The following is a 143,422-nucleotide window of genomic DNA, read 5'->3' as shown; positions in this document are numbered from 1 at the left end:
AAGGCCTGTAAGGTTTTTCTAAGTAACTAAATAAACATTCCGTTATCTAAAGGTAAACATTTATGACATGGCTCCGGCTCTCGCTATCACTTGTGAAGCAAGTGATAGCAGGAGGCAGAAAATGCCGTTTTGCAGCATTGCTCATGACTTTTGAAAAACAAGGGGGAGAATCAATTATGTTTGGGAGCTATTTTTTAGTGTGCAATACTTTTGCTAGAAATGTGCCAGAATACTAAAACAAGATCTGTGCTTTAGCGCTCATGTTGAGTAAACAACGGAAAAGGACCCTTTTTGCCGTTGTGCTTTGACTGTGTGGCCTTAATACAGGTGTAGATATATTTTTTGTTGTTGTTACATTTCACTTTATGCCACCTGTGTTAGACACAGAACTAAGGTATGCAGCAAGCGTGTAGCAAACATATGTAGCTTTGCACTCACTTTGTTCCTAGCGTGATCCTATTTTAAGAATGGCAATATTTATACATTTCTTCTGCAAATGAGTGTGTTTTAGTGTAAGTTTCGCTATGTATATGTTGATGTGGTAGAACTGGTACTCTCTTTCATCGATTCTCTTTCGAAAATTTTCAACTGAATTGTACAGGAAGTAATAGCTTGTCACTTTGTAGAGTTTATGCACCTTGAGGTGCTGAAAGAGACGTGTATTCTTTATTTCTCATTTGTTTTTAATACATTTTCCAACTCTCACATGTGTGAAGTACATGTGGACCTCTAAATGGCTGTTTCTCATCCCATCACTTCATGAAAGACAGGGGGTGTTGGGGGACATAAGAGGGATGAGCATGTTGTATCTGTAAGTTTATATGCACATGCAGTGCAAGAAGGAAAGTGTGATGATGTGTGTTGCTTGAGTTACATTTTCGATTCCTTCAGGCTCTAGAACCTGAAACATTCTCACTTTGCGATGAATGATATGATGCACGGTAATATTTATTTTCCACCACGCAGTAGTTTTTCAGCCTGTATTGGTTCATCTCAAAGGAGTCAAAGTGCGACGTGAAATGCACATTATATTATTAAAGCACTTGTTTTGAAGTTCTTACCTTTATTACACTATCATCTTTTCCTTCTTTGCTATGACTATGCCACTGTACTGTATGTCCATAATGTACACGAACAATCTCCATAATGTTTATGGAGCTTCCAGCCTTACAATATGTGTTTATATGACTGTGCCATACAGCTGTACTTGACTCTTTGTACCCTCACGTTCACTTAGGTGTATAAAAGTTGTCAATGGAGTGTGATTTAGGTAACCGATGCCTTTAAAAATTGTTTGGAAGTCTTGGCATTACTGCATGCTAGAGTAATGCCAACATTCCAATGGGATTGTAAGGTCATAGGCTGGCCATTCTAATAAAATTTTACTAGCATTGTTTTGTCCACTTATGTGGACACTGTGTTATGAAGTGTTAATATTCCATCAGGCAGTAGTTGTCTTCTTGGGCTCTATTCAACAGTAGAGCAAATCGTGGTCTTCGCTTCAACAAATTTAACTGAAATTCAACATAGTCGTACTGTATGGAGCATTTAGTTCATGCTTGGTTGTTCCACGTGCGGTTGTCATGACCTATTTAGCTCCGGCGACCCTCGCTGTGCACTACGCACGCACATAACACGAACTTAGTGTGAGCTATTGTATATCTAATGCATCTCATGTAGACCTACTGTATTTAATCGAAAATATGTTGGGTGCGTACACAGGTTGATCCCTATACATAGCGCTCTCCGACAAATGAACAAAAGATTATTCGAATATAGGCAGACTCGTAACTTTCCAGGAACAGATGCACCTTTATTTATAAGCCTGCACTAAATCAATCACCTGTGAGATTCACCAGAGCAACAAGCATATCCTTTGTCATGTGTATTTTCAATTCTAAGAAGGTAGCTGTGGTTTATTGCACGTACTTAACAAAAGTATGGCCTTTGAGATTTTTGGCATTGTCCAAAGCTATCACGCATGCTTGTCATTGTTTAAGACTCTTCCATGCCTCCTGCAGTTTGATTGCATTGTCTTTTCTTGCGTTTGTGAGCCGTCATGCAAATGTGCTGTGTATGTTTAGTTCTGTAACACCTTCAATTGTTGGTAAAAATGAAATTACATACAGGGATAGTGGTTTTGTAGAAGTTCCCATTCTAATTTCAACGGTTTAATTTGTCTACAAAAGATCTTGGCACATGCAACTGCAGTGGCTGAGCCAGAACTGCAGTCAGCTGCATTCGTCGTGATCTCCAAACGTTTTCTTTCAAGTTTTTAATGATATTTTTTTATATTTCTGGTGGGTAAATATACTGCAAATGTACTTGAGGGATGTGCCAGTGTTAAAGTAAGAACTTTGATTTCGAATATAGGTAGGCTTTCTTTGGTTATGAAAATAGGTCGATAGCTAATTATGAGTGACATTTCCTGGAAGGAAAGGTCAACCTATATTTGAATAAATACAGTTATACAATTTTAAGGGAGTAGCAGCCTCCAATATGCTGTGCTATAAATCTCGCAGACCAGGCTTGTGGCTGCACCGACTTTCACGTCTCATCTCTCTACTTCAATTCTTTTCATTCCTTGCCCCTTCCTTTTTCATAGACTTGTCTTTTCTGGAAACACGTGCGTGTACTTTTGAATGGCCACATGATTTCAACTAGTATCTGACAATCCTCCCGATGTTTGCTCTTGCAGGTTGTGAATGGAGGCAGTAGCTCTCCTCGTTGGAAGACAACTGCAGCAGACCTCGAGGCGGCTGCAAGCGGAGGCAGGAGATCGCCACCCCGCACTTTCTCGCAGCAACAGTCCCCGGTGCAGCAGCAACAACAGTTTCAACAGCAAGCTAACATGGCTGCTGCTGCAGCTGCCCTTCTTTACCAACAACAGCAGCAGCAGCAACAACAGCAACAGCAGCTTCAACAAGTTCACGTTCGCCCAAGTGGAAGCGCCATGACATTGGAGCCGGAGACTGCGGTGCAGGCTGTGCAGCAGCTGCTCGAGGAGAACAGTGCTTTGAAGGCTGAGCTGGACTTGTACTACAGCAAGGCATCGCGGCTGCAGCGGTTGGAACTGGAGCTTCAGAAGCTGAAGAACGACCATGACAGCCTGGTGCAGTCGGCAGACAAGCGCGAGCGCTTGAACGCTGCCATGCAGTCCCGCCTTGAACGGGAGCTCGGCAAGTCGCAAGAGGTTGCGCGCCGGCTCAAAGGTACGCCTTCACGTTGACCTCGAAGTAGAAAATTGCTATGTATTCCTGCAATTGTTTTGTAAAAGAGCATGAGGGCCATTTCAGAAAAGAGTAGTAAGGCAGTGTAGGTGTGCTGTTAGGTAGCCAGTGCAGCCTCCGCAGATAAGCTCTTTTTTTTTGCCAGAATTGCTTTTAAGCTATACGTGATTCCTATTTGCCGAAACTAACCTGATATAAATAAGGTAATTGTACAAACAACTCTAATCTGTTTCTTTGTTTTTTTAGACATCATTGTGCTCATAATTAGCAAAAGGAGAAAGAAAAAAAAAGTTTTTTGCTTCACCATCTCTATATACAGCTGGATTTTCATAGATTGTATTTGCTCACTTCACTTGTGCAGAGCAACTGGATTCGACGCTGACACAGTTGTCCATTCGATCGGTAAGCAGCGTGATGATTACCTCTATTCTCGTTCTTTCTTTTATGTACTTCCAGGAGTTCTCAAATGTGTCTCGCATTTTAAATCATAGCTGCCAGATCACGGTGACTCTGAACTGAAGAAGGAAGTCAGCAGGAGGGATGTTCTGATTGCGCAGCTTCTCACGCAAAGTAAGTGCCTCCCGTCATTATTTTCATGTTCGTATATGCTAGATACACTAGATTTTATGCGACTTGGGTGCGTGTGAATGCATACAATTCAGGGAGAGGCATGTCACTGAGACATGTTCCATCATCGTGGTGCTTGTGATATCTTGGGTGAGCGAGTTTCACACACGTACATGTTTCTTATTTTACTTTGCGCAGACAAGGAGCTTACTGCAGAGAAGGAGCGCAAAGAGATCGAGCTACAGGCACAACGAGCGACGCTGCAGGAGCAGCGCAACCACATCGATATCCTCGACAATGCACTGAACAATGCACAAGCGAACGTGGTCAGGTTGGAAGAAGAGGTAGGAACTGGCACTATGATTTCTTGAAGGGTTTCTCTATATGTAATCTGTCTATTTGCATGCGCGTGTGCATGCACACGAGAGAGTGTTGTGGGCTAAACATTGCAACTGCTCGTTGGTCTTTCTGACACGAGATTAGCATGATATTTTTTCGGTTTGTTCAGTTTTAAGCATTGGCACATCTTTAATGAATCTGGCTCACTTTTCAGTTCTCTGACAAATTGTCTCACTACTTCATTCCTTTCCCTTTTTTTTGTCCTTTCTATGCAGTGTCGCAAGAAGCAGTTGTATGTGGAACGCGCTGGTCAGCTTCAGAAGCATCTAGCGGAAATACAGGTGGCAAGTGAGCGCAGGCTGCAGATGGAGAAGCGTTTCCGAAGCCAACTGGAACGGGATGTGGAGAACCTCACCTCTAAGGTAGCTTGTGTGCGTGTCTCGCGACATGCAATGTGGAAGTCCTTTTTTACTTGTTCAGACACTTTATCAGTAAGCCAGAGTTCATTTTGTCGTGACAGGCATGTTCAGACGATTCTGATTCGACCGATTCTTGTTTACTTGCTTTTTCGTTTCACTAACAATCTTGCATGTATGGCCTACTAGGGTGTTTTGATGAGTACTTAAAAAACATCCCTCAAAGTACCCGTTTTCGAAGTCTACATAGCTTTTGCTTTTTTTTTTAAATATTAATCGTTTTGACCCCTGTTAGTTTGAGTATTTGGACACAACGTTGCATATGTCTTTAATCAAAAATCTTTGTCACAATGCTGTCACTTTGGAACTCATAAAAATGTACTTGGCATTTAATCAGGTAACATCTGAATGTGAATATTTGGTTTAATTTTGGATACCAATTTCATATCCTTTGACAGTGTCGAAATGTGACTCGATCAGCCAACACTCGTAGAAAAATACTCAAAAGCAGCATTGCAGTAGCAATTTCATTTACATACCAGCAGTTATATCGGCGCAGTTCCAGGAATTACGCTTCCTTCCAACCTGGAAGTTCTAGTGCTTATCAAAAGCGGTGTGTCATTTGCCTGCTATGCAGATTGTGTTGAGTCTGCATCCGATATGGTCATTTTTAATTAACCCCTGTTATTTTTGTTCGCTCAGACTGATGGCAAGTCCCCTAGCAATGCTAGAAAGGAGTCTGAAGATGTGGAGATCCTCAAGAAGACGCTGAGAGAGTACGAGGAGAAGATAATTAGCCTGGAAAATGAAGTGGCAAAGGTGGGTGTGTGGCTCAAAGAAATACAAAAGCATATAAGGAGCTTTTTTTCGAAATGGGGCCAAATCCAAAATCGTAACTACCTAAGTAAGGCTGTTTTGGCACATATATGCCTTCCTGTTCCTCTAGAACAGTAATAATAAATGACTAATTATTGTTAATAATTTATTAGTAATGTTTTTCAGAAAAGGTTAGAGTATGTATGTGCCAATAGAGCCTTATTCGAGCTAGTTTCGGTTATGGATTTGGCCCATTTTGAAAAAAAAAGCTCCTCGTATATAGGTGCCGAGGCACGATTGTAAGCCTCGTTTTGTTTTCTCTGTAGTGGGAGCAGAGATATCTGGAGGAAAGCACAATGCGCCAAATTGCTGTGGACGCTGCTTCTGTGCCCAAGTAAGTGTTTGCTGTTTCATAGCGTCTAGCTTTTTTCACAGATGGCGTTTCAGTGGAGACGTCCCTACATAATCCAATTCCTGAGCATCACGTGTCCGCCATTGCATGATGTCCATCTTTGCATTTTGTGTAACATGAAATTCCACCATGAAGGTGTTTAACATCTACATCTTGCACTTCTTTTCGTTTTGCTCTTAGGGACGCCAAGATAGCGGCACTGGAGCGTACGTCCCAGGAGAGCGAGAAGCTGATCGCTCAAGTCCGTTCAGAAAAGCTCAAGCAGATGGACGAGCTCTATGCATCGCAACGGAAGTGTGCTGAGCAGGAAGGAAAGTAAGTGCTTTTGCTGGGGAATTCTGGAAAACATGATCCTTGAAGCCATAAACTACTAGCGTGTCCGATTACTCTAAATAATTGAAAGTTTCCTGCATCCTGTTTTTTCTAATTATATGTTAAGAAACACTAGCACAATTTGAAGATTTTTTTGCAATCCCAGTGTCTTACAATTCACAAGGCTTTACTGTACAAAAGTTTCAAGGAAAGTTACTTAATTTTGGTTAAAAAGGTATTGTAAAACTGATTTTCTCTTCAAAATGAGGTAGGAAGGGACAGAAAGCTTCAATTAAATCCAGGTGCCTTTTGAAAATGTTCCACAAATGATCATATGGAAATGCTATTTTAGTGCTACTAGTATCATACGTATGTGGTTTTCGGTCGACCCGTTTTGTCTTAATTTTATATCCAAAGTTGGGGGTTAAACTAAAATCGTAAACTAGTTTATGTTGTCATGCCTTCGATAATGATTCCCATGTATTTCTGCGAAGCAGCTTTTATGCACAGCTTTCAAGCACTGCCGTGAAGCCAGCTTGGCACAACAGTATTCGATTGTTTTCTTCTAAAATGTAAATAAAGTTTTTTAGCTTTTTATTTGTGATTTTAGGGGGTTTGGTTTACAGTTGTGTCAACTTACAATCGTGTAAATGTGGTAGGTGGTGTTCTTAGCTGTAGTTTGCACTCATATACAGTCATGTTTCATTGCTTGTGGCGGTGAGTAATTGTGGCAGCTGAAAACAACTGGGAGGTTATTGAGTACCAACACTTCTTTCCAGTAGGAGACACGGTTTTGTATATATATTCTTATAGAGCCCACGCTTCAACTCTGTTTAGGACCTTAAATCCTGCTAAAATCACGGAAAATAGAAGAAAGCAGCCAATTGAAACTTGTCTCGCTCGTACTTCATTTTCGAGCAGCAGTATATGCCATTGTCTAAAAAGGCTGGAGGAAATGTGGGAGGGAGGTTTCCATGGCAACATTTTAGTTTGGATCCCTAGGCAGGATTTGAAACTTTGAATCATGTTGACTAGCCATGAAGAACAGGCCTATAGGTATTGCTCAACACAAGTGTTTGCGCCGTCATGAAGCATACGATTTAAGCCCCCTTTTGCTGTGTGCAGGTTGAAAGACCTGGAGTCGCGACTCGCAGAGAAAGATGCCATGATTCGAGTACTACAGCAGCACTCCCAAGAGAAAGATGCGGTACTGCAGAGCGCCGTAATGGGGCGACCACGTCATGCCCGAGCAGCTTCATCAGTTACGCTAGGCTCTGCCGCCACGGGGACAACGGCACATCGCAGAACGGGCAGCAAGGACGAGATTGGTGAGAAAGCCACTACTGTTACCTGTGGACCAAGCTCGGATGAGATGCTTTTGGCACATGCATAGTAGATGTCTCAATATATTTTAGTAGGATAGCTGTTGACCCAGCAATGATCATCACTTCAGAGCACAACCAATAATATTGAGGTTCATAACCACTTCGGATCTGAAAAACTTTTTGAATTTCTGAAACTGGATTAATGAGAACTAGCAGACAATGATGCCAAGAGAAGTATAGGGGACGTTATTAGAAGTAATTGGAATGTAAGTGTGAAGAAAGAAAAGTGGACAAAAAGATAGCTTGCCACTGGCTGGATCCGAACCTCCGACCTTCAAAAAACACATTCAAAACTTGATTTGGCATTCTTATAGTACCAAACATTGTTGATACGTACCTGCACATACTAAGACAACCTGACTTTGTTTGTCACTTGATGAACCAAGACGAGAACTGAATCCCAGCCAGCATCTTCAAGGGAAGCACAGAACTTTAACGGCTGATTTGGCAGCTGTAGATGCCGCTGTCACTTTACGGCCGTCAAATGCTGCACCAGGCTTGCTCACATGCTCTTGAGTTGTTTGGGATACCAGATTGCCACCGAATTCTCTTTTGCCACATGTATTGTCTTCTTTCCCACATCCAAAGTTGTAATGCACTTGGCATGAATTTTGAACGGGTTACGGCTTGTCAGATTGCATGAGCAGTCAAAGTGAGTCCATGTTGTAAAGATATTCTGCCAGGTCGCACATAAATTCTTTTGTAAGGCTGCCTTGTCAACTTCTTGCTGTTAGAATAGGACAAAATGCTTAATGTTTCATATACAGTTACACACGGATATATCAAACACAAAGGGGATGGCGATAAGTTCGATGTATGAAAAATTCAATCTAAAAAAATAGAGGCCCCGAGAGCTTACCTGCAGCAGATCATCACCTACAATAGGCACATTCAAGAATGACAACTAATTCTGCACACACGCCACAACAGAATGATTTACAGTCGCCGACCGATTTTCCGGACTCCAAAAATTCGGACTTGTTGGATATTCCGGACTTCATAAATGCACCGTCAGGGATCCCATAGAGCTAATGCATTGTTTCGACCGATTTTTCGGGCGAATTTGCCCCTGAAAGTTCGATTTTTCGGACTAAATCGCTCGTTTTGTGCCACGCCCCAAGCCATTGTGAACGCCGCCATGTTGGATTTTCCGTCGGCTTGACTAAGCTTGGTCTTCAGATGCCTTTCCTGCCTCCGAGATTGGAATGCGCACGCTATATTTTAAGTTTCGGAGGCCGTGTTTGCTTTTTAAAAGACGCGGTGATGGATGCCGTTTTTTCGTCTTCAGTCAGCACTATCGTCATCACATCGCACGGGGAGGAGGCGAAAGAAGGATTCTTTTATTGTCGTTGCAGCTTTTTTCAGTCGCCATTCTGCACGTGTTGTGTCGCAAAGCGTCGAGACGTTGTGTGCTTCGCAGCGGCTATCTGCGGCATCGAATTTTGTGTTCTCGGTGCCATGGCTCCGCCATCTGTGCCATCGCGGGAGTCAGGTGGTGTGAAGAAGCGTGCGCGGAGGCCACTGACGACGAAATTCTTCACCAGGTTGTCCCGGAGCCGGAGAGCGGCTCGGATGACGACAACGACGACCGCCCGCAGCCGTCGGCGGCGGAGATCGCCAACGCGGTGACAATTTTGTCGAGCGTTTACGGCGACGATGTCACCTTGGCGCAAATATGGGCAAACCAAATTGCCTCCAAGCGTAGTTTGAGGCAAGGCAGCATCAAGGACTTTTTTAAACCTGCCTGATGCAATAAACTTCAGATTTTTGGCGAAAACGAATTTTTCGGACTGTTCGATTTTTCGTACTTTTTTTCGGTCCCCGCCAGGTCCGAAAAATCGGTCGGCGACTGTATTGCATAAAAAAAAAAAAGCTTCTCTTGGCCTGCTTCTTCTTTTTTGAAATGAAGTTGAGGACGCTAGCTTCGATCTTATCAAGGCTGTCAAGGTGCGACAGTCCAATTCCCTCCATGTCGCGGATACAACGACAATGGCACCGAATGCTGCCACTACTTCAGCGGCAGAGTTTGCTTGTGTAGCCAATGCCTCATCCGGACGATCCTCCGGCCTCTTCGATTTTCCACTTCTGACTACCCGCGGGCTGCCAGAGCGTGTCGTTTTTCGCGTCGTTTATCCCCCCGCGGCGCACTTCCAGTTGGCATTCGTTTTTCCTGGGTTGGACGGTTCTGGCCACCCGTGGGGAGCTCGAGGGTCGCCAGGCACTTCCAGGACAATTTAGTCGTGGAAGCTCTCTGGAAGGTTTTGGGCAGGTTTCGGGCTAACAGGCGGCGAAAAGGTACGATACGCGCTCGGTGCCATTTCTTTAAGACTCGCTCGGTGCCATTTCTTTAAGACGGATGCGTGGCGTTATATTCTGAAGCCTGTTCCGCCGTGCGAGATGAGACGATTCCAAGTGGCGGCAAGTGTTTGAAGCTACTGTTCATCGCTTTTGTTATGTTTTCCGGGAAGCTTCCTCCTGTGAACAACGCGGCTAACTGTTGCCTGCTAACTGAGTCATGCATGTGCCTCAACGTTATGTACTACACGTTCATACGCACGCATGAAGACAACTTTGAAGTTCTTTTTTTTTTTCCGAAGTCGTTTTTGGATTCGTGTCTGCTTTCTGTGCATTTAGCAAATAGTACATCGTGGGTCGAACTAGCTCGCTCCGTGGTATGTTTGTGTGCGTGAGCCTCTTAGAACTTCACTGCTCGATCAATATTTTTGGTGAAAGAAGGCCCTAGATCGCGTCTGTTGTCTTCAAGTGTGTGATGCTCGCGGTCGCGAACGGCGTGCGAGTGCACTTTGATCCGTGGGCCAGCATATGTGGTATGATGCTACGACGCGAGGGAAAAAAAAGGAGGTGGATTTAGAAATGTATATACACATTTCGTTGCCTATTTAATCGTTTGCTTTGTCTTTTTTCACTTCATAATAATACCACGCAATATGTATGGTTCGGTTATGACCAAGTAGGTCGAATCAAAGCTGATATACACAACATCTGTTAGGTGTCTTTTAGGACAAGAAAACAGGCCCAAGCAAGTCCCAAAATGAGTCAAAAACGTGTCATGCAAAAGTTTATTTTAGATACGATGCGTACTCGTGGTACCGATACCTACGCATGTCTAAACTTTAAAACGTAAGTTGGTCAACGCGTATACTACGCGATAGCTGAGCAGGTATATATCCTCGAGCTCTTTTAGCGACACGATCACTTTCGCGTCATGTTGTGCAGTGACTGTAACATGCACTAAAAAGACATTAGCTTTTTAAGCCATCAGCGTCGCGGGAGCTCACCTTGCATCGTTCTCGAGGTGGCGTGCGTCAGCTGGCTGTTTCGTTCGCGGATGCAGCGAGTGATCGTGCGAGCGTACAAAGTCGTACCCCAGGTGCGTATGCTCGAGGATAATATTTCAGCTTTTCGGCGAGGTTAGCGTATTTCCAAGCTGACAATGCAGGAAAAAAACCTAGGCACACGCCGCGCATTGTTTCGTTTGCTGCCACGACGGTTGAGCTTGTTTACGTTTACGCTGGCTGTCCCAGCGTTCGGTTTTACGATCTTCGGACAGCTCGAGTTGTCTCGAAGGTGTCCCACACAGCTGGCCACGACGCTGTTTCCTGTCCCGACCGGAACTAGCTGGCTGACCCTCTGGCTAGCTCTGGCTGCCTGAGAGCCGCCAGAGGCGTGAAATCGAAGAGCCCCACTTGAGCTGTCGGCCTGGGCATCCTGGGTCTCTGCAACCGCAGCTACTATGTCCTTATCAGCGAGGCTCGCAACAGCCTGGACATTGCAGTCCTCTTCCATGAAGTCGTCCGCAGACACTTCGTGCGGAACTGCTGCCAGCAAGCGGGATGACAACTCGCGATGCGCCTCTTTTATGTGCTCGTCATCGTCGTTGTCTTCACCAATTTCCGCAAGTTACGCCGTCTCGAAGCCTACATTGCGGAAGCAGATGACCACTGTGTTCGTCTCCACGTCTCGCCAGGCATTGAAAATTTCTGAAGGAGAAAACTTTGCGGAGATTTCTGGCCACTCCTTCGTCATCCACAGCTGGATGTCCTGGCTGCTGGCAGCTTCGCTGTCGCCAGAATTGGTTTTGCCGATGATGTAGGAGCGCTGCTTAAATAGGTGAAGCCACCCAGTGTTGTCAGCGAAGTTGTTTCACTGAGTGCAGCGACAAACCATTTGGCTGTGGCGATCAGCATCGGGCCATCCACCGGAATGTTCTTCGCGCTCACTTCTAAAAACCAGGCATAGAGGGCCTTTTCTACATTCCCATGAGCAGAAGCGCGCACATGACAGGCTCCCAACGTTTGCTGCTCCACCTCTTTTGCCTTGATATCTACTCTGTCCTTCAAAAAGATACTCAGAGGGCTCCGTGGTATCCCGAAGTTATCCGCGACGGTTGAAAATTTCTTGCCCTCCTCAACTCGCTGAACAGCCTTCAACTTCGTCGCAAAGTCAAGGGCATTGTGCTTCTAGACGCTGGCCATAGCTACACAAGAAGTCGACAATTTAAGGAGTCCGCAGCGGTTTTGCATACCACACACGCAAAAGAGAAACGCTGCACATGTGATGGTACGTAGGTGACGCGACAACAGAAGCAAAGTGTTCGCGAGGCATTGCCCACCTGTGAGGGCAACAGCAAAAGGTGCGAGCTGTGGTTGGCTCATCAAACCTCGCAAAACAGCAACGAAAAATAAAATAAAAGGCGAAAAGAGGAAGACGTCGTCTCCTTCGTTCCTGTTCTCCGACTCCGAGCCAACAGGTACGCGGAGAAAGCATGAGAGAGAGAGAAAAAGAGAAACGAAAAAAAAAAAAAGCCATTCTGCAAGTTAGACATTGTGCAGTCTGAGCCCTCTCGTCCTTACCTTTTTTTCAAGCGTTTTTGGTTTTGACGAAGGCTTGGCGCCATGCGAAGCCGTGCTGCCGTAGAAATCCCAGGGCGTGGCGAGTGGCGAGTGCCGAAGCATACCTTGCAGCTCGTGCGGTGTTCGATATATCTGAAAGCGGGTAAAAATACTGTTCGATATACACGTGCGAATTTTTATGCTTTTAGAAAGGAATTTTAAGGGGACAACTTACGAGTTCGATATACCCGAAAATTCGATATATGTGGGTTCGATATAACCGTGTTCGACTGTACTAGCATATTTGTGTTAACATTTGGCCAACCTGTATTTGTCATAATTAAAGATTTGTTACGCCTTGTACAACCTATACAACTTGACTTGCGATTACCTTCTATTTGTGTTTAGTCTTTATCGCTGCTGCAGTGGAGAGCACTTACAAATGGAATGGAACTTGTTTCAGGCTCTTCTAGTCTCTCCGGGGTGGTCACAAGTGAAGCGGGAACTAGTGCAACAAGCACTTCGGTATCACAATCACAGTGCTCAGATTCCAAGAAGAGCATCGACGAACAGCTCAAGGAGTTTGGGTCCCGACTCTCCAACAAGGTCAGTACCACATGTACCTGTGCAATATCATTGCTTATGCTCATGTATTTTGAAGGTTTTGTTGCAGTGAAATTTTTGTAAATGTTTGGATTAGTGTCAGTTTTGGCAGGCTGTAGATGTGGCAGAAATAATTGATCACGAGTATATGCCTCACACAGTTTTAACTTGCATGCAGCTGTGTGGCGAGCTCTCCGAAACAAATTGCTCAGTCTTGTTTTAAAAAAAGCTTTGCGGCTCTGGTTGCAGTTCTAGTGAAGTCATTTTAAATATGTGCAACTTTTTGCATTGCAGTTTTTCTTTTAAATCACCGGCAACTTTGATGGGCATATCGACTCGTGTCGAGCAAAATGAGGTAAACGCATGGGTGTGAACTATGTGTGATGAAACTACGTAGTGCCCGTTGTGTCGTTGCTGTGCTCTTTCTAACAGCCTGAAATGCTCATTGTTTGCTGCCACCATTTGTGATAACCACGTTGTAGATGCGATGTCTTTAGCATTGTGTCTACTAAATTCAAAAATGAAATTGATTGTGCATAGTCTATTAGGTTTTGTTTTAGACACAAGAAACGTAATTCAGGTCCTCAGCATGGCATATGTAAATTGACAAATTCAGAACTGCATGGCATTACGTTTTGTTGGATCGAACAATTTTCGGCCCTCTATGTGTTCTGTATATGTTTTGGTGCAATGTGGATTGCTGTTTTGAGGATGCATGATCAGCGACTTCAATGTTTTTGTCTGCTTTGGTAGTTAATGACTGCGTAAAATTACTGTACAAAAGGGTGAATTCACTCTTATATGGAAATTTAAATTTATTGATAGACTTTCGTGATGTCTATCATTCAGTTTTAGAAAGCTGCACAGTTGCGTGCTTTCTGCAGGCATGCTAAGATCGAAAATGAGCTGTGCTGCAAGTTGCTTGTCCGCTTCGAACACCAACACCATCGTAGCACCATTGAGCCTATGCCGCAGAAAATGGGGTGTCAGTGTTTATTTATTCATTTATTAATACTGCAGGCCACAATTGGGCCCAAGCAGGAGTGGAGGTATTAAAGAGCCGTTAAATGAATTATACAATCTTTAGCGAGGTAAAAACAGTGTCGTAGTCCGTGAACAACAAATCTCGATGGATACGATGAATAAATATCGGGTTAAGAGCCAGAACTGAAACCTGGCTGACCTATGCCAGGTTTCAGTCATGGCGTACGTGTAGGTATTCTAGCTCAGAGGCTTGCCAGTGTTTGAAACATCTCTTGAAGAAGACGTATAGGTGTCATGTTGGGCAAAAAGTTGGATTTGCATAAATATTGCTTAGTGGAAAGCGTAGAATCACACCGGATGTCATGCCTATGAATTGCGTGTGATGTCTAAAGCTGCTTATCTGTTAGGAAGAATTCAGGCTGGGGGGTCTCGAAATGAGTGCCCGCTCTCGGAACACACAGACACAGTAGACAGAGTCGATTAAGCTTAAAGACTGTGTCCATTTATTGAACCACTTCTACATCGACGATATCGCCAGCCCAATGAAATACATCTCTAGTGATCAGCATGCTAAGCACAACCTTACACAACATTCTACTAATACACTCAACTTAAGAACAAATAGTTCAAGGTATTGTGAAGGTGGCAACGCCGGTGCTCGACTCATCGTGAGGGACCCACTGGAGATGGCTCAACGTTGCTGCATCCCGTGGAACACTGTCAGGAGATGACCTTGTACATCAGCTGCCACGCATGAAAGAGACTCCCTAATTTTTTTTGTGTGGTTACCTAACCTCGCTGCAGGGTGGCATTGCTAGCGCTACCGCACTAACCATAATGATGCTGATAATGAACTCTCGCAAGCACTGTGCCACCTACCGCTCGATGGCTGTGAACCCTAAATGTGGCCTATCTGCGAGATGTGTGTGTGCCACGGGGGGCAAACGACTTTACAGGGGTTGATAGCAATCCTACAAGGCATAGTTATCACCAGCCTCATCATCAACAATGTGTGCAGACATAGGTGATTGTATTGCCTTACAGATGTGAAGTGGGTACTGGGCTGCTTATCAAAGTAGGAATTAATGGCATAGTGGGTACTTCATGGCTGTACTTCCTGTAGGCGCACTAGGAGGATTAACTGTGGCCAGTATAGTGTACTACTAGAAAAGTTTTCCTAGTGACGCGTCTAGGAAGGAACGTGCATGCCTTTTTATGTAGACACCATCAGGTGCAGCTGTTGCGCCTTATTCTAGTTCACCGGCCGCATTTGTATGCAGCGAGTGCTTAGAGAGCTGTACAAAAGATCGCTTTTTAGAAAGCTTATGAAAACCATATCAACGCGCTACAGTGTAACCTTGTTACAGCAGATCTGCTTACAACAGACTTTCGGATACTACATACTGATTGGTGTCCTTATGTCGACCTCCCTATCTGATCCATTTATTGAGCTTCGTTTACTACAGATTCTGGTATAACAGACATTTGGATGTAATTGACAAAAGTTTGAGGCCAGCGAGGTACAGCAGACTTTTCTACTGCAGACGTCCCAAATTCAATAACTTCCGACTCAAACATCGGGTCTCTTTCTGGGCGGGAACGGCTCACCACGGATATCGACGTACCGATTTAAGAACGAAGGCCGCTTATCTGCGGTCTGTTAATGTTCAGTTATGCCAAACTGAGGCAACAAAAAATTGGCACAGCATGCTTGCAAGGTCTTGCGTTTTGGGGTGCTCACGCGTGAAATCGATGGCCGTCAATGCGCAAAATGCCCATCCAAGCTTCCGAGGATCCACCAGGGAAGGTAATTGGTCACTTTGGATAAAACACATTATGGCTTCTTCGCTTTCGTGTGTCCTTTAACGTGATAGTTTTGGCCACAAAGTTCGGAGCGAATTAAGGCCTAGCCACGACTTTGAGCAGAAATCTCGGTATTGATGTGCGTGGCCGAATGCTCGATGGTTCAAAGGACGTCATGTGCAATTGTGAGTATAAAGAGTGGTCCCACGGTGGTCTTCGTCCCAAGGTTTGAATACTGATAAGCAGCGGCTCCAACGAGACGCTATTGCAGCGAGACTAAGACGTGCGTCTACGTTGTTCGCAACGAGTCCGGCGAGCTGTCGTAATCTGATACCTAAATTTTCGCTTGCAGTAGCCTTAACGAAATCATGACTCTTGCATAACGAGTGCGAAAGCCTTAGCTAAATCATGACTCATGCATAACGAGTGTGAACATGTCACTAAGTAGTGCGATTTGTGACAATTGTGTCATTTAGGAGCTTTAATTTTGTGAAAAAAAAAGTCATTTTTCTTTTTTTTTTACTTCCACATCAATTTTTACTATCTCTGCTTTTGCAAAAGTTTTTAGTAAAGATAATTGGGAATCAGATTTTAAAAAAAGGTCGCAGAAAAGAATGATTTTTAAAAAAATCATTTTTTTTATGTCGAGGTTGAGGAGAAATTCGCTTATGACTGGTAATTCTCCCTGGTTATAACAGACACATTCAGTGTTCACATAAAAGTTGTAATAGTTCTTGGATTTTACATATTCCTATTAGAAGAGACCAAAATCTTCTTCACTGTGGAGTTCTGCTGCAATGAGGTTATACTGTTGTATGACAATGTCTGCTAAATAAATGGCTGCGGACTTACGGGCTCATTGAGCTCGCACTTCGCGACATAGCCTGTGGCATGGTTATTCAAAAAAATTTTTTTTTTTATTCATTGTGCAAACTCAGCTTTTATCTGTTCCTGTTTTACTTGTGTGGTGCAATATTCAGCACATCATTTAACTCATGTGCTTTCACAAGCAACATAAAAGTGCACAGTGGTGTCTGCACTTCGTTAATATGTGAAATGACATACAATTAAATAACCGCCTTGACCGATGCATATTCATAATCGTACAAATTCCTTACGTTATTATTGGTTATACAGCTTCACCCAAACAAAAATTATTCCGGCGTTCCCTTACCTGATTTCATGGCGTGCCTGATTAGATCAAGCTGTTTTGATAATTTAAACCTGATAATTATGTTTTCTAGCAAAACAAATAAACGTGCCACATCTTTAACTCATGCCCTCACGCATGACGCTTAGAACAAACTCGCCGCATCGGTGTTTCTTTTTGTTTATTCACAACGATCAAGAAAGTTTGATATTACACGCTGAACATACAATTACATTCAAAGCAGTGCTGTTAGCACATCTGCCTAAAGCAGGTTGTAGTGCGGATATTTATGTATACCGACTGAGTTTGATATAATTTGATGCCTGGTGCTTGTGGCAGCTAGGAGCAAAGCATTGAGATTCCAGTTTTCTTTTCAGCATATTACATGGTAATGCATGAGAGAGAGAGAGAAAAAAAAAAGGGTTCTGCAACTTTGTATCACGGCGGCTAAATGTGTTTTAATCAAAAGATAACCAACATTGGAAGTAGCGTCGCAAGAGATATGTGCACTTACTCACGACAAGCACATGCAAACCGTGTCTGAAGCAGCCCATACGGGCACGCCCACTAGAAACAGCTGCAGCAACGCCACGAGTGGCGCCTACTGGCGTTTGCATCAACTAGCGTTTGCATCAACTGGCTTAATGTCCCTCCCTCCTAGATGCGTCATAAAGAAAATTTTTCGAGTACTTTAAAATGGCCAGTGCCAAGTGCACGGACGTTCCTTCTTGCACGGCACAGTTGACTTGTCTACCTGATAATTAAAGTATGGGAAGTAAGTGAGAAGGCAGTGTGCAGCTTAAGCATCCTCCAAGTATTTCTGTTTTGCCTTGCATTCATGACAGTCCACCCTCATGCTGTGCCTATATGCAAGGGATTAAATACAGTATGTTTATAATTCTCATTAGGTGTACTTGGCGTATAGGTCACTGCAGGAACTTCAGAAAAATCTTAATAAAGTTTCTTACAGTGATTATGGGTGACTGTGATGGTGCTGATGTCACAAGAAAAAGTTTTTTTACTCTTTCTTTAAGACCTATTTGTTTGCTCTTTCAGGAATCAATAATAGACACATTGCGGCTCAGCAACGAACACACCACCACCCGGCTTTGGAGGGTCTGAGGAGAGGAGAGAGCTGTCCATTTGCCCAAGCCTGATGGGATCACTCAACAGACTCATCTGCTGCTGCTCATTTGTGCCTCACGAACTTCTTTTCTTTACTTGCCTCCTTTTCTTGACCCCTGGTGTTGAATCTACGCCGCCCTCACACGCCACCGTCACACCCGCTACAGTTGCTGGCTGGCCAGCTGGTTTCACTGGCCCCTGTCCGGTGTACAGAGAAAACAAGGGAGGCAAAGCTTGGCAGAAAAATTTATATTCCTTTTCTTTTTTTTTTTGGAATGTGTTCCTTTTTTGTTTTTTGTCTGCAACATGGGAGTGCGTGGATAATGGCAGCGTGTGCGGAGTTCACGTCTTCCTCATTGCTTCGTCATGCGCTTTAGTCGCTTTAGCTAGTGCAAATGGGAAGAAAGACCACCAGTGAGGCACTTATTTTATTGTCCTCTTCTTCCCTTATTGGCTATGCCACTTTTTGTCTTCAAAGTTTCAAGGCAGAGTGGTGTGTACGTGCATCTGCCTGGTCCAAAATTTTTCTGCACAGATGTTTGCATTATTATGATTGAAAAAAAAAAAAAAAGAATGTGGCAGGCACTGCTTAGTGTCTGGCTTCTAGATGAAGCCTGTTATGTGTTTAAGTAGTCGTGCCATTACCCGTTACACTTTACAGAATGTATAACATTGCGGAATTTGTGAAATAGGGCCCTGTTGTTCCGTTGCGTAACTGTGGGAACCTGTTGCTGGACTATACGCTGCATTAATTTGCATGCATTTTTTTTTTTTTTTTCATTTGGTGGTTGCTGGGGGATCCACGGTCTGTACGGTGTGTGCCTTTACTGGACGTGACTTGGTGCCTTTGTGAAGAAGCTAGTCAGTGTTTCTTGGTGCCAGCAATACTAAATTACAAAGTGTGTGCCGGGCTATTAAATGTGTTTTCACCCTCTCCGTGCTCCCAAAGAGAGCGGTCGGCTTCCCAGCGTGTGATTTTCTTTTCTTTTTTCTTCTCTGCTGCGCTCTCGTAGTCCGAAGAAAGAAGCAAAAGAATCAAGTTAGCTGCGGTCCCTTCTAGTGCTAGTTTTTTTAGCTTATTTAGTTGCACATTCTTCATTTGTACCTGCTGTGAAGAGATTGTGTCAGCACATAGTGCTTAGTAGATATGCTGCCATGAACAAGCTGGTTTGTAGATGATGCTCTCTTGCGCCTGTCAAAGAGCATCGGAGAGGGTCACGCCAACTTCAGCTGCCCATTTATTACCTGCACATACTCAGTGCCTGCCTCCCCCTTCCCCCGATTCTTTGGTGTATTCGTCTTCCTTCTTACTTTCCTCTCGACACGACTTTGTACTGTGGGTGGGTTGAAGAATGAAGAATAACAAGAAGCAAATGGGGCTTCTTGGTGCCTTTCTTGTGCCTACATTTTGGCAACAAAACGATTGAAAAATATTTTTAATATATTCCTTGTAAATGCTATGATGTTGAATTGCACTGCAACATTATACAGTTGTGCCTTCACATTTCTATAGCTTACATTTCAGTAAAACAGTGTTTTAGAAAACAGTTGTTAAACCTCTGCACAGCAACGCAAGCAAGACCATGCTTGTGGCAGGGTTGTTGAACTGTGTAAAGCCACCTGTGAACACAAGTGAAAGGTCAATTCCTCGCCACCGCTTTGTTTGTCAACAAACGGCAGCGCTTTGTGTGCGATGTCAAGCTATACATACGAAGAATTGTAGAAGATACCTGCATTTCTTTGTTTAGAACAAAAGAATCTCTTGCATATTTTGCCTTATACAAAACCGGTCCATCCCCACGCCGTCTATGTCAATCGGGTCAGCCATTGACAAGGCGGCAGGTGCTATTGCACTGTTTGTGGGAAACCATCCTTTTTCCTGCAGGAATGACTGAATACTGTTGAGTACGACTGTGCTGAAACTTTTTATACAGTATTCCACTGTTGACCGCGTTCCCCGCTGCCTCGCTCTTGCGAGGGTGGCAGATTAGATTTTATGTAAAGGTATAGCTTTGTACCAAGGCACACAAGGCAAGCGTTTTCTTAATACAGTATCGCGTCTCTCCTAAGAACAAAGTAGGTGTTCTCGATGCTTGATTCTTGCAATTTTTGTGGCAGCCTTTATTGGGAAGCTTTTTTTTTTTTTTTTTTTTTAAAGTGGAATACTGTAAGAGCCTTTTTTTGTAGTGTGCTTTAGTAGTGAGTCTTTTTACATTTGTAAGCCAATCGGAGTGCATTTGGCAGAAGTCTATGCCACAGGGAAGCGTGACCTAGCTCCATCTGGCAGCTCTTGCTGTCACCTTTGGCCTTTTCTTGTTGCTCCAGAACTTCCCATGTCTATTGTGCAAACGCTGTATATCACCAGTGGAGACTGTGCCACCTGCATGCTGTTTGGCTTTGTGGTGTACATATATCTTGTGCTTATCTGTTCGCATATGCGAGTGTGTGTGTGTGGGTGTATTGAGAAAGAAAGTGAACCGGTGCGTTGAGCGTCGTGTGCTGGCCGCACGCGCACTGCGCCGGAGAATGCAAAAGTGTGCCCTGTTTTTCTTTGTGGTGTGCACTGGTATAAACAAGCAAACGAAAAGCACATCGTTTATTTTTCTTGCAATTTTTATTGTTTTAGAGCCTTGCTTTTTTTTTTTGACTGGTACAAAACTACAGCGCAACGCCAATCCTTGTGCTTGCTCAAAGGTGACAATGTCATTATTAATTCTGGTGTCTGTTGGACATTATTAAGCTGTCAGAGAGGGCTGAGGAAGCTACAGCTGTGTACTCGTAGCCCCATATAGCTCCAGAAATCGCGACATTATGTACTAAAAAAAAAAAAACTATATATTCTAGTGTTTCTAGGTTATCTGGACACAAAAACTAAGTTGTGTGTTCTGATTCACATGGTCAATAATTTGAAAAAAAAAAAAAATCTTTCTAAATGTGCCCTAGTACACAAATTTTTTTTTTCAGCTGTGCATTTTCATTAAAATGGTTTTCCAAAGAAACTTATCTATACATATGTTTGGGGAGGATAATTAATGTGCAGTTAAAAAAGAGGGCCCTGCTTCAGTTTGTTTGGACATTCGTAAGTCTCTTCAAATTTATTAGTACGCCTTCCCATTCATACAAATAATCTGAACACTATCCACTGTGCAATGTTCTAATTGATGCAAAAGAGGTATATTGTCTAGTCCTGGTGCCATTTATGTTTTGCAAGTTCTTGTTTTGTTTTACTGCAATTTTTTTATTTTAAGCACAAAGATAATGTGGATCATTGGTTATTATTATCTTACTGTTTTATTCAGCAAGGCTGTTTTCTGTATAGTAAATATTCTGCACTGCTTCACAATCTGTTCAACTAGTGCAGAAGTTAGCCCTTTTATATAGCTTTGTGACAAATAAAAAAAAGAGCATAAAAACTTGTATCTGCCTCGTTCCTCCTGTTGCTATTAGTAACATATGTACTCGTAACAGAGCTTGCAGATCAGCTGCTTCAATTTTGCGACTGAGCCTCCCTAGAATGAGCTTTGAGAGACGCTTCTAAACAAATATACTTTGGCAAAAACCTTAGATGCATCATCAAATGTGAAAAGTGCAAAATGTTGAGTGATCACAAATGACATCATTGTGACGTCGCAGCTTGCAAAAATTTCTGGCATTATGATGATGCATGATGACTTCATCACATGACATCGTCTGTTGGTCAAAGGTAACACCTAGTCTAGGTGGTGTTGTCTAAGGTGGGCTGACCCTGAAGGCTGTGCTGCACCATGTAAGGTACAGAAAGCTCCAAGTGATGGTGGGAGAAGATATCACTACAATTGACTCATAATGGAATGAATGCATTGACGTTCACATTTGAATCGTCTCAGGCGAATGCATAAGATGCTGTGTGACTCTTAGGCCAAAGTTCTATATCGTTCATTTTCAATAGCACGGAAAGACTACTCTTCATCGGTAGAGGACGTTTGTCAAGCCAGTCAAGACAAACGTGCACCATTTGAAATAATTAACACTGCTATCTTCAAGTACCTGTGACAGCTCGCTACGATGTAGGGCTCGGTTGATGTTCCATAAGCGTTGTTAAATAGATGTGAGGAAAGAGAAAACTCCAACCAAGTTTTATTCTAAGTTTTTGTTGCCCAAACCATGCAGATATTTGCCAGATGTTTACTTTTGATTATCTAGACCAACACCACATTTTAAAACAGTTAAAAACCATATTCTGCACATCTGCCGAATCCGCCTTTTTTATGGTACCGCGGGGCATGCACTCTTCCCTTTTGGAAAAGTCATGAAATGTCTGCTTATCTTAGAGGCTTTGCTTCTGGCAATACCGTTTCTTGTCTGTACCAAACCTGTCTAGAACTGCAGAGGTCAGCACAGAATAAGAGGCAGATTACCGGTAAAGAGTAAGTGTTACAGTTACAGCCCGAAAAAAACTCCGTTACAGTTATATTAACAGGTTTCCAAGAGTAATGTGCTAGTTACTGAAAAAAAGTAACATCGCTACCTATTCGTTGCTGTATAAAACAAGTAACAGATCACAAACCAAATGATGGAATTTATTTAATAAAAACGTGCAAAGGCATGCAGGTACTGGAAATTTCACATGGTAAAACCCTAGACTGTAGAAACTTGGAAGGGGGCTTAACACAAGCCATCGTTGCGACGGGGCTTGTGTCACTAGTGAAGACGATGTCTGTTGGGTTGATCGATTCCCTATGTGAAGGTTTACCACACCCTGTAAAAAGAGCTTTGCGTCCATTTGGCACACTTGGAATACAAACCGTTTTCAAGACCTGTGTTCATGAAACCCTAAGACAGCACACTGCAGATGATCAGAGTGGGGTCATCCACAAGTACAATGCAAGGATTGTGATAGGACATACATCGGGGAAAAGTGAAGGATAGGATTAACGAAGCATGAAGGGGATGTTGCTAATGCAACTCATACTACGCGTTATAAGACGAAACCTGTTGAACAGTATTGAACGACAGGGCATAGCTTTGACCTAGAGTGTACTGTACTTCGACCTAAACAATAGGACAATGCTGGCTTGCAAACAGCTCAGGAGGGGGGGGGGGGGGTGCATGCTAGGTGTTAATAAGTAGATGTGTGACAATGCAACTTGCATTCGAGGCATAATATCTATCCCATTTTGTTTAGAATGGTTGCGTTGTATCGGAGGGATCTTTTTACAATCAATTCCAGAGAGGTCTTAAAATATTGCTTTGCTAGTTCACGGTATTTCTGGCCCTTGGCTGTTTCGCGCGCCGCTTTTTTGATGTTCTTAGCCCGATTAGTGGTGTCGTCATGATATGTGCTCAAATCATCAGCACTTCACTGTGCTATGTATGTCATCGCAACCATTGAAATAAATCAGTTTTTAATAGGGCATGTCCTGTCTACTCCCTTGTCTTTGTCTTAGCGTAAAAATTCAAATGTTAGCTTCTTGTCAATTATGATGACCTCGAAGCCTCAGAGAAAGAAGACTATAAACTTGGCAACCCAATGTCCCACTAGCACATCAAGAACAAACCTGGAAGCTCAAGTGTCAAAAAAGATATAGTATATAAAAAAACTAAATAAAAAACGTGAATTTAACGAGGTAGTCAGTTACAACATGAATAGTTTATGTTGCTTTTTTCACAAGTTAACTTGAAGTTGCATTAAAAACCAACCTTCAAACTTTATTTTCTGTAGGGAAGATAATCCCCTTAGCGATATCCTCTGTTAACTGCGAGGGGAGCACTGATTTGGTATGTTGAAAGGTGTAGAGGATATGGTAAAGAGGAAAGTTAAAAATGTGGAAAGCATTTAACATTTCCTTTTAAGGAGTGTAGCTGTGAGATAATTTTTTATTACAAGAGAGTAACTGTGATAGCATTTTCCATTACAGTCACTGTGTAAAAAAGTAAGTGTTACGGTTACAAGTTACTGAAAAAGCTGACTAGTTACTGCTAATGTGTTAGTAAAAACTAGGCTGGTTGCAATAGCCCAGATAAAACTTTAAAAAATGCTGACGTTGCAGGGATGGACTGGCCAAAGCATTCTGACACTAAAAGGAACATTTGATATCAACTTATTCTTATAGTAATAATTGGCTTATTATTGCAATACTAACGAAGGTGTAGCTTTGGTTTCAAGGAACATTTATCAGCACAAACCAATTTACTGCTTCTCTGTTGAATCCCTTCTAGCTTTATACATCGTGCTTCTGAAATCTAAAATATTTGCCACTGTTATCCTAACTGCAAATCTAATTTGCTGAAAAGAAAAAGGAAAAGTTAAGGAATACAATTGCAGCATTGCCTTGGCCTTCTTGCAGCTCTGCAATTCACAGTTAGAAGTAGCACTGCAGTAGACAATTTTCAACCCAGTTTGGCAATGTAGATTGCAAAGAATTTTATGGGAACTAAAGCCAGGGGCACTCTCATGTGTGTTCTATAAACAAACGAATAATTTAGCCACGTGCAATTGGTCAAGGCTTATGCGTTCATCCTGTGTTTGTGATATTTGTGGGAGCTTTTACGAATCACATGCAGGAGAAGGAAGAAACTTTGCTATAAGAATGCGGCATCCTGAGTGGCCTTTGGTGTCCGGCTTACTCTCTAAGAAATGGAAAGAAAAGGAATGCATTCTTGCAACTTGTACGATAACTCTATTTTACCTACGACTTTTCACAACTGTTTGAGTCGCATAAGTTGAGCCATATTTATTTCAGCAAGGAAATGGGAAAATAATCAGAAAATTTTAGTACTATTTTCTGGTGCAGTAGCAGGCACAAGCTTCGGTTCTGTAGCTTCCAGTGCTATGAAGAAAAGTTGTTGCCGAGTGTAGTAAAAGTGATCCACTCCTCGAGAGCTGCATTATGAAAAGTCGATCAATTCTGAATACGGTGTATCAGTGGTCAGGTTTTCCTGGTCATGCCAATCTTCTAGGCAGGCATGCAATTTCGATGCTGCAACGTACCTTACCAAACAGTTATGCAGCGTTTAATAACTGCATCACATAGATTCTAATAATGTAAAATGAGTCTGCATAATGTTTTTTCAGAGTTTGCCCTGGCCACATAATTTCGTACGATTCATACGGACTTTATGAAGGATGATTTACATTTAGGCACGTTACAAAGTTAACAGCAAACACATCGACATCGCTGTCCCCCACTTTGTCTGCTCCAGGACACTGTCTGAAAAAACAAGCTTGAAGAAGGTGCCCCCTGGAGTGCATTAGTCGCTCGAAGAGTGAAGGGTACCGTCAAATGACTATGAGCAAATTCTTTTGTACAGTTACTTTTGTTGAAATATTCACATTACCAAAGAACAAGCCTTATTACAAATGTTCCTTAAAATTGGGGAGACATTGCAGATATGCATCCACCCACATGGCAAGTTGGTTATCATGAGAAAAATAATTAAGCCAGAAAGATAATATACCTGTAAGGTCATTTCATTTTTCACGCATAAGAGCTTCACATTTGCTGATTTTATATCTTGCAGTACTCATATGTTTAGAGAGACATTTGTTTGGACATTAACCATCGAACAGATGTGCTGAGTTATGCTGCAGTGCAGACCACTGAGAAAGAAAAAAATAGTGAATCTATGGTTTGTCTAAATGAAGGTTAAATAAAATAAAAAGCTTCCATGCTGCTTTTTACTTGTATTTTTTTAATCATCCCAATTTTACATGCTAAAACTAAGGCATAACAATCAGATTTTGGCACTTTCTTTATATAATGAAGAAATGATTTTAAGAGAGCGTATGGCAAATGAAGCTTTATTCAAATCATTCATATCATTGTTTGAAAGATAAAACTTCATTCACCGGTGAAAAAAAAATTGATTCAGAGTGGAATGTGGTTTTTAAAATTTGTTGCAAAACAAAGACCACAGAAAGTACTTGGGACACCCATTTTAGCCTTTTTCAGTGAAACTTGAACCGTTTTTATTGTTTTTTTGAGAAATGAGCCATTTTGGGCTGGCGTATCTAACATGAGTTGTACTTTTTGACAGGTGGGATCACAATGGCATGATATCAATTCCTTTTCACTGTACTCTCTCCTTACACTAGCTGCACTCTAGTTGTGGTGGTGATGGCTGCACAGCTCTTGAAGCCCATATTGAAATGGTGTGGATGTCAAAAGGGACACATTCTATTGCAATTCAGCTCGCCCAGTATTACATTTGACAAATGTGATTGGCATCTGTATTTAAGGCATGAAATACAGCCAATTTTCAGGAAATTTAGTGATAATAGAGCTCTATAATAATACAAAGGGCTTGTGTGACACCTATACAGAACATCTTTGTGGTCTGGGCTTGTCGTGCACGTTTTCTTGCAAAGCTTATGCTTGCATTTACAATGAATCGTGGCAGTTGAACTGGTCACACACAAGAGTGTAACAGTTTCTTATGCTCTAGCCTAAGTTGGGTTCTAGGCCATGAAATCGTAGCTTGTTACATTCATTCATTCATAGTTCAAATGCATCAAGCATTACTTTAGAATTAATGCCAGTCTCATCCATGTGTGCCGCTGTGCAGAGGTGTTGACGAATCGGTTCGTGACTTGTGGTTGATGAAGTATGTGTTGCTGTTTCACTTCGTGCAACCCTAGTTGCAAGTGCTGCATGGATCTCTGAACTGGTGTTTGAGTATGTTGCGCGTTCTCGCATACAGGAAAGTTACAGTGTAAGACAGCAAGCATGATAATGAGTAGAAGCATGCAGGCTTCCTGGCAAGATGGTAAGGAGAGCACCACTAATCAAAATTAATACTGACACAAATGACGACCCCCCCGAAGCATGCTAAATGCATTCTGAGCCAGTAACTGGGGTTGAATCTGTATTTCGTTCTTCCAATATTTCAAAAAGCAATGCGATGCAGTTTCTTTTCTTTTGACATTTATTAAAGCACACACAATACGGAATTCGCAAGTTACGTTTGCGGCTTTCCTAAACTTTCCCCACACGTCTCGTTCGCTACGAATAGAACTTATCCACAAAGGAAAAAAAAAATGAGGAGGAGGAGGCAAGGGAAACAATTTAACAGCAAGTTTTGCTTCTCCCGGCAAAGTATAAAGTGTGAAGGTGCTTTACACAACTAACTCATCCGTTAGAGTCAATCACAGCACGAAACCGAAAGTATCCACGTGACCGAAAGTCATCTCAGCGCGACGCGGGAACAAAACGTTACGTCACGCCTCGTCATCAACGTTTGACGGTGGATGACGAGTTGCTTTCCGCTTGCTGGGGCTGCTGTCGCTGCTCGATTTTATCAATGGCATCGAGCTCGCGCTGTCTGCGCACATCAAACACGACCTTGTCAAATTTGGCGACCCGCTTCTGCACGCTGCTAGCAGGTGCCGCTCGGCGCCGAGGCGTGATCTTGGGGCTGCAGCTGGTGTCCGGGCCCTCGTCGTCATCGAAGTCAAACTCGTTCGGCTCGGAGGTCTTAGTTTGGTCCTCTTCAACCGCGCGCCGCTCCGCCCCATCCGACTCGTTCGAATGGACACTCGGCGAACGGCGGCCCGTGCAACGCCACTCTAGCTCGAGCGTGCCTTTTTCGGCCAACGTTGTGTACAAACGGACTATATCCGCGGGCCTGGGCTCCCAGCCACCGCGGTCGTCGCACAGAGACAGGTACTTTTCATCGTCGCTGCAATCCACTCTCCAGTCATCGTCTGCGTTCGCAGCCATCGTTCCCGTCGCACGGTTGCAGCGCTTGTGGCGACTTGAACGTCCTAAACTTCAGGACGTATTTACCTACGTGACTGGCAGTCACAGTGATCATACAACGGCGAGCGATAATTATTGTTCTAGCTGCTTCTTCCTAAATCAAGTAACGAAAATCACTCTAGCAACCAGCACTGCGCTCGAACAGAGCGCCATGTTTGTGTAAAGTGACAAGCACGGAGGTCGGAGGATCCTTCCTCCGTGGTGACAAGTGATGTACACGCATTTTCGTATACATTACCTAATTAAAAATGTTTAAATAAAAAAATGTGTAAAATAAAAAATTGTGATAGAATTAGTTTATTACGATTATGTTTCGACAGTTAGTATACGAAACTAACAGTTGCGATGAGAGGACATCAAAGGCTTTCACAAGACCCGCGCATCAATGGCTGAAGTGGGTTTGGTCAGCGACGGCGGATGGCTGATGACGCTGGAGAGGAAACTTTGGATCCCCGAGTTCAAGTAATGTGACTCAGCGTTTAATGTGCGCGATTAAATTACCAAGTGTTCATTTCTTCTTACATTTTCAAATTATGCTGTTGATGCGCTGTGTAAGCCTCCTTTCGTTGTCTCTGCGAAGTTTGTAAACAGTGTTGTGATCGTCGTAGCAGAGACATCGGGGATTCCTGGCTTTTTGCGCTTTTATTTCGCTGCTATGTATGCTAAAAAGCGCTTGTGATTACCTAAGAAGCTGCCAGATTTATTGAGGTGGCGTTCGATTTGCTTGCGATTGGGTTGACGTTATTTTGGATGCATGTCTTTTGGTGTGCGGACTTGCGAACTTTCGCCTCGGAGAGCACTGATGAATGTAAACTCGATGACCTTTCGGTCAATGTTCTGCTTTCCAATTCTCGCTGGTACCGCAGCACGTGCGATTATCATACCTGACCTGCTTCGTAACGTGCGGCGGCAGTGGCGCATCGATTTTATTTTTTGGTGGTCGCTATGTGCGGTTCCGAAAATAGACCGGGCCGCGCCACTCGAGGAAGTGATCGATGCTATATATACGGCATGCGTGAACCCAAAATCAAATTTAGGCGCTTTGCTCTTGTTTTTATTTTTGTCCCGTTTTAAGAGACCGCTGTTGTGTCCCGCGTTCGTGACACTGCCTGCGCGAAGAGGATCGAGTCGCGGAAGGCGCGGAAGCCCAAGGCTAAGCGTTGCGTAAACAGTGGATTCCGCGAATCTAGCGCGGTACGTAGTCGGTCACCTATTAGTCAGCCCCGAAGATATTTCACGCAAAGCGCGCGCAAGCAATTGCGCACTCTTCCGTTTCGCGGTTTCGCTCTTGCGTCGTCGAGACTGGTTTTGTGTACGAACGCGTGCGGAAACCGAGCGAAACCCTATTGCGTTGAAGGTTAAGGAGACGCGGCATTCAGATGAGAGTTGTCGAGATGCCGAGAGCATCTGCAAGCACCGCAATTGCCGCTTCCGGCTCGTAGGCGACGAATGGAACTCGCTTTATTATTATTTCTTGCCCTCTCGTTCTGCCCGCTAACGGCTCCCAAGGCTGTGCGCTGCTGCTCACGCCTAGCTAGCTGTCGCAGGCCGTAAGAGCATTCCAGTCGTAAAAATCTGCCGGTCTCTTAATCGTGGCAAAACGCTACTCTGGTCAGCAGGTTTCTGTGGCTGCTCCTTCCTTCTGCATTAAAAAAAAAACAGCATAACATACAGATAATTTGACGCTCAAGAAATAGTCTAGGTTCGCATACTGCGCCTTGCGTACATTGTACATAAGTAGAATGTCTCCAGTCTTCAACTTGTTCTACAGACAACGCACTGTAGCGCTCTCCATATTTATTTTGAAGAAGCTCATTTTGTCGCACAATATACTCTTTTATTCAGGCACCTATGTTCTGGTGCGACCCAAGTGTTTTTTAACAATGCTTAGCTTCGTCAGCAGTTTATGTTTAAATATTGCGAAGTGCAGTACTTGCATAGAAGCCATCGTCTCTACCTAAGGTGGCATTTCTTCCTTCTGTTAATTATTAGTATGGGACATTTTGTGTGCCCGTAAAAATTGAATGTTGCGGGGAAATATAGCTGATAGCTTGGAGATATAACCATTCATGTGTCTCTCGAATAATAAATAATCTTTCACATGCGAAAGAATGACCTTCACCTCAGCATTGGTGAAAAATTTGTTACAGGGTGAGCGCAAAACGTAAAGTTGAGTCATGTGTATAAAGCATGATAGGAAAATGATGCCTCTGCAAATATTGGGCTTTGATTAGTATTGATGTTTTTTCATGGCTCTACATTTGAAGATACGACTTTCTTTTTGTCCCACATCAATATTTAACATTGAAAATAATTTTGCAATCAAATTAAACAAAGAAAAATGGGCATATTTACTTGATTGTAATGCAAGAGGTGACTTTTTATTGTGTTTTTATTGTGGAAGAAAAAAAAAAGCTGTTCAGACTTGCAGACGGGTGAGTTGTTTCATATTTGAAGATAAATTGGTGTGTGCGAATTGAAGAGAAGGACACATGAAAGATGGGACAGAGACAAGTGCGACCCTGTCCCATCTTTTCTGTGTCCTTGTCTTCAATTTGCACACACCAGTTTATCTTCCAAAAAAAAAAGAATTTTGTTAATTATTGCACTCTTTAAATAGCCTGATCTTAGTATTTGATCGTAGTGTGAGGGTAAACTTCAGGTAGCAATAATCTGGAAAAAACTCATTACATACAAGTAAATACGGCACTTTAAAAAACAAGTGTTTTCTTTGTCCACATTTTGCCTTGAGATTAGTCAAGAGCTTTAGCTTGCATGTATGTAGATATGGGATGGCCACTATGTTATAGCAACAAGAGCACCAGCTATGTGGTCTACCATCTTCTTTTGATTAAAGCGCTTTGTGTTAGAGGTAATACAGAAGTTCTACAAAGGTGGTACATAGGTTTGTCTTGGCCATCATCTCATGATTTGTTATAATAATCATTGTGCATTCACCTTTATATACTGTCACCAAGGGTGGTGACATACAGTAAACAAAATGTTGCTGTAATACATTTGAAAGATGCCCAAGATTGTACCATTAATTCTGCAGCTCTTAGTTTTGCACTGCAATGATGATGATGCAGTTGGGGCATGGTGTTAAATGCTGAATTTCATATAAAAAAGCAAGCCTCTTATATCGGAGGGATTTGACACATCTTTAAGATGGATAATTCAAGTAAGGCTCATTGTTAACTCACCCACTTTGCTGGACACAAGTATCAAAAATATTATTAAGATAACATTGTATCAGAAGGTACGAGTAGCAAATGCATGGCAGTATTTATTGTTCTGGCTGCATTGTTTGCTGATAAGCACCTTTGAAATATAGCATCACCGACCTTGACCCGAAGTCATGGTTACAGTATTATATATGGACGTGCATTGTACAGCGACAGGGCAATTGATTCTCGCTCGCTCGAGGGCTTTGTGTAAAACCATTTTTAGTGTGCTGTTTGTGAAGTATTTTCTTCATTCCCTGAATAATGTTTAATACTTTATGCAATCCTTAGGAGTCAGCATAGGTGCAAGTTGGCTGCACCTTTTTATTTTATAGGAACTGTGGCTCAGCAAAATATGAGAAATGAAAGAAGTAGCATGGGCACATTTCATGTTCAAAGTATCTCACACCCATAAGCCTGGCAGCGTGTATTGTTATAGTGCCTACTGCATCGCTAATATTATGGAGCAGCTCAAAGGCGTCTGTTGAAAGAGCTCACTCATAGTTTTGCTACGCTGAAAGTTCGTGATCACATTTTTTATGTAGTACCAGAGTTCGAGAGTAAGTACATGGTGTATTATTGTTAAATGGCAATGTAATGCTTTTAATGTAGACTCGCTGCAAAAAGCCAAAACTGTCACTTTCTTTTGATAAGATAGTGAGCCTTTCACCGTTATCACAACAGGTAGGTTTACTTTACTTTCAAAAGGTATGGTCAATATGGTACTAGGAGCAGTCATAGTCTAGCGTGGTGTCACAAAATTCTTGGGTAGGTTCCAGGCAGCATAAACGCATCACATTAAGTGAACACTAATAATGCAGTGACATAAGTAAGTTAGAAAACTGGGCTAAAGAGCAGAGCAAGAACACTACAATATTATTAAAGGAATCTGCAATTTTTCATGAAAAGCTGCCTTGTCTTTACTGTTATGATACGTGGAAATTGCTCATGCGGTAAGCAGCTGTGAATTTGCTGAAGATGCGTGCAAAACATGACCTTTGTTAAGGTGTCGTGAAACATTTGAAAGGGATTAATGTGCGAAATATTTTTGCATCAGCTTCCCTGCAAAGCTGTTTTGTTCATTCAGGTCTTCTCTGCGACCTTGTGCGCTTATTTCTATAATGAAATGAGGAGAGAAGGATAATATATCTGGCCCATGCTTTCATTGAATGGAGCTAATAATAAAGGTACTGGCTGCCTGGAACACCTAGTCAGGCCGTGAATTGTTGGGTTGGGTATCTTGAATGGCAGCGATACTTCTTACTCTTTCTCTCTTTAGAACGGGTAATGAAAACTACAATGCGATATGATTCCCGAGTTCTGCAAAAGGAGGAAAAAAAAATCGAAAGAAACATACAAGTTTCATTGACATCATGCTCACATTTCCTACCACGACTCGCTAGGCCACTGTTGTGCTAGACTATGCGCATGTGTATAAATTGCTAAAACTGTCTTTGTTGCTGTGTAGTAAACTTCGAGCTTGAAGAAAAAATGTAGACGTAGGGACAACGCAGGCTATGGCTAGTTATGGTAGTTTTAGTTTGGTGCACCCTAGAGTTGCATATTTGGCTCATGGCATCTTTCAACTTTAATTTTGCCTTTTTTTTTTCATTTATTCTTATTAGTGGCATGTCATGGCCCTGTGAAAAGACAGGAAGAGGCCAGTTGTGATGAAAGGTGGCACTTGCTACTAACTGTGCAGGTGGTATTGCATCTTTAGCATGTGCCACCGAAAAACAAAATTAACTTCATTCTTTTTAATTATTCTGTTATATTATATTACACTGCTTGTAGAACATGTGCACATGTCATGATGTCTGGGACAAAACTAAGACAACGTTCCTACTTTATTGTCTGTTTTGGAAACTGGCAGGTCTGATAAAGGATGCACCAAAGCTTTTGTAGAATGGTAGTTGTGTGTTCAGTATCTGTCTAAAATAGCCACTCAATATTGAGGTTGTAGTTCTAAGAACATTTATGCACTTTTATACTGGTGCTTATTAAGGGAACTGGACGGTCAAAGCCAGTCCCAAATCCCCCACCATTCTGTGTCATAGTAATATTGGGGTGCTAAATCCACACTCTTGTTCTTTTGTGTTACACTCTTGTTCTTTTGTTTTTTTAATTGTGCAACACCCCACTTTCTCATGGTATTTCGTGTTTAGTTTGAGCTGTTATTTATGCAAATATCATGCAGAGGTCGTGCAGGTTCTTGAAAACTCTAGGATTAAAAAAATGTATATCTGAGGCCTTGAAGCTAGATCTAAAGCTTTTTTTTTTAACACAATGAAGACATAGGTTATTATGTCAGTAGCAAATTCTGTTGCTACACTTTATCAAGTATGCCTGCCACAATGGTGTAGCGATTATGATGGGCGGCTGCTGACACAAAAGTCGCGTGTTCGATCCTGGCTGCGGCAGTCACATTTTGATGAAAGGGAAATGATAGGAGGGCTGTGTACTGTGGGATGTCATTTCACACTAGAAAACACTGGGTTCTTGAAATTTCCTATGCCCTTCAGTACGGCATCTCTCATAATCGTATTGTTGTTTTGAGACATAAAACTTTGGATGTTATTATTACTTTATCAAATACAAAGTACTTTTTGATCATCCCAAGGCACTTTGATTGTATCTGTCTTGACTCCTGCATGTTGGTGCTGCAACTGTCATTTCATTGCCTTGTTATATATCAGAATGTGCGTCGCAGGACTTGCATGTACAACAAATGTACATGCATGAAAAATGCATGCCATGACATGGGGCTGTTGCAGTTGGTTCTCCAACTTTGATATCATAATCTGGATGGCACGCACATATAATATATATAAAGTAACCTTGCAAACTTCCCACAAGATGAATCGCTCAGATAAAATGATACCCATGTTGCCATTTTAACTTAGCTATAACAACATGACATGCATGACGTACCATCATTAGATTTTCATGACATGATATACATTGCAAGAATGACATGTCTATAAGTTTATGACCAATTTAAGTGAAGTAAAGTTCTATTACATTGATGTGTTCTTACCCTCAGCTAAGCTGCTGTAAATACCAGTGTTAATTTTTATGGCTTGCTAATATTGTGGGTCTTTTTTGTGGCAGTGATGCTTTGTTGGTACGTTGTACTGATAAAGCATTGCCAGCATATGTGATAAGCAGTGCTTCAAGCGTCAGAAAAGTGCCTAGCCAGAGATATTGCTTGGGTTTGCTCAAGAGGTCCCCAAAGGCCATATGCTTCCTGTTTGCCTTGCACTTGAAAAAAAGGAGAAACGTTATATTCTCGAAATGAGAGCAAGATAGGGTTCGATGCTTGTCGTGGGCAGTTGCACTAGTGTCGCCGCAGCTGCCACAATGCCTTACATGAAGGCTGTTTGCCTAACGCAGATCCAGTTGGAGAAATTGAATACCTGCACGGATGAAATCAACCGGCTAGAAGTTGAACTAGATGTGAGTATCTCTGCTTAGTTCTGTGACGATTGACCATTTCTTCTATATTGTTTTGTTTTGTACGCCAAGTGCCTCAGTATTATCGTAAAATACTTCTGTAATGCATTGCCCCTTTTTGTTATGAGAGGCTATAGCAGCATCTCTAAATGAATTACCTTTGCCGCTACAGTGATTATTTTCCCCACAAGTGGGTGCACTTGCTGCCTGGTATTAGTTTATCTTCCATAGTTATCTACCACTGACAAAGAGAAATCAGTCGTACACCATTGTAAGTGACCAAAACTGCGCAAGTGTGTGTGCTATTATTGTACTGTATCTGGAGAGTTGTTTTCTGCTGTTTCACTACCTTATCAAGGAGGTTTTTGTCAAAGAATTGCTACTATGAAGATAGTAAAGTAGCTGTAGCCTGCTGATTTGGTCTTGCTACTATGGGGAGCTATTTTGACCTGGCGACTGTGGTGTGCAAATTCGTTTCTCCTGCACTGCATTCGTACCAAGGACATTTGTTTCAGTGCTGTTAAGTGTATGTGTTCTTTCAGCACTAAAACCCAACTGTAATTACTTTTTTTTCCGTAATGCACTTTGGGAAACCTTGTGCTAGTGAAAAAATGTATGGGTAAATGATGAAAGGATGGTGTAGCACTCCACCATCTGTCCTGTATTCATCAAGATTAATGTTTTGTTAGTGAAACATTTGATCTTTATAACAAATAAATAAAGTATACTAGCCTTTCCTTCTTATTTTTCAGGAAGCAATAGTGGTCATGTTAGTTGAGGAACTTGGTGCTAGGAAACACTTTGTTTTAAGAAATAGTATGTGAATTGTTCTGTTCGGTTAAACCTTTTTTCTGGTGCATACTAAAATGTAATTTTGAGCACAAGGATAGGCATAGTGCGTCTGGGTCACTGAAGCATCAGATGTCGCTACATATTTTTTATGAATGGTTGCAGGGAAACCTTGAAACATTCTACTGATTAGGCACTAAAGGCAAGTGTTAACTTTAACTAGAATGATGAGATTGTGATCTTAGGAATTTTGTCAGCATTTGGCTTATTCCTAGAAGCACCCTCAGTTCGTGGACAATTACATATGGGAATGGTACACGTCAATTTTCGGTGAATAGAGAATGCTTATCTCATGCACAAATTTATCGGTGCTTGGGGTAACTCTCCATCATATTGGAAATATTCAGGGTGACACTGATGCTATCGTAAACAGCCAACAAGTAATACAGAGGGTCTGATTATGTTTGAAAACAGTATTGGAAGGGTATTACTTAGCTGTAATGTCAGGTGCATCATATTCCAGTTTAACTGGATTCATCACTGTTAGTGTTCAACTACTCTTAATAAATCATTGCTAAGACATTGTGTCTGCTTGTGCTGGCACCTTTTATCTGACGTGGCAATGTCCAATAATTTTGTCTGACATACCTTTTGCCATTTTAGTACATATACATTATGAGCTGTGCTCTCGGTAACAACAGTAAACCTTTTAGGCCTTTTGAAATGCCATCAAAAAGGCTTGACTTAGTATTTGGTCTCGCCAAACTTTATTTTTCAGTTCCTGTAATGCCTGATGTTTGCTGTGTGTCTCATATGCTTAAATTTGGGGCTGCAGGATGCCAACTCTGCCTTTCGAGCAACGCTCAGTGATTCTAGTCACAAGCTGCGCATTCTGGCAAAAAAGCTTGGAAAGTCCATCGAAGCGGCACGACCATACTATGAAGCCAAAGAATATGCACAGAAGGTAAATGGTTTTTAGGTAAATGGTTGCATTGTCAAGTTTGGTTGCAAATTCAAGTTTGTGGTAGGTGAGATTCAAGATACAGTCGAACTCCGCTACAATGAACGCCGCTTTGAAAAAATTTCCGCCAACGAAAAATTCACGATTTCCCGTAAGCAGTTCATAGGAGTCAATGCGTAAATATTGTCGCCACAACAAACACTTTTTCTTCAATCGTCCCGCTTCAACGAAATTTTACAATGCAATTTCAGGCTCATATACTTACTTCTATGTAATAAACCCTGTCTTTAACATTTCAATGCATTTTCAAAGCCTGAAAATGCGTCAACGAAGTCTAAAAGACGCGTCAGCACCACCAGAAACCGCCGCTATACCGCCCCTGTTCAGCAAGCATGGGCGCCGCTGTTGCTCGATAGCGATTGCAATGAGACTGCCCTGCTTTTGCCATTGGCTTGCTTTTGAGCTGCAGACGATGCGAAGCTGTAAAGCTCAGTCGCTCAGTTCATGGGTTCCTTCACGCAACTGCTGGGTGCAACCGTAGACTGATGCCTTTTCCGATTCCGATGCTTATCATTATATTCGCGCTTGGCCAGTGTGGTAACTAATCAGAGTGGCTGTTCGTCCGTATTATGAACAAAATCGGCTAGCTGCGAGTGATGGATGATAAGAATGGCATAGAATAATTCAAAAGTCACCGCTCCACGATACCCTGCCTCCATCTCGGCGTTGTCAGATACTTCTGACTGCGGACTGCTGCTCGTGTTAATGTGTTAATGAAACTGTTTGGTTCGTTCACGAAGATGGTTTTAGGCATTGTTTTAGCGTGCTTTTCACCATGGCCTCGTTATTCATGGGTGAGAATCACATCGGGACGCTGTTAGGAAAGAATGGGAGGCAGCGGACATTGTCTTAATTTTGAGAATAAACGTTCTTTTGTTTTGCTAGCTCAGATCAGCTATATATTTTATTTCTAAACTACAACGAAATTTTCGCTTCAATGAAATTTTTTCCGTGCCCCATCAGTTTCGTTCTAGCGGGGTTCTACTGTACATTTCTGTGAGTCGCTATTGTGGAACTCACATCTGTAAATTGAAGAGCTTAAAATGCAGTAATGTATATTATCAGTAAATATGTCTGTGTTTAAATGTCTGATTGTATGCTTATACTGGTTGCCCTAATATATTTAACTTGGGCACTTTGGCTTTTGTTGACCAGCCAATGACAATTTACGACAAATAACTCTGGAGCACATTAGCCAGGGTGGAAAAGCTCTTGGGTAATTATCAAGAGGATCACACATTTCTGACATTCAGCATTTAGAGTGGTGTAATGAAGTGCCCAGCAATCTGGTTGCTTCCTAAAAAAAAGACAAAAAGTAAAGAAGAAAAAATTAACACTGCCAGACTTGATCATCAAAAGCCAGTATCTATCTTTTTGTTGGAAAACCGCAGTGAAAATGTCTTTTCCTTCTTGGTTCATTAGCGGGCAAAGGAACAGGACTACATTGTGCAGTTCCTCAATGCTGTCAAGAGATAAAATGTAGTGGATTGAACATTCAACATAAACAAACGGCAGGTCATCACTATTTCTCTAAATAATTGTTCACCCACCATATTTTTTAGTTAAGTCGCCTTTAAAGACTCTATACGTAATTTTCACGTTCTGTGTATGTGCTACTTTAATGTTGTACCATGAGCTGAGGATCGGAACAGTGCACTACCTGTGAAATCGCACAGCATGGAAGGATAGCGAATCTTCAGGCACACACTGCCAGTCAAATTATACCCCACATTTGTTATGCTTTCATTATTAACTGTACTTGACTTTGTATATTTTGAAAAAAAAAAAAAAAGCAGAAATCGCGGTTTTATGTTGCAGTGTCCTGGAACTTCGCAACTTTAGTTTTCTGCACATGATTATAGGACGTTATTGGGTCAGAGTTTTCGCAGATTGTGAATGATAGCACTAAATCGGAGAGGCAGAACAGAGATCCGCTTTGTAATACTCTCTCAGCATTGCCAAATGTGCATTGTGGGCACATGTTTAGGGGTTTTTGTTTCCCGAACTCTAACCTAAAAGTGTCGAGGTTTGGACCACACTTATCTTCCTTCCTGCCACTTTTTGTCATTTTGTGTTTATCACAACGGTGTGTGCACCCCCTATGACGGCACCTCCATTTCGAAAAGAAGAACTAAGAGATACAAACGTCTCTGGTGGGTGCAGGCGCAGCTGGAGTGCCAGCGGGCGGCAGTGCAGTACCAGCGGGCGTCGGAGGTGCACCAGGCGGCAAAGGAAACTATTTCACTGGCAGAACAGCGCTTTCTCAGTAACCAGACGCAGTGGGAGTTTGATAATGCTTGGCAGGAGATGCTCAACCATGCTACTATGAAGGTATGTGATTACTATGCTATGTGATTACTATGCTATGTGAAAAGTTGCAACTTTAGTCTTTAAGGAATAATGTGAAGCCCAAGTATAATTGCATACTCACTATTGCTAATGCTGGCAGTTAGCCTGGAAGCCATTGAAGGCACCGAGTGTGTAAAGCAGTTCTAGCGTTAAATGAAGTGCGAAAACCAGCAGCTTTTCTACTTGTACGAGCCATATCTGTAGTATGCTATGTGTTCTTTGAGCTATTGATGTGAATGCCTTTTCTTCTGCATATCATCAATCCTCATTGTTTATATGACTCGTTTCTTAATGTGGCTGCATACTCTGTTTCAAAGAATTGGCAAGTCCTTTCATTCGTCAGTTTCTTAAACTCCTTCCTTACAGCCGGCCTGATTGAACCTTGTGAAAGATGGGAAATGATGGATAGTTGTGTACCTCATTTCAGTCTCATGCAAATTGTTAGTGGCTTCTTAAGTTACTGTGCGTGCTACCATTGTCTCTGTGAGCGAAAGTATATAAACAATAGTTTCACAAAAAGAGTCATAATTTCTTCATAAGTGAGATGCGTTAACTGAAATTGATAAGCGGATCAGAAAATCCTAAACAAGTTTGAGCCGCAGTTCTCAATATCAAGTTTGGTTGACGCGTGGGGAAGACAGCTTATCTTATCATAGGATTCCTGGTTCATGTGCTTTTGCTAAATAGAATAGCTGTCGCACACATTGCACCTGAAGGTGTCTTTATATGCCCTTGTAACAGCGTAGTCTGACTGTAATGACTGATGCCTGTTATGGAGCTAGTGTCTTCCTGTTTATTTGTCTCTTAGGTGATGGAAGCGGAAGCGATGAGGCTTGAAAGTGAACGAGAGCACCGCAGACGGGCAGCCTCATTCACTGAAGCAGAGCATAAGGTCCACTCTCTCGAGCGGCGACTCAAGAAAGATATAGCCAAATCTAGGTGAGTTATTATCACGTCCGGTGCCATTCTCTCACTTTAGTAACTCCCGGTGGAATAGCGCCATCTTTTCACCACATCTAGTGGGGCAGTACAACATTTCACCTGTGCCTATGGTTAGGTGTGGCATTCACGAATGCTAAAAGCCAGTAAGCTAACACTGTCACTCTGGATTAACTGAATATGTGAAGAAAGAAATATTTTTGCCTTTGTTTTCTACAAGTGCCTGCAACACCGATGCGATTCATTCACGGGCTCACTTTTCTGGCTCGGCACATTTAGTAGTACACTGCTGTGTGTCACTTCGAGTAAGTGTTAGTGCAAGAGTTGTTATGCTTTGTTCCTTCTTCTTTATGTTTGCTTATAATGTTTTGGTGCCTGTTCTGAGCTATTGATTGGGAATATGAGGTACATTCACGTTCCTTCTGTTCTGGGTGTTGTCACACACTTCGGCTGAGGCCCCGCCGATCTAACATCGATGTGCTGCAGACTAGCAGGCTTACACTTTACGCTTCGGCCTGCGACGCCTGAAAGGCCTTGAAGTGGTACATTTAAAATTTATTTGCAGGTCGGTCGACCCATGCGGGGTTGCTCGTGTGGTGATGTATGGGCCTGACCGACGCACTTATAGAGCAGACACAGACATTTGATAAAACACACACAAGCATTTAATTAAGACAAGGGCAATGGCAAGGAGATTACGAAAATAACAGAGGAAGAAACACTAATACACGAATGAAAAGAAACAGATACAAACAAACAATGCTCTAAAAGAACACTACAAATGGTACAGTCAAAACACACATAAATGTAATGTTAATAAAATAACATGATGGAAAGAAAAGAGGGATACAAGAAAATAATTACGGAGCAAAAATCATGCTCGCACTTCTGAGCTTCTTCGTGCGACGCAGCGCATGGCACTACAATTATTGAAAAGCTGGTTATAATAATATAACAGTTAAAAAATGTCACAATAAAAAGTTCCATACGGACAAGGCCAGCTCTTGGTACACATAGGGGAGTTGACGAGGTGTCGCTGAAGATCTCGCCAGCTTAGTAGATGACGAGGGTGCCCGGTCATATATACGTTGCCCAGTCACTATGTGCTCGTCGCCTACGCGAGCCTCGCGACACTGAGGACCACGTTTCTTGCTGGTTGCACGTCAACTGCCGACTTTGAAGCAGTCAAAACTTTTTCGCGCCGTACACGTGCTCCCGTCCTCTCAGGAAGTCATTTCTTCCCCGTGGATTCGGCTCCTCGAACACAAGAATTGAGTGGTGGGGGTTGGCTTCTCTGAGCTCCATGAACAAATGCCTGCGTCATCCTTCTACCCGTCGGGTAATTTGGAGCATGAGGATGTGCTCGACTCTCGATTGCCACAAAGCACAAACGAAGCTTTCGTTGCGTTGTTTAACTTTAGCAATTCTCTTTTTCCTAGGTTGCTTTGCATCCTTTGTTTTTTTTTTCTTTTGCGGCGCCTTTTCTTTTTGCAAGTGGTCCAGTGCTCTCTTTAGAGAAGTCTCCTTGCGTTATTTGCAGAGGAGGAATAGTTTTGTCGGCGTCGATCACTGCAATGTCCACAAAGCTGGGGTAATCTGTACTCAAATGCTCAACGACTGAAGTGGTGGACAGCTTAACCGACTGCTGTAAAATGTAAGCGTTTTTCTCAGGGCTGCACCGCTCGCACCTGGGAGAGTTATTTGTCGATACATTGTCCAGCTCACAGTGTGTCTTAGCACACGTCTCTGACCCACAGTCACTGCAGGGATTCTTGCCTCTCGGGCCGATAGCATGGCGAATTTTTTAACTGTTACCTAGCTGCCATGGTGACGAACAAACACGGGGACTGTGTCAGGTCAATTACAGACGGCCATACTGTATCATCAAGACTCTTGGCACTGCCCCTCGTCGCCATCACTGCCTTCAGGGGCCTTTGTGGCCACAACTGGACTTTAAGCAGCTAACACACCAAGCTCTGTCATGAAGTGGCTGTTCACATCACACGTACTATCTTTTTATCTGACTGACAAGTCGGCACATCCGGCCTGTTTGCAAATTTCGTGCCTAGCATCCCTGGCCTCAAGCACGCCGCAGTCTTTCAATTTTCTGGCGCAATAGCTGAACATGATCCTGGTATGACTGCTTGTTCGGACCACAGTTGGCCACACTACTGGGCGTTCTAGTGGCTAAGCTGAGATCCGACTGCGTTGCACACAGTCGGAAGCGCTCATTCTTCTTCTGAACTCTTAGCCTCGAATTCTCTCGCTCCTGTTCCATAGAAAATTCCAGATGTTGCCTGTACCTAATACGTCTGGCATCGCTCAACGAAATTATAACTATTATAACTATAAAACTATATTATATTATAACTATAAAATTATAACTATAAATTATCAACGAAATTATAAAACGCATTGCCTACAAAACCAAAGGCTTTGCCCGTTCAATTAGCTAATAAAACTCCGTGTCATCCATTGCTATAAACAGTTGTCAACCAACAAAACAATAACAGGACGCTCAGAGTTACATCAGCCTCCCAGACATCACCACGCGATCGACCAATCCTGTCGTGAAAGCCAGATAATGTCACACACTTTCGGTGAGGCCCCGCCTATATAACATCGACGTGTGGCAGACTCGTAGGCTTCCACTTTACGCTTCTACCTGCGATGCCTGAAAGGCCTCAAAGTGGTTGGTACATTTCGAATTTATTTGCAGGAGGGTCGACCCGTCCGGGGTTGCACGTGTGGTGATGAATAGGCCTGACCGACGCACTCATAGAGCAGACACAGACATTTGATTAAACACACACAATCATTTAATTAAAACAAGGTCAATGGCAAGGAGATTAAGAAAATAACAGAGGAAGAAACACTAATATGCGAATGAAAAGAAACGTTCAAAAAAACAATGCTCTAAATGAACAATACCACTGGTACAGACAAAACACACATACGTGGAATCTTAACAAAATAACATGATGGAAGGAAAAAAGGGATAGAAAGAAACAATTACGGAGTGAAAATCATGCTTGCGCTTCTGAACTTCTCCGTGCGAGGCAGCGCACGGGACTACAATTATTGAAAAGCTGGTTATAATAAAATAACAGTTTAAAAACAACACAATAAAAAGTTCCATACGGACCAGGCCAACTCTTGGTACACGTAAAGGAGTTGACAAAGTGTCCCTGAAGCTGGCGAAGGGGTGTCGCCAGCTTAGTAGACGACGAGGGTGCCTGGTATCGCAGCCGTCTTTATAGGTTGCGCTGGTCACTTCGTGCTTGTCGCCTATGCGAGCCTCACGACACCGACGACCACGCTTCTTGCTGGTTGCGTGTCGACTGCTGATTTTCTTTTCGCGGCGTACGCGTGCTCCTGTCCCCTCAGGAAGTCATTTCTTTTTCCTCGAACACATGCGTGCCCGTTTCGGTACAGGTGTAAGGAAGACGCGGTGGCGCCGTCGTTCGGTCGTTAGTGGCCGGATGTCGTCTTCCCAACACAAAAGCGCCCTTCCTTGGACGATGGGGTGCGCGGGCGAAACGAAAATTGCAGTTATTTGTGACAGATGTACAGTTAAGCAGTGTTTTCATTATTTTTCGGGTGCAGCTGTGACATGAGGGTGGTGTTGCGCTGTGTTGTGTCTATGTGCCTTCTCTTGTCCGTGTTCGTTGTCTGCGCTACCATCCATCATCAGCTGTGACATGTTTCATTCTATTTCTGCCTTGCAGGTTATATTTTGAAAAGAAGGCTGCCTTTCAGCAGAAACTCCAGGTACGGACACACTATAGGTCAATTGTTTGAACTATTAAAAGCATGCTAGCCTGACTATTGCATATTCTGTGCTGAACCTGAAAAAAGATGTTTTCACAATTTCAGTCTGTTCAGTTAGATTCAGGTGGCACGCTCGCTTGAATAAATGAACAGTTATACTTCGAAAAAGAATATACTTGCAGTTGAATGGCTGAAAGTGTCATGGACAGGCGGTCAGACCCTTATGACAAAATACATATTGTGTTAATTGCATCTCCTCACTGTTGAAGATACGAAGCACTCAACTCAAGCGGTACGAGTTATCACATGACATTACCATTTGAAAGAATACTTTCCTGTATCTCACGAGTCTTATCTGCAAGAGATTTGACATTGGTTTCAAAAAAAATATCAATACTGATCTGCAAAATGACTATAATTCTGTAATAGAGTTTTTGTTCTGTAGTGGTGTTCAAACAAAACGATATTAATCGTAATAGGCTAGAAAATAATGTGAATACTATTTAGCAAATTCGCAAAAGCTTATTCCTGCTAAGTCGTTGGCCTCTGATGGCATGCGGGCCATGTGTTTGAGACTCCTGTCTTATACTAATTCAATATTTCTTTTACTATACTACTGCTTTTTGTTTGACTTGTTTTTCAGGAAATAAAGAACCAAGTAGAAGTGTTGCGCAAAGCGGTGATACAGTCCAAGCAAGCATACACGGATGCACTGCACAGCCTGGAGCAGATCTCCACTGAGATCCACGAGCGGCGCAAAGCGCACCTGCCAGCTCGAGAGCCAGGAGTTGGTGCTGAGCACAAGCCCTCACCAGTGCCAGGCGGTGATGCTAAGCCGGGTGACCCAGGTTTGTATTTGTCCTGGGTATTGCAAGAATTTTACTCAAAGTATTTTATTGGAATGGAATACAAATTCAGATATCAACTTGGCAGTTTCCATGCTGTTTCTTGTTGACAGCAGCTATCTAGCTTGTGGTATTTGCATAAATGCATAAATGCTTGTTTCCACATACATCAGAGCCCCTCTAGTTTGTTTTTCATGGGAGCATCTCAAAAAGGGCAGTAGCTGAGAAATTTCTTACAGGAAGATGCTGTTAAAATCTGGAGAAAGTTCTGCTAAATAATAAAACAGGTGCATTTCATGCAGTTCTACATGAAAATAATTTGTTCATCAGTATATGGCCGAATGAAGTCCTTGATCAGCTCCAGCACTCAATAGGCAGCTCTCCCTGAGGCCTTGAGGGTTCTTATTCATATTGTGAAGTCACACCCTGACAGCCCCAAGAAACAGCGGCAGAAGCAAATTTCGTGGGCTATGCTTTTGTAGTTTGCATGGACTAGGGTTTTTGGTTTAGGGCCCCGCCGCGGTGGTCTAGTTGCTAAGGTACTCGGCTGCTGACCAGCAGGTCGGGGGTCGAATCCCGGCTGCGGCGGCTGCATTTCCGATGGAGGCAGAAATGTTGTAGGCCCGTGTGCTCAGATTTGGGTGCACGTTAAAGAACCCCAGGTGGTCTAAATTTCCGGAGCCCTCCACGACGGCGTCTCTCATAATCATAGTGTGGTTTTGGGACGTTAAACCCCACAAATCAATCAATTTTTGGCTTAGGTGTCGGGTGCTGGTATATAAAGTTTGTTATAAAAGTTACACAGAACAATCTTGTAGTTCTACTGCAAGTTTGCTACATATCAAGCAGGAAAGAGTATTATAATACACCAATGTATGTCAGTTCATTGCTGGTACCGGAAACCAGAAATGCTTTACAGTACATGGGAAAACATTAAGTGAAAAACACATTAGAGGGCGCTTTGCATATAATAATTTCTACATCAATGTCCTAACTGCTGTGAGAAATTTCATGTGATGTATTAGAAATGTGGATTTTGTAGGACCTATGTTTGTTTTGCTTTTTCTGTTTATTAAGTAGAGATGCGATTCGAAAAGAAAGTTGCATTAATCTGTAGTCTGGGGCAATGAAATTTTGCTGTAAATATTGTCTTTTATGCTGATTTCAGATATATAATTAGTTTTATAGTAAGTTGCGCAGTTTTACATGAAGATGTGTAAAGTATAGTTTGTTTTGGACAAACACTTTTTTCGAATAAACATATATGTTTCTAAGCCATTAATGGCTCATATTGCTCTGAATTAACTGTGCAGTGCAAATAACTATCAAGAAAGTACATAGAAAGCATTTTAATAGACAGAAAAATTTACCATAAATGTGACAGTTCTTAGAATGCTTAGTTCATCCTAATTGCTTACTTTAGGTGTGTAGGGAACTATGCGAACGACGACGAAGCAGCATGAAACGGCAAGCCACAGCGTTGGTGCACGCGCGACCCGAGCTTGCGTTTGTTTTGTATTTCCGGCCTGTTGGCGTTCCTCGCTCTTCTGGCGTTCCTCGGCCTTCCAGTAGGTCTGTACGTAAATAAACTGCGTGACATCTGGTGGAGGTGTGTGGACTCCCGTACAAACCTGGAACTTCGCTCCCGTAAGCTTCCCCCTCTACGTGACACGAACATGGCCACCGAGACGCCTCTCCAGGTGGGACCTTCGACCGTCCATGTCACTTGCGGTGGCGTGTATCCTCAACGAGACCCTCCTATCTTCACGGGCTCCACTGAGTTGGACGTCGAAGATTGGTTGGCGAGGTACGACAAAGTCGGCGCAAGTAACAAATGGGACGACCCAAGTAAGCTGGGCTACGTCACATTCTACCTTGCGGACACCGCGCAACTGTGGTTTAATAACCACGCAGCTGACATTACTACGTGGTCTGCATTCAAGACGGCTATTACGGACGTCTTTGGACGACCTGCGGCACGCAAGCTTCAAGCCGAGCACCGTTTACGTCACCGTGCGCAGCAACCAGGCGAGACCTACACGGGCTACATTGAAGATGTGTTGCATCTATGCAACCGCGTCAACTCTACCATGCCTGAGGAAGAAAAAATCAGGCACATATTGAAAGGCATTGACGACGGCGCCTTTCAGATGTTGCTCGCGAGAAATCCCCCCACCATTGCTGTCCTCGTTTCCCTCTGTCAAAGCTTCGATGAATTGCGTAGGCAGCGCGCAATTGCTCGTCAAGCCCTCACGACGCCAGACACGCTCGCAAGCTTGCACCTAGCTGCCCATCCTACCGATCAGCAGCCGCTGCTTCCGACAATCAAGGAATTCGTCCGCGAAGAGGTAGCGCGCCAGCTGTCGCTGCTGCCACTGACACATGAGCCCACGCAAGCTTTGGCACCGGACCTCCAACACGTCATTCGGACCCAAGTCGCTGAAGCCCTTCCGCTGGTGCATCAGCAACCACCAGTCACAACGCCTCTCACGTACGCCGCCGTCGCTGCTCGGCCTACGCAACAGCGTATGCCGTATGCTCAACCTGCCACGCCACCCTATGTCGTGCCTACAACCCTAATTGCGGCGCCGTATCCGTACGCGAGATCTTCAGCTCCATTTTACCGTCACTCAGACGCTTGGAGGACGCCGGATAATAGGCCCATCTGTTTTGCCTGTGGTATCGCTGGACACGTCGCCCGCCACTGTCGCCGAGATCCCCCTCCAGTCGACACCGTGGGCAGGCCAATGGCGTCGTCGTCTAGGACGCCATCAAGGTACACCACTGACGGTCCTCGACCCTACGCAAACCATCGGTCACCATCGCCCCGACGACGCTCTCTGTCACCTATGCATCGCCGACCTGCTACGGAAGAGGGAAACTGATCGCTGCAGCTCCGGAGGCAACAGCTGCATACAATTCGAACTACTTAAGGCCTCCATCTTTCTCGCCGCAAAACGTTATTGACGTCGATGTTGAGGGGACCGCCGCACAAGCGCTTATCGACACAGGGGCCGCCGTTTCCATAATCTGTGAGGCCTTATGCCGCAAGTTGAAAAAGGTGACGACGCCTCTTTCGGGCCTGATGCTCCACACGGCCAACTCGCAGTGCATAGAACCTATAGCTGTGTGCACTGCACGTGTCATTATCCAAGGTGAACTTTATGCCATTGAATTTTTTGTGCTGGCATCCTGCTCCCACGAAGTCATTCTTGGATGGGACTTTCTTTCGCGTCATCGGGCCATCATAGATTGCTCACGTGCAGAAGTTGCCCTTACACCGCTGCCAACCTCTTGTTTGGTGGATTCTCTTTCTGAAGCTTACAAACTTGTCGTTGCAGACACGGAAATAGCACCGAGAACATCCGCCCTTGTAGCCCTGACCTGTACGGCCGCTCCTGCCGGAACTGTTTTGTTCACTCCGTCTGACGTATTTACCCGCCGCCGTAGCCTACACCTGCCCTTTGCCGTACTCACCGTGGAATCCGGTGCTACCGCCATGCTCGTCGCGAACTCGCTATCGTCGCCAGTTACCTTACTTCGCGGAGAATGTTTGGGTAACATACAAGACGTTGACCTCTTGCACCCTCTAGAGTTCGCCGAACACGCACCTCACCTCCAGCTCAATGCTATGACGCCACCTGTGGCGACACTGCCCGCGCCAGACTCATTCCAGCCCTCTGTTGCCGCTGAGCTATCGCCGACACAAAGAAGCGAACTCTTGTCCCTTCTTCGAGAGTTCCGTTCTGCCTTCGATTGCGCTCAACCATCTTTGGGTCGCACAGCGAACATCACGCACCACATTGACACCGGTACTCATGCTCCCTTACGCCAACGACCATATCGAGTTTCAGCGGAAGAGCGCCGTATTATCAACGAACAAGTCGACGATATGCTCAAGCGTGGTGTCATCCAGCCATCGCAGAGCCCTTGGTCGTCCCCTGTTGTACTTGTGCGCAAAAGGGATGGGTCCATCCGATTCTGTGTCGACTACCGCCGGCTCAATAAAATAACTCGGAAGGATGTGTACCCGTTGCCACGCATCGACGACGCTCTCGATTGCTTGCAAGGGGCAGAATATTTCTTCTCTTTAGATTTACGCTCAGGATATTGGCAAGTTCCAGTGGCTGATCCTGACCGATCGAAGACTGCATTTGTAACACCTGATGGGCTGTATGAGTTTAACGTCATGTCGTTTGGACTCTGCAACGCCCCAGCTACCTTCGAACGGATGATGGACACCATCCTTCGCGGCTACAAGTGGAACACGTGCCTTTGCTACCTAGACGATATCGTCGTTTTTTCTCGCGACTTTTCCACTCACCTTGATCGTCTTCGTGCTATTCTCACGTGTCTCACCTCTGCTGGCCTTCAACTTAACATCAAGAAGTTCCATTTTGCCGCACGTCAGCTCACTATACTGGGTCACGTCGTCTGCAAAGAGGGTGTTCTCCCGGATCCGGCGAAACTCCGCGCCGTGGCCGACTATCCGAAGCCCAATTCCATCAAGATGCTTCGAAGTTTTATCGGCCTGTGCTCATACTTTCGTCGATTTGTGCGCAACTTCTCTTCCATCATCGCGCCTCTTACCAACCTGTTGACAGCTTCCAAAGGCATTTCTGCTTGGTCAAAAGAGTGCGACGAATCCTTCACCGCGCTTCGGCGGTTATTATTATCACCTCCAATACTACGTAATTTTGACCCTGATGCGCCTACGGAGGTCCACACCGACGCCAGTGATGTCGGTCTTGGTGCTGTATTGGCTCAACGAAAACCAGGGTACCAAGAATACGTGGTTGCTTACGCGAGTCGAACCCTCAAGAAAGCCGAGTGTAATTATTCCGTCACGGAGAAAGAGTGCCTCGCAATTGTCTGGGCTTTGACGAAGTTCCGCCCATACCTTTATGGCCGCCCTTTCGAAGTCGTCACGGACCACCACGCTCTATGCTGGCTATCATCGCTCAAAGACCCGTCGGGGCGCCTTGGTCGTTGGGCGCTTCGCCTACAGGAATACGACATTCGTGTTGTACACCGATCCGGCCGCAAGCACTCTGACGCTGATGCGCTATCCCGCTCGCCGCTACCGGCTGACACAGCCTCCTCGTCACCTTCTTCAGCTGTCATAACACCAATCGACTTCACAGACATGGCATCGGAACAACGCAAAGATGTGTGGATTTCCCAACTCCTCGCCTTTCTGACTGATCCGTTAGCTAATTTAGTTTCAAGAACTATCCGCCGTCAAGCCACACATTTCGCTATTCGAGACGACCTACTCTATCGGCGGAATTACACGTCTGAAGGTCGGAAGTGGTTGTTAGTGATACCCAACCACATGCGCTCGGAAATCTGTACTGCTTTCCACAACGACCCGCAAAGCGCTCACCCTGGCGCTCTCAAAACGTACAACCGTCTACGTCAGCGGTACTACTGGCGTGGCATGTACACATTTGTCCGCAAGTACGTACGTGCTTGTACTGCATTCCAGCGACGTAAAGTCCCACCTCAACGCCCTGCCGGTACACTTCAGCCTCTGCCTTGTCCAGCGCGTCCGTTTGACCGCGTCGGTATCGACTTATACGGACCACTTCCCACGTCGTCTTCTGGAAATAGGTGGATAATTGTCGGCGTGGACCACCTCACGTGTTACGCGGAGACAGCAGCACTACCTGCAGCAACCGCGAGGGAAGTTGCGTTTTTCATCTTGCGCAACTTTGTTCTTGCGCGGGGAGCCATGGTGCTCCCCGCGAACTTTTGAGCGACCGGGGGCGTGTTTTCTTGTCTGACGCCATTCAAGCGTTGCTCGCTCAGTGCAACATGGTTCATCGCCTGACGACAGCATATCACCCGCAGACGAATGGCCTCACAGAACGATTTAATCGCACTCTCGGTGATATGTTGACGATGTACACAGCTTCAGACCAGACTAATTGGGACACTGTCCTTCCATTCGTCACGTATGCGTATAACACCGCTACGCACGCGACAACAGGGTTCTCCCCTTTCTTTCTGTTATACGGACGCAAACCATCGTGCACGCTGGACACTATCCCCCCATACACGCCCGACTCCTCTGAGTACACTGCAATTTCTGATGTTGCCAGGTACGCAGAGGATTGCAGACGATTGGCCCGTTCTCTGACAACCGAGGACCAAGGCCACCAGAAGCTACGGCTTGACACCGACCGACATCTCTCTACTTTCACGACTGGTGCTCTCGTTTGGCTCTGGGTTCCACCGAGCACTCCTGGCCTTTCGTCAAAACTACTGGCACGATACCACGGGCCCTACCGCATTCTCGCCCGTACGTCGCCCGTCAATTATGAGATTGAGCCATTGACACAGTCTCATGACTTACGCCGTCGTGGCCGAGAAATTGTGCATGTGAGTCGCCTGAAGCTGTATTACGACCCGGCTATAGTGACTACGCCTTAAGTCGCCAGGTTGGCTACGCTATTCACCGGGGGCCAATGTAGGGAACTATGCGAACGACGACGAAGCAGCATGAAACGGCAAGCCACAGCGTTGGTGCACGCGCGACCCGAGCTTGCGTTTGTTTTGTATTTTCGGCCTGTTGGCGTTCCTCGCTCTTCTGGCGTTCCTCGGCCTTCCAGTAGGTCTGTACGTAAATAAACTGCGTGACAGGTGCATAATAAGTGTACCAGGAAAATCAAGTTTTAAAGGAGATACTTGCACCCTCCACATGTTAAGGAACATGTGGGAAAAATTTCATACTGATCGGACTACCAGAAGCACTAAAGACAAGATGTCCTAACTAAAGAAGTTGCCCGAAAATGGATCTTGTAGTGTAAGTGAAAGCTCATCTGTGCAGAAAAGATATGATTTTTAATATGATTTTTTCCATCATATGAGCTTGGCAATCATGGTTATTTTGAGTATGTGTCTTTAGTGAACTGCTCATGCAAAATGCAAATGGCAAGCAGCGAGGTGACAATTTCTAGGGGACTCTAGACAATGCGATCTTCTTGGTTTTTTAGTAGCCACATTGTGCTCTTTAAAAGCGATTTTAGCCTATTGCGAGTTTAATTACAATTTTCTGATTTTTTGTGAGAAAATAGAGAACCTAAACTTGGGAAAGCCAACAAAAACAAGAAATATGTAATTTTAAACATGTAATTTTGGAAGAAAGTTGTATTTTTCGACTTGCATCTCCTTCTAAGAAGATTATGCTAGGAATGTGTAGAGCACTTTTTCTCTTTTTGCATGGGGGGGGGGGGAAGATACAGCATGAGACATTGCTCATTATGTACACACCATAAAATCGAGAGCAAGCGTCCTCTCTGATTTCACAGCTAATTGCAAGTTTCCCGCCATTCCGGAAAAGCACCCCCTCACCTCTCTCGCACTTTGCACCATGACCACTCATCATGTTCGGACCCAATCTCAAAGTGCATGCGCCTCAAGGTCGTCACGAAAATTTTACTTTTTATTTATTTTCTACATGAGGTTCATGCGCAAAATTGGGTGCAATACACCCATGACGATTTTCAGGCTGTCATAAGCGATAGCATAGCCTTGGACATATGTACTTGCAATTCAACGGTGGTGTCTGTCACACACTAGTTAAACAAATGTAAGGCCTCCAAGACTTGCATCTGTTGTCCAGAGATGTTGCATTTGCTCATTATTGGAGGTGCTTCCATGCCATGCTTCCTGCAGTCCGATGACTTTGCCTTTGTGTTTTTGTACCATCGTAACGCGCTATGCTATGAACAAGAGCCAGGAGGCTTCTGAGGATGTCCACGTGCTTCTTTTTTTTTCTCTCTTTTTTTTTCTGGCTTGCCGCCGTCTTGAGTTTTGATGCCATCTAGGGAACTCACCCCTCTCCACTTTGCTGGTGATTTCGAGTTGTGAAGGGAGTGTCCTTGCTTAGGGCATCATGGTGTATTTACATGTAAAAATTGCAAGCTCATTATCTGTGTTTAAAATGGTAACATTAAGTTTGTAATCATTTCGTGGCCTTAGTATGGGCATCATTAGTTACTACTAACTTGGCTCTTTTATTGAAAGCAGACACTGAGGACGCGTAATTGTACTATTTCCTGACAAATGGTGGGACAGTCTGAGTTGGGAACTGGTGTGCTATTTATAAATGAGCTCTTTGGAATATTGTAAGGTGTCAAAAGCAGGGGCGTGCGCAGAAATTCTTTTTCAGGAGGGCTGGGGGGCACCTCCTTGAAATGGTAATCTTTCACTCTATCTGCCATTGTATGCCATTCTTCTGTATGCCCTCTTTCGCTTTGTATTCCACCCCCTTGCTATGACACTGTCGGAAGGGTTATGAAAGGGGCAACTGACATTCCTTGCGACTTCATGCTACAAATAGGTAGTCGTCGGCCATCCCTCTTGTGGCGTGCCATTTCTGCCACTAAAGGGACATAGTCAGAAAGGTCTTTATTTGTACGTAAGACCTGCGAGGTCTGTTAGTTTCAAAATTTTGCCGTTTCTAAATTCTGCCTCCCACGTGCAGCGGAACTCCACTCACGAGTACTGGAAGCCTCCATGAACTTGCTTCGGCAGACGACCTCGCGACTACTGGACATTCCTGGCGGAGACGGGCCATTCTCCAAGGCAGAGTCCGAGTCCTATGGTTCCCTCGGCTCTTCGCCGTCCAATGGCAGCACCCTCTCGTTGCCTACTGACCTATTCAAAACCACCATGTGTGATGTCCTGTCTGGGCTTAGCCTGCAGGAATCGCCATCACTGGCTGACGATGAGGAGGAGAGCCCAGTGTTACGAGCCAGCCTAACATCATCTGCTCGTTCCCACATTGGGCCCATGTCACCTTCGATTCGCGCTTCGGCACCACCCAGGATTTGTGGTCCCGATGACTTTGAAGAGGTGGACCTCAATGCAGACTAGGGAGCACCGTTTTCCTGCCTTGCAAGCCAAGGAAGGAAACAGTAACCAGTGGCTGCTGGGCCTTTATGCAGGTTAGGCGAGTTGGTGCGTACTATTACTAGCGTAGTCGGCCATACTTTATGAAGAATGTTTATGTGCCATTGGTAAGGAAAAAAGGGGGATGTTTACAGCTACTACTGGCAAAGTGTTGGAGTGAAATTGACATCTGTCACGGTAGCTTAGAACATTGAGTGTCGCGCTGCTGAGCTTGAAAGCACGGGTTTGATTCCCTGCCGTGGTCGCTGCTTATCGATGGGGTGAAATACAAAAAACACCCGTGTACTTCGGTTTAGGCGCACATTAAAGAACCGCAGGTGATTGAAATTTCCGGAGCCCCCCACTAAGGTGTCTCTCATCATTATCTAAGGGTTTGGGCATGTAAAACCCCACTGATTAATATTATTAATATATATAAAATTTATGTGAGCTCCACTGAAATTGTAAGTGTTCTTGTTAGGTTGAGGGGATGAAATGAAGAGTGAGTAATTGATACAGCATGTGCCAAAATCTAGATTGGGTATGCAGTCCGTTAAAACATGTGGAAGACATGAAGTGCATGTATGAAGACATGAAGTGCACATCTAAAAAGTAACGAGGTTTTTGCCCTTTAAGAACACTTCAGACATTGACAGCAAGTTTCTTGGAAGTTTTTGTAGCTTTTATCTCCTTTTTTTGTTAAAGCCTTTAACTAAGCTGTACAAGTAGTTACAAGATGCTAATACCCGTGCCTCATGGGCATAGAAAATGACGTTCGGTAGCGAAGGCATTCAGTTCCCGAATGACATTTTTTTTCGGCGGCGCTGTTACACGTCTAAAGCGAATGGCATTTGACTTGATGATGTCGATCGCAGCACCTTCCTTGTGTGCATTGGGTAAGTAGCAATAAAAAAATAAACAAGTGTTTACAAGCTTTATACACATTCGATAAGAAATAAATGAATAAATAAGCATATTATGCTGCCGTTAAATTTCGTTCGTTACTTTGTTTCATGACGTTGCAACCGACCATGTAGCAATTTAAGCCAAAGCTAGTTAGATCCGCAGCATAAAAAGAAAATGGCGCCTGTCGCGTTTATTTTACAGCATCTACTAGCTGAAGATAAGTTTTTAAGCACTTGTTTAAGTGATTAGTGTGAATAAAATACGTGAAAAGTTTTCTTCCAGTCGAATCAAATGTCATGTTATACAATTAATTCATCAGCTGTGCCGTCGAGAGTACGCATTTCTCAGTTGAATGAGTTCTGGCGGTGACAAATGGCATTTGGGCGAGTGCCATTTCGTTCATTCATGTGGCATCACGCGAATGACATTCAATCTGAAGGCATTAGGAGATAAATGCCATTTTCTCTGCCCGTGTGGCACGGGCATTGCTGTTGCTACATTATTATGCAGATGCCGTGAGGCAGTGGTGTCAAATTTGATTGTTGGATTTTATTGTTGGGGAAGCAAACGGCACTAATGAAAGACAAGACCTGCGGCAACCAGAAGAACATCAACGTAATTCCCATGATTCAGGTTGTATGCATTGAGAGAATTCCAGCCAGGAATTCAGCGATGCTTTGATAGGTTTCCGTGACTAGGAGCTTGAGTCATTACTCTCCTCGCTGTGAAAGCTAAGCTTGCTGCTGCAACAGTTGAAGTTGGGAATTGCATATTTGAAATAGAAAGTGCGTACAAAAGGATCGTTGAAAATTACTTCGGTTTGAATTTAATTTCTATCCAGTCAGAAACAGCCTTCTTAAAGTTTTGTCCACAAACACTGGATTTCAGAAGTGACATTGTAAGTTATATTGGTGCAGATATGTAAACCTGAGGTCTCACAGACTTGTCGTGTCAACCAAACTGGTTCTTTCATTTTGAAATGCAATGTTGGCCAACTTCGAAAATTCCCTCTGGTAATAAGCATCAATCTCTCTATTTTATTTTGCAGGCTGGCCACACGTCCAGTTACCGCTTCATACTACAGGGCTTCCTTCAGAAAGTGAGGTACCATATACCTACTTCACTGTTTAGCTCATTCAGCACCTCTAGGTTCCAAGAATGCATTGCACAACCAGTGATCTTATAAGGCAGCGGAATCTCGCCCAAATGCTGATGCTTAGCCTGTTAGTATTTGGGTCCATGTTTTAGTTGCGCTCCTTATGGACTTGTATGTATTCATCGCATGTAGTATATGTTGCATGCTCATAGTTCTTTTCTTGTTCATTTGTAGCTCGAAAATTTGTTAGGTGCCATCAGTTATCTTGTTTTTTTCTCCCGCTGCACGTGTAAAATATGTATTTCGAACTGACTGTTAAGCAAAAACTGTGGTATGGAACACTTAACTAGTTTTGTTGGTGAAACGTGCACTTGCTATCATCATGTAGCTGATGTTCACAGTTTTGTTTTTTTGATATTAAGATGATGCTGTATTCTGTTATTGTTGTGACAGCATTGGTAAGGGAAAAAAGCAAAGCCTGTGTAATCTTGTCCTTGCACTTGATGCGAGGCTTTTGAAAGAAAGCTACTTTTTCCATCCTCCATTTCGTTTGAAAAGCCAAGCTTTTCAGAAAAACAGAAGATGGACAGCACGTGAACATTGAACCACGATTTCAAACTGCGAGAACTTAGGAGGCCTGGTACATTTTGAAAAAGTTTAATGTAATAATCAAGGTGCGCTTGGTTCCAACATACACTGTGTGTTTTTGAGGAAATTTATTCTTGGTAAAACATAATGAAAGCATGCTCGAGCCATTAATTGATAGTTTAGGTATTGTGGTCTATACCATTAAAACCTGCTTGCATTCACAAGATCTATAAGGATAGTTAGTAAGAGCGAGTTACACCGTTACCTTGTTACCTTTGTTGCTTAGCATAGTTCGTCATCTAACTCGTTCTTTCGCATATTCAGTGGGATCATTTGTTAATTATTTTTCATTTAGTAGTGTTTGATTGTCTAAACAGAGTAGAGTGTTTGACAAATACAAATGAAGTCTTTGTTGTAAATTTCATGTCATTCATATATTACTGTCTTTTGTTTTTTTTATTCCCCACAGACATTAGTACCATGTACGATAGCACGGAATAACTTGCTCCCCTTTTTGATCTATATTCGAAAATGCTATTCTACCTCTTCTCAAATGGCATGCTGCCAGCTCTTTCTAGTCTAGATGCCTGTGTGAATGTTTGGGTTCAGTCGCTCAGTTATATCTGTGCAGTGCACAATAATGGCGTCCTCATTTTAACATTTTGAAGATGTGGCCCTGCACGTTCATCAATTCATCCAGAGCGTGGATGTCTGGAACGCTTTTAGGCTTATTGTTTGGATTTAGGAGCAATTTTTAATGTTTTCAAACATGAAGCCCTTATATTGAAGTGATTCTTTCATAATTATTCAGGACTTTTAAAAGACTTGTATTGTCATTGATGAATCATTTCTTTTATTTCATGTCTCGTTTTTCCGATACCAATGTTTCACATGCTCTCTAGCAGTTGTCGGGTGCCTGTCTGTTTAATGTTCCACTTTGTTTTTTTTTGTCTGATGTGGAGCCAACTTGTGCTTTAAAATATGTTAGTATCTGCTTCAAGAAGCATGGTTTTATGTCTTTATGTGTCACCTCACGCTATAACGTCACATTACTTTAATAGCTGTGAAAATTTCATAGGGGTTTATTTATGCAATTGAATTTGTTGACTGCTGCCTTTACAAATTCCAACTGATTAGGCATGTTTCGTTTCAACTCCTATTGATGTGGAGTAGATTGTAAAGTTTGAAATATTGAATGCCTTTAGAGTGGCATAAAAATGCTTACTGTCTACTTGGCACTTTTTCGCATATTGTGGAGTATCCGCCATAATGGTGTTATGACTTCCCTATTGCATTGTGCAGTGTGGTAGCTACTGTAAGGTTCTCATAAATCTGAGAGATCCTTAACTAAGCCTGCTATTCAAGGTCATCCATTTTCTTCTCTTATGTTGTTACAAAACCCACAAATTCTAATTAAAAGGCTCTGAGGTTCTTTTTAATGCAACATTCTTAACCTGTAGGCAATGCTACGATTCACATCTGAAGCACACATTATATAACACTGGTCATAGCAGGCAGCCTGTTCTTTCCTCAATAGGCTGATTTCTCTTTTTATGGGTTTTTGATCACTGACCTATATTTATTTTGCACTTTACGTTGACTTTGATACTACAGCAGAAAGTGCAAATAGGCTTTTAGAGCAGTAATGTACATTGCAGGGTACACTACGCTAAAAATTAAAGGACCAGTTAAGTTGGCCTAGAATATTTGAATAATAATAGGCAGGGAACTTCAAAACTACTGTTTACAACATAAAGTTGCACTGAAGACTGGTTGGTCTAAACTGAATTGTAGAGACTTGGTATGTGTGTCCTGAGATAAGCTATGTTGTACGCTTTCCATGTGCATCCAGCTCGCTTTACAAGTATCGAAGCTGAAATGTAGGTTGGCAACATTTTGTAAGCTTTATGTGAGTGTAGTAGATCTTATTCTTATTTTGGCCTGTCTCCAAGTAATGTTTTTAATGTTGTTTTGTCATTGGCATTGTACAAGCATTTTTCTATGAAGACTTTTACGATGAGCTCACATTATATGCATTATCTGTGCCAGGAATTTATATGTTTTGTTTGAGGCTTCTTATTGTCCAGTGCACTAGTAGCCTTTTTATTGTTACTATGTATATACATCAATACATATAAGCCAAAAAGCTTGGATTGCTTTCGCGTTTTGTTTTCTTGGCTTGCAAAATGTAGAAATTGGTATTTAATGTTTGCAGCGAGTGTCAGAGTGTTTGAAAGTTGAACTTACTGCGAAGCAGCTGAAAGTTTCGTTGAAATTGAAAGATCCCAACGTATGTTGTGAAATCGTTCTTGTCACACTGGATTAGCCGATGCAGTGGACAAAAGTATATGTATGCACGTTCAGTACACATCTGTAACAGGTAGGCTAATATTTCAATCATGTGCAAGGTGCGCGAGACGTTTGACGTTATGGGTCTACATTGCCGTGCCCTCGTCGCTTGCGACATAAACCTTACATTCATTTCTAAGGGTTTGTCGTGGGTTGCTGTTTAAGGTTTCCATGTATTGAGCACTGGCTAAACTCTTCATAGAATAGCCTCGGATAGAAAGACGGTGACAATGTATGAGAAAGCTTCTTTTTAACCATTTCTATCCTCTCTGCTGCCATGTTCTGATAAAGTAAAAGAGGTTGCTTTTACAACTACAGATCTCCTGATTACACGCCCAGTCTCTCCGTTTGACTTCTATTTTGAGTAGTCTGAAGATATTAAAACTGCAATAGAGTAGTGACAAGATATGGCAGTTGCAGTCACACGCTCAATCTCCATTCCCTGTTATCCAGGCCAGTGGCAAAATATTCATTATACTAGCGTGCATGTTTTAGTGTGAAACCGGTGTGTATACTGATCTTTATTCATGCTTTATTCATCTACATTGAAGTGTGTCAAGTCTCAAATAAATAGTTGGGCAGGCATATGCAGAAAAAGTGTAAAATATATTCTGGATTTGTCCATTGACAAGTTGTTCAGCTTAGTCATGGAAGGAAGAATTCTATTCCAATACTGTCTTTATTTGGTCTAGGTAATTTTTTTTCTAGAAAGCTATATCCAGCCAGTCAAGAACTATTTCTTAGAATGTGGGGTGCAATGAATCCCTTTAAGAAAGCAAAGAAAGTCTTGCTACAGTAGACTCTTGGCAAACGGAATTCTGTTGAACAGAACTGCTGCTTAAATGGAACAAGCGCTTCAGACAAGATTGGTTTCGTTCTTGCATTGTGCACTCCCTGTTCATCTCTCAGTAAAGGAAACTCCTGTTAAATGGGACATATTTTCATGGTCCTTTCAGGTTCTGTTTTAACTGATATGTGGGGTTTACTGTCCCAAAACGACCATACGATTATGAGAGATGCCAGGTTCCGTTTTAGTGAGAGTCCACTGTATAAGGATGTTGCACCTTTTTTTTTCTCTTCAAAATGAGGTTTCTCTCTTTCAGACAATGTTGTGACTGTATCCACTGTTAAACAAGTACAAAGAGTACCTTTGGTCCATGTTGTAAGAGCATGCAGATTTTTTTTGCACTGAATAGCATGCTCGCCATAGTGATTGAGTCAAAACCACAATGTCCAAAATCCTCGAGACACTTCTGTGTTGTTATGTTGCCAAATATTTTGTCTTGGTCTTTACAAACTGAGTATTGATGATGCTTTTAGGTGGCTCACATTATCTATATAAAAGTGGTGCTGCAAATCGTGCTGTGCTTCACTGCACCTGATTTATTGGTAAACAACAGAATAATGCATAACTTCATTTGTTGAGGTTACCAGCAACTGAGAAATTGAATACAAAATGTATTTTTGTGTATAAGGGTGTTGTCTTGTTGCCGTGTTGTAACTGTTACATTTCAAGTGGAAAACGGCCGACTCTGATGACAGGAGTGGCAGATTAGATATTTTATATCACAATCGATTGTGCATGCTACTTGACAGGAACTACTCAAATAGTTTGAATTACACTCTATTATCTGTTCCTTTGCTCATGTTCTTGTGGTAGTGCACCATGTCTGGACTTATCCACCCCCTAATGGCTGTAATTGTGCGCATGCTCGTTTTATTAGGAATGTGGTCATGGGCTCCAAATACAATAGTAGGAGCAATAAGGCATATTCCAGTATAGTGTCATTAGTTTTAGTTCTCTTAAAAGTGAGTGAGGGATACTTGCAGTGCGCAATAATGCATGGTGCTCAAATGGCATTGTGCACTGACAGAGCGCACAATCTTCCAGTCCTGCACTGAATGGTTGGGGACCCTGCTCTTCAGAAAGTCTTGTGAGACTTTCTTGCCGTCCTCTTGAAGGGTGCAAACATTTTGGTCTTCTTGACTAATAAAATGGTGCCTTTGAAACACCTGCCTTTGAAACACCTGCCTTTCGTGTTGTAACTTTTGACTTCATTAGAAACAAGTGCAAAGAGAAAATCAGGAGTAATAATAAGCAGAAAGTATGGCACTTATGTGCTTGTATTTCATTATATGTTAAGCTAGTTTGTTGTCTATACTGGGTTTACTGGCTAGCTTGGGCCAGGCTAATTGGAAAAGTATGACCAGTGGCATTTCGTTAGAGTTAGTTTCATGCATGTGATGAATGTTTGCTATTGAGAATGCTTCTTTAATAATCTGAAATTGATTGCTTAAAGGGGCCATGACACGATCACCCACCTATTTGTGGTTTTCAGCAGAGACTAGAAATAGAGGATCTATTATGCCTATAAAGATAAAAAAAGTGCACTGTAAAAGAGTATTTTAGTGGCCGCCATCTTGCCATGGCGCGTGTGATATCATGAGATACAAGGAGCAGATCCGTTGTCTCTAAATGAATTTTAACTACTGAAAATTATTCAATTTTGGTGCCAAGCTGGAGAAAGCCAAGTTATCTCGATTTCACGTGGAGCTGACCACGGGCCAATAGTGTTCACTGGAATACAGACGCTCTCACAGCTAGTTGCTTGTTACATCACTACTCGAAGGGGACCACGAAGCCCAGCTGTCAGGAGCCTGCATGATTATAAACATGTTAATTTTTAAATTAGGTGCTCAACTAAATGCCCTAAAATTTTGCCAGCTTGTTTGTGAATGTACAAAGATTAACCCATGCAGGACAGATTATGGACGAAATTGGGTTTCATGGCCCCTTTAAGAGAATAATTACTTGCATAGTTGTAGAAATGTTGATATAACATTCTCCATTGCATTCCGAAAGACTGTGAAAAATCGCAGCCTGCTACATCATTCCTAATTACTTGATATACGTTTCAAATTCAAGGGCCCAGGAATATGTGAAGTGAGCGGGCACCCATACACCCATATCTCTCTCTTGCAACAGCAGTATGATTGAGGGTGGTTTGTTTCAAACAGCTAGCTATGCTCAATGGATGGCTTGATCGGTGTGAAAAAAATAACAAGGTGATGGTGTCGTCATTGGCAGTTAATGCAGCCAAAATATACCATCACCCTATTTTTTTAAAGTGTTGATAGTTCCTGAGACACTTTTCAAACGCGCTGCTGTTGCATGCAAGGTGCATGAGTGGTTCACTGCATCAGCATGATATAAAAGCTCTATGAAAGGCCCTCCAGAAAAAAAAATGTTCATTTGCCTTTCCATATATTTCAATCTATGCAGAGAGCATGTTTGTGAGATGAGGCATGTTTAGTAGGCATTTGTATAATACAAATGTGTACAATGATTACAAGTAATAATGCATCACATATGTGCTTTTACTTTAGCTTTGTGCTGTTAAGTGTTTTTTTTTTTTTTTTTTTTTTATTGATTTAATTTCAGACAACCCGTGTACACAGTTTGCCTAGGGGATCGGCGTAAAGGCAAAGAAAGCCTGACAAAGCGCCAACCCCCTATGTACACACATACATAAACAGGTTATATATAGCAGTACAAAAATTGAGAAATTGAGATACATACAATATCAAAAAACATTTACAATTTTTTTTTTACATCAAGCCAGTATTAACAAAGAAATGAACAGCAATTATGAATTAGCACATAAAGAAATAATAAGAGACTATTTACGCACAACAAACAGGCAGACAAAAGCAAAAAAAAAAAAAAAAAATTCATAAAGTCACAGCAGCACATAAAAGTTACATAAAATAAAATGAATCGAAAGAGGTATGAGAATCTGTTTGAGTTTTTAGAAGGAATGTGTGTATCTTCTTTTTGAAAACATAAATGGAGGAACTTTGTTCAATTAATGCCATCACAGTGGGGTGTTCATTAAGAAAGTGGGGAATTTGGTAAGTTAGTTTTTGTGTACCGTAATTTGTACGAAGCGTGTCTTTCTTGAAACTAATATGTCGTAAATTATGACTGTGGTTACGCTCGTGATACTTCCTGAAAAATTCAATTCGATTAGATTTAACTTCACGATATATAATCATTGCTAATTTTTTATATCGGATATTATTAATGACTAGCAGTCTATGTTTTTCGAAAAAAGGGGCTGTGTGCGAACGAAAAGGTAGAAGTTCAATTAATCGCACAGCTCGTTTTTGTAATAGATATAAATTTTTGAGGTTAGTTTTTGTCGTCGTTCCCCAAATCAGAAGACAATAGTGAAGGTGCGAATGTATGGTTGCGTAATAAATCTGTCTTTTTAACCATACTGGTAATAGGCTGCGCAACGTGCATAGTATGCCAACTGCTCGAGAGATGTTTTTTCGCAAGTAATTTATATGCACAGACCAATCTAAATATTCGTGAAAAAAGACACCGAGAAATTTAAGAGACGCAACGCGTTCAATAGGCTGTCCCTGAAAGCTAATAATATTCTTACTAATGTATGTTTTGTTACGAGGTCTAAAAACAATAAATTTTGTTTTTTTAGCATTTAGATTTAACCTGTTGGCCCTAAGCCATGTAGATAAGTTTTGTAGCCAAATATTCGCTTTCAACATAAGGTCGTCAATATCTGGCCCAGAGAAGAATACATTCGTGTCATCGGCGTACAAAATAATGTCAGGTGTAAGAGGTATGTTAACTATATCATTTATGTACATAATAAACAAGAGTGGGCCAAGGATTGACCCTTGTGGCACGCCGCATGTAATTTTACCGAATTCAGATTTCGCATTACCAATATTGGTGTATTGCACACGGTTTTCTAGGTAACTTTTTACAATGTCTAGAGCTATACCTCTGACACCGTATCTGGATAGTTTGAGCAGTAAAACATCATGCTTAACGGAATCAAATGCTTTTTTAAAGTCAAGGAAAAGCCCTACCGTGAATAGTTTTTTTTCTATGTTGTCAACTATTTTATCTTTAATATCGAGTAATGCCATTTCTGTGGATTTTTTCTTTTGGAAACCATATTGATTTTTTACGATAATGTTTTTTTGCTGAAAAAAATTAGTAAGCCTGAAGTTTATAGCTTCTTCAATAACCTTGGAAAACATAGGTAAAACAGAGATTGGCCTATAGTTACAGTTGGCTCTAGTTGGCTCTGGTCTGTCTGTGCTTCATGAGCAGTACGTCCAGAAAGATGAATAGTATACAGATAACTTCATTAATCAGACTTATGTACTGTGTAAGTGGATGCAGCAGAGTGGACCAATTTAATTGGTTATATATGCTTTAGTAAAGTGTAAGTTATAGTTATGATAGGTTAAATACCCTAGTTAAAAACGGTAGTAATATGTGAACCTACCGGATGTCGTATATTATGTTTACACTCAACATTGATGAACTAGAAGGAAAGGTAAGGCTATCCCTTACAATTCACGTAGTCGAATATGCGGCATGCTTAATCAGGTCCAGGACCCCGACCACACACTTGTCTGCTCATTTAGAATTGACATTGGACAAAACAAGCCCAACTTCACGATTCACTCTAAGGGAACTCTGAAGTGCATGCAATTTAAAGAGGTGGACTCATTTTCTTTTTTTCTCGAGCAAGCTGCAAAAGAGGATGTGATTTGAAAAGATTGATGTTGAAGGTCTTGCTATATATTTAATGGGGGAGTATACCATTCTAGTTTTGTTTTATTTGTAAAATTCGGCGGAAGATTTTTATTGAAATTTTTATAACTTCGATTAGTGATTGCGCTTCTATGCATAGAGTGGAGAAACATTTAATACTGCAGCAACATAGTGCGACAATAACTGTTGGACTAGGCTTGTTAACAATGTTTTGGTGAAAGCAAGCTAACGAAAAGAAAATATAGTGGTAAACATTCCTCAGTTCTGCGCGGGATAAACGTGATGTGGAAATTTAAAGGAGAGTATAGCTTTTTGAAATAAATGTGTTCGACTTCTGGCATACCCTTTTTTAACTGCAACACTGTACTTTCAATGACCAAATTCCACCAGATGGAACGGGCTTCTTTTGGTACATATGTAGTGTTGAGAAGCGCACTTTACTCATTTATTGCTTTTAGTGAGGAGTGGATTGGTAGGTACCTACACGCACTTTGTGAGTTCAGTTTAAACCAGTTGGTAAAATGCATTGCTTTTATTTCTCACATTACACTGCCGTTATTTATTGTTACCAAATGTCGCAACTTCCACGAGCAAGGCTGTAAAAGATGGCCATTAGCATGCGCTGTCGTGACTCGCACACTCCTGTAAGAATGCAACCGCACTCTTTAATATACAATCATCCTTTCAGCCATAAAGTTAATATACAGACTCTCAGTATATGCATGGCATACACTCGTATCTGGATACACCAAAAGCGACGAGGGTCATGAAAAAGTTCATCGCATGAGTAACTGAACAGGTGTAAAACATTTTATGTATCGACAACATTTATCGACAAGATTTCACAACTCTTCGATATGCACAGTAATTCGTTATATGCGTATTCGATAGTATATATGATTGTATGGCCTAGCAGTTAACATCAGTTCTCGTATTGGAACGCCGCGACTGTCTTTGTCAAACCGTGCGACTTCGGTACGCAAGCACCTGTGAACGTGCAGAGAAAGTCGTTAGGACAGCAGTAGACCGGGTTTGAGCATTGGTAATAGCCCTGCGGACATACGCGAACGTTATTCCCTAAAAACCTAGCGGTGCAGAGTCCACCGACACACTCGGCGAGAATGGACGTTCTCGTAGCCCCTGCTGCCGCATCGTAGCTGCATCGTCCCGTAGCTGTCTGGCACGTACTGTGCTCAGGGCAGCAGTGCTTCCCATCAGCGCAGCACACGGCGTTTCGGAACGGGCAGCAGGTGTAGTTAGTGGCTTTCCGGTTCGGCGCCGTCATGCAGCACGTGTGGGCAGCGAGACAGACCACGTCGTCCGACAGACTGCACGGAACGTAGTCATTTTGTTGTTGCTCGTTCGCGTTGCTAATCGCCTGCGACCAGAGAGAATCGAGGTGTGCCGTTCGTTTTATCGACGGCTTGCAGGCGTCCGTCTCGTTGTCGCAGCGGTAGCGGGAGGGGCAGCAATGTTCCTGGTCCTCGCAGCAAACTGCGTTGGGAAGCGGGCAGCAGCTGTACTTGCCACTTCTCAGCTTGCAGCACGTGTCTCCTAATCGAAGCAAAGATTGAGAGGGAAAGTTCGTTAGCAGCAACTCGTTCAACATCGAACAAAAAAAAAATCGGGAATGCACGTCACGCATTAAAAATAAAATTACACCTATAGGGGTGTAAATTAAGTTTCTTGAGGAATCTACCAAACACGTATTTTTTTATTCACAATAAGGTGTTTTGCAGGAATGGTGAAATATCCGACACTGCACCCTATGGACACGTCTAATTTTCAAGGGTGTGTAACGTGTACATATGTATATACTTGCACCCATCGAACAAGATAAAGCTTCGCCTTCAAAGGGGTTCTAAACCACCCCTCGTGTTTGGTGAAAAAACACAGCTGAAAGCAGACGCGTATGCTGTGAAGAGCTCAGTCAAATCTTCTCAGTCTCCCTGCGACAACTGTCAGGAATTTCCCCTTTCTCGCGTGGTCCAGGATACCAGCCCTGCGAGCCTTTCTCGAGTTCGTGGCTCCAGCGGACCTCGACGCCTTGGCTTCGTCCCATCTGTCTGGACGGATAAGATACTCTCTTGTCGTCTACTCGCGTACACCTCCTCAATATCTTTTCTTTTTCTTTATTTCTATCAACTTTACTTCCGCCTTGGCGCTGAGCCGTGCCCTCGCGACGGAAGGCGGAAAATGGCGCCCTTTTATTTTATTCTTCTTTCTCGAATCTCTCTAGTGCTCTCTCAGCCAGATCTTGCAGTCATGCCAAGAAGAGTGCGCAAGGGTTCTTATGTGGACTTGTTAATTCTTGAACATCGAGGCAACACAGCGCACACGACGGGACGAAGAACACACAGGTCACATCGCTATCAGCTCGGAGAGTTCGCAAGTGGAGCGTGAACTTGCTGTACTTTCTCATCCCGAAGCCCCTACTCACGCTCTTCGGACCATAGGCATGCGCGTGTTTCCCCATGAGGGAGGACATGGTTTCATCGCAGCAGCCTTCCTTCCTCACGTATCCCCCCCCCCCCCCCCGGTTCGGCGAATTCGAAAAGTTAATGTGCTTCACAGCGGATGAAAAAATGAAAAAAAAAAGTGAAGCCTATGTCGTGCTTTATTACAATCACCTGCGTTCGGTGCCCGGCTTTCCTGAAGTATACCAAGGATTTATAAGCATTTCATGCAGACTGTCGCTTGCATGTATGTCTCAAAAATCTTTCGTTTTTGTATGTGCGTGCATGAATGTGCGTTATAGTTGTTGGAAAGCAACATCAGGTAGGGGCTTCGGTCACCATTACATATCGTCAAAAACCTGCGTTGCCTCAATAAACGAACCAACAGGTTTGACTAATTAAACATTAGGGGCAGATTTTGCATCTAGGTGAAAGGGAACACCCCCTCTTTCCATCGTTCGCACTCTCATGCTTTGGAGGGCTGTCATTCAGCAGATCGATTATACACAATTACAGATGGCCTTGATTTCAAAGATTTCTAGCCGGACTATACGGAACTAATTCGGGACACAGCTGTCCCTACAGGGACGGCGCCGGAGCGGACTCGATGTGCTGTGTGAAAAGTCGGGGCAGTCGCGCTAACAGTCTGCTAATAATAGTTCTATTTAATAAAGCTGTGATGGTGACATTAATCACATCATGGTTCTCAGAATAAAATGATTGATCTAAAAAGATTCATCGTCTTACTTTCATGTTCCTTTAAAATACAATTTAGCAGAAAGGTCGACAGAACAGGCAGACGTACCTCAGGTATATGCCTCCCGGCACACGCATTGTTCTCTTTATCTCTCTCTCTCTCTCTCTATCTTTCGCTTATCGATATGCTGGCGTAGTGACATTGCTTTAATTAGCGAACGACGATGTTCCATTGCCTGGAGATGATTTTCTGTCACAGCGCTACCCTCGTGATTTTCCTTATCGGGTGAGATTGCGAGCGTAATTTTGAGTGCGTTTAAATTGGCTAATAGTAAAACGAAGTTGTTTTTCTCGACCACGAGTAAGGAAAGGGCAGTATTTATGTTTTTAATTATAGAACTAATGTCTCGATAATAATATATCGTGTATACTTGCCACCAACGACGCAGAAACAAATCCAGAGAAATATCCGAAGTCTTATCTATGTCATCGTACACGCACCTTTGTACGGACCACATGTATAGGCTATCGTTCGATCACTATATGGAATGTTTTCATGTATTATAGTGATATAATAGAGTGATCTAGCAGACAGTGCGGTGCGTCATTGGATCGATAAGCATCTGATGCCCAAATTATATATGTCGTTAATACGTCGAATCGGCACCGAAGGGCAAGAACAGCGCCTACTGGTCACACAGGTGGTCGAACTGTGTGTCTTTAGTTTGTGGGTTGAAATAAAAGCTACTACTACTACTCATTAATATGATGCTGATAGAAAGGTTAATACAGGATCTTTACACCGCTTCAGTGAAATAAATTGAATTAATTGTTATTCGAGTTGTCCTCCCAGCTGTAACAGCAGCACTTTGCACAGAAACACTGACAACATAAGCGGAAGTATATTGAAAACTTACATAAGGTTATTGATATGTGGCGTTTAACGTCCCAAAGTCAACAAATACGATTATGAGAGACGGCGTAGTGGAGGGCTCCGCAAATTTTGACCACCTGGGGTTCTTCAACGTGCACCCAAATCTGAGAACGCGGGCTTACAGCATTTTCGCTTTCATCGAAAATGCGGGCGCTGCAGCCGGGATTCGATCCCGCGACCTGCGGGTCCGCAGCAGAGTTTAGCCACTAGACCACCGTGGCGGGGCGGGAAATTGCATAAGGAAACACACAGAAAAGTAAAAGTGTACGTACGATATTGATTATTCCTATACAACGCTAAAATACAACTTTGTTAGGAAAGTATAATGTTAAAGACGTATCATTGTTGTAAACGCAAATTATTAAGCACAAATAAAAATCAATATGCACAAGACTTAACGCAAAAAAAAAAAGCTTTGGAAGAAGTAGTTTTTTCCGCTTATTTCCCGCGTTATTATGTTTTTGCTTTGTTTTGTAACTTGTTATTACTTCTATATATATGATGCCATTCAAGAGTGTCGTAATCTGGTATAGTGCAGCGTTTGTGAACCTTGGTTTGTCATGATCTCGCTATTCATAGATGCACTATGTCTGAGTGCATTGCAAGCTGGGTGAAAAGTAAGCGTTCCGAGAGGCGACCGCATGATATTCAAGGTATGTATGTGTAATATTACTAACGGCTTTATATATTTTATCTAAAAAACGTATTGTGATTGCAAGTTAGCTTGCGTTGTGCTTTCCCAGACCAATAGACAGTATAATGAAGATATGATTGCACGAAAGTATGTTTGTTCCTTAAACCATCATACCAACGAATTTCTGACTTTGTGTATACATGCTACCAATTTAAACTGACATCCTTGAAATCGATTGTTTTAGCTGTAGAACACAAACAGCGTCACCTTAATATCCTAGATTTGGGTGCACGTGAAAGAACCTCGGGTGGTCGAACTTTCCGGAGCCCTCCACTATACGGCATCTCTCATATTCATATATGGTGGTTTTGTTACGTTAAACTCCACATATCAACCGTAATATCCTTCACATAAAAAACAGCGCCAATAACGAGGGACAAGAAAAGGAAGAGACAGACAGCGGCACTTAATACTTAATAGCTACTTAATATCCTTGTTATAAAAATCCCTAATAACCTTGCCTATAGATAACAATATCGGGTATACGTGTTCAAGCGTGCATTGCACAGGGACATGTTATGAGGTTATGAGTTGCTATACGGTGCTGCACATAATGCACGTGTACCTGCGTCACACTGTGATCCATCTGGGCAGGTCTTCTGGCTGGCGACGAGCCCCACGAAGAGTGCGAAGGCGAAAATTGCGATCGGCATTTCCTCAGATGGCAATGGCGAAAGGAAAAGCACGCCTATCCTGCAAGGGTCAGCTCTTTATATCGCGGTGCAGTCCCGTGCCCACAAGAGCTTGGATATCGGACCTGATACCAGGCATTAGAGGCTTTGTTTCGTCGATCGGTCCAGAAGGCATGCGCCAGATAGACACTTCTGAACAAGCCTAATGAAGGCGATAACAGCGAAAATAGCAACGATATATCCTTCACGTGCCTGTGGCGAAATATATGGCGGCCAAGTAACACGCTGTATATATAGACACTTTCAGTGGAGAGTGGAGGCGCCTCATTTCTGGACATGTAACCGCGCGTTTTCACGAACCCTACAACTGTGGCATCGCAACGCATAAACTTAGCGCATACCACATCCACGCAAACGGCAGTGATGTGCTGGGAAGGGGGGGAGGTTAAATGAAAAGAAAAGAAAAGTGAGCCCCATAGCTGTCTCTCAAGGGGAGGACACCTCAACAGTAGCTCACGAGGGATGGGGGTAGAGAAGGGATTAAAAGGACATCATTAAAAGGTAAAGAGATAGAGCACGAAGAACGAGAGAGTGAGGCGCAGGGACAGCGAACGATGGAAGTAAGGAGAAGACAGGAAAGATGGACACGGTTGCATGCGCATCACACTAATGCTTCAGGCATGCGTAGATTTCAAGGTATGCGTCGGTCTGTCATTCACAACGAGGAGAAGGGCGGCGCGTTCGTTGTGTCAGCTTAGAGCGCACGTCTTGGACACAGCATGGCAGCTGTGGGTGAGGAAAACTAGGACATTTTGAGAGAGGTAATGCCTGACGTGTAAACGGCGTCTTAAGTGCTTTTGACGCACTATTGTTGCATTCTCTCGCATGCATGTGCACGCGACTAATGTCATGTTACAAGGGCTGACGCATGTTGACGGCACTGCCTCGGCCTTATGATTTTTGGGGGGCATGTGTATTTACCACAGCCCAGAAGGTATTGTGGCGGCGCCTGGGAGCCATCCTTGAAAAAAGCGTGTATATCCTGAAACTAACTTAGGACAATAGCAGAATGTTCTAGTTTTGCAGTAGGAGTCGCCAGTCCAAGTGGTGAGTTGTCGTTGTCGCCATCGTGTCTTCATTTAGGTTCAAGTTCGATAAGTTTCGATAAAGTTCCCCGCCGTACGTTCTAAGTTCGAGGAGTGAAAAAAAAAAACGAAAAAAAACAGCTTATCTGAATGTCTTCTCCGGTGTAGTGTTTTTATCTTTGCAATTGAAGCACGTTGATATCGACAATATTGCCGCACATGCCTCTTTCTTTCTATATGTCTTACGTCACCGGGCGTTCGCACGTGTTGATTAAGCATTAAAGAAAACTGGACTAGAACGACTGAAAGTAATGTAGATTTTTTAGGATGATCTGCTATAGCCTTGGGCACTCAAACGCGAACAGCGTAGTTCATTCTCGAACAAACACGGCCAAGTAATAATGTTCGAATGTTTGCTGCCGCGCGTATAATTGTCGACGCGCCTTGCCGCTGATCAGTTTTTTCGACGACCGATGCTCCGTGCGCCGCTATCAGTGTACAGCTTGCATTGCTTGCTGTACTTTCAGCAGGCCCCCGAAACTCAGCACTAGTTTTGTTTTTAAGAAACACGCACACTCATGGCGGTTGGCAGGCATCCTAAAACCAGGTTGAACGGAGTGAAGTTGACGTGAGTGTTTGTGTTTACTGGCTTTCACAAGCTTTTCCGAATAAAAACAATACGATACTCTGCAAAGATCTTCTCTTTTGTTTATATGTGTTTTCTTATTCCATATATTATGACTTTTAAATCTGGCGAAGCGTGGGAAGTGATTGATTTGAGTTCGTAGCGCTTGCCTCCGCTCCTTCTGAACCCTCGCTCAGCGATATTAGAAGTTAGATCGCGCTCAATTATCTTGCTCGGTTGGCGTGCCAAGTACTGGTAAGATAAAGACAGCAAGCTGTGGCGGACAAAGAACGAAAGCCGCAGTCAGCATACGCCGAACAAGGCAACCATGCATTCGCCGAAGATGGCGTAATCGGGCAACACACGTTTTCCGTGTCTTTGCGGTGAGCTAACCCGGGGATTACTTGTTCCGCAAAGGTTCGTCAGCGTTTCCTAAAGATAACGGGTGAGCACAATAATTTGGGCCCATTATTTGAGCCGGTATTGATTTTGCCCGAGTAAACCCAGTTCTTCACAAGCCTGACTGGACTGACATAAGCAGGGTGTCGCTTGATTATTTGGTGAAGACGGCAGCCTAGACCCTGCGAGGAAAATGCGTTTATTGAAAGGCTTGAATTCGAGTTGGCTCGGCTACATAGTGTTAGCTTCTTTTACTTTTGGCGTGTTGTTCAAATGATGTCAAGTAATTTTAGGCTGCTCCCTGCTCATGAAACAGCTGTAACCACAGCTTGGAAGTTTGTCAGTCTATACCTGTAATAGTTTCATTCAAATAGACGTGGTGGACTAAATACTTCTAAATATTATTACAGAAAATGTCCTTAGAGCCAATGTTTTGACAAGGGAACTTTTCTTCGTCAAGGCAACGCTGTTACCCTGACGAGGATAAGTCAACTTGCCGAAACACTGTTTCCAGCGATGTTCTTTCTCAAAAAACTTATCGCTTCACGCATCTTTTCTATACACAACTTAATGAACTCCTTTTGATTTGATTTGGTCGATTAAAAATAAAAACAAACTTGAGCGTTTCAGCTTCATATACTCGCATCGCCTTGTGACTTTCTATTTTTTCAACACTACCGGTACCGTGATATGAACCAGCGCTCTTTCGGTTATAGGTGAACACCTTACGTACTTGATAACATGGTTTAAAAAAAATGGTCCGTTGCCTGCGTTTTTCGCGTGACATTACAATTTGTTGCTGTAGCTAGCATTCATCTGTCACCCTTTCGGCGAAACAATGCCCAATAAACACTCAACTGCCTCTGGAAGGAAACGTTTCACTTTCGTGTTGTATCGATTTCTGAACAAAAGGACCAGTCACGTTCTTTTTTTTTTCCTTTGATCGCACGGATTTTCTGTGCGATGGCGCATGTACGCGCGGACACGTAGTGACCTCCCGCGGCGGCCCCAGTAACTCGCGAGCGCGCCGTGCTCGAATCAGCCAATGGCGAGAACCAAGCTGTGCCAGACCGTTTGAGCTTACCAGTGACGAGTTCAGTGTCAGTGATGACTGCAGCTTCTATCTGAGCACGAAAGCATCACCTTTTGATTTCGACCCACACCGAGCTCCTCGTTGCTCAGTGCTGTGCGTGCTTACACTGTAAGACCCGTGATGTCAACGACGATTGACACGCTATGCAACTAACAAAACCGTGCTCGCGTCGTGGTCCCGTCGTAGACGAAAACACGCACTGCACCTGCATAATAGGCGAACTTAAAAGAGTAGGCACATGACGTCATATACACAGGGCGGTCCGCGTTTACCCGCATGATTTCGGAATCAGCAACCAATTTTTGAGTTCGTTTTCTAAAAGAACCAAATTACTTGCGGTTTTATAATTTCTTGACACATATCAAGATACCGAAGAGAACATATATGTTGAAAGCTTTATTGAAATACCGAAAACTTCCTTGTTTGCTCATTCGCGACATGCGAACTTACTTTTTCACGGAAGGGGAAAAGTGAAGCGGAAGTACAAAGCAATGCACTACGAGAGGCACTCAATTTAGATTACTGGTGTCACGAAAATCCACCAGAAGGTAATGAAGAAAAAAAACGAGTCATAAAAATGAGTTTGTATACTCAGTTTTATAATGAAGATATCCACTAATTAACATCTCAGGCGCTACTCCAGCTACACGATGACTGATTTACGACAGTGGGATTATAGAGGGGTCGCCGAAACCTTGGTACTCCACGAAACGTGCAAACGTCCTTCCTTCTGGCACGCACCGCGGTCGGGGTTGCACACGGTTCCGTGGGGGCAGCAGTGCACGTTGTCGTCGCAGCACACGGCGTCTTTCAGCGGGCAGCAGCTGTACGATCCACTGGGCGCCACGCAACAAGTGTAACCGTCGGGGCAGTGAGACCTTCCATCGCTACACGGCACGATGACTCCCGAGACGGGGCGCGGCGTACTCTCCTTCCCGGGCTGCCTCGCAGGAGTCAGCCTGAGCGTTTCGCTTCCCGGCAAATCAACCTCGTTGTGGATGCATCGTCCAGCGGCAAGATCGCATGAGGTTCGCTTGGGACAGCAGTGTCTTCCGTCGGCGCAGCATACGGCGTCCCGGGACGGGCAGCAGCTGTGGCTGGTGACGTTCCCCAGCGTCGTCGCGCAGCACGTGTGGCTGGAGGAACATACTGTCTTGCCTTGCGTACCGCAGACGACGTAGCTCTCCACTCGGCGGTTCACGCTGCCGCCGAGTGCCTGCGTCAGGAACGCCGCGCTGGCCACTGTCTGGGGCGGCTTGCACGCATCGGTTTCGTTATCGCACGCGTATCCAGACGGACAGCAGTGTTCCCGGTCCGGACAGCAGACGGCGTCGGGGAGGGGACAACATGTGTACCTCCTTCTGCCTAGCTTACAGCACGTGCCACCTAATGTTGGAAGGAAAAAGAGAAAGAAGAGCGAGATAGAAATATAATGATAAGCTGTGCGACACTGACCTTCATGTTACGATTGCTTCACAATTGGCGAGAACACACATATTGTGTTTTGAGGCTCAAGCGTCGCAATCAATCAGTTCAGCACTAGTCGGCTGGAGTGATGAGCTGTCTCTATATTGGTTACATTTACCTTTGATCGGTGGAACTTTTATATTCATGGGGATTTGAGTGCATCAAGAATTACGGCGCACCGTTGCGTTCTGTACAAGAAGGGAGAACGGAATGCTCTATATAAGTAACTTTTGGTGGCAAGCCAGTTCACGACGCACAGTTAGTACACAAGATATCGCAAAAAAAAAACAAACATTAAAGAAACCTTCATAATAATGGGCGAAACCACACAACTCCCAGAACGAAACACTTACTTGCCATACAGTGCTAAAAATTCGTCCCGCAAAACAGTATGTTGGCCGAGTTGGTTTTTATGGCTTCCACATTTACAGCGTGAGACGGCACAACAGTGCCGGAAAGAAGGCACACAAGACACACGGAGTGCTCCGTTTGTTTGTGTGCCAGCCTTTTTCACTGTGGTATTGTCTCCCGCTGTAAACGTGCAATATAAAAATCACAGCATATCCACAAAGTGAATGATGACGAGTGGGCGAAGCTCCGGGGATCAATAACCCCCGTAAATCGCCCACTCGATCATGAAAAGAGGTACGACGACATGTGTGTATAGTATATACAAAGTTGTTTATTAATCACAGTACGTATATGGTGTTGATATGTCAATATCAATGGATAGCCATATGAATATTCATATGGATGGTGATATCCATACGGGTACCCATATGAATACTCAAATATGGATACCAATATGAATACTCATATATATCCATATGAGTATGGATATTCATAGCGTGTCACGCCGGCAGGCAGGGTACGATAGACAGGGGACATGTCTCGACCTTAAAGAGCTGCGCTTCATAAGTGCACCTTCGTTTTCTTCGTTAGAAAGATCGAAGAAACGATAACGCTCGCTGAGCCAGTCGTATCAGTATCGCGAGCTTCAATAACTATTTTCCCAGCATCCGATAACACGAAGCGTCACTCTAATTCAAGCATTCCGTTTCAATAAAATTGTTTGTGGGTGCGTTTCCCGCCGAAAATGTGAGCCTTTGGAAATTTTGTGTTTTAGGGGCGAAGCTCCTTAAGGCGCGGGTCTGTCCATCCCTTGTATGTATGTAGTAGTACGTAACCACCAGTGGCACATACCCGCTCTAGAGCGGGTATGTGCCACTGCACGGACGTAAGGACGGATAGACACACGAACAGTCAGACAAGCAGGTGTATGGACGGACTCACGGACGGACGCACGCGTGGACAGACGGACGCATGGATGGACGCATGGACGGTCGCGTGGACAGACGAAAGCAAGAACGAACGAATGGACGGACGCACGGACGGGCTGACGGACACTTCGCCCCACTCATCATCATTCACTCCGTGGATATGCTGCTATTTTTTTTATTGCTGATCGTTCCACCCAATTTCAATAAAATTGTTTGTGGGTGCACTTCTTGCCACAAAGATATAGATTTCGGAAATATTGTATTTTTATTCTTGAACGTTCATTTTCAATAACATTGTTTATTAGTGTATTTCTCGCTGGAAAAGCAAGCCTTTGAAAATGATGTATTGCTTTATTGGTAAACGTGTTATTAAGTTTCAATAAAATTGTCTGCGTGTCAGTATTTAAGCCAGAAATTTTTACAGCAAAAGCTTTTATGTGATCAAAACTTGGGTCACACGCGGCGTCGTAGTTGTCGCCGCCGCCACTGCCACCGGTGTCTATAAAGACTGTCACACGAAATAAAAAAAAAAACAGTATTAAGGATACTGTGGAGCTCGAACCCGGGTCCGCCGCGTGCCGGCCCAGTATTCTACCACTCAGCCACGCCGGTGCTTTTTTTTTCTTTAATGAATGACATTGTCACCAGTAAAGTACACAGAACATACTTCATAAGAAGTCAGGCAAACACACACAAGCGTCAAGAACGGGAAGCCACTCCGGAACGGGGTCAAAAGTCTCGACAACACTGCGCACTTGAGCAGCTGCTTCTCGGAAGACAGATCTCGTCGACCGTGGTGGCTCGGCGTGTCTATCGATCATGCGACTTTTCTATAATGAAAAAAGTCCCAACAACATAAAGAAGTCGTAAGGGTACTTACTATCAGTCAGACTCTTTTTGAACGGAAGGAACCTAATACCATGGGCTGTGATTGGAAGTTCTTTTCTTAACGTTCTTTTTATAATGTCCCAAAAATAAAAAGCACCACGACAATGAATAAAACAATGCTCTACAGTCTCAGGTTGGTTGCAGAGTCTACAATTCTCTGTCCAGGGTACGTATATTGATTTTTCATTCAGCCACATTTTCACTGGCAGCGTGGAAGTGTGCAGTTTAAAAAAAAATGTTTTGGCTGAAGGAGATATACACATTCTACGTACACGAAATAATACATCGTGACCAGACAGAAGCGAATATGGCTTTCGATAAACAGGTTCGGGGAAAAGGTTATTCACAAGTGCAGCGGTTAAATTTGTTCTGTCAATAGTATACAAATACACTAAGGTAAACCTGGCTTTCAAAAAACTGACAGTATCAACACTTTCTTTTAGGAATCCGCGCAACGGCAATTCCTTAGCAACGCTTGTTGTGACATGAATAAAAGGAAGGTGGTAACACAGACGGTTACGAAGAACCGCTAATAGAAATGGGTGGCACACATCCTTGAGGTAGAAAAATCGCAACACCAACTGTCGCACGAACAAATGCACAAGGCCGAGGCCACCCTTTTCGAGTGGAAGAAAAAGATTGTCTCTTCTCATGGGTTCCCAGGAAGAGCTCCAAATAAAGCAGGCAAATATCCTATGAAAGGCTTGAATGTGTACCCGAGAGCAATGCAACACCTGCAGAATATAAATAAGCTTCGATACAAGGAATATAGTGCACGCTTTCGCTCTGGCAAAAATGGAAAGCTCCCGTCCGTGCCATGTTGCCACCTTTCGGCGGATCGTAGTTATCGCAGCGGTCCAGTGTGGGCCGCTGTTACGATAGTTATCGAGAGGCACACCAAGGTATTTCATAGGAGTCGCATTCCAATGAATATTTGAGAAGACCGAAGGAGTCGTAGCCTAGCCAGAATCCACTACTTTTATCAAAGTTTATGCTGGTGCCAGCGACTTCACAGAAACGTAAAGTAGTGTTGACTGCTTCTTGAACGCTGGGTTTATCAGCGCAAAAGAAGGCAATGTCATCTGCATAAGCTAGAACTTTAACTTCCTCAGCATCATATCGGTAGCCTCTTATGCTGGACTTTAGAAGCACACTTAAACATAATGGTTCCAGATAAATTGCAAAAAGCAAAGGTGACAGCGGACATCCCTGACGTACAGATGAATATAACTCTATTATATTGGAAAGTGTGCGATTTACAATTAGCCTAGTTGTGCACTTCTTATAACAGAGTGATATACCATTGTATAGTACATCACCCAACTGCAGGTGTCTCAGGAGCCGGAACAAAAAAGCATGCTGTACCTTATCAAATGCTTTTGCAAGGTCTATTTGAAGGAGGGCTACTTGGTCCATGCTACCATCTATACACTCAAGAACTGAACGAGCAATATGAATGTTTGTCAGTATAGAGCGACCACGAATTCCACATGTTTGGTGGTCACCTACACATTTAGTAATCACTGTCTGTAGCCGATTTGTCAACAATTTAGCAAATATTTTGTAGTCAACGTTACATAACGATATAGGCCTGTATTCGTTAACTCCCTTTAGTGCGTTAGGATCAGCACTTTTTGGGATTAATGTTGTATGGCTCTGATAGAAAGAAGGAGGAAGTTCACCACGGTCATAAGCCTCTTAAAAAAGTTGCTCAAGGAAAGGTATCAGAAGTTCCTGAAAAGCTATGTAAAATTCGCCACTAAGGCCATCTGGGCCACGAGTTTTGTTTTTCTGCAACGTTGTTATTGCAAATCTAATTTCCTCTGTGGTTATTGGCCCCTCTACAGGGAGTCTATCATCATCTTGTAACTGAGGCACAAGGGCAATGAAGTGGTTAGCTTCTTCCTCAAAATTCTCCTGAAGCTCAGTCGCGGTGAACAAACATTTGTAATATTCTTCAAATGCGGCTCTTATTTCCCATGTCTCTGTGCAAAGGGAACCCCGCGACTAAATTTGCAGTATCTGTTTAGAAAGTGCATATCGCTTTTCATCCCCGAGGGATTTTTTAGTGGGTTCCTCTTCAGTGAAATGGGTAACACGGGAACGAATCTTAGCTCCTCTGTATAAATCTGTATCATGTTTTTGTATCTGTGCTCGAATCACATTTATCTCGTCCCCGTACAATCCCGGCTGTTGACTTTGAAAAGTATGGAGCTTATGAAGTAATTCATAAAGATAGCACTTTTCAGCTTTTTTTCTTTGCGCTATTTCGCATGAAATACTAATTGCCTGATACTTGACTCTTTCTTTGAACCTTTCCCATTGAGCGAATATTGGCAGCTGTCGACACTGTTTTACCTCTTGTACCGATTCTTTTACTATTTTAACAAAACAATCTTCGCGCAACAACTGTACGTTAAGCTTCCATAGGTCCCAGTTTAGAGGGGTTTTACGAAATTTTTTAGGACCACAAGAAACAGTGACCAAGCAATGGTCTGTAAAAAATATGGGCTTTACAGCATAATTATGAATGTGAGACCATAAGCTTAGAGATACATATACACGATCAAGCCGAGCATGAGAGATGCCTTGAAAGTGCGTGAACCTCACTGAGGAAGGTGCATGCGCTCCCACATCTATTAAATTGTGGTCATTCAATAAATTCTGCAATAAGGCTGCACTTGCATCATAACAATTTGTTATATATGAATGATCTCTAGCGTCACAAACACAATTAAAGTCCGCCAAAACTACCAAAGTTCTGTCAGTGTTTAGTAGCGAAGTTAAAGAAAGGAAAAAAGAATTCCTTTCATTCACTTTGGAGGGAGCATAGACACAGATAAACCTCCAATTATGGGAATGAAAAGATAAGTCGCAACAAATGAGGCGTCCTTCCCCGTCAACTTCTAGTGACGTCAAGATATGATGCAAGGGCTTTCTAACTAATAAAAAGCATCCAGCGGATGCACCACGTGCTGGGCTGATGTATAAATTGTAATCACGGAAAACTCCCAGTGCAAGATCGGCGTTACCAGCAGTGGAAATCTTAGTCTCTTGCACTGCAAGTACATCAATGTTGTACTGCTCAAGCACGTGGCGCAACTGCCACTGACGCCTTACATTCCTTAAGCCACGTACGTTGAGTGTCGCTACACACATGGGAAACGTTAGCGCGGTAGCCATTTTGATCTCTTACTGCTTTTGTAGGTCACCTTTAGCCACAGGCCAACCTGTGGCTTTACCTCCTTTGCACTTTTTAGGAGCACTTTCCTCAGGACGCTGGCATAGGCGGCGCGTCTCTCGGTCCCCAAAGAAGGTGACACGTGGACCACACGAAGACACTTGCTCTGACATGTCTGATTCACTCGTTGTTGCTTCATCGGTGACCGGTGCCTGACGCTTCCTTGTCTGACTGCAATCCATTCCTTCTTGTTCCTCATTGTCAGGAGGCTTGTCCTTAAGGCCTTCCAAGTGGTGTTCGTCAGCAGCATTGCATTCATTTATGCTTTCACTGGCGTCGTTAGGGGTGTTATTTTGCGTGCGAAGGGTATCCATGGACAAGTGTTCCGCTTCCTTTAAGGCACCTTCTGCTCCTCCCGCTGCTTCTCCTGTCGCATCAACTACCTCAGTGACATCCATAAGATGATCGAGACGTTGGTCTTCTGTGCCTTGGCCAGAACGGAGTTTGTTGGCATAAGTCGACACGCAGGCATCCGACGAGTGACCAAAACGCTGGCATTGCAAGCACCTCGGTGTTTTGCACTGTCGTCGTACATGCCCCACTCGCTTGCACCGAAGACACAGTGGAGGCCTACCGGGAATAAACACGAGGCATTGGTGGCCATAGATTCACATAAGGTGTGGTATTGAGCTTACAGTGATGGTGTCCCTGAGCTCCAAGGCAACGTCTCTATTTGTTGTCATCCATTGTTCCATTCCTGTACATCTCCATGCCTTTCTTTCAACGGACTTCACAACGCCGTAAGCTTGGAACGCCTCTTCAACACGTCGCGATTCAAGATGAGGCGGAAGCCAAAGTAGTTTCAGCCTAATATTCTTGGGCTCCGGATCTAGCACCATGCACTTCAGCCCTTTTACACGGAGCTCACCTTAAGTGACGAGTTTCTGTTTCGCCATGCTGTTTGCACACGTAACCATCCATACATGGCTCATTTGATACTGGCCAACTCCAATAATGTCCGCTGTGCTCACCACTTTAAGCAGCGCGTCACGAAAGTCTGGGGCACAGTACGGCCTACCACTCAAGTCGGCATGAACGAAAACGCAATTCAAAACATCGTTACCGGTTGGAAGACGTGGCAGGACGACTTTATAGCTTGAGTCTTCATCATGAAACGGAGTCGATGATCCTCGGCCGTTGGCCGATACGCTGTTACCAGCAAAGAGCATTTTGGAACGCAGCCGATCGGTGCGGCTCCGCTGGTGCTTGGGACTTGTTCGCAAACTTGCCTTAGACAGGCTTGATGTTGGGAAAGCAATCGCGTTAATACAACTTATCAAGTGTTTTAAAACAACAATAGAACAACCAGTCGTCACACAATGCGAATAGCGTAACAAGTGGGTCGTCCAAGGCTCCAACTGTCACAAAACGAGCGCTCAAAAAGGGCGTGCCGCCAAATTCTCGCGACGAAACGCCGGAATGACGCCGCGAGGTCAACGATAAATAAAAACTCCCAAGCATTTCCCCGAGGGTGAACATGGTTAAGTGTGAATACACGGGGTGATGCAAGAGGGGTATTTGTTAATTCGCACTATTATATTGTTACACAAATTAAGGTAACTTAATGGGGGGCTTTAATGGGCCCTGAGTCCGCGATCACAGTATAATGATGATGATCACCGCCATGGCTCGTACCCACTCAGGGGGGATCGCAGTGGAGGCAACGTCGTCTTCCTTCTCTGCCCATGCTTCTCTTGTTTTTCCTGGCAGTGATACTTTGTATCATTCCTCCTCTCTCAGACGAAGCCCTCTGGGCGAGTCATTCTTGCATCCTTCGTGTAAACGGCTTCAGGCGGGCAACATGCGTCACCTCCGTCTTGCATGAACGTCGGCCACTCGTGGTGACACGTGCAATTTCATAGTTGACCTCGCTGACACGACGGAGTATCACAAAAGGACCAGCATGGTGCGCCAGTAGCTTTTGGCTCAAGCCACGTCTGCGTATTGGGGTCCACACCCACACTAGATCACCGGGGGCATAGGTTACATGCCTGTGTTGACTGTCGTAGCGAGTTTTGGATGACTCTTGCGCTGCCAGTGTACGTAAGCAGGCAAGTCGACGGGTTTCTTCCGCACAACACAAGGTTTCCGCAATTGTTAAATCGTCATGGATGACAAAAGGAAAGATAGTGTCCAGCGTATGTCGAGGTGAGCAAGCGTAGAGCAGATAGAAAGGGCTATAGCCTGTCGTTTCGTGTTTCGACGTGTTGAAGGCGTACGTGACGAATGGTAATACTTCATCCCAGTTTTTGTGGTCAGAGGCGACGTACATTGACAACATGTTGATCAACGTTCGGTTTGTGCGCTCGGTGAGACCGTTAGTTTGCGGATGATACGCAGTAGAGTGTCGGAACTTGGAGGCACACAAACGAAGTAATGATTCGACAATATCAGCGGTAAATTGTCGTCCACGGTCACTTATTATCACGCGAGGAGGTCCGTGTCGCAGGATGACTGAATGCAACAGGAACTCCGAAACCTGGACTGCCGTGGCGGAGCACAAGGCAGCCGTCTCGCAGTACCGCGTCAGGTAGTCGGCGCATACAATTATCCACCGGTTACCTTTTGAGGAGCGTGGAAATGGTCCCATCAGATCAATGCCAACCTTTTCAAAAGGGAAACCGGGAGGCTTTACCGGTTGCAGGTGACCAACTGGACCCGAGGAGGGCCGCTTGTGGCTCTGGCACTGCGTACAGCTCGCCACGTAGTTCTGAATTGTTTTGCTCATTTTCGGCCAATAGAACCGCTCTTTCGTGCGACTAAGTGTTCGTGCGGTGCCTAGATGGCCAGAGGTGGGGTCATCATGCGTGAGACGCAGAACAGACGTTTGGAGGGACGCAGGAACAACCAGCAGAAAGCGGGCACCCGTCGTGGACAAGTTTCTCTGGTAAAGAAGACCATTTCGGACGCAGAATCGGCCTTCGCTTAATGAATTTCTTGCTCCAGGGAAGAGAGCTTTTAAGCTTGGGTCATTACGCTGCTCAGCGGCGAAAGTCACGGCATCAGGAAAACCAGACGACTGAGAAGTGATAAGGTGGTCAAAGTTATCGGCTTCACAATCTGTCGATAGTAGCGGCATTCTGGAGAGGCAATCCGCATCAGCGTGTAGACGGCCAGTCTTGTATGAGATGGTGAAGACATGTTCTTGCAAACGAATGGCCCATCGTGCAAGGCGGCCGGATGGGTCACGAAGGTTGATCAGCCAACACAGGGAATGGTGATCTGTGACGATAGTGAACGGGCGACCATAGATGTATGAGCGAAATCGTTGCACGGCGAAGACTACCGCTAGGCATTCCTGTTCGGTCACTGTGTAGTTGCGTTCAGGCTTGCTTAAAGAACGACTTGTGTACGCCACAACGTGTTCCTTCTTGCCAGAACGCTGAACGAGAACGGCACTGATACCGATTCCACTTGCATCTGTGTGAATTTCCGTGGGCGACGAAGGATTGAAGTGCCGAAGTATTGGCTGCGAAGTTAACAAACACTTCAGCTTGTGAAAAGCGGCATCACACTCGGAGGTCCACTGAAACAGGCTGTTCTTGCGTAGAAGGCTCGTCCTAACACCAATGTCTGTCGCTCGCCAAAGTGGCACTTTTTCGAATTCAATACAAGGCCAGCTTTTTCAATGCAGCTTAGCACGAGGTCTAGGCGAGTGTTGTGCTCCTCAAACGTACGTCCAAAAATTACGACATCATCAAGGTAACACATGCATATATGCCATTTCAAACCACGCAATATAGAGTCCATAAATCTTTCGAATGTCGCAGGAGCATTGCACAATCCGAATGGCATAACGTTGAACTCGTAAAGTCCGTCGGTCGTAACGAATGCCGTCTTTTCTTTGTCAGCTGCGTGCATCGGAATTTGCCAGAAACCTGATCTCAGGTCGACAGATGAAAAGTAGGACGCGAAATGCAGGCAGTCTAGAGCGTCATCAATGCGCGGCAGTGGATAAACGTCTTTCTTGGTAACAGAATTCAGTCGGTGGTAGTCAACGCAAAATCTCCGCGTACCATCCTTTTTCCTCACTAGAATGACAGGAGCAGCCCACGGACTTGCCGATTCCTGTATTATTCCCTTTTCCAGCATTTCTTGGACTTGCTCGTTGATGATCTTGCGCTCCGACGGTGCCACTCGATAAGGTTTCTGCCTAATGGGATGCGCCGACTCGGTGTGGATCTGATGACGTATCCGGGACGCTGGTATTAAGGGCCTTTGGCTATTTTTAGAAAAATCAAACACTTTCGAGTGCTTGGATAGAACGTTTAACAGTGTATGACGTTCGCTTTGGTCAAGTGACTTGCTGACCATTTGTAGCAATTGGGCACCTTCTGAACCTTCTAAGCCTACATGTTCATTTTCGTTTGTAGCATCAAGAAGCGCAACCAGCGTCGTACATGATTCGGGTCTAAATACTGCAAGTTTCATGCCGCCTGGTAGAATTGCAGGCTCCATGGAACTGTTCATTGTCCACACACCTGCCCATCCATCAACGGCTGGCACTATGCAATGGGGAATGAGAATGTTCTTTTTCAGGCATGCCAAGGGAATCGGTTCGAGCGTGGCGTCAAACGTGCCACAGTTGTTGCTAGAACATGTCACGGGAACACACACAGCAGAAAATGCAGGAACGACTGTGTCCACGGAGACGAAAATATGCATTCCTCCGGACGGGAATTTTCCAAGAGCGCCGTTGGGAAAGTACCGTGTATAGAAAGATGCCCACTTCTGCAGTCTACAGTTGCCCCACACTCACACAAGAAGTCATTACCCAAGATAACGTCATGTGTAGACCGTGGAATAACCGCAAACTCTGTGCAAAACACCTTGCCACACAGCGAGACGTCCACAGTACAATATCCCACCGGACACAACACATCACCACTTACACCACGAAATGTCACCCCACGGTTCAGGCAAAACATCACTTTTGGTCCCAGCAGGTTTTTAAAATTTACACTCATCACCGAGACTGTCGCGCTTGTATCCACAAGTTCCATAGTAGCCACTCCATCGACAACTACATGAACTTTGTTCTTCAACATAAACGCTGACGGGGGTATACCTGTAGATAGCACCTGTGATCTCACGGCCTCACCCCCACAGGCCGCACCGACTAGTTTTCCGGCGGCGGTGTACCTGCGCGTCGCCGTGGCGATGGCGATCGTGGAGCACGGGGAGCTGGTGGTGGTGTCAAACTTCGATCAGAGGCCGGCGAGGGGTAGCGTGATCCGGTAGGTGCACGTGGTTTCCGTGACGTGGAGAGCGGATGGTCGAAAGGTTGGTGAGACATGTGCCAAGACTGTCGCTGATATGGGCGGTGATCACAAAAACGTGCGATGTGACCCGGGACACCACAGTTGTAGCATACCGGACTTGGTCGAGGGGCACGTTGTTGCTCAGAGTAACGACTCCTCTCGGAAGGCATGGAATAGTGGTACCGTCCTTCGGGGGCCCTGTAGGGAGGCGATGTTGGGTAAACAGGTGGGTGAAAACTTCGTTCGTAGTTAGGAGGTGGTTGACGGGGGAATCCAGCCTGCCGTGTGCCTTGATATTCATAAGCGTCTGTTGCTTTGATCGATGGTTGCCATGGTGGAAGAGAAACAAGAGTCCGCACACGTTCTGGCTCGCTTACGTACCCATCCTGAAAATCACTGGGGCGATGATAGCTCTGCTGACATCGAAGCAGCTCTTCTCTAACGATCTGCCGTATGGTCAAAGCAAGGTCATTAGGCGGCACTGTTTCAACACTAGCCACAGTGGGGACGTTGGACAGGCGGCCAAATTTCGGAGAAATTCGTCGCATCTTGAGGGATTCAAAGGTACGACAGTGCTTCATCACGTCGGACACGGAGTTCAAGCAGTCTTTCCCAATTAAGAAATTGTACACGTCTTCGGCTATACCCTTGAGAACGTGTCCAACCTTGTCTTCTTCAGACATCCTCCCATTCACGATCTTGCACAGCTTCAATATTTCTTCAATGTATGTCGTACATGTTTCTGCTGGAAGCTGTGCCCTCTGAGACAATGCCTGCTCCGCGCGTTTCTTTTTTGCGTCCGAGTCACCGAAGCACTTCTGCACTTCTTCAACAAAACGTTCCCATGTCGTGAATATGTCTGCGTGGTTCTCGTACCACATAAGGGCGGTGTCAGTTAACGAGAATACGACATGATTGAGCTGTTCGTTCGAGTCCCAGCCATTGCTTCTGCTCACCCGCTTGTAGTTCTTGAGCCACACGTCGACGTCTTCTCCTGAGGTCCCGCCGAAGTTTGGTGGCACTCTGTAGTACGGCACGGAACCCATCGGAGTTGGCCTCGAAGCGTTGGATGGCTGCTCTTGGGCCATTACGATCGGTGAAGGTGGAAGTCCGGCGAGCCGGCGGCTGCGACGAAGTCCTGGTAGTGAAGCTCCCGTCTTTGGGTTCGTCCTACCCAGCACCTTCCACCAAATTGTTACTCAAATTAAGGTAACTTAATGGGGGGGGGGGGGGTTTTAATGGGCCCTGAGTCCGCGATCACAGTATAATGATGATGATCACCGCCATGGCTCGTACCCACTCAGGGGGGATCGCAGTGGAGGCAACGTCGTCTTCCTTCTCTGCCCACGCTTCTCTTGTTTTTCCTGGTAGTGATACTTTGTATCAATATTTATTAATCACACTATGGTGCCTTTATGGTGTAATGGTTCCTGGGAATCGCAATTTGATCACACGGGGGAGTTTACGTTAACTCACTGGCGAATGCCAACGGATTTTAACTTTACTCCCCCTCATGACCCGCTCTCGACGGCAGACTGAGAGAGAAGGCGGGCGCGAGAGAGAGAGGGGTGCACGCGCAGCTGCAGCGAGCGAGGAGAGCGGAGAAGCGAGCGAAGGGGGAGGGGGTATAAGGCGCGTTACTGACACCGATATCAGCGTCGCGTCCGTGGCTTATTCGGTAAGGCACTGCGCCGTGTCGCCTGTAGGCAGACAGAAATTAGGTGCCTTCTTCCTTTTCCTCATAAACCACTAACAACAACATATTCGGTAGAGCGTCGCGCTGCGGCCCGCCAAGCCCTCTTTCTTTTAAAGATAGAGAGAAGACTGCGGACACCGCCGACGGCGGCGGATGGTTTGGGGTCGCTTATAAAGTGTATTCACACTTAAAAAAAGAGAACAAACATCCAAAGACTCTCCGGGCGCGCGACTCCCTCCCTCGGAAGCGTAGGTTCGCCGACGAAACCTCCTCGCGTCGGCGGCCGAGCAAGCCCTGGAATTTTCTCGATGGAAAGGGGCGTGGTGATGCCGGGTTGAGTCATCCGTCGCGGACGGCCCCCGTATTGTCTCGCCCTTTCTCCCAGCCTTCGCTGCGCATCGCGCCGACGAAATGATGAGAACTTTCTGGAATCTCGTGCGGAAGGTATTTAATCGAGCAGCCGAGATGGGAGATCATGAGAAGAAGGAAGTTAACGCCGGTGTGCGTAGGGTATCTCGCCGCGTCTGTCGGTGAAGGTTTTGTCCTCAGTGACAAAGCAGGAGAAGAAGAAAGTATGCGCCAGAGTGCGTAGGGTGTTTCGCCTTGTGGGCAAAGCCTTTTGTCCTCCGTGACAAAGGAGGAGAAGAAGAGGATTTCCACCTGAGGGGTGAAGGCTCGAGCTACAGACAAGAGCGTGTGTCTACCGCTATCGAGCGAAGACGCGTGGCAACAGCTGCGTGTGTGAAGCCGACGTGTTTCCGGCGAAGAAGTTTGAAGCTTGGAGAGCGGCCAAGTGAAGACGCGAGGTTTCCTGGAAGAGAAACTTCGGGGGCAGCGGAATGACAACAACGCTGGACTTTGAGTGAGTTATTCTCGGAAGAGTATCATCCAGACTTTTGTTCCAAGAACTTTGGACTGAATAGGTTTTCTATCTCTTTAGTCTTCAAGTGTCTTGGTTGTTCAATGCATGCGACTGCATTGTAGTGCGTATTGTTGTCTGTGTCCGTTGTTTCGAGTGTGGCTGATTGTACTGTGTAGTACGTTGTTTGATTGGTGACATATTGTATGCAACTATTGTGGAGTGTGCATACTTGTGTATTGTTTTTGATCTGACTTTATTGAGAATATAATTTTGTTTTATTTATCAACTCTCGGCTCTGACTTGTTCTTTGGGCCACAGCCGGCGCCCGCTGGCGCGCCAAAAAGGACCACTTCTAAATTGTCCCCGCTTTCGTGGTGCGGTTCGGGGGGCCGATATTTCGGCCCTTGGAATTAGCCCGGCGATCGCCTCCCGAATTAACGGGACCTGTGACACCAACCCATTACAAACGCTTGTTCTCAATCACCTATTAGCTGTGGCGCATACCTACTTCAGGCATGATTCCTCATCGTCGTCAGCCACTACATGAAAAATTGGCACAAAATTCCTTGCAAGTGTTTAGCGGATACAACGCTTCTCAGAAAAATGACGAAGAATAGCATGGCGAATGCTGGTCTAATGCCTTAGTGGGTACGCAGCAAGTGTGTTTGCAACAGTTACCGAATGATTTAGAAAAGCTCTGAAAGGCCGCTCTTCTAGCTCTCGCGGTGACTGTGCTGTGCCTTCCGCGCTGGCCTGGCGTTTTCTTCTTTCGGGGGAGGGGTTCAGTGGTATTTGAAGTAATTTTGTGCGCGCGTTTGTGTGCATGCAAATACACACATGAAAGTTCAACCTTTCGGCGAAAGGAAGTTGAATCCCCTTCCCCACCAACCCTTGGTTACGCCAGTGCTTTGGGTGTATTTCTGGCCGTAAAGTTGAGCCCAAAGGGAAAGCTGGTGCTTTTCGGCTTCCGAATATTTTATAGCATTAAAAAAAACTAAGTAGTGGTTTTACAGTGCCGTTTATGCTGCGCTATTACGGTTCCATTTAAATATAGTACCATGGTCCGAAAATTCTTAGCAGCGCGAGTTGCTCGATAAAGTGTCGCATAAAGTGTTTAGATTACAACAGTGGCTTACACTGGTCTCCCAAATTATAAAAGCGTGGTATTGACCATAACTGTACAGTGTTTCCATGCTTACGGTACGGTAAACCGACACTGCTTGAGCGTGGGTGCACTTCTGCCTAAATAAAGTGAGTGTGAGTGGATTATGTGAGTGAGTCTATATAGACGCTTGGGAAGTTTTGCATAGATTCGCTCGCTGGATTCCGTGCCGACCGGTTTTGCCCTCGCGATCTCCGACGACAGCGCAGCAATTACATTTAGGATGACTGCCAGTTGGGCGTGTTGGTAAAAGTTCATGATGAAACAAGTGCAAAAATACAAGCGCTTTTTTGTTTCTTTGGTTTTTCTGTTTTTCTTTTTGTTTTTGTTTTTTTCGTTTCCTTCTCTTAGTTCTTGACACGTATTTGTTTCCGGTTGTGGGCATGTGCATATTTTGTTATATCACGTTGTTGAAGATGACAGGGGAAGTCGGGAATGACGTACACGCGTGTGATGTATTTATTAGTGTTCGCTTCGAAATAAAATTTTCAGTTGCTAGTAAGCGCTTGTCTGTGTCCTCTCTGAGTGCGTGTATTTTTGCGCTTGTTTCATCATGGACAGTGCAGCTCTGGCCAACTGGGTTGGTCCTACGCCATCTCCTACCGCCGGTCTCCGACGACGACGACAGCGTAGCTCTGGCTCACTAGATTAGCCATACGCCATCTCCTGTCGCCGACAAGAGCTCTCGCCAGTGGTGCCCCTCCTCGGACTCCTGCAACCGGGTCCATCTTTCCTGTCTTCTGCTTACTTTCGTCGTTCGCTGTTCCTGCGCATTGCTCTCTCCTTCCTCTCTCTCTATCTCCTTATTTTTTATTCCTATCCTTTTAATCCCTCCTCTACCACCATTCCTCGCGAGCTACTGTTGAGGTGTCCTCCCCCGGAGAGACAGTTACGGGGCTCACTTTTCTCTTATTTTCATTTATAATCACTACCCCCCCCCCCCCTACCTATAAGTCTTGCATATATCGGCATAAAAATGTTTTTTGATGTTTCGATAGAATTAGTTGTGGGTGCATTTTTTGTCACGCACAACAAGGCCGAGCAGAGTTTGACCATGCGACGGAAAACGCGGGCACACAAATTGGCCCCTAGACATGCGTCAACAAAGACCCCATGCATATATACATCGGCCGGCATTGCCAGGTGCACCCTCTTAACCAATCACAGCACGAATATTTTCTAATTTATAAGTACGTCTGCTTCGGATTGGTGGTGTTAGAAAACAAGAAAAAAAAATCAACTAAATTTCGCACAGGTGGTGCTAGGCCCAAAGGATGTGCAAAGCTGGGCAGCATTCTTTTTAAATGCGAAACCTTTCTTTGCGTACTGTGAGCACTTTTGGTATCTATCTATCTATCTATCTATCTATCTATCTATCTATCTATCTATCTATCTATCTATCTATCTATCTATCTATCTATCTATCTATCTATCTATCTATCTATCTATCTATCTATCTATCTATCTATCTATCTATCTATCTATCTATCTATCTATCTATCTATCTGTCTGTCTGTCTGTCTGTCTGTCTGTCTGTCTGTCTGTCTGTCTGTCTGTCTGTCTGTCTGTCTGTCTGTCTGTCTGTCTGTCTGTCCGTCCGTCTGTCTGTCTGTCTGTCTGTCTGTCTGTCTGCGGTTTGTCGAATACGACTAACAGTCGCTAGTCCACAGTAGCACAAACCCGCGGGCGGGTATGCGCCACTGGTATGTGGGTAGGTGCCGCAGGGGATTGACACTTAGTATCTACCCAGGAATGACGAGAACTTCGCTGGTATGCAGGGGACCTGGGTGCAGATCCCATGGTTTCCCTGTTGTTTTTTATTTAGTTTTTTAATCTCGCATGCTAGTGGTTACGTCGTCACCGGCGGCGGCTGACAACTACGGCGCACATGAGCCTCATTGTGACCTCATAACAGCTTTCGCTGTAATATATGGACGGCAAGAGCGCACTGAAGACGAACCGCGACCTCCTCGAACACACAATGAAGGCGTATACACGCACCCATGTGGCGCATCTTCATAACCATGGCCTACCAACGTGCCCAAATCATCGCCTTGATGAAATGTGCTGCTTGTGCAATGCTGCGCAGACCTACATTGAGTACTCCACTTTCTTAGATGTAAGGCCAACCGTAGCTGTGGCATTGTACGCACGCGTCCACATCAGCTATACGGGAAGTACCGGGCTCGATCCACAGTGCTGGGCGGCCACCCACCGGTTTGTAAACAGGGGACAGGCGGGCGTCGGGGTGGTGAAGCGACACCCCGTGGGGAAGCTCACTCTGCCTGGAGGACTCCCAACCCGTTGCGCGGGACCGGGTGGTTGTACTGCCAGACGGTCATCGTCGCAAAGCATACTCGTCTTTCTTTACGATGACTACTGACTCTATAGTCACCCATTCACATGGATATGCAGATGTAGTGTGACGTAGATATATACATTACCGGTGTTGCAGATAGATCCATCGGGGCAGGTCCTCTGGGCGGCGGTGGCGAGCACTGCGAATAGACCAACGAAGACGTAGATCGCGGCCACCATGGTTTCTCCGGACTGGTTATGCTGCAGCCTCTGGCAGTATATCGCACGCCTCCTTGCTTATTTCTCCCTTTCTGTTGCTGTGAACCCGAAACCGGCGGATGTTATCGCTTTGTGCCCGACAGCTCAGATAGCAAACTGGACAGTCGAGTCGTAGCCATGTCGCATGTTCGCTTCGTTCGAGGAATGCGCTTCTAGTCTAAGAACTGGCCGAGCAAGATATGCACGTTGCTCTATCTTTCTTTTCTCATTTTTGTTTTTTTATCAGTGCATACGAACTGTACAAACAGGGAGTATGCTTTGGGGCTCTGACCCTTATCTTGGTGCACGCCTGGACGAAGAAATCATGCCTGTTTCGTTTGTCACTTTCCTCGCTAAATAGTTGTGCACTGGTAATGGTGCGATTTTGTGTTTCATGCAAATTTCAAGTTCACGTCTCGCATATATGGCACCTATACGACTCTCCCTCTCCCTCCCCCTTCTTTTTTTTTTGCTACTGACAATGTGGTCGGGCCTGCTACATTTTTTTTCTGCCAGCATGCTGTCGGAACCAAAATGCCCCAAATGTATATTGCGGCTAAAATCTATATAGCCCGTATGCGGGAGTAAAATTTGAATTTGGATCGGAACATTTCATCAGGGCTTGAATTGGCTCGAGAAAGTACAAAACGCAGCGAATGAACAACATTGCAATGTTTTGCGACAAAATTGACATATTTTGCTACAATCTCTGTGCTTCCATCCTTGGTTTCATGGGCGTAATGCCGATGACTATAGACTATTATAGCGTGAATGGTCCTTCGAGCAAAAGGAACACCCCCCCCCCCCCCCGCCCCCCACATATATTTATATATGACTTTTCATCTATATATATAGATGAAAAGTCACCACGTCTTATCGCGGCCCACCTCTCCGTGCAGCGACCAACGCTCTCATTCGTCCACTTACACAGTGTACCGTTCGTGTCTGTATAGAAGGCATTCGTCATCACAGCGTTTTCGCCATATTTCGTAAGTGCACCCACGCTCTCATTCTGGGGTGGGATTTATTGTCTTCTGCGTCCGCTTTCATATCTTGTCATCAGTGCCTCCTGCATCTAAGTGCCACTGACTCTTTGCCGCTTGAACACGATGGACCCATCCGCCTTGTCACCACGTCAGATTATGTACTTCGGTCATACATCGAAGAAATTATAAGTGTTAATTGCCCCGACATTGTGGATTGTGACGTACTAATTCTCTCCCTTACGGCCATACGAAGGTACCCCGCCGCGGTGGTCTAGTGGCTACGGTAACAAATTTAGACCCGCAGCTCGCGGGTTCGTATCCCGGCTGTGGCGGCTGCATTTCCGATGGAGGCGGAAAAGTTGTAGGCCCGTGTGCTCAGATTTGGGTGCACGTTAAAGAACCCCAGGTGGTCGAAATTTCCGGAGCCCTCCACTACGGCGTCTCTCATAATCATATTGTGGTTTTGGGACGTTAAACCCCACATATCAATCTATCAATACCCTACGAAGGGGCATTGTGATCACACCAGAGCTTATTCGATTCTTCGATGGGTCTACCTACCTAACCGCCTTAAATCGAACGCCCGAGAGTGTACTCCTCCCCTGTGTCTCATCAGTATCTTGTGCGGTGGACAGTGAGCCTGTTGCGATTGTTACTCTTCCGAACAACCACAACGATGTCCCGAAGCCACAATCGCTGCCATTCAATGCCTCTTCCACACCTGTGTCGGCAACCATAAGCACTGACTTAACACCTGCTCAAACTGAAGATTTGCTCGCCCTGTTGAATAGACACCGTTCTCTATTTGACGTGAACTCGCCCGTCCTCTCAGCATGACTACCACCGCTACTCACAGCATCCAGACTGACGGCTCTCGTATTTTACATCGACGTCCATATCGCGTGTCTCAGGCAGAATGCAAGATCATCGAGGAAAACGACTCAGACATGCTACAACGCAACATCATACGACCTTCCTCGAGTCCCTTGGTCATCCCCAGTTGTTCTCGTTCAAAAAAAAAAAAAAAGATGGGACAGTGCGTTTCTGCATCGATTACCGTGCGCCAAACAAAATAACGCGCAAAGATGTTTATCCTCGTCCTCGGTACGACGCACTAGTTTCATTACAGGGCGCCGAGTATTTTTCTAGCCTCGACCTTAGGTCAGGCTACTGGCAGATACCAATGTCGGAATCTGATAAAGAGAAGACCGCCTTTTCAACACCAGATGGGTTGTACGAGTTTAATGTGATGCCGTTTAGACTCTGTGTTGCACCCGCCACCTTCGAACGCATGATAGACTGCGTATTGCGTGGTTTGAAATAGAAAACATGTCTGTGCTATCTCGATGACATAGTAGCGTTTTCACTCACGTTCTCGCAGCATCTACAACGTCTTGATTAAGTCCTGACATGCCTTGCAAAAGCCGGTCTACAGCTTAACACCAAGAAATGTACCTTCACTAGCAAGACAATCAAGGTTCTCGGCCACCTCGTCAGCAACGAAGAAATTCGGCCGGACCCCGAGAAAAATCGAGGACGGCTTGCCGCAGTCCTCGATTTTTCTCGTCCACTACGTCAAAAGGACCTGCACAGCTTTCTTGGGCTATCTTCTTACTTCCGGCGCTTCATACGTGGATTTGCCGCACTTGCTTATATATATATATATATATATATATATATATATATATATATATATATATATATATATATATATATATATATATATATATATATATAATATAATATATTATACTTGCTCTGTACTTCATTATTGCAGCATGCAGCATTCCTCTTCACCTTTTCTTCCGATGTTCTTTCCTGTACCTCCACACATCTATCACCCTCATTTATCCATACTACGACGTACTTGTATTCGCCTACCCTCGGTATTTCTTGCATGTGTTGACACCGCTTGATCGTTGGGTGGTGTAGAACGGGGCGCCAAGATGGCGCATGAGAGGGTAGAGCTGGGCGTCATCTCTCGACAAGCGACCACAACTCAACGCAGGACGGCTGCAATGGTTTAGCGAGTGACGCAGCAGACATATTTCTAGAGGAGGCGTCATATAGAGTATTGTACAGCACTGGGGGCTGGACAGGGAAGTGAGGGTGAGAAGAAGGGAAACCAGGAAGGGATAGAGCATAAAGAACAGCACAGCCTTGCATGTAATTATGCAGGAAAGGCGAAGAGATAAGAATAATTATTGGAGTTTAACGTCACAAAAATGAGATATAATCCCGGGAGACACCATAGTGGAGGGCTCCGAAAATTTTACCATCTGGTGTTCTTTAACGTGCACCTAAGCACACGGGCCTCAAGCTTTTCATCGCCGTCGAAATAAATAAAAGAGGGGGGAGAGGGTAAAGTATAGCATATCAATCTGTAGGCCAGAATTCCCTAAGTATCAGACTTACAGGACTCCAGTAAAGTTGTCATGTCAATTTAGAACACCAAAAAGACGCCTATAAGTGGTGTTAGATTTTTTGAAGTAGTGATGCGCAATCTCGAAATAAATTGCGAAATTGCTTGACGTTCGTGGAAGGCTAAGCAGACAGGAGCTCGTCAAAGCACAATGGTAAAAAAAAAATTGGGCTCGTCCGGGATTTGAACCCGGGACCTCTCGCACCCGAAGCGAGAATCATACCCCTAGACCAACGAGCCGACTACGGTTTCGGGAAATGCACATCCATTCTTTTTTTATCATGCCACAAACGGCGTAAACTACCAGAGCAGGAATGTTATGGGTAGTGTTGTAATATTCCGGGGGCCTACACTTTGCTCGCTACGTTAGAAAAGAGCACTTCATATAAATTAAACCAACATGTTGTGGCTGTGCGTACGTTGCAATCTTTGACAGTCGGGGGATTTTGCTTCGAATGACAGGTGTCGACGCGTCCTCCCGTGGCGTTAGGGTCCGCGGCTCGTCTTCTCATGCCTCGAACTGAATGGCCCGCTCGTTCATACCTCTCCACTTCTAAGTGCGCCTAGCACTAGCGCTGTCGTTCGATGCCTCTTGTTTGGAAGGTCACAGCTTGGTCAATTTCAGTGAAAATTGTATCCATATAGCGCGAATCAGGAGGTTTTATGAATGGCCATACTGTGTTTTTTACGACGTGTTTTGTTGTTAGTTATGAAACACTAAAAACAATTAAGTACCTGCAGAGACTAGGCGAGAGAGCGGCTACGACTACTACCGTCAGCACATAAGTTCTCCTCCGCTTATTGTTAGAGCCATGCGCGGTGATTGCCTCACCTGTTTCTTAAGCAGGGACGTCTGGTTTGCCGCGGAACATTCGGTTAGCTTGTGATCCAGAATAAATCACTAAATATGTTCAAGCTGTACTACATGGTTTCGGTTCAAAATATTATTTATCAATATTTATTTATTCATTCGTGTATGTTAGATATGATAATAAATACCGCGTTTATTAATGATGTAGACCAATTAGCTCTCAGAACAATTATTGAAAATAATCAAACGCATTCACTGCAAGAGCAAGAACAGCGGGGACCGTTGCAGCCTTTGGTAAAGAAGACCTTAACGACACGCGTGGCCTTTATGCTGCATTTCGGCAGCATTGAGAGGTAGCAATAAAAAGCACCGGGACGAGCTTAACGTGCTCACAGACTGTCTCAACTAGAATAATGCCCGAGGCACGTGTCAGCGAGCACCAGAATTGAAACACTCACTTTTTCTATTGTACAGGAAGAGCATGTCTTATTAAAAGCAAACAGCTGTTCTTTCTTGAAAAAACATTCCACAGTTTTGCCAAATGCTCTCTAAGCAGGATAAAAGAAAAACAAAAGGATTCCAAAGAAATGGAGTCTATTACCCAGACGTGACGATGCCTAAGCTGACACTCTTCATTGAACAAACGATAACCTGCTGAGAGCACGTCCGTAAAATAACTTCAAGGCCAAGCTAAAGGAGCACCGAGTTCAGTAGTGAATGGGCGAAATGGAAGAGCGTAGGATGCGCAACGAACACGTGGGAATACATGACGCAAGAAGGGAGCCTGCCGGTAACACTGATTAGATGGATTTATCCAAGTTGCCCAGCTTTCCATGCAGTTCAAAGCAAAAAAGCATCAATATGCCACTAAATGGCACAATGTGAAATGATTCGTCTATCATGTATAAGAAAAACATGCAAATAGGTTGACCAATTTCACTGTAGTCGTATATGGTGGCGAAATACAAGAATGGAAAAACAATGCACCAGACATTACGCTTGTGCAACTCAACAATATGGGTCTCTAACGGTATGACAGTCACTAGAAACACTAGATTTTCTGTATTGCAGCCGAACAGCGTAATATTTAGGGGTGCGACATTATCTGGAAGCTTTGAGATGGTCCTTGGAACATCACCGTACAATAACACTGACGTACTCTGGCGTGAGAATGTTTCACATCATTTCACAGACCCCGGTGTGAATCAGGAGAATGCTGGCATGTCCCACGGGGGCAAAGTGAGATACAGTCTGTCAGCCAGTTTTCATCCGCCATTAGTCACAGCGCAGTGATGAGCACCAACACAGAAGGGAGTCCCTAAACGGAGTGAAGGCAGGCCACATCAATGGGCTGTGCTGCATGACGCATTCCCCGGAAGGCAAGCAAGAGGCCGGAACCCGAAGATGACTCGTTGTAGACGAATGTACGGCATGGCTATAGGTCTTCACAGATAATCCACCGGATGATAGTGAAGGTCGCGAAGCTGTAAGGACGCCAAGAATTCTTGTTGAGGTGTTGTGGATACACAATGTGCGCATGGTAACGCAAGATCACGGGGAACACAATATTTGAGACAATGTCGAGTTTCTGCTTGCCCACAATTCCAGATGCCGAGGAATGAATGAAAGAAGGGCCTTTTTTTCTGTAAGCGGTAGAGAATAGGACGCTATGTGCGGAACTTGGGAGTTCGAATACCACCGACAAAAAGGGACATTATGCGTAGTATGATTCTCATCTTTCGTATTGAAGTAGAAAACAAACAAAAAAGTTGTCACCGTTACTCGGCGACGGCTAACCTTATTCACTTGACAGATACAACGAAAGATAAAGACTACAATGTCTTCAATGCTTTCTTTGGGATGATTGTTCAATTTATTTTGCTGCATATAACAAACAAATGAACCTATGAAAACAATTCCCATTTTGTTCATTCGAAGTGGGAAGTCCGCTACATGGTAGAGTTATCAGCATATAGGTTAGCATAAGGGGTTTTAGTAGTAATCAGCCACCTTGGGTCAAAATCGCGTGCCATCTTAAGTAAGAATGTTCCACACGTCAAGTTGCCCACAAGTGGCCAAGCATTAAAAAAATCAGTTTGATGTCGACTATCGCGAACAAGAGCGAACCGTGATCGCTGACTGATAAGGGCAAGTCGTAGGACGAACGGTCGGTTGGTTGCTCGATTGCGAATCAGGTGTTTTTTTTTTCAATGAATTCGTGCGCAAAAGTCACTTGGCTGTGCTTGAAAAACCCCTATTTTGAAAGGCAGTATTGCCCTTCTTGTCATCTGTTCCAATATATTTCGTCTGGTTGTATAGTCGGTGGCACAGGTTCTTCGATGTTAGGACGTACTTTGGTCGCTGCTGTTTTGCAAAATCTGCAAAAGCTAATTTTAAGAAAATATTGGTCTATTCGATGGCGATGACTCTTTGAGAATATGTAGAAACAAGCCACAGGTTGCTATTATTTGTTGGCGATACATAGCAAGGGATTATTATTTTTTTTTTGCGCTATTGAAGGTAATTAGCCATGCCGTTTTCTCTGCCAGTGAAAATCGCTTTGAGAACTCAAAAAGAAGCAGAAAGAAAGGCCGAAATTAGGAAAGGAAATCGCTTTCTTCCAAATATGAGCATTTTAAATAAGACGCTTTATTTAAATTACGCTTTTTTATGTTTCCAGAGTACATAACGAAAGCCATGCGGAATAGTGTATTTCATTACGTGCTACACAGCTCGCCTTTCACTTTTAGCTTACTGTTCGTGGAAGTGTGATGAAACCAATTATATTCATTTCATTACGACCGTAATGCGATATTGTCCGCTGCTATGGAATGTGCGACCGTCCGCTGCGCTGATTTAGCGGTTACAGTCCTCGGGTGCTGAGCCGAAAGCCGTGTATTCGACCCCGGCCGTGGATGGAGGCAAAATGGTGGAAGTGCGTACATATACTGTGCAATGTCAGTGTATGTTGAAGAGCACCAGATGACAGAAATTTACGAAGCCCTACTCGATGGCATCCCTCATAACCAAGTATAGTGGTTTTGGGGTGGAAGATCTGCGCCAATTGTACCGTGATGCTCCAATATGGCCAGCTGCGCCAAGCAGCGCCTAAATGGCAATTTGAGCGTGGAACGCCAAATTTAGTCGAGAGTTTCATCGCCGACCCAGCAACACGCGCGGGCTGCACAAACGACGCACTCGCATCTAAAATAAATTCCGCCTGCATATCTAACATCGTATTTCGGATCACGCATGAATCTTGCGCCACGGTTCTTGTTAAGTTGGCGTTCGTGCGCACACCTCATTATGTGACTCTTATTTATAGTTTGAAAGCAAAGCTGTTAGGTACGCTATAAAGAGGGCACTGCTGTTGCAAAAAACTCTCCGCGCCATCGCCGAGCAACCGCCGAGCCTGTGCTGTGCTCCGCGGTTGCTGGTGCGGCGAGCTTTTTGCGATAAACTAGAAACAAATTAAGAATCTGTGTCACTGGCGTAGCGATGACTGCGATAGCAACAATTTGTAAGGTTGGTGATGGTGATGCCGCCGCGCGCTCCTTTCTGTTTTTCTTACCTCATCATCACGCATGTAACGCTGTCTTCGCGAACCGCGCCCGAATGACTGGGGACTATCCAGATAATCTTAGAAACCTCCGATGAGATTACGCGCACCACGCGTGATGTACAGTTTCTTGCGCAACTTACGCGGCCGCTAGTGATCACACTGGAATCTTCGATACACCATGATTGATTGACATGTGGGGTTTAACGTCACAAAGCCACCATACGATTATGAGAGACGCCGTAGCGGAGGGCTCCGGAAATTTTGACCACCTGGGGTTCTTTAACGTGTGCCCAAATCTGAGCACACGGGCCTACACCATTTTCGCCTCCATTGGAAATGCAGCCGCCGCAGCCGGGATGCAATCCCGCGACCTGCGGATCAGCAGCCGAGTACCTTAGCCACTATACCACCGCGGTAGGGCAAAGCATGGCTATATATATATATATATATATATATATATATATATATATATATATATATATATATATATATATATATATATATATATATATATATATATATATATATATATATATATATATATATATATGCTGCCTTTGCACCACAGTACTTCCTCTTCTTTACAATGGCCCCGCGGAAAAAAGGAGCCATCCTGGCGACTTAGTCCTGTGCAGGCGGCATAGAACCATGGAACTGCTTGAGTCTCTGGACGTGTACAACCTTGCGGTTGCGACGTCACAAGTCTTACGGTGGCGTAAGAGGCTCAGTGAGGTAACTTACTGCAAAAGTTTGTTCGAGAATACGGTATGGCCCATCGTACTTTGGCAGGAGTTTGAAAGAGAGCCCAGGTGTGCGATGCGGCACTGACAGCCACACAAGGGCACCCGGAAGAAAAACGGGAGTTGAGGTCTGGGCATCATGAATTGCTTTTTGCCGGTTTTGGTCATCGGAGGTGAAGCGACGAGTTAACTGGCGACATTCTTCTGCGTGTATGGCGGCGTCCAAGAACGGCAGGCACTCAGACACATCCGATCGATAGGGCAGAATGGTGTCAATGGTGTCAATGGTGTGGGATGGGTGACGGCCGTAGAGGAGGTAAAAAGGGGAGAAACCTTTTGTAGCTTGCGTTGCCGTATTGTAGGCATATGTAATCAATGGGAGAACTAAGTTCCAGTTAGAGTGATCAGGTGTCACGTACACAGAGAGACTATCACTGAGAGTACGATTAAAGTGCTCGGTAGCCCCATTGGTTTGAGGGTGGTAAGCGGTACATGTGCGATATACAATAACACACTCAGCGAGCAATTTTTCAAAGACTTCGGACAAGAAGGCGCGGCCATGGTCACTGAGGAGTTCTTGAGTGTCTCCATGACACAACACAAAATGACGCAGTAGGAAAGTGGCAACGTCCTGTGCTGTAGCCGTTTGAAGAGCAGTGGTCTCAGCATAGCGCGTAAGGTGGTCGATAACAACGATTATCCACCTGTGACCAGTTGGAGTCAATGGAAGGGGCCCATAAAATCTATTCCGACCCGTTCGAAGGGTCGGGAAGGACATGGTAAAGGTTGCAGTTCACCGGTGAAGGCGTGCGGTGGACATTTTCGACGCTGACATTCGGCACAAGAGTGGACGAAGTTGCGGTCGAAAGGACGCATACCACGCCTGTAGTAACGATGTCGAAGCCTTTCGTAAGTTTTGAAGACTCCTGCATGGCCACATTGTGGGTCAGCGTGGAAAGAGGAACAAATCTGCGACCTCGGTGTTCGTGTAACGATGAGCAGCCACTTGCACCCCTCTGATGCGTAGTTGCGTCGATAGAGAAGCGTGTCACGTATCGAGAAGTGTGGAACTTGGCGCTGGAGCACTCGCGTCTATGGGAGTTCAGAAGTGTCGGAGAGATGATTGAGAAAAGACGCAGTCCACGGGTCACTGCGTTTTTCGGTAGCATTGGTCTCAAAGTCAAGAGATGACAATGTGGAATCGCAAGCGGAGTAAGCTGTGGTGCTCTGGGAAAGGGGGGAACGGGAAACGGCGCCGGCGTCAGCATGGTTCCGTCCTGATCGATAAACCACGCGTATGTCATAATCTTGGATTTTCAACGCCCAGTGAGCAAGGCGGCCAGATGGGTCTTTTAACGTCAAAAGCCAGCACAGCGCATGGTGGTCGGTCACGACGTCAAAAGAACGACCATATAGATATAGGCGAAACTTTCCAAGGGCCTACAAAATGGCCAAACACTCCTTTTCTGTGACGCTGTAGTTGATCTCAGCCTTGGTAAGTGTGTGACTAGCGTATGCCACGACGTATTCCTGGTGCTCCGGTTTAGGATGTGCGAGCACAGCACCCAGACCTACAACAAAGGCGTCAGTGTGGATTTCAGTTGGAGCTTCAGGATCGAAACTGCGTAGAATGGGTGGTATCGTGAGAAGCCGTCGCAAGGTGTTGAAAGCCTCGTCGCAGGCCGGGGACCACGATGAGTCTTGACAGTTGCCATGGAGTTGCGTGAGAGGTGATATGATAGACGCAAAGTTTCGGACGAATCGCCGAAAATACGAACACAAGCCGATAAAACTCCGAAGTTCTTTGATGGTGGCAGGTTTAGGAAACGCCGTAACAGCTCGCAATTTCTCGGGATCCGGGAGGATGCCCTCCTTGGAAACAACGTGGCCCGAAATGTTCAGCTGACGCATGGCAAATCGACATCTTTAAGGTTTAATTGCAAACCGGCGTTGGTCAAGCAAGTAAGGACGTGCTGAAGGCGACGTAAGTGTGTGTTGAAGTTAGGGGCGAAGACCACGATATCATTTCATTCATTTCATTTCATTTTATTATACTGTCAGGCCTATTTGGGCTATAACAGGGGTGGAAAAAAACCAATATACATACAGAAAAATAGGTACTCCCTATACAAGTTCTATTATGCATGACAATGAATGACAAGAAACAGCCAAAGCACTCTGCTCTTGAGGACATAGAATATGCAAAATATAAACTATACATCTTTATACACGACATCCCTTAGGCCATTCAAGAAAGAAGGTATACATTCTGATAAGACAGTGGAATTCGGCAGCCTGTTCCACTCACCGAACGCCCGCGGAAAGCAACTGAACTTAAAACAATCGTTGTGTGATCTGGGAGCGGGGAATGTACATGTTATGCCGGTGCCTTGACGTTTCCCCTGTTTTTATATACATATACTTCGATTTGTCTATTTTTACTTGTTCTTTAATGATTAAAAAGAGTAATTTAAGTCTTTCATATTCTGTCCTTTGTTCTAGTTGTTCAAGGTGGGCCAGCTTGCAAAGCTGAGTTGGGGAGTGGCAGCGCTGGTATTTGTTAAATATGAAACGTGACGCCAATCTTTGTATTCTATCTAGCTTAGTGCGATTACTTGTTGTGTGCGGATCCCATACTACCTTTGCGTACTCCATAATTGGCCGTACGAAAGCCTTGTAAGCCAAGCATTTGATTTCCGGGCTAGCATGGTGCAGATTTCGCCGAAGTCTCCACAATGCTTTGTTAGCCTTAGCACAAACGGAGTCTACATGCGAATTCCATCGTAGATCGGAAGTTATTAATAAACCCAAATATTTGTTTTCTACTCTGCAAAGCTCATCGAGGTAATACAAGCATATCTTCCCTTTTAGTCCACGCAGGATGTTGTCCATCATTCGTTCGAGCGTTGCAGGAGCATTGCAAAGTCCGAAGGGCATGACGGTCAATTCATATAAGCCATCTGGCGTGACAAAAGCAGGTTTGGGGTGATCGGCCTCCGCCATCCGCACCTCCCAGTAGGCTGACCGCAAGTCTAATGAGGAAAAGAACTCGGCACCCTGTAAACATTCCAAAGCATCGTCAATGCGCGGCAATGAATAGACATTCTTCAGCGTGATCTTGTTCAATCGCCGAAGATCGTCACAGAAACGAATAGAACCGCTTTTTTTTTTGTCGGGGACCCCCGGAGACCCCCATGGGCTCTGTGAAAGTCGAATAACGCCTCTGCGAAGCATGTCGTCTACTTGGTCAGCAATGACACGGCGTTCTGTAGCAGACACGCGATATGGTCGCTGTCGCAGCGGTGAGTGGGACCCAGTGTCGGTGTGGTGTTCTAATGCTAAGGGACGGCCGAGAGATGTTTGTGCAACGTCGAAAGAATAGCGATGGCACCGAAGGATGGTGAGGAGCTATGCACGCCGGGAAGATGTCAAATATTCAGCGATGAATGGTTGAAATATGTTTGCCGACTTTGGCTCAGCCACGGAGACGACAGCCAGTTCACAGACGGTGGTAGAAGGCACCTCATCGTGGACGGATATAATGCTGGTAGAACTGATTGTCTCAACGTGACCAAGGCACTCGTGACAAAGTAGGGATAAAGGCGATGACTGATGATTACAAATTGGCATTGTGGTTGAGCCTCCTACAAGGTCGAGAGCAGCAAAAGACAGCGGGGGGGGGGGGGGGGGGCTCTTCGGGTGACGAGTGTTGGAGATGGTGTGAAGAAGACCGTGCCGTCGGATATGGCGCTGCGTGAAACTGGTACGAACGCAAAAGAGCATGGATGGATGTAGGTGTAGTCGTTAACGACAAGTTTAGCGGCAGACTGAGTGTCGATGGGCGCTCAGTCATGCAGTGAGCTAAATTCAACCTCAGCCCGAGCACAGTCGATTACGGTGTTATGACGCGACAAAACGTCCCATTCCAAGATAATAGTATGGGAGCACGATGAAAGAACGATCGACTCTCTCGTATACAGAACGTCCTGAAACGTTACGCGGGCTGTACATGCTGCGGTCGGTTGAACAGGTTGAGCACTGGCTGTGCGAAGCGATAATCCGGAGAAAGGCGTCGTAACCTTACGAATTGAGCGGCAAATTCCAGCATCGATAACAGAAACAGCTGCACCGGTATCTACAAGAGCGACACTAGGAATATTTTCGACGAACACATCAATAGCATTGGTATAGGTGACGAATGATGACTTGGGCAAACTGAAACTTGCACAGTTCTTGCCTCAGTAACTGGGTCGTCTAATTTCCCTCCTCGTTAGGCACGGGCCGTCGAAGGTGAGCGGCGGCGTGGAGAGGGCGAGCGAAGACGTCCAGGCCGAGGGTGGTGGTCGTCCTGGTAGAGGGCTGGCATTGGAGCGGAGGAACCGTATTGCGCGTTGGAGTCAACTGGGAAGAAGGGCTCACGGTGGTTTTCATCGGTGATATGCGTCCGGCAGCGGCAATACCTTGCGACGTGTCCGGGGTATCGACATGCGTAGCATATTGAGCGATTGTCGAGGGTGCGCCACGGGTTGGCGGTGTTAGTGCTGGTCCAGTGGAGTGGAGGTGGGGGATAGCTCGCGCGAGGCTGGAACGGAGGGGCAGGCGCCTTGCGAGTTGGCATGGCTGCAGTCGCAGCGTAGGTGAGTGGAGCAACCACAAAATTATGCTAGCGAGCAGCTGGTAGGGTGTTGGCGACCTCTCCTTGAATGACGCCACGGAGAGACGGCGGTAAAGTTGTGGTACGTTCTGGTGTGAAGGGCACCAAGGAAAGCTGTCGTACGACTTCTACATGAACAAATGCTTTTATTTCGGCTATTAGTGATGCTTGGTCATGACATTTGGTCAGACTAGACAGTGATGCCAAATCGTGCGCTGGAGGACGTCTTGTCAGAGCTCGCTGCTTCCGCAATTCATCGTAGCTTTGGCACAGGCTAATTACGTCGTTAACTGGGGTAGGGCTTTTCGCCAAAAGCATTTGAAAAACGTCGTCGTCAATCCCTTTGAGGATGTGCTTACATTTTTCAGCTTCCGTCATTGTGGCGTTCACGCGTCTGCACAGATTGACGACGTCTTCCATGTAACTAGTGAAGGTTTCACCCATTTCTTGTGCGCGTGTGCGTAAACGCTGCTCGGCACGAAGTTTTCGGACGGCTGGTCGATCGAAAACTGCTACAATGAACGTTTTGAATTGCGGCCACGTTCGGACGTCTGTTTCGTGGTTTCTAAGCCAAAGGCTGGGTACACACGCGAGTCAGAACGACACGCGTGTCAACTTGTCCGCGTCCATCCATCTGTTCAAAGCGCTCACCCGTTCGAAAGTCGAGAGCCAAAACGTCGTTGTCATCTGTTCCGCTGTAGATTGGAGGCTCCCGCTGAGGAACACTGCTTGAACAGGTGGCTGGAGGGAATGGAAGCGTTTACTGATCGGCGTCCGGCATAGCAGAAGGTAGCCGTCGAGATTGGAGTTCCAGGATGGTAGCGGGAAGGTATAGGGGACGGTACCCAGCATGGCTCCACCAAATATAAAGGAGATTTATTGAGCGGAAAGGTTGTTGCTATAGTAAGGCGATGCATCAGCCGCAATTCACGAGCTCGAGCCTCTGCTGAACGGAACGCTTGATGCTGCTGCCTCTGCACCACCGTAGTTCCTCTCCTTTAAATATATATATATATATATATATATATATATATATATATATATATATATATATATATATATATATATATATATATATTGAAATACAACGGTTCAGCTGACGCTTTATTCAAGCAACAGCAAGATGGCGCCGATGATGAAGAAGAACGGGCGAAGACTGATGATGGTTATTAACAGATGAGGAGGAAGATGACGTCTAATGAATTGTTACACTAATTTTCCCCGTCGACGGAAGCGGCCAGCCTGGCCGCGAATTACGCTGGCGAACGCATACGATAGGGCTTGAGACGCAAAACGTGCACAATCTCTGTCCCGCGGCAGCGTTGGTCAGTGGGGACATGAACAGGTGTGACAATGTAGTTTACCGGTGAGGTCTGTTCGACAACTTTGTAGGGGCCAAGATAGCGTGACTCAAGCTTCTCGCATAAGCCAGGCGTTCGCGCAGAAGTCCACAGTAGTACATCGTCGCCAGGGTGGTAGAGAACGACGCGGTGAGTGGCATCGTAACGATGTTTGCAATCTTCTTGGCTAGCTTCGGTGTTTACACGGGCAAGACAACGGCATCGAGCAACACGGGACCGAAACTGGTCGCAAACGAATGGTGAAGAGTTGACGGGGCCAGAAAAGAATGAAACGTCGAGTGGTGATGTCGGTTGGCGTCCGTATACTAGAAAAAATGGAGAATAGCCTGTGGTTCGTTGAACTGACGTATTATACGCATACGTGACAAAGGGAAGTATGGCATCCCAATTGCGATGGTCCGGTTGGATATACATGGACAGCATGTCACACAGCATGCGATGAAATCTTTTCGTTAAGCCATTGGTTTGCGGGTGATAACTAGATGTTGTTTTATGAAGTGTTTTTGATGCTTGAAGAACTTCTCTGAGCGTGCTTGAAAGAAATGCCTTGCCCCGGTCGCTCAAAAGAACACGAGGGGCTCCGTGACGTAGGTAAATAGCATTCAAGAAGAAAGTTGCTACTTCCGAAGCAGTTCCTGAAGTGATCGAGACCGTCTCAGCGTACCGGGTCAAGTGATCAACGGCGGTGACGATCCATCTCTTGCCGTCTGATGTAGTTGGGAGGGGCCCGAAGAGGTCAATTCCGACGACAGAGAACGGCTCTGATGGACAAGGAAGCGGTTGTAGGGTCCCGACTGGAGCAGTTGGGGGCCGCTCGCGGTGTTGGCAAAGTGCGCACGAGGCGATATATTTAGCTACCACCGTGGAAAGACCTGGCCAGAAGAATCGACTGCGGATGCGCTCGTATGTTTTGTAGTAACCCAAGTGTCCTGGCGTCGGGTCGTCGTGGGAAGCGCGCAGAACTTCAGTGCGTAGTGCGCGTGGTACGACGGGAACCCATCGGTGGCCTTCCGGGTGGAAAATGTATTGATATAGCACATCGTCCTCCAACTTGAATAATCGGAGTTGTTTCCAGAGCCTGGCATTAGGGGAAGATGAAGCGCCGGTAAGCCGACTGATGATGTCAGTGCAGTAAGAATCGGCTCGCTGGTGAGTGTAAGTACTGACGGACGGGTGGATGAAGGTAGGGAAGAAATGGATGATATCGACGAGGCGTCCTCCGTATAGCCAATTTGACAAGGGGATGTGACGTGCGCCGAAGACTGCGGCAAAGGGCATCGTGACAAAGCGTCGGCATCTTGGTGTTGTTTTCCAGTCTTGTAGATGACGTCGAAGTCATACGATTGTAATCGGAGAATCCAGCGGCCAAGTCGTCCCGACAAGTTTTTGATTGTGGACAACCAGCAAAGAGCATGGTGGTCTGTCACAAAAGTAAAATGTCGACCATGTAGATATGGACGAAATATTTGGATGGACCAGACAACAGCCAAGCACTCTTGTTCGGTTATCGAGTGCCTCTTCTCTGCAGAGGTCAGGGTGCGGCTTGCATACGCGACAACTTTCTCGCAAAAGGCATGGTCGCGCTGGAAGAGTACGGCGCCGATTCCTTGTCCACTAGCGTCAGTGTGTAATATCGTAGGTGCCTTTTCATCGAAATAACCAAGCACCGGTGGGGATGTCAGCGCCTGCTTGAGTTCTTGAAATGAGGCTTCGCACTGATCATTCCAATCGGAGGAACCGGTACTGGCAAGGAGCTTGTGGAGAGGAGCGGCAATAGTGGCAATAGTGACAAGGAGCTTGTCTTCTCCGCCTGAAAAAAAAAAAAATTAAGCGACCACTTGCAAGAACAGCTGCGCAACGACTCAAATGGGCAGTTCATACGTTGAATAAAAATAAATTGAAACTACTTACCTTACAGGATGCCTTGAATGCAGAAATTGAAACTACTTACCTTGCAGGCTGCCCTGCAGGATACCCATTTAGTTGTAATAAATTCATTACAAATAGCTTTTTCTTTCAGCTGAAACTTCTTCCAAAAAAGCAACAGGCTGCGGTGAAGGCTTGTTTTGATGCTGCTAAACGGAGTTCATTGCGGGGATATTGCTACAATAAAAAATGGCTGCTTGAGTGTATCATCCTCAGAATGAAAAGTGCACGACTGTATGAACATCTAAGAGCACACAAAATTCTTGTACTGCCAAGTCGTGCTTGCCTTCAAAAATACGTCAAGGTATGTGACTGTATATGGCGTGCAATATAGATTGGTCCTAATGTTATTTTGTTGACAGGGATTGACTGCTGCTTATGGGTTTAATACTAAACTCCTCAGCTGTCTGAAGGCCAAAGTTAAAGATATGGACGAAATTAAAAGGCATGGCATAGTAGTGGACGAGATGAAGCTATCTGCGCATCTGGACATGCAGTCGTCCACCTATATTGAAGGTTTCGTAGACCTTGGCAAGTTTACCGATGCCGCTGAAAGACAGAAAAAGGCTGCTTATGGGCTGGCCATAATGTTCCAGCCATTTGTGGGGAAATAGACCAAGATCATTGGTAATAATTTCTAGTACTGCCGAGGCACATTTGTCAAAACATCTTGTAATGTTCTGTTTCTCTTCAGGTGTATTTTCCTCAAGCGGGAACGTGAAAGCCAGGCTACTGACAAAAATTTTAATAGAGGCAACAATTCTATGCGAGCCAATCGGCCTCTACTTGGATTACAATTGCTGTGACGGTGCACCCTGGAACAAATACATGTGGAACATCCTTGGAATACGCGCCACCCTAAATGACATTCAGTGCAGAGTCGTTCATCCGTGCGACAAACACAGATTTTTGTACTTTATTTCGGATTTCTCTCACCTCATGAAATGTGTGAGAAACACAATGATGAAGCACGGCTTCAACAGTCACAACGGATGGGTAGGCTTGCTCTGATGTTTCTGTGAAATTTGTATACGTGATACGTACTGCTAACCGCTAATGTTAATGCTTAACAGTTCCTGATGCAATGGGGAAATTTTACAGGCTCACTGGGAGCACGTGTCAACCATGTGGAAGCTTGACAACAGTGCCATCACCTTGAAAGTGGCACCAAAGCTGACTCGATAGCATATCTTCCCAAATGGATTCGAGAAAATGCGAGTGGACTTGACATTTCATGTTTTCAGTCCGCAAGTTACTCGATGTATGGATTTCTACAAAGACAAAAACGAGGCTCGATATGCAAATGTTGGGCCAACAAGACTCGTCATTGGTCTCATGACGGAATTGATCAAGGTTAGGACGTCCAGGTTCCCAGCAGAAGCTTCACGGTAAGACTGAAATATTTGTCCTGTCAATAATTTGGCCAGGCATAACTTTTTCTACGCTTCATGCACTTTGTTTCAGACTTCATAGCCGAAAAAAAGCTGCGCTAGACCAGGCACTCAAGTTCCTTGATTTGTGGGACGCTCATGCAAAAGGGCTTGGCTTTCTAGGCAAAAGTACCGCGGTGGGATTGCGTGTGACCTTGCAAAGTTCGAAGCACCTCCTGAAGTACCTGACTGAGGAAGTTCATTTCAAATACCTCATGACTACTCGCCTAAGCCAAGACTGCCCTGAGCGCTGTTTTGGAATTGTGCGGCAGGCAGGCGGTGGAAAGATCACCCCACCTCTGCACAGTTTCTTGTCATCATGAGGTATATTATTATCAATTTCCACACGTAATGTTGCCTGTCGTATAAACATGTTACATATCTCACTACATTTGACTGATGTTGTGAGTAAAATAAGCATTGTTTATTTATATATGCCTCAGCTTCTGTAGCCTGGTGAAGAGTCCCAAGCGCGGCAACGTGGCTGATGGAGTGGTGGAGTCTCTTTTGTCCGTAGAAGAAATGCTGCATGAAACGGAAAATAGCGAAGAAGACAACGAAAGACTTCCATCTGAAGCACTAGAAGTGTCGATAGATCACGCATCGTACACTGCTGAGCGACGTGACTCCCGCCTTGTATATTATGTCGCAGGCTACGTTGCGAGAAAGCGTATACTTAGCAATAATTGTGATGAGTGCAAGAACGCCTGTCTTGTCTCGAGAGAAAATGTGCCAGGAAATCTCCCAGCCCTGGCAAGCAAGCTGTGGGATCTTGGTGGACTTTTGTATCCGTCGAATTCCCTCTATACCCTCATCCTGGACCTTGAGGACAAAATCACTCGTTCCTTGAGCTCAGCACGTCTTCACGCCAAATCGGCCATAAAGATGCTGAAGGGGATTGGCGAGACACAACAAATTGGCTGCCCAAAGCATGGTGCTCTCTTGACCAAAAGTGTGGTGTGAATTTATTGCCTCTCTCGTATCCACTTTTTTGAAAGGCATGAACCAAAAAGAAGACGAAAAGAAAAGGGGGAGAGTTAAGGCATGTGCACTCTAGTGGCAGAGCATGAATACCTTGGCATGCATGAAAATAAAGGTGTGTTTTTGTGAAAAAAGTGTCTCCTCTATTTCTGCTGCTGAGGACAATTCTCTAGTCAGAGTCTTCGCGGCATACGTAAGTTTTAGCACTCATATAGCGTTACTCGTCTAAGTTAGTGAGCAATTGTAGGCTGTTGAAGCTTCTACGTTCTGGAACCGATAATTCAATGCCAAGCGAGAACTTATGCTGCGACTCGCACAAGATTAAGCGTTCGCGGCGGAGCAGCGAAACGAGGCTCTTGTACCAACGTTTCTGCTGGTGAATGAAGGAACTTAACATGCTCTATGTAATATGAAGCCTTCCAGTAATCGCAACGTCTCGTAACACACCTGCAGTTCTGCCGTGAGTAACCGCAATATTACGAAATCCACAAAAGTTAGCGTCGGGTCTCATTCATATGCCTCCTCGAGAATTGTTTTCAAAGGCGAGAAAATATAAAGATACTTAAGCCACGTAAGACATTACGTGGCTTAAGCTCCGTGCATTGTCGTACATTGGCTCAATCAAAAAGTTTTTTACCGAAAATAGGCGACTGCCATATAGCGTCAAAGCAGGCCCGAAACCAGAAATATTTTCGGGGGGGGGGGGGGCACTTGCTGAAATTGCTCAAAACTAGAGGGAAAGCGGCCCCTAGCCTCTCCCCCTTCCCGGGCTCGGGCCTGCGTCTACCTGCGTGAGAGAGATTTCTGCGGAGAGCAGCGCGCGCTCACTCGTATGTAGCTTGCGCAAGTGTACCCGGATGGATGGATTGATATGACTGTACCCTTTAGATTGAGCGGTAGCTGACGCCACCAAGCCGTACTACTTAGTGAACCAAAAACTAGAATTTTTCCCCTTCAAATAGTGAGGTTGAGGACTCGTACTTTGCAGTGAAGGGTTTAATTTTCACTCGTGCCTTGACTTTAGCCACCAATCAGATAACCTCCTTTTAGTTAATTCTACCCGCTTAAAGTCTATTTTGCCCTCCCTGTCCTTAAACCCCAGTGCTTTGAAAAACTCTGCGCCATCATCCTGAACTCTAGGGTGAAGCCCTTTACAGAACATTATCAAGTGTTCAGCAGTTTCCTCTTCCTCTCCACACGCACTGCATACCGTGTCTACCCCTTCGTATTTGGTCCGATGTGTCTTGGTTCGCAATACTCCCGTCCTAGCCTCAAACAGTAGACAACTACCCCAAGTATTATCATAGATCCTTTCCTTTACTTACATAAGGAAGCAAACATCGTTTCGATTCTGCTATCAAGAGTGGATGCGGCGAGGCAGATTCGTCAACTGGCCCGCAGTCTCACACAGACTGAGTGGAACACACCAAGCATACGGCGTACAAGACTGCACGAGCTCGACCCTTCACTACAACTCCGGCCTCCACCCGGCCTACATCGACGTGCAGCTTCGTTTCTCTATCACCTATGGCTGGGAGTTGCTTTCACGAAAACTTACACCACGTTAATCGGCATTACTGACAGTGCGGCGTGCGATGTTTGCGGCACCGACGAAAATATCGAACACCTGCTGTGCCACTGTCCTCGATTTGCCTCAGATAGATAAGTACTTGCCAACGCAATGCGGCGACTGAATGATCGGCCTCTTTCTGTGCAGTTGCTATTACAGCAATGTCCACATGCTTCGACAGCCCACAAGGTAGTGAAAGCCCTGCTGTGTTTTCTGAGAAAGACAGGCTTGTGTGAACGCCTCTGACATGCGGTAGAGTTCTACACGCTGCAGTGAAAATACTGTCAGTCTCTCCCCCTTTTTTCCCTCTCTTCCCTCTTTCTCGTCTCTCTTGTCCCCTTCCCTAATCCCCCAGTGTAGGGTAGCCAACCGGATGTCTTTCTGGTTAACCTCCCTGCCTTCTCCCTTTTGTTGCTTCCTCCTCCTCCTTCTTTCCTTGGTAATTTCCTGCTTAAAAGTTTGATTAATCTCTAGTACGGACTTCTTAAATCATGCCGATTCTCCACATATCGGTCTCAGCTTCCTTGATCTTATTCTTAACCTATAATTGTTTTTGGTTTGGCCCCCTGCTGTTTTCTAAATACTAACCAGTCAATTTTCTGGTTCGCTTCCTCCATTTCGTATCGACATTCTTCATGTACAAGTAGCTGAATACCTTCCTAGCCCGACGCTCCTACCCCATTTCTCTCAATCGCTTCTCAAATTTTTTCTTGTTGCTAGCTTCCTTGCCCTCAAATAATGTCCATCCCATATCAGCTTGTACTCCCTGATTTGGTGTATTCCTGTGAGCTCCCAAGGCAAGCCTACCTATTCCACGTTGCTTAATTTCTAATCTTGCTTGAACTTCTGATCTCATGCACGAGGCCACATTGCCGAACGTCAGACCAGGAACCATGACCCCTTTCTATATTCCTCTCACAACCTCATACCTATTGTAATTCCACAGTGCCCTCTTTTCCATCACCGCTGCATTCCTATTACCTTTAGTCGTCACGTATATTTCGTGTTCCCTTAGGTACTCGGCTCCATTGCTTATCCATACGCCTGGATATTTGTATTTGTCTGTTATCTCTAGCGTGACTTCCTGTATTCTAAGCTCACTACCTTCATTATCACCAAAAATCATGACTGCTGATTTTTCCTTACTGAATCTGAAATCTAACCTATCTCCCTCATTACCGCAGATGTCCATCAATCTATGTAAATCTTCCTTGTTGTCGGCCATTAGCACTACATCATCTGCGTACATCTATGCTGGTAGTGCCTGTGCAATGTGTTTTTCTTGTTTGACGAAAGAGAGGTTGAAGCCCAGTCCACTTCCCTCTAATTTGGCCTCTAATCCTTGTAGGTACATCATGAATAACAAGGGTGAAGAGGACACCTCTGCCTAAGCCCCCGTTTTACTTCTGTAGGCTTGGATACCTGTTTTTCCCACTTTATAACTGCCTTGTTACCTTTATATATATCCTTTAAAAGATTAGTGACTCCATCTTCCACACCTAGTGTGTCCAGTATTCCCCACAAGTTCTCTTGAACCACGCTATTGTATGGTCCCTTGATATCCAAAAATGCTAGCCACAGGAGCCCGTGTTCCTTTTCTTCTATTTCGATGCACTGCGTCAGTGAGACCAGATTCCCTTGCAACCTCCTGTGCTTCCGAAACCCATTCTGCAGTTGCCCCAGCACCCCCTCATCCTCTATCCATGCCTGCAGTCTTTCCTGTATAATCTGCAGCGACAGCCTGTTGACCACTGATGGCAATGTTATAGGACAGTAGTTGTTTACGTCAGCTTTTTCCCCCTTTCCTTAATAGATCATGCTCATCCTGCTAAGTTTCCATCTATCGGGGACTTCACCATCGATTATTATTTTGCTCACTTGCTCTCTCAAAGCCTGCTTAGACTTCGGACCTAATGTCTTTATCAGCATAATTGGAATGCCATCTGGGCCTGTTGATGTACTACTAGGAACCCTCTTCTCAGCCCTTTCCCACTCTAGTTGTGAAGATGGAGCCATTGCGCCACCTGATTCATTCTTGTCTATTGTGGTGCATAAAGCACTTCTTTGTTGAAATTTTTCTGTCACCCTTGTTCTTACGTATTCAATAGCTTCGTCCCCTTCTAGCCTAGCACCTTGAGCTGTTGATTGATTGATATGTGGGGTTTAACGTCCCAAAACCACCATATGATTATGAGAGACGCCGTAGTGGAGGACTCCGGAAATTTCGACCACCTGGGGTTCTTTAACGTGCACCCAAATCTGAGTACACAGGCCTACAACATTTCCGCCTCCATCGGAAATGCAGCCGCCGCAGCCGGTATTTGAACCCGCGACCTGCGGGTCAGCAGCCGAATGCTTTAGCCACTAGACCACCGCGGCGGGGCCACCTTGAGCTGTAGTCATAAACCTCTGCTCTAGGCTGGTCTCATTTCTTAGAAAGTTTAGATTGTTCCAAAGTTTCGCAGCTGCCTTTCTATCTTTTTTTATGTACTTCAGCCAGCCACTGAGCTCCCTTTCCTCTAATATTTTCATTGATCAGAAGGGATGCATCCTTTCCACAGCTTAGAAAGATTTGCCATTTTCTTTAACATTATCCGTCGGTTCACCCCGCTGCTTAGCATCTCTGTGTTCCCTAGAGGTTTCCTGACGTTTTGCTATGGCTCTCTCAACTTCCTCATTCCACCAATTCGGGTTTGTGTCTCCTTTTCCGGGGTGACTTGTCACGTGCCATTGCAAGCTCTAGCTCAAACAGTCTAATTAGATTCGTGTATGTCCCCACTGTTTTATTATCCTCAGTGTATACTTTCTCAATTTGTTTAGTAGCTATTTCTATTTGTCTTTCTGAATAAAAATATTCCTGTAGTTGCTCATCTTGTCTCCTTCCAATTTTCACTGCTCTTCCAAAACTTAGCTTGATACGCTTGTGATCGCTACCCAGACTTCTGGAGCAACCTTCATCTATGTGCATTCCCTTGAGCTCATCATACATCCTATGTGATATCAATGCGTAATCTATCGTCGACTGCAGCCTTCCTACCTCCCATGTTATTTGCCCTTCGCACTTCTCGGTACTGTTGCAAATGATCAAATCATGTCTTTCACACATATCCGTGATCATTTTGCCTGTTGGGTCGGTATAGCCATCTATATCTTCTATGTGCGCATTCATATCTCCTGGTGTAATTATTTCGCACTCTCCTTCTAACTCCTCAATGTCCTTTGATATACACTGTAGCATTGCCTAGTTTTCCTCTCTGGCCTTTCCTCCCGTCCACAAGTACACCAAACCAAGGAGTGTCATTTGACCTCCCGCTTTCCCTTTTAGCCATAAATGTTCCTGGCACTCCTGATTGATCCTTTGCCAGTCGGTACTTTTATGAATGAATTCCCCAATACCACACCCTTTCTGCTGCCTTCTGTTCTATTACAATACTCCCACGCGTAGTCCGGATTGTTAGGAAGTTGTTCCATGTCCTTAAGATGTGTTTCTACAAAACCGTACACCATCGGCCTCTCCTCTTTTAGCTGTTCTTCTATCTATTCCCACTTCAGCCTGTTCCTGCCACCTTGCATGTTAATATACCCTATGTCTGAATTGGCTCGGCGCTCGTCGCTACGTCTATTTCTGCCCCGGACTCTACCTATCTTAGATACTGGTGCCACTTTGGAATGGTATCTGTCTATACTACCTGTCAAAGAGTCTCCCTGGTTGTTTTCCTCGTTACTAGCTATCCTGCACCCCGAAGGGCCCGCGCGACCCCCCAAAAGGCTACTTCGCGTCCTGCGAGTCACCAACCCACCTCATGACCGAGCCGCTCATCGAAGTGAATTCTGTATCGTTGACCCCCCCCCCCCCCCTTTATGCACCTCTCTGTTTATTTACACCACCTCAAAGCCTTTCTCTCGACTCATCCGCCACATCTCTTGGTTTGCATTGACAACCGCTCTTTGCAGGTTGCCGTCACGCACCGGTACCTCCGGTATCGTGCATATCACTACCTATACCTGAGGAGAAGTGGCGCGCATGTCATCGACCTCTTTCGCCAGTGTGGTCGCTAGTCCTGCCGTATATTCATTTAAGATATCGTTTAAACCACCTAAAATTATCACGAGGTTTTGTCTATCAGCTGTAGTTTTGAGTTTTGCGCTCGCTTGCCTCATGACTTCTTCCAGCTTGCGTCCTGGGAACGTCACTACCGCAACCCTCTTGTCACCTCTTACCCTCTCTTTGATTGCTTCTGCGCATCGATTTAAATTCGAATCCCCAGCAATTATCACATGCTGTGACTTTTCAGGTGGAGCGTCCTACACATGGGGGTTACTTTCACCTGTGACGCCGGCTGCTTTGTCCCCTTCCAGCCCCACCACTACTTCGCTGAAGCTGGGCCTTGCGATAAATGAACCAGCTGAACCTGTTTTTTTCCAAACTTGCTAGCTCTTTCTCCTCCGCCGTTCTGATTGCCGGTGACCTACTGTCCTCTCTGTCGGCCGCTCCTTCGTTCACCTTGGCTAGTGCTTACTCGGCGGACTTCAGCCTTTCTTCCATTGCCCTCGTTTTTTCTTGCCCTGTCGCCAACGCAGTCTCCAGCTCGGTGATTCTGAACAGCAGTTCACTCTGGGCAACCATCATTTTCTCCATTTTTGTCCTCGACCTCACATTGCCTACACTTGGCGTCAGCCTCCTCTCCATTTGCTTCTGCACTTGGGATCATTTTCAAACTCACTCCGCATACTGAACACTTTACAGCCTTTTTAACCATGTCTTTATGACACCAATGGTCCTTATGACTTGTCTCACTCGATAATTACAAAACACGATCCCTGTCCTGCGAAAAAGAGAAAGTCTAAGCTCTACTACAAAAAAATTGCGTGTTCAATGTACGTGAACTTCCCCCACGGGGTGGCAAAAGAAAAAAAAACACAAAGGAACAAACACCAACACACAAACTAGTAAATACCTGGTGACTGACCCCCAGAAAAGCCGTGCAGTTTAACAAGTGCCACAAAGAATTTAACTGCTGCCGTATAATTATAAAGACAAGCTTAAAACATGCAAAACCACTTATCTGCGCAGTCGATCGGGAGCGCTCAAAAAACACACGCCTCTGCGCCTCTGCGCGCTGCGCTCCAAACGGCATCGGCACGCTTTGGGGAACAGTTTCAGCGGCCGCTTTTCACACCTCCTCATTCTAGCCACCCTAGCCTGGATGTGGCGCGGCCGCCTCGTTCACTCTAGAGTTACTGTATATGCTACCTTTAGGTAGCAGAGGTGCGCCAAAATACGCCATCTTGGGTTCAAAAGTCTTGCGGGAAAGCCACTCACCACCCACGTAGGAGCAGCGCTTGCGCTTATAGCATTGCTTTATTTTTTTTGCTTTCTTTTCTTTCTATTTTTATGAAGGTACAAGACAAACTCAGTTGCTCTGGTCATGTCTGGAAGCTTTGATTTTATGTTTAAGCTTTTGGTAAGTAATAATGAAAAAGTGTGCATTAGCTCATTGAACCAGTGTTATACATATGTATATTTATAGTAGGCCACACATTAGCTTCGGCTTTCTTTGCCCTGTTTTTCCCATTTACATATATAAAATTATTTTTTCACTTTTTATCGCTATTTAGCCAGGGATGGAATCTTTTCATCGTGTTGGGCTCATTCGTTAACTGTGTGAGTTAACCAGCTGAAGCTTTGTTGTCTTCAACTGAATCGAGCTGAATAGCGATCGAGAGTGGCCATGCGACGCCCGCGTTAAGCGCGCATCTCAAAATACGATCGTATTACAATCGCGGCTCACGACAATTGGTGTGAATCGTCGTTAAACAACCCTTTCGTGTCCAACATTTTTTTTTCGCTGAAAGTTTTAAAGGTGCATTCAATTCACGCAATAACGCCTTGCCGATTCAAATAGTTCCAGTTTAAATCATCATCATCATCATCATCAGCCTGACTACGTCCACTGCAGGACAAAGGCCTCTCCCATGTTCCGCCAGTTAACCCGGTCCTGTGCTTGCTGCTGCCAATTTATACCCGCAAACTTCTTAATCTCATCTGCCCACCTAACCTTCTGTCTCCCCCTAACCCGCTTCCCTTCTCTGGGAATCCAGTCAGTTACCCTTAATGACCAGCGGTTATCCTGTCTACGCGCTACATGCCCTGCCCATGTCCATTTCTTCATCTTGATTTCAGCTATGATATCCTTAACCCCCGTTTGTTCCCTAATCCACTCTGCTCTCTTCTTGTCTCTTAAGGTTACACCTACCATTTTTCTTTCCATTGCTCGCTGCGTCGTCCTCAATTTAAGCTGAACCCTCTTTGTAAGTCTCCAGGTTTCTGCTCCGTAGCTAAGTACCGGCAAGATACAGCTGTTATATACCTTCCTCTTGAGGGATAGTGGCAATCTACCTGTCATAATTTGAGAGTGCTTGCCGAATGTGCTCCATCCCATTCTTATTCTTCTAGTTACTTCAATCTCGTGGTTCGGCTCTGCGGTTATTACCTGCCCTAAGTAGACATAGTCTTTTTTTACAACTTCAAGTGCACTATTACCTATCTCGAAGCGCTGCTCCTTGCCGAGGTTGTTGTACATTACTTTCGTTTTCTGCAGATTAATTTTAAGACCCACCTTTCTGCTCTCCTTGTCTAAGTCCGTAATCATGAGTTGCAATTCGTCCCCTGAGTTACTCAGCAATGCAATGTCATCGGCGAAGCGCAGGTTACTAAGGTATTCTCCATTGACTCTTATCCCTAACTGCTCCCATTCTAGGCTTCTGAAAACCTCGTGTAAGCACGCGGTAAATAGCATTGGGGAAATTGTGTCCCCCTGCCTTACACCCTTCTTGATTGGTATTCTGTTGCTTTCTTTATGAAGCACTATGGTAGCAGTTGATCCCCTGTAGATTTCTTCCAGAATGTTTATATATACTTCATCTACGCCCTGATTCCGCAGTGTTTGCATGACGGCTGATATTTCTACTGAATCAAACGCCTTCTCGTAATTTATGAAGGCTATGTATAGTGGTTGGTTATACTCTGAGCATTTCTCTATTACCTGATTGATAGTATGAATGTGGTCAATTTAAATAGTTTAAATCAGTTTGAATGTGGTCAGTTTAAATAGTTCTAGTTTAATACATTTGCTGCCGCATTTCTCGCGACCAAAAGGCAGCATGGCTACATTTCCGAAGAAGCGCGGCGAGAATGACAACAGCCGTTGTCAACCCCGCTTGATCTGCCCGGAATGTACGTAGCATTGGCTTCTCCGCAGTGCAAATGAACCACCTATGACCACGTGATGGCGCTCGGCGAGTAGGGGCGCTGAGCTCCTGCAGGCGGAGCGAGCGGCGCCCGGAAAACAGTGGCGCAACTTTGCTACCTAAAGGTAGCATATACAGTAACTCTACTTCACTCCACTGACCCCTTCTAGTACACTTTACTTCTTCTACCTGCGCGCCCCAGCGCGCCCGTTCAGCCAATGTTCAGCGGAGGCACTGGCCACAGAAAACACCGCTAACCCGCTGTACGCGCCCAGCGCCTCGGAGCACTGACCAGCCATCCGCATGGGTAGCAAGGGTAGCTTTATTTCATATTAATTTACATCTGTTCTTTCAGCATTAGGAAGTCGATTGCGCATGTGCGGCTCTGACACGACGCGGGATTTGAAAGCTGGCCCCCCTCCGCAGAAATTCGCGAAGCAAAAAATGCCAGGCCTGTGCGGTCAGCACAGCACAGTCACAGCGAAAGCTAGAAGAGCGGCCTTTCAGAGCCTTTTGAAAACTCATTGGGCAACTACTGCAAGCACACTTGCTTGATACCCACTAGGGTATTACTAATAAACTCTTGGGTAGTAGGCCGGCATTCGCTGTGCTATTTTTCGCCATTCTTCTGAGAAGCGTGGTATCCGCTAAACACTTGCAAGTATTTTGTGCCAATTGTCCATGCAGTGGCTGAGGACGATGAGGAATTATGGCTGAAGTGGGTATGCGCCACAGTCAATAGTGAAAAAGAACAAGCTTTTGTAATGAGTTGGAGCATTGAATGGCTCACTCGTTACGCTATTCGCATTGTGTGACGACTGGTTGATCTTTCGCTGTTGTAAAACGCTTTATAAGTCGTATTAACGCGATTGCTTTCCCGACATCAAGCCTGTCTGAGGCAAGTTTGACAAGTCACAAGAACCGATGTAACTCCGTGGTAGAATATTGGGCTGGCACCCAGTGGACCCGGGCTCGAGCCCCACTGTGCCATTAGGTGCAAGGTTTCTTTTTTCTAATTTCGCGCGATGTGGTTACGGACACCAGCGGTGACGGCGGACAACATGCAACTGCGCGTGACCCGGAAAGTGATCTGATAACAGCTTTCGCTGTAAAAAAATACAAACAAAAACACCTCTTTTCTTCTTAATTTCATGCTCGCTTGTGCGCCCATGCGATGGTGTAGCTTTGTAACGGAGTTTGAGCCTACAAGCTATACGCTTTCACTGTATCTTTGTTTGCCGTTGCACAACGATGCCAACAACAAGTTCAACATGGGTGTTACCAACACCATGGAGAAGCCGTAAGCTGATATGCAGCACTTGTGCCTGCGAGAAAATAGCCCTGGATAGTGCTGCGTTCATGTGCAATGATTGCAAAATTAGGTAGCCAGCACTGCAATCACGATTTTCGTTTCGCCTGCATTACGCCTATTTTTCCGAGACAGTTTTGAGACCTGGCGGGGTTCCGTGGTATAGAATGTCATGCTAAATGATAATTAGGTTCGACTCCTGCTGGAACCCTGATATTTATTCTTCATATCCGTCGGGTAAACCCTGCCGACGTCCGTTTTAACGCGATAGCGTTAAAAAGCTCGTTGCGCAGAAATTCCGGCGTTGGTGTCGGCGTCGTTGGTTGCGAGTGAAAAATCATCATCTTATGCGTGACCGAAAAATCGAGTACGATGGAATCAAAATGAATAAATGATAAAAAATCCTGGAGCTGAGCGGGGACTCAACCAGGGATGCTTTGGTCTAAGTGGAAATCGGACCCGGGTCGTTTGCATGGCAAGCGGATGTTCTACCACACGACCACGCCTCTGTTTGTGATAACAGTGAAAAGAACTCCCTCTACTTGGAAATGCAGTGAAAGTAGCTTTCATGCCTCATAAACACACGCGTCTTGCCTACATGCTTTACAGTGAACGCGAACAATTGCAGTAGTAATGCGGGCTACAAGCGTCCAATGCCTACGGGCGTCCGAGTATGTGATTATCATAATGGCTCCGTGGTAGAAAGCCGGTGTAACTCCACTACAAAAGGCATACCGGCTACGTAGTGGGTGCATAGTAAGTTTGAAAAGGTTTCATGCACTGAGTGTACGCACTATAGGAACAGAATGTCGTTATCGTATTCAACTCCTAAAGACGAAGCTTTAAGGTCCCCTAATTTTTTCTTAGCACACTGGCATTTCAATTACCAATGTCTATTCACGTAGTTCACAGGTGGACATTAACACCTGCGGTGTGTACCCGCATACCGCGTCCCGTGGCAAATGGGTATGCACCAACGAGTCGGGAGGAAATGGTTTGACGATGTACGCGACGGGATTTTCCTTCTATTCATGTGATGACCACGTAGACACGTCCGTTAAACCCTCTTACATGTAGGTGGCTACAGATATACGTATGTAGCAACCCTCGAAGCCCCTGTAGTGCGCTAAAAAATGCTTCACAATAAAAATTCTTGCTTGGCCAAACATAGGTGATTTGATGGCTCAACACAGTCGCTTGCAGCCTGCCAAAGCAACGATATCACGAGTCTAGTCGTGATAACGAATTTCGACACTAAAGAGATCTTAAACAAGCCCCTACATTCAAGGAAACAGTTGTTTTGCTTTTTGCACCCTTCGAAGTTTGTCCGTATTGCCAGTAATAGAGCCAGCACCCTCGAGCCACACATGCATGGGGATAGCTTGTACACACTTGATTAAAGTGCGAACCATGGCGTGTTGGCACATCTTTTCAAACTACTGCTGCGTTAAAGACACACAAGCACGAAACAAAACGACAAGGACGAGCGCTCCTGCGCTCTTACTTGCAAGTCTCGATTCGTCCTCGTCTGTTTTTAGCGTTGAAGTAACTTCAAAACCTTGTATACCTGTTAAGATCCCATAGCGGGTACTTGTCAGATTTACGACAGTGCGCGAACAGAGAGATAAGACACGTATGCCGAATTTCAAAAATATATCGAATAAAGATGTTTCTATAAAGCTGCTTCTGGCACGCTCCGACATAAAGTGCAAGAAGGCGGCGAAGCCTTCGGGCGGGACACATCGACCCTGCCCTTAGGAGATCATGCGACCCCTTTGGAGGTGCATGGCAGCCACAGTCAATGGTTCTTCAATGTACGGGCCCTCCAACCTGGCATCAACCACCTTGCGTCGTGCACTGGCGGCGGCGACCAGCCTTGAAATGGACCCGGTCTGGACGCAGTTGCCCGTGCCGCGGATGCAGGCGAAGCCGCGCGGGCAGCAGTTGACCAGGTCGCTGCAGCACACGGCGTCCCTGTCGGGACAGCAGCCGTACGAGCCCGACTCCTGGCGGCAGCACGTGCTGTTGTCTCGGAAGCAGTACGTGTCACCCACCGGGCACTTCATGTGCAGCTCCTCGTTTCCGACGGTGTACTTGGGCGCCGTTGTCGTCGCGGCGGTGGCCTTCGTCGCATTCATGGTCTCGGAATGGTTGCGCACCGCGCCTGCCGGCGCGCACAGGTTGGACGCCTCGTCGCAGATGTAGTGCTCGGGGCAGCAGCTGCTGCGCGCGGAGCAGCACACGGCGTTCGTTAGGGTGCAGCACGAGTAGCGGCCGACCGGGAGCAGGCAGCATGTGCCGGCTGCAGAGAAAGTGCGTGGACAATGCGTTTCAGGAAATGGGGATGCTGAAGCCTGTCTACTTATGTACATGCTACACCAAGGAAGCGTCGGAAAGACGTCTCGTATGATTCAACTTGAAAAGTGTTTGACCTACACCGGATCATAAAGCACCGTCGCTGCTCGTCCGGTGTGATGTGTCCCTCACCGCTGAAATGAGGCTGCATACTCATTGGTGCCATAATTGTCAGGTGACAGAATCGAAACTGCCATTTCGTTTTGTAGCTCTTCGCAAGGGTTCTTGCGAAGTGCTATCCGATCGCAGTTTACTCGCTTTTCTAGATTCAAGTGCATCCTGCCAAGCTTTATTAGTTCTAAGCAATATAGATGGCAAGTTCAGGTGATACGACTGCTATGGCACCACGTGAACCCCAATATTTTCTTTTAACGTGCACTTACTGAGAAAAAATAAACTCTTAAAGGGACAGTAAACAACAAAGTGAATCATCGAAGAAACTTTCGCTCAGACTGCCTATCACACGCAGACGATAGCTGGCAAAATACGCCACCTAAGACAGGGAAATCTCAGATACTGGAGCAAGGCTCGTGCCAGTGGTGCTTGCACATTCGGAACCATGGTCGTCATGTGCGAGGGATCAAAGTGGGCGGGATGGGGGCTGCCGTCCTTCTGAGACGTCTAAGAGTAGGGAGGGCGCAAAGTCTGGTGGCGCTGCGGTGAACCCCGCCCTGAAGAGGAACCCTGCACACCTATGGTGGTCGTCCAGTGCTTCGTCTGCCAAGTAACAACCAAAGCACAATGTTCTTACTTTTGTGGCACAGGCTTCCGTCTGGACACCTTTTATAGTCTACGGCCAGCGTCGCTGAGGTAGCGAGCAGCAGGAAACTGAGAGTGAACAGCATTCTGGAATGCATGGACGGAACCGGACGTTCGCTTGAAAAGCGTGAGGCTCGTGCGGTAGTCACGTCACGAGCGAGAACAATCTTCTTTGTTGTCGTTTCATCCCTCAATAAATAGACCGAGAACCTATTTTTATGATCTTTTTTTTCTTTTTTAGCGTGTGAGGGCTCGGCAACCTAGACAAGGCGGCGATAAGGTGAAAACGGCTTTAATAAACAGAGGCTACGACATCAATGCAGTCATGGAGCACACGCGCGCCTAGGAACGACTACCAAACAGTGTCACGGCTAGATCAACATGTAGCACAGGGCTGCCAGATTACTTGCTGTCTCACATCCGATCCCCCTTTTTTTTGTAGAATGCTTGATTTGCTTTTTACATCACCCCCCCCCCCTTTTTTTAGGGGCGAAGCTCCTTAGGGCGTGGGCTGTGCGTCCCCTGTAGCCTGTATGTAGCCACCTCTAGTTTAGTCCTTGCAGTGTTCATTAGATGGCGGTACCGTCCCCTGTATGTAGCCACCTCTAGTTTAGTTCTTGCAGTGTTCACTAGATGGCGGTACCGTTTCCTGTATGTAGCCACCTCTCGTTTAGTTCTTGTAGTGTTTACTAGATGGTGGTACTTGTAGCTGATGATGAAAAGATGCAAGATGTTATAAACTAGAAAGCGGTACTTGTTGTTGATGAAAGACGCGAGATCTTATAAAATAGGAATGATGTCACATATGGCGCGTGTCATTGGTCGAAGGCAATCGTTCGATTTAGGGCGGCGACGTACGCTAGGGGGAGCGATGTAATAAAATCGAGTGGGCAAAATGTACAGAGGATTCATGGTTTACCAGGTTTACCTCCAAAGCTTCGCCCACTCATCATCATTCACTTCGTGGATATGGCGGAATTTTTTTGTCTTATAGTCTTGCAGTCACCAAAACATCTAAATGGCCCCAGAATGCTGGAACAATGAGGTGTTCGTTGTTGAGGCTCTTTATCTCGGTCTAAAGCTTGGCCTGTTGATGTGCCTTGATGATGTCCCGACGTTTCTGGTGACACTCTATCTGACGTAGCTTGACGTTCGTAGTGCTTGAATCCCACTTCTTTTGGCTCTTCTGCTGCCGCTTCTCGCACAACTTCAGCGGTGCCTTCCTCAAAGTATAGTCACCTCTGATCTTGATCTGTTCTTCTTTCTACACAGCCCAGTGGCATTTTCGTGTCTCCGGAGCCCCTTTCGAACAGCAAATTTCACATTCCTTAAGGTGCTTCACCTTTTCTGCCTTCTTCTCCGGTTGATGGACAACCTCCTGCTCCTTTTCGACGTTTGACTACGCATCTGTACTAGTTGACTGGTCAGTCGATTCAAGCTTACTGCAGACGACGTAGCTGTCACGGTAGAAGGCAGCTGCACCCTGTGGTGCCTTTCCTGTTTTTGGGTTGCTTGCAGTGGCTATGCTTTCTTGCTTGAGCTTGTGTTGCTTATTCTGGGTTGGCTTAGCAGCTGACTTGGTGGCTCGTTTGTTGTTCTTGCGCTTACGTTGTGCAGGTCTTTTACCTCGAAGAGTCTCAATCTTACGGCTGAGACGCCGTCGAAGCTTATCCAGAGAACTGACAAGTTTTCATGGCGCCGAGTGGATACTTGTCTTGGCGTCTCGTTGTTTTTTGTTTTCAATTTCTTCGCCTGCAGCAGCTGGCTTGCTGTCTGGTACAGTCCGTGTTCTAGCTGTGCCGTCTTGGTGACCGAGCCTTGAGCATAAAACACTTGACATTGGAGCTCCATGAAATCGCGATCCTTTTTGCCACATGTACATGGTTGGCGTGCATATGGCGATGCACCTGGCAAAAGATCGGTGGAATGCTCAGCCCCTTTGCAGAGCCTTAAATTATCATCAACAGGTCAATAGGCTGATGCGAGGCGTCGTTACCTTCAATAACTTCTTGTTGCTCTGGGCATATCTGAGTACAACACACACATGGCATGTCCAACATGGCACCCCTCACGCAAAGTGCTGCGTCCTTCGGTTCATGTGGCTTCTGCTCAGGCAACTCTTCATTTTGGTCGACAGGTAAGCATGGGGTTTGGGTGTTGTCCAGCAACGGAGAAAACGGCGATCAGGCTGTAGAAAGCGCTGCTTGTGTAAAGAAAAGCGTGGAGCTTTTGGACTTGTCCCCAAACTGGTCCTCGAACGCAGCTTTGAAATTCTCCCACGTGCCCAACTGGTTTCCTGCGACGCTTTTCCAATCTGCAGCAGGGCCACGGAGCTTACCAAGTGCTACGGCGAGGAGAGTAGACGGTGTCCATGACGCCAATCCTTGAGTACGCTCGAGTTCTTCAAGCCACTGGTGCGCTGAGATGCTACCGTTACTACTAAAGGTTAGCAGCGAGGCCGAAAGCTAGGGCAACGTAGTGACTTGAACTGGAAACGTCGGCTGTTGTGACAACGCCCCGCCGCGGTGGTCTAGTGGCTAAGGTACTCGGCTGCTGATCCGCAGGGCGCGGGTTCAAATCCCGGCTGCGGCGGCTGCATTTCCGATGGAGGCGGAAATGTTGTAGGCCCGTGTGCTCAGATTTGGGTGCACGTTAAAGAACCCCAGGTGGTCTAAATTTCCGGAGCCCTCCACTACGGCGTCTCTCATAATCATATAGTGGTTTTGGGACGTTAAGCCCCACATATCAATCAATCGGCTGTTGTGACAACGTCAAAAACTGCTGTTGTAGCTCACTCAGCACTTTCGTACTTAAAACCGACTGCTCAGCTGTTGAGTCGGGCCCACCAGACGGTTGACGGTTCCAGGCGATGTCATGAAGTAACCGTTCAATCATGTCTTCCTTCGAGCCAGTCGTCACCAGGTTACGGCGCGAAAGTTCATGGCATATAAAGTCCGCTGTGAACCCGTGGAGGTTTTCCACAGTGGCCCCATTCCAGTTTATAAGCGGCATTGCGGTCGATGTACGGGCGGGCAAGATCGAAGAAGGCTTAGGGCAGGCAAAGGCAGTGAGACGGGCAGCTGGCAGAAAACACCAACTTACACGAAAGGGACATGTGGCTCCGGTTTTCTCGGCGTGGTTCGTCGATGACTGCACCAAATGTGAGGGCTTAGCAACGTAGACAAGGCGGCGATAAGGCGAAAACGGCTTCAATAAACAGAGGCTACGGCATCAATGCAGTCATGGAGCACTCACGCACCTATTGGAACGACTACCAAACGGTGTCACGGCTAGATCAACAAGTAGCACAGGGCTGCCAGAATACTTGCTGTCTCCCAAGCGCTACGAAAACCTTACCAGCGGCCGTGCCTTATCAGTATGTGAGCCTAATCACGGTATGGTAAAGTGGAAAGCGCAGCGCAACATTCGCAATCAAGATTTCTACATCTTCAGCAAATATAAAGTCGTATACCCACATGCTGCTAACAGCGAGTGCAAGAGCGGTTCATGTACGAGCATGGTGGTTCACTGCGCATGCGTGCTCTCCGCGTGCATGCACCACGGTTTGACTTTGTCCACTGGCGGCCATGACAGCAGCGCCACTTCTTACGGTCCAACTTCGTCGTAGGCAGTAGAGAATTGATTGGCGTTGGATATTTATATACATACTCTAATTTACAGTGCATGAGAGCATCAGACTACGTGACTACGAACAGCAAAGTTATCGATTCCATAATCTAGCTTCGATGCTCTTCCACTGGGTTCCAGTTTGATTGATATATATGTGGGGTTTAACGTCACAAAACGACCATATGAATATGAGAGACGCCGCAGTGGAGGGCTCCTGAAATTTAGACCACCTGGGGTTCTTTAACGTGCGCCCAAATCTGGGCACACGGGCCTATAACATTTCCGCCTCCATCGGAAATGCAGTGACCGCAGCCGGGATTCGATCCCGCGACCTGCGGGTCAGCAGCCGAGTACCTTAGTCACTAGGCCACCGCGGCGGGGCCACTGGTTTCCAAGACAGCTTTGTTACTTTCAAGCACAATAAAAAATATTTAAATCCTAGTTCGCCAGATTGTTCGCCGCGTTGGTGTAGCAGTTAAGGCACTTGGAAGCTGATTCGAAAGTCGCGGGTTCGATCTCAGTGCTGCGGTCGCATTTCGATGGAGGTGAAATGGCAGAGATCCGTGCATGCACTGTGTATCAAGTCAACGCATGTTGAAGAACGCCAGATGGTTGAAATATCCGGAGCCCTCCACTACGCCATTGCTCGAAATCATATCGTGCTTTTGGTTTACTATTATCATCAATCCATCACCATCATCATCATAGTCACAAAGTGCAAAAAATGCTGGAACCTATCACTACACTTTATGGTCCGCCACAAAGGTCTACACTTCTTCTGTCCGTGTTCGCACGTCCTGTTTACGTAAACACTTAGCCCAGCTTTATATACCTTCTCGAGTAACATCTTACAATATTATAAAGTATGCACTATGTGGATCAAGTACGCACTATAGGGACAGAATATCGCTATCACGTTCAGCTTTTAAACACAAAACTTAAGGAGGTACTGTCATTAAAGTTGTGGCCTCTCGTTTTTAAATGCCAAACATTTCTTTGCGTACTGTAAGCACTTTGACTATCTATCTATCTATCTATCTATCTATCTATCTATCTATCTATCTATGCATTTATCTATCTATGCATCTATCTATCTATCTATCTATGCATTTATCTATCTATGCATCTATCTATCTATCTATCTATCTATGTAGCTATCTATCTATGTAGCTATCAATGCATCTATCTATGTAGCTATCTATCTATGTAGCTATCAATGCATCTATCTATGTAGCTATCTATCTATGTAGCTATCTATCTATGTAGCTATCTATCTATGTAGCTATCAATGCATCTATCTATCTATCTATCTATCTATCTATCTATCTATCTATCTATCTATCTATCTATCTATCTATCTATCTATCTATCTATCTATGTAGCTATCAATGCATCTATCTATCTATCTATGTAGCTATCAATGCATCTATCTATCTATCTATCTATCTATCTATCTATCTATCTATCTATCTATCTATCTATCTATCTATCTATCTATCTATCTATCTATCTATCTATCTATCTATCTATCTATCTATCTATCTATCTATACATCTATGCATGTAGGTATCTATCTATCTATCTATATATCTATCTATCTATCTATGTAGCTATCTATACATCTATGCATGTAGGTATCTATCTATCTATATATCTATCTATCTATCTATCTATCTATCTATCAATGCATCTATCTATCAATCTATCTATCTATCTATCTATCTATCTATCTATCTATCTATTTTATTTTTATTTATTTATTTCAATACCCTAAAGGCCCAATTGGGCATTACATAGGGGGGGATTTAAGTGAATACATACATTTCAAGCAACATGAACAGAAAACAGAATACCAAAAAGTAACAATAAAAAGGAAACAGCGAGTAAATCAAATCACAACATCAAGCCAAGTACGTTCACCAACATTAATCGAGTACATATTCATTAGTACAATAATAATGAAAACACTTAAGAAAATTACATCGAAGAACACTGAATAAGTATCGGGAGCAAAAACAGCAGACAAAACGAGGGCAATCAGACACAGGTCAGCCACGTTTTTCACTATGCAAATAGCCCTGAAGCATGGAGTTAAATATGGAAGGATCTGTTATTTCGGCGATGTTAGGTGGAAGAGAATTCCACTCGATTATGCATAATGATAATGGCGAATTTTGAAACTTCTTGGTCCTAGCAAAAATGGGGGCCACCTTGTGCGCATGATCGAGGCGGGATGAAGTATGAGGGGCTGGAAAGATATGAGACTGGGCGAAGGATGAGTTGCTGTGATAAAGTGAGTGAAAGAACGATAGTCGTGTATGTCGCCTGCGCATGGCAAGTGTGGTAAGGCTAAGGTCCGATTTTAGTAAAGAAACACTTATGTAACGCGAGTAGGATGATGAGATGAACCGAGCAGCTTTATTCTGTACCATTTCGAGCATGTTATTAAGACCGATTTGGTGAGGATGCCATATGATTGAAGCGTATTCTAGGGATGGCCGAATCAATGAATTGAAAGCGCGCAGTCTTGTTTCCTTATTAGTGAAATGCAAGCGACGTTTAAGGAGGCCAAGTTTCTTGAGAGCCTTATTAGTAGTATACTCTATGTGAGCAGTCCAGCTTAGATCTGAAGTGAGTATTACGCCCAGATACTTAAATGACGTGACTTTTTCTATTATCGAATCGTTTATTTTATAAGAGCTATAGCATGCAGAAGTGATATTAGTAAACATTAGGTGCTTGGTTTTTTCGACATTAATTTCCATTTGCCATTTGCTGCACCATTCCCCTAACCTGGTAAGATCCTGTTGTAGTTCTGCAACGTCATCTGTGCAAGTTATTTTCCTATAAACAACGCAATCGTCCGCGAAAAGACGAATTGATGAACTTATGTTTGATGCAATGTCATTAATGTATACTAAAAAGAGAAGAGGACCCAGCACACTGCCTTGTGGCACACCAGATGTTACTCGGGTAGGATGAGATATGTAGTTGTTAAGTTTAACTGACTGAGACCTGTTGTTTAGAAATTCTTGTATCCATGCAGTCGTTTTCTGGTCGAGGCTGATGTGACGTATTTTTAACCTTAGCCGGTTATGGGGGACACGATCAAAAGCCTTGGAAAAGTCTATGAAAAGCGCGTCGATGCAGATGGACATATGAAGAGCTGTGTGCAGGTCTGTCACGAGTTCGAAAAGTTGAGTCTGACATGATAATTTTTCTCGAAAACCATGTTGGGTTTGAAGAAGTAAATTGTTACGGTTGATGTGACGCATGACCTGGGAGTGTATGATGTGCTCTAGTAACTTACACGAAATGGACGTGAGTGAAATCGGCCTATAGTTGTTGGGGTGATTGCTGTTACCGGACTTAAAGATGGGTACCACATTAGCCAATTTCCAGTCATCTGGTATACAACCAGAGTCAAGGGATTGCTGGAAAATGAATGCAAGCAACTTAGCTGAATGTTGACAGGTTAATTTAAGTAGTTTGGCGCTGATGCCATCGGGGCCGGGACTGGTTTTAAGGGGAAGTCGACTGATAGCGTTAGCTACACCGTGCTCTGTTATTAGGATTGCTGGAAAAGGGTATTCAATGGGCAGTTGTGACAGTGAAAGAGAACCATTCAGTGGAAGTTCGTCAGTGAATACCGTAGTGAAGTGTTTGTTGAATTTTTCAGCGGAGTGTTCTACCGATAAGGTGCTGCCGTCTTCCCTCATTAATACTGCTGTTGAGTGGGTGCTTTTGGGGTTCACGATATTCCAAAATTTTTTAGGGTCCGTATTCATGAGGTTAGGTAGCGTTTCGTTAAAGAATTTATCTTTTGCTTGAAAAATGATGCTGTGTGTTTCAGCTGAAATGTTTTCGTAAGCTTCCCAATCTTGGGGACAGTTCGAGCGACTTGCTTTTCTGTAAACCCTTTTCTTCTTGTTCAGGGCGCGTTTTACGTCTCGCGTGAACCATGGATCATCTGATCTAGAACTTATTGTTAGTTTAGGAACACAGGTAGCTTCAATTTCTTTAAGTTTATCCCGGAACAAACACCAGTTTTCATTAGTTGTACGGTCGTCAAAGTATTCGTAAAATTCCACTGCGAAAGTGTGTAGCATACTGCTCATTTTTGTTATGTCGGTACGCGCATAGTTCAGCAACTGTTTTTTAATTTTTGATTTCCTTGCAGTAGGAAGTGAAACCAAGCAATGGACAACCCTGTGATCACTGATTTCTTCTAGCACGCGTGTGCTACAGATTTCGGGGCTGTTAGTTAGGACCAAGTCTAAAATTCGATCCTTCCGCGTAGGCTTATGTACAAGTTGTGTTAAATTGTGATAAAGGAGCAGCTGAAGAAATCGAATACATTCAGATCGATTATTGTCATGAAGGGCAGACAGAGTGGACCAATCTATTTCTGGATAATTAAAGTCACCACCTAAGAATAAAAGCGAATTAGGAAATTTCTGTGTAACTTGTTCAATGGCATCACCAAGAAGTTCTGAAAACTCTGAATCGCTGTCGGGGGGTCGATAACAAGCGCCAATGACGCAAGCAACATGACCAATGTGACATGATGCCCAGACTATTTCGAGAGGTGAGTCCACTGAAATTGGAGAGGGGTGGTATAATTCGTTTATCGCAACAACCACACCACCACCTCGGGAGCCGGTTCTATCTTTGCGGAAGATGACGAGTGACGATGGTAACGAAAGTTCGCTGCTTGTGACGTCCTCAGACAGCCACGTTTCGGTACCGATAATGATTTCTGCAGAGCACGTGTGCATGATGGCTTTTAAGATGTCAGTCTTATGGTATAGGCTACGGAAGTTAGCCAAAAGCATCGAAAATGAGTCAATAGGTGAAGGGCGCTGATTATGTGACGCTAAACATCATTTAGCAGATCGTTCGGGGTCTGAGGACGCCTGAACCACCGAGCCACTGGCTGGGTCAAACTGGTAAACCTTGCCTTGTAGGTGAAGTTTGTTAAAACGCACTGAAAAGCGGGCGTTGTCAGTGCGGTTGCTCTTGGCGAAGTCCCGAAGTTTTTTTCTTGCGAATTGAACACTCGTCGAGAAATCTTCTTCGAGCCAAACTTTTGGTGTCTCCAGGTTTTTAAGCTTGTACGAGTTGCGCAGGGCATCTATTTTAGATTTAAAGTTGAGAAACTTAACAATAATTGGACGGTGAAAGCCGGGACGACGTTGGCCAAAGCGGTGTGCCCTTTCGATATCTCCAGCTGTAATCTTAAGGTGGTCAGTGAATAAATCCCTGACGATTTTCTCTGTCTCTGTGTATCCTTCGTGATCACCCTCAGGAAGGCCTTTGATGATAAGGTTGTTCCTCCGCATTCTGTTATTCATATCGTCAACTACTTCAACTAGCTGTCCACTTGTCTTGCTTATATTCGACTTGACTTCATTCACAGATTCAGCGACAGCGTCAAAGTTGTCTTTGAACTTCGCCACGCTGTTCAAAGTTTTTTCAATGGCCGTGACACGAGTCTTCAAGGCAGTCAAGTGCTGTTTGATATCATTCAAGCTTTTTGTTGTCTCGTCGTGACATTCTTTTATGAGAGTGACCACATCCTCATTCCTGGGGCCTGGGTTGGCTTCCACGTCCCCCGCGCAGAGTAAAAGCAAGGTAAGACACGTTAACGCCAAAAGCAGAGACGGTCTGGGGCATAGCGCGCTGATTGCGGTTAGTTTCAGCTGAGACTGAACATGGCGGAAGATTTTAGGTGCACTACAAGCAGAGAACGTGCCGATTCGAGCGCGATAAGCACACAGGTCAACACCCATCGTTACACAAATTGCGGGGATCCACAGCCACAGAGGTAATTAGCAAAAAGGCTAACCAGATAAACAGCCTACCTACCTATAACAGGAGAAGGCACAAGTCAAGCAAGGTGACACTCGTGGCCGCGAATCCCAGATGGAAACCAATTGTTCGGCGTTAATAAGGCTTGTGGTGGCGCTGCAACCATGTGACGTCACGGGGTGCGTCACAGCCTTTTCCGGTGCTCAGAACGGGCTGGATGAGATGGCGGTTTCGCGTAGCTATCGTTGATCGGCTGATTCCTGGCGGCAACGAGCAAACTGCACGGGGCAGGATTCGATGATCTATAACAGGAGAAGGCACAAGTCAAGCAAGGTGACACTCGTGGCCGCGAATCCCAGATGGAAACCAATTGTTCGGCGTTAATAAGGCTTGTGGTGGCGCTGCAACCATGTGACGTCACGGGGTGCGTCACAGCCTTTTCCGGTGCTCAGAACGAGCTGGATGAGATGGGGGTTTCGCGTAGCTATCGTTGATCGGCTGATTCCTGGCGGCAACGAGCTATCTATCTATCTATCTATCTATCTATCTATCTATCTGTCTATCTATCTATCTATCTATCTATCTATCTATCTATCTATCTATCTATCTATCTATCTATCTATCTATCTATCTATCTATCTATCTATCTATCTATCTATCTATCTATGCATCTATCTATTAGTCTATCTATCTATCTATCTATCTATCTATATATCTATCTATCTATCTATCTATCTATCTATCTATCTATCTATGCATCTATCTATCTATGTAGCTATCTATGCATCTATCTATCTATCTATCTATCTATCTATCTATCTATCTATCTATCTATCTATCTATCTATCTATCTATCTATCTATGCATCTATCTATCTATCTATCTATCTATCTATCTATCTATGCATCTATGCATCTATCTATCTATCTATCTATCTATCTATCTATCTATCTATCTATCTATCTATCTATCTATCTATCTATCTATCTATCTATCTATCTATCTATGCATCTATCTATGCATCTATGCATCTATCTATCTATCTATCCACTTACGTCTCGGTGTTCTCATGATCCCCCGCATAACTTGGGGTGAACCAAAATTAGTACGGGAGCGTACAATGGTTTGGCGAATATGACTCGCTGCCCCTGGGACCATGACATTTACTCTTTGCATTCGTCGGGTCAGGGCTGCCGATATCGGGTTGTTTTTAACGATCATGTGTTAAAGTTTCTCCTGTGAGTTCCCGTCGTTCCTGGGTAAGTGTCAGCCACCTGTGGCGCATACCCGCATACCATTGTCACATACCCGCCCGCGGGTATGTGCTGCTGTCTGGCAGGGAGTGTTGGACGAGGCACGCGACCGGATGGTGGCGGCATTATTCATGTTTTGACCGGTACGTCATATTTGTCAAGCTATCTTACACTCCCATACTAGTTCTGGTTCACGCAAAACTAAGGGTGTGATCGCGAGAGCACCCAGATGTATGCAGCTAGATAGATAGATAGATAGATAGATAGATAGATAGATAGATAGATAGATAGATAGATAGATAGACAGATAGATAGATAGATAGATAGATAGATAGATAGATAGATAGATAGATAGATAGATAGATAGATAGATAGATAGATAGATAGATAGATAGATAGATAGACTTCAGAGAGTTTTAGAATAACGTTTACAGGTGCTTCGGCCATCGCGGGCATAGCGGGCACCATATGAGCTTTAGAATAACGTTTGCCCCTCCTAAGGAACAATCTAGGGATTTTAGATGCCCCGAAAACCCAAATGCACGGAAAATACACATAGCTTCGACACTATAAAACTTCGCGGGCCGCGATCGCCGCACGCTATTTCGGATTTTCTGCGGGCGGGTTGCTAACGCGAACGGCGGCTCGCGAACGACGCATGCGCAGTGACAGCGACCACACCACAAGGGCTCGCGGTGCGCTATTCTAAACCTCCTCTACAAAAGTGCTTGCAGAACGCAAAGAAATGCTTCGCATTCAACATAAGTGGCATAAGTGGCTGTTTAACTTATGTCTGTGCGTGCATTTGTACATATCTTTAGCGCAGCTTCGTAACGTATCACTCAATAAAAAAATTTACAACAGTCAGCTTGCAAGCGCACGCTTCGCATACCATCGAATTCCAAGGTGTCGCCACCTACATAGCATGGGTCATGAGGAGCTCTCGACCACGTCAGCACACAGAACTGTGACGCGCTCCTGCACGGTCCGCATCAAGAGGTTCTTTCGAATAAGAAACGACACAGCAATGTCGTCAAGCACGTGTCTTTCAGTGCGTGCGCTCTGTTTACGCACTATAGACTGCTGAAATAAACGCGCGAAAAGAAAAAAAAAATGGTGGCTCTCATGTCATCACTACTTATTTCGTTGACTGAGGCGTTTCTATAAACGGTTGAGTGCGACAGGGTGACGTGAGGGAAGTACAGGGGTCCCCTTGGGGTCCCTCCTGACAGTGTCAATACTTTCAAAATTCAGCTTTGAATATTGCTGTAAAATAACATCCAAGCTACATTCCCTATTGATATTTTGCAGATGATAAACGAGTGTTCACTGGAATCGGTCCTGTAGGCTATCTCAGCCCGAAATTTTGTGTCAGCACACCTTTAATGGTCTCCTAATTTTGCTGTTTACGTATTTTTACGTAACCGTAAACAATATGTAGAATAAAATACATATGACTGTTCAAAATGTCTGTGTGTACAATGTTTGTAACATATTCAGCGTCATTTCGCAACGTGTCACTCAATAAAAAAATGACACCACAGCGCCCTTCCCCTCCGTATGCTTCGCATAACATGTAATCTGATGGTATGTATGGGATATGCCGAATTTTTTCAGTCTTGATTTATATATCTTAACCCATGCTTAAGCCTTGTTAGCCTTGCTTTTAACCTATTGAGCCCTTCGTTGTGAGCGTGATTAGGCTGAATAAGATCCGCGGACAAGCTTGGACTCTGAAGGTCTACACACTTGAAAGAAAATGTTATCGAATCAGTGCCCTCGAGCTGAACTGGGAGACACCTTGTATGAAAGTTAGGCTCCCACAACAGGCACGCCTCGTATTCTGTATGACAGGGCGTGAGCCATTGCCACGCATAATGTACACTAACTAGAACAGAGCCAACTAACAAGCAGACCAGCCTTGAAGCACCCTTACGTAAACTATAACAACATATATTTCACAAAATATTCCTCCGCCCTCTCTCACTCGCATATATAGCCCCAACGCATTGCGAGAGAGCGCGCGCGCTCGGAATCACGCGAGGAGGTTTTCGGACAGACCACACCATCCCAGTTCCTAAGGGAGCGTGTGACCCTGTTCGACGCGCATGGCAGCCACAGGCAACGGCCCTGGAATGTCCGAGCCCGCCAGTTCGGTGCGAAGCGCCGTGCGTCGGGCGCTGGCAGCTGCGCCCAGCTTCGCGATGGAGGTAGTCTGGACGCAGTTGCCCGTGCCGCTTATGCAGGTGAAGCCACGCGGACAGCAGTTGACCAGGTCGCTGCAGCACACAGCGTCCCTGTCGGGACAGCAGCCGTACGAGCCCGATTCCTGGCGGCAGCACGTGCTGTTGTCTCGGAAGCAGTACGTGTCACCCGCAGGACACTTGGTCATGAGCAGCTCCTCGTCGTCGACCGTGTACTTGGACGCTGTCGTTGCCTTGGCGGCGATGGTGGTCTTTGTCGCGTTCCGGCCCTCAGAATGCTTGCGCGCGGCGCCCGCCGGCGCGCACAGGTTGGACGCCTCGTCGCAGATGTAGTGCTCGGGGCAGCAGCTGCTGCGCGCCGAGCAGCACACAGCGTTGGTCAGGGTGCAGCACGAGTAGCGGCCGACCGGGAGCAGGCAGCATGTGCCGGCTGCACAGAAAGTGTTTGGAGAACGCGTATCAAGAAAGGGGGATGCCAGAAGCCTGGCGATGTACGCTACACCAAGAAAGTGTCAGGAATGAGTCTCATATTAGTTTGAATGGTAAAGTTACCTTTGCTTACGCAGAATACAGCACAATAAAAAAAGATCCCACGTGCAGTGGGAATCGATGATATGCGATGCCCGAAAAAGAAAGATTGATATGTCACACCAAAATCAGCACAACGTTACGAGGTGGAGGAAAATTATGTCGTACATAACTTCCGTGTCATGATTATCATGTTTGGATGTATTGTGTACCTTCGTCATCTATTGACGTCACGTGGTACCCAATTTAGTATATGTGGAGCTAGCGAAATGGCCACAAGCACGCCACGAGCGTGGTATGTTGTCACGTTCTTAAATGGCACGCGTGTCAGGATTGTAATGTTTGCACCAGTCATATATTTTGTCATCTGTTGACGTCACGTTATACCAAATTTGGCATATGTGACGCTAGCGAAACGGCCACAGGCGCATAATGAGTGTGGCATGTAGTCATGTTGTTACACGACACGCATGTCATGATTATCATGTTTGGATGTGTCATATACCTATTTCGTTCATTCGCGTCATGTAATACCGAATTCCGTACATGTGAAACTAGCAAAACGGTCGCGAGCGCATCATGTGCGTGGCATGTAGTCATGTTGTTATATGACACGGATCTTATGATTATCATGTTTGCACCAATCACATACCTTCGTCATCCATTCACGAATCGTAATGCCAAATTTGGTATATGTGAAGTTAGGGAAACGGTCGCGAGGGCATCATGAGCGTGGCATGTAGTCTTGTTGTTAGACGACACGCAAATCACGGTTTTCATGTTAGGGTTCGCCATGCAATCATGTCATAGCATACCAGTTTTGCAACATGTGAACGAAACCACCGCAAGAGCAGCAGGACTATGAAATGTAAACCATGAGATTCATGACATACATGTCATGCTTTTCATGGTTTGACTAGTCAAATAGGGTCGTCCTACAGTCATGTTATTCCGTACTAAGTTTGGTATCGACACCATTATCGAAACGTCCAGGAGAGCTAAAAGTAGTAGGTGACTAGATAGATAGATAGATAGATAGATAGATAGATGGATAGATAGATAGATAGATAGAGAGATAGATAGATAGATAGATAGATAGATAGATAGATAGATAGATAGATAGATAGATAGATAGATAGATAGATAGATAGATAGATAGATAGATAGATAGATAGATAGATACGCTTAAAGTCGCCGAAGTTCGCCAAGAAATGGTTCGCATTTAAAACAGCACTGAAGCTGTCCGGGCAAACTTGTTGCCAGGAAACTGAAGGTTAAATTACAGCAAAACACGGGCACTGATAGCGGTGAACAGAGCGTCGGCATTTATACACGTGCCGTCGAATATTCTAGCGTTATCGCTAGTGGCCACGTTGGTTCCAGAATAATTTTTAATGTTCGCGAAGCGCGCGAAATCTTAACATAACTACATTCTCGAAGCTTCTCGAATACTGTTAACGAGGTTTGCGCTGAACATATTAAGGGGGCAATAACAAACTCCAGGAAGGAATGTGGCAGTAAGTTCAAGTGATACTTCTGCCTTTCGTTGTCCTTACACTAGCCCCAAGCGGTAGAAGGTACACGTCATAGCCATGAGGTCTCATGAATAACCGGCTATGAGCCAGGTTGTTTATGAATACTGTTGTCTGTTTCTGATGTACATTTTTTTGGGGTCAGAAAAGATAGCGAGTCGATGGGCAATAATTATGTAATAGAACCCCTGAGTGAACCACGACTCAGTCTGCCGATGACGCACTCACGATACCAGTCGAGGAATGTCTGTTTAGATACACGGGCTTTTTTTCTGACGCAGGAGCAAAGTTAAACCCAGAAGTGCTTGTGCGTTTTTTAACCATGATGGTCTAACGCCCCGGCTACCCAGTGACCAGTATTCTTACTTTTGTGGCAGAGGCTTCCGTCGGGACACCTCTTGTAATCCGGGGCCAGCGCCGCAGAGGTTGAGAGCAGCAGGAAACCTAGAGGGAGCAGCAGCATTTTGGAACGCTGGAAGGAACTGAAGCGTCGATTGAGAAACGCGAGCTCGCCTGCTTCGTGGCTTGGTTGGTTAGACCCAGGAGGAGTGGCTCAATCCAACACGCGCGCTGTGCACACGCCGCGAGGACTAACACTCTTCTTTGTCGTCAGGCTGAAGTTTATCTTCAACACATTTAGAGAAAGCAGAATGGTAGCTTGATAATTAACATTCAGAAAATTAGAAGCAACCTGCAAGAGCCCCGGGGGAAAACAGGCGCTTTGCTATTCGTAGCGAGGCACTGGAGGTGACAAAGGAATATGCCTACATAGTGCATGTAACGACCGCGGAGCCGGATGACAGTGCTAAAGTAACTAGAAGAAAACTGAGGAAGGATGAAGCATCTATACGGAAGGGTGTTTCATCTCCGCTAACCTGAAACCTGAGGAAAGGCGAGACATGCTGTGGGCGCTGTTGTTTCACAACGCAATAATCGCTGCTAATTTGCAACGCGAGACAGAAGAAAGAAGAAAGTCCTAACCTATAGGTAATTCGCCACATTGTCTTATTATTTATTTAATGTTTTGTTTTATTTTAATATTTTAGCTCTTACTAAACATTAATCATACTTTCAGTATGTCTGATCCGACCAGTTCATGGCCGATCCCCCAGAGTGGGTAGGTGCCAACATAGAGTTTCCCAAAATTAACTAGAGGGCACTCTGGCGCTGCGATCGTTCAGCGACCATGGGAATGATGGGTAGTACACACATTTGCCTAGTCTTCGTACTTGCGGGCGGCGAATCGTACTTGTGGCTTAGTTTATTGCTGGTTACGGTTTTGTTTTGAAGGAAAGAACAAACCCTATTGAACTTAGTGGCCTGATTCAAAATGGTGAGCCTAATAGAATAAGGTTGTGAAGCGCAAACCGTGAACATTTGCTAATTTATGTTCTCGGGAAAAAAAAACAGCTCCAAGCCACACGAACACACACGGAGCCAGAAACAGGCCAGAAGTACGAAAATTAGACAAATGTGTGTACTACCCATCATTCCCATGCTCGCTGAAGCACCGTACGTGTGTTGCAGCTCCCATAGACACTAGCGCCAGAGTTCCATCTAGTGTATATTAAGAAACTCTGTGGGTGCCAATGATCCAAGGAGAATCATCATCATCATCATTGTCTTTAGAGCTGGGGAGCGGGTCATTTGATTTATGCTCTACAAGCCTACGCTAAGAACAACCTGTCGAGGACTTCTGTTTCGCCTTGGCATAGACATTTTCGCTGTAAAATAGGAACTTGTTTAAGCTGTGAGGAGGTTTATTAGCCGTTAAAGACAGCGACGAGACAGCGTCAAGAACCGTCCAGCGATCGGCACAGCAACGAACCGAAGCACGAGCCGAGAGAGCCAGGCGTTGGCGATGCTGCTCGCTGCAGGCACATCTTCTTCTTCACAATCGCCCCCACTGAAAAAGGAGCCATCCTGGCGACTTAAAAAGTTTCAGGCAAAGGCTCATGGTACGGTTTCAGTCGGGAAACATGGACGATGTCACGTGCACGCCGGCGCATGTCGTCCGATCGGGAAACTGGTTCAATTAGGAAATTAACCGGAGAGGTTTTCTCCAAAACGGTGTAAGGCCCCTCGTACCGCGGGACAAGTTTCGAGGAGAGTCCCGGTGTTTGGTATGGGATGGCAAGCCACACAAGAGACCCTGGGGCATAGTTGGGATCCGGAAGAGAGGTGCTACAAGTTTCTTTCTGGCGTTGTTGTTCTTCCGAGGTGAACGCACGGGCGAGCTGGCGGCACTCTTCGGCTTGTCTAGCAGCATCGGAGATAGGTGGACACTCGGAAGCATCAGGACGGTAAGGAAGTAGGGTATCAATTGTATGGGAAGGCTCACGTCCGTAAAGAAGAAAGAAAGGTGAGAATCCCGTGGTGGATTGTATTGCGGTGTTATATGCGAACGTGACGTATGGGAGAACACGGTCCCAGTTGCTGTGATCAGATGCCACGTACATTGAGAGCATATCACCTAGCGTGCGGTTGAACCGTTCCGTTAGTCCGTTAGTCTGCGGGTGGTATGCTGTCGTTTTCCGATGAATGACGTGGCATTCCGAAAGCAGAGTTTTGACGACCTCGGAAAGAAAAGCGCGGCCTCTGTCACTAAGGAGCTCTCGAGGTGCACCATGTCGAAGGATAAAGCGTTGCAAAATGAAAGAGGCGACATCCTGAGCTGTAGCGCTCGGCAAAGCGGCTGTTTCGGCGTAGCGTGTCAGGTGGTCGACCGCCACTATAATCCACCGATTACCATCTGGTGTCAATGGAAGGGGACCGTAGAGGTCATCGCCGACGCGATCAAATGGCTTGGCAGGGCATGGAAGTGGCTGCAATGCGCCAGTCGCACGTGGCAGTGTTGATTTACGTCGCTGGCAGTCAGGACAGCACTGCACGAATTTACGTACAAAATTGTACATGCCGCGCCAGTAATAGCGATGGCGAAGGCGTTCATATGTTTTGAACACTCCGGCGTGGCCACATTGCGGATCGTCGTGAAGGGAGGCGCATACTTGCGATCGTAAAGTGCGTGGAATGACCAGCAACCACCGGCGGCCATCGGGAGCGTAGTTGCGTCGATGAAGAAGTTGATCGCGGATGGCGAAATGGAGAGCTTGACGTCGGAGGGATCGAGATACTGGAAGGTTGGGCGTGCCAGATAAATATTCGATAAGAGAGGCGATCCACGGGTCACGACGTTGTTCGGTGGCAATTGATTCAAGATTTAACGATGACAAGTACTGGAGGCACGTGTTTCCGCACGTCGGATCTGGTGGCAAAGGTGAGCGGGACAGGGCATTAGCGTCAGAGTGTTTGCGTCCGCAGCGGTATACGACGCGAATGTCGTACTCCTGGATGCGGAGTGCCCATCGCGCAAGGCGGCCAGAAGGGTCTTTCAATGTGGAAAGCCAGCAAAGCGCGTGGTGATCAGTTACTAGATCGAACGGGCGGCCGTATAAGTACGGCCGAAACTTTCCAAGCGCCCACACCAGAGCCAAACACTCTTTTTCTGTCACGCTGTAATTAGTTTCGGCTTTCGTCAGAGTGCGGCTAGCGTAGGCTACAACGTATTCTGAATAGCCGGGCTTTCGTTGAGCGAGGACCGCGCCTAGCCCGACGCCGCTGGCGTCGGTGTGCACTTCGGTAGGAGCCGTTGGGTCGAAGTGGCGAAGAATAGGTGGGGAAGTAAGCAGACGGCGCAGAGTAGCGAAGGCAACGTCACATGCAGGGGACCAGGAGGTGAGGTTCACGTCACCGCGAAGAAGCTGCGTTAACGATGACATGATAGATGCAAAATTGCGAACAAAGCGCCGGAAATAGGAGCATAGGCCTACAAAACTGCGAAGTTCTTTCATGGTCGTCGGCTTGGGAAATTCTGCGACTGCTCGAAGTTTTGCTGGGTCTGGTAATACGCCGTGCTTGGACACGATGTGGCCTAGGATGACGAGCTCGCGTGCAGCGAAGCGGCATTTTTTTAGGTTAGGCTGCAGACCAGCGTTGGTCAGACAACTCAAAACGTGCCTGAGGCGAAGGAGGTGCGTAGGAAAGTCATGGGAGAAAACCACGACATCGTCGAGGTAACACAGGCACATATTCCATTTGAGGCCACGTAGCGTATTATCCATAAGACGTTCAAACGTGGCAGGCGCGTTACAAAGCCCAAAGGGCATGACGTTAAATTCATATAGTCCGTCTGGTGTAATAAATGCCGTTTTTTGGCGATCGGTTTCTGCCATTGGGACCTGCCAGTAGCCAGACCGCAAATCTAGCGACGAGAAAAATTCCGCTCCGTGAAGGGTGTCAATGGCGTCATCAATGCGCGGCAAAGGATAGACGTCCTTGCGGGTTATCTTATTCAAACGACGATAGTCCACGCAAAATCGGATAGATCCGTCTTTCTTACGCACCAGGACGACGGGAGACGCCCAGGGACTGTGAGATGGTCGAATGACGTCCCTACGAAGCATATCTTCGACTTGATCGTTGATGACGCGGCGCTCTTCAGCGGAGACACGGTATGGTCTTTGACGCAGTGGCTGGTGTAGGCCGGTGTCAACATGATGTTTGACTTGTGATGTGCGGCCCAGTTGAGGTTGCGACACATCGAACGAACTCCTGAACTCATGGAGAAGATCCAGCAGGTCGGCATGTTCGGTGGGAGTGAGAGTGTCAGCGATGGCGCTGGAAAACGTATCATTGGACGACTCCCCAAGTGCTGACAGTGCTTTTGGGTGGTCGCAGTAGTCGTCCGGGACATCAAACAAAAACGAAGGGTCGAGATCCTGCACGCGGCCGAGACATTCCCCCGCAAGCAATGTGACAGGTGTGGAAAGCGGATTGCTTACGAACATGTTGCTTCTTCCGGCGGCAAGGTCAATTGTTGCGAAAGGCAGCGGCAAAGCTCGACGACATTTGAAGATATCGGAAGGCATAAAAAGAACTGTAGCGTCAGTGTAGGCGTTGCATGAAACGGGAACAAGGGCGAAATTTCCAGGCGGAATATCGGTATCTTGAAGAACGAGCAACTTCGGCGGCTGATGAGGAGCATCCAGTAATGGGACATCACACAAGGGCGAAAACTCAACTTCGGCGCGTGCGCAGTCAATGACGGCATTATGGCGGGATAGGAAGTCCCACCCGAGGATGACGTCATGCGAACAGACAGGAAGAACAATAAACTCCACGATGTAAAGAATGTCTTCGATGGAGACTCTTGCAGTGCAGGCTGCGAGAGGCGTTACTTGCTGTGCGCTTGCGGTGTGAAGCGACAGTCCCGAAAGCGGCGTCGTTACTTTGCGTAATAAACGGCAGATATTAGCGGCAATAACAGAAACAGCGGCGCCAGTGTCCACAAGGGCGAAAGTACAATAACCTTCCACAGTTACTGCGACCACGTTAGCAGGAGAGGAGCGAGGGCTTAGACAGTTCGAAAACGGCGCAGTTCTTGCCTCTTGAACTGCGTTGCTTAGTTTTCCTGGTCGGAGGGTCCGGGCCGGCGACGCATGGGGGAGGGCGATCGCCGACGAGGAGAGGGTGCGCGTTGAGGCTGAAAGTCTAGGTGGTCAGTAGGCGCATAGCGAGGTGGCGAGACCGGCCCGTATTGGACGAAGGGTTGGCTGCCGGGATGCGACGACCGGGCATAGTTGCCGAACGTCTGAGGTCGACGGCGGCAGTAGCGAGCAACGTGTCCGGGAGTGAAGCAAGCGTAGCAAATCGGTCGGTTATCGGGCGTCCTCCAGGAATTGGCGACTGGTGCTGCCGCCCAAGG

General features: G+C 45.2%; 7 protein-coding genes, 1 non-coding gene and 1 pseudogene across 12 annotated transcripts in view; 2 read left to right on the top strand and 7 right to left on the bottom strand.

Annotated features, from left to right (window-relative positions):
* LOC142805182 (uncharacterized) overlaps positions 1–18,150 on the top strand; it is a 21,930-nt gene extending 3,780 nt beyond the window's left edge. For 3 of the 5 annotated variants that reach the window (XM_075891165.1, XM_075891163.1, XM_075891164.1), the window contains exons 4-14: positions 2,699–3,212; positions 3,592–3,632; positions 3,722–3,800; positions 3,996–4,141; positions 4,412–4,567; positions 5,255–5,371; positions 5,695–5,762; positions 5,961–6,095; positions 7,218–7,420; positions 12,794–12,936; positions 17,927–18,150. In XM_075891165.1, the coding sequence (XP_075747280.1) occupies positions 2,699–3,212; positions 3,592–3,632; positions 3,722–3,800; positions 3,996–4,141; positions 4,412–4,567; positions 5,255–5,371; positions 5,695–5,762; positions 5,961–6,095; positions 7,218–7,420; positions 12,794–12,936; positions 17,927–17,992 (1,668 nt within the window). In that variant the 3' untranslated portion in view covers positions 17,993–18,150. Of the gene's footprint in view, positions 1–2,698; positions 3,213–3,591; positions 3,633–3,721; positions 3,801–3,995; positions 4,142–4,411; positions 4,568–5,254; positions 5,372–5,694; positions 5,763–5,960; positions 6,096–7,217; positions 7,421–12,793; positions 12,937–13,227; positions 13,289–17,926 lie in introns of all 5 variants that reach the window. The other 2 variants (XM_075891167.1, XM_075891166.1) reach the window with 2 other exon arrangements.
* Positions 18,151–26,881: 8,731 nt separating this feature from the next.
* LOC142805166 (PAXIP1-associated glutamate-rich protein 1-like) lies at positions 26,882–27,868 on the bottom strand. The gene has a single exon (XM_075891162.1). It carries the CDS (start codon positions 27,691–27,693, stop codon positions 27,205–27,207), a length of 489 nt encoding a protein of 162 aa, XP_075747277.1. The 5' UTR covers positions 27,694–27,868; the 3' UTR covers positions 26,882–27,204.
* A 185-nt stretch (positions 27,869–28,053) lies between these two features.
* On the top strand, positions 28,054–55,324 carry LOC142805133 (SH3 domain-binding protein 5 homolog). Its single transcript, XM_075891160.1, has 9 exons — positions 28,054–28,194; positions 34,350–34,412; positions 36,034–36,162; positions 38,383–38,550; positions 39,377–39,507; positions 43,236–43,278; positions 43,922–44,126; positions 52,615–53,077; positions 54,976–55,324. The coding sequence occupies exons 1-8, from the start codon at positions 28,150–28,152 to the stop codon at positions 53,004–53,006; spliced, it is 1,176 nt and encodes a 391-aa protein (XP_075747275.1). The 5' UTR covers positions 28,054–28,149; the 3' UTR covers positions 53,007–53,077; positions 54,976–55,324.
* Positions 55,325–64,073: 8,749 nt separating this feature from the next.
* Positions 64,074–69,056, bottom strand: LOC142805149 (progranulin-like). Its single transcript, XM_075891161.1, has 2 exons — positions 68,902–69,056; positions 64,074–65,110 (listed from the first exon to the last, which is right to left on the bottom strand). Exons 1-2 carry the CDS (start codon positions 68,987–68,989, stop codon positions 64,479–64,481), a joined length of 720 nt encoding a protein of 239 aa, XP_075747276.1. The 5' UTR covers positions 68,990–69,056; the 3' UTR covers positions 64,074–64,478.
* Positions 69,057–72,748: 3,692 nt separating this feature from the next.
* On the bottom strand, positions 72,749–90,640 carry LOC142805117 (progranulin-like). Its single transcript, XM_075891159.1, has 2 exons — positions 90,472–90,640; positions 72,749–73,556 (listed from the first exon to the last, which is right to left on the bottom strand). Exons 1-2 carry the CDS (start codon positions 90,563–90,565, stop codon positions 72,844–72,846), a joined length of 807 nt encoding a protein of 268 aa, XP_075747274.1. The 5' UTR covers positions 90,566–90,640; the 3' UTR covers positions 72,749–72,843.
* LOC142771162 (uncharacterized) lies at positions 78,998–80,215 on the bottom strand (annotated as a pseudogene).
* Positions 90,641–94,159: 3,519 nt separating the features above from the next.
* TRNAP-CGG (transfer RNA proline (anticodon CGG)) lies at positions 94,160–94,231 on the bottom strand. The gene has a single exon. It is a non-coding gene; the product is annotated as a tRNA-Pro (tRNA).
* A 26,175-nt stretch (positions 94,232–120,406) lies between these two features.
* Positions 120,407–122,880, bottom strand: LOC142769206 (progranulin-like). Its single transcript, XM_075872238.1, has 2 exons — positions 122,693–122,880; positions 120,407–121,888 (listed from the first exon to the last, which is right to left on the bottom strand). The coding sequence occupies exons 1-2, from the start codon at positions 122,796–122,798 to the stop codon at positions 121,341–121,343; spliced, it is 654 nt and encodes a 217-aa protein (XP_075728353.1). The 5' UTR covers positions 122,799–122,880; the 3' UTR covers positions 120,407–121,340.
* A 12,446-nt stretch (positions 122,881–135,326) lies between these two features.
* LOC142805101 (progranulin-like) lies at positions 135,327–138,274 on the bottom strand. The gene is made up of 2 exons (XM_075891158.1): positions 138,025–138,274; positions 135,327–136,028 (listed from the first exon to the last, which is right to left on the bottom strand). Exons 1-2 carry the CDS (start codon positions 138,119–138,121, stop codon positions 135,472–135,474), a joined length of 654 nt encoding a protein of 217 aa, XP_075747273.1. The 5' UTR covers positions 138,122–138,274; the 3' UTR covers positions 135,327–135,471.
* Between the last annotated feature and the right edge of the window lie 5,148 nt (positions 138,275–143,422).

The sequence above is a fragment of the Rhipicephalus microplus genome, chromosome 1 (assembly GCF_043290135.1).
Source record: "Rhipicephalus microplus isolate Deutch F79 chromosome 1, USDA_Rmic, whole genome shotgun sequence".
In the NCBI taxonomy this organism is placed as follows: Eukaryota; Metazoa; Arthropoda; class Arachnida; order Ixodida; family Ixodidae; genus Rhipicephalus; species Rhipicephalus microplus.
Note: the sequence above shows the minus strand (reverse complement) of the source record. Positions and strands in the feature narration are given on the sequence as shown.

Coding starts and splice junctions, on each gene's coding strand:
- LOC142805166 (XM_075891162.1), bottom strand. CDS start 27,693: ATGGCTGCGAACGCAGACGATGACTGGAGAGTGGATTGCAGCGACGAT.
- LOC142805133 (XM_075891160.1), top strand. CDS start 28,150: ATGGCTGATGACGCTGGAGAGGAAACTTTGGATCCCCGAGTTCAA. Junction 38,551..39,376: donor TCAACCATGCTACTATGAAG/GTATGTGATTAC, acceptor TTTGTCTCTTAG/GTGATGGAAGCGGAAGCGAT. Junction 39,508..43,235: donor AAAGATATAGCCAAATCTAG/GTGAGTTATTAT, acceptor TCTGCCTTGCAG/GTTATATTTTGAAAAGAAGG.
- LOC142805149 (XM_075891161.1), bottom strand. CDS start 68,989: ATGCCGATCGCAATTTTCGCCTTCGCACTCTTCGTGGGGCTCGTCGCC. Junction 65,111..68,901: donor TGGATCACAGTGTGACGCAG/GTACACGTGCAT, acceptor TGCTTCGATTAG/GAGACACGTGCTGCAAGCTG.
- LOC142805117 (XM_075891159.1), bottom strand. CDS start 90,565: ATGGTGGCCGCGATCTACGTCTTCGTTGGTCTATTCGCAGTGCTCGCC. Junction 73,557..90,471: donor TGGATCTATCTGCAACACCG/GTAATGTATATA, acceptor TTCCAACATTAG/GTGGCACGTGCTGTAAGCTA.
- LOC142769206 (XM_075872238.1), bottom strand. CDS start 122,798: ATGCATTCCAGAATGCTGTTCACTCTCAGTTTCCTGCTGCTCGCTACC. Junction 121,889..122,692: donor CGGAAGCCTGTGCCACAAAA/GTAAGAACATTG, acceptor CTTTCTCTGCAG/CCGGCACATGCTGCCTGCTC.
- LOC142805101 (XM_075891158.1), bottom strand. CDS start 138,121: ATGCTGCTGCTCCCTCTAGGTTTCCTGCTGCTCTCAACCTCTGCGGCG. Junction 136,029..138,024: donor CGGAAGCCTCTGCCACAAAA/GTAAGAATACTG, acceptor CTTTCTGTGCAG/CCGGCACATGCTGCCTGCTC.